The sequence below is a fragment of the Sitophilus oryzae genome, unplaced genomic scaffold, assembly GCF_002938485.1.
Source record: "Sitophilus oryzae breed Bouriz unplaced genomic scaffold, Soryzae_2.0 scaffold_931_pilon_pilon, whole genome shotgun sequence".
NCBI lineage: Eukaryota > Metazoa > Arthropoda > Insecta > Coleoptera > Curculionidae > Sitophilus > Sitophilus oryzae.
This window is the reverse complement of record NW_022147563.1, coordinates 501291-645469: the sequence shown is the minus strand read 5'-3', so window position 1 is coordinate 645469 and position 144179 is coordinate 501291. Positions and strand designations below refer to the sequence as shown.

Here is a 144179-nt window from a genome sequence, read left to right as displayed (position 1 = left end):
TGGTTTAGGTTCAAGAAAACTTATGCAAATATATGAATATTTTGTTATGGTGTTCTTTCACTATAACAAAATATCATTTCAAAATGGGTAAAAATTAATTTTTTAAATATGTTTTACATTAGAACGTTATTTTTTTCAACATAATTCCTTTACACAAAATCTCTTCCTTAATATTAAGAATATTTTTTACGTTTTAATCTAATCATTTTACTTGCTTTTCTTGTTATTGTGTTCAATACTTCTGGTTGTTTTTGTTGTTTTAGTTTGTACTACTAATTTTAGTACTATTTTCTAGTTTATAATTTAGATTACACAAGTGGGAAACTAATGATTTTATTATTTACGGAATATAGTACTCCTATATTTCTTGAAATTGAATATAAAAAAGTAAACCAAGAAAAACGAAAATTAAATTATAATATTATGTATTTATTGCTTCAGTGATTCTGTAGTTTTCACCTCTTATATTTAAAATCATTATTTGGGTATAGAAGATAACCTATATTAAGTTTATTTTTTAAATAAATTACACGACGAGATAAGTGGACATTGAGGGCTCGAACACACTGACGACCAGGTCGCACCGGCCAGGCCGCAGTTACCTCTAAAACCATTAAATCAAATGATATAGCGCACACTAACGTCCTGGCCGTCCGTTGGTGGTTGAGACCAGAAGACTGCACGGAAATATTATTATTTTCTGCCGCTTGTTGCCGGTTTACTTCCAAATTAATAATTTTTCAGATGAAATCCCTCAAATTCAAGGCACAATATTTTTTTGCATACGTGCAGAAAATCCAAAGAAATAGTATACAGACTGGATCAAAGGTAAACTTAAATCTAATCCCTTTTTTTTTATCAAGGGTCGATTCTAGTAAAAACTCAAAACATTTTTATATGACATACCTACTCTATTTATGGTTGTTATGATACCTGTTATTATACCGATGTTAAAAAATAAAAAAATAATATTTAAAGTTTTTCTACAATCACTTTTTTTTATTAAATTATTTTTTTCAGTTGTATTGTAGTCATGTACAAGGAGGACAACTGTATTTTAAATATTATATTTAATTTAACGTTTTTCAAACAGGGTTCATTAGACTATAACTCTACTAGGAACATTATTTTGAAAAAAAAAATTAAGAAAGCAACTTAACATTTATAAGAATAGAAGTAATTACTGTTGTAGATTCTTCGTTATATTGTAAACATTGAAATAACTGGAAGCTAAACTTTCTACCTGCTTATATTTAGAGCCAGTGTCTGACGATCTTTTTTTACGATGGCCCTAATATGTTTACTTCTAAAGTTGGTCGCTACGTCACAGGTGATACAGGCGCTATTGGTCAGCACGCTCCGCGCGCCAGTTCAAATCGTCAATATATTGTTATAAACCTGTTTTTTTGTTTACATACCGTCATTGAATTATCGCTAAGCAAGCTACTGTGGAGCAGTGCGTAAGGAGTCGGGCTAGGAAGCGAGAGACCGGAGTTCGAATCTCGGCCGGGACATAACTTTTTATTTATTTTTTTAAATACTGTTGTATTCTATAGTTTATTTTTGTAGTATAAAAAAAAAGAACTATTTATTCTGTTATTTTTTAATCTCCGTTATTAATATAAATTGATTGTTAGTACAATACCTCATTTAATATAAAATAATATTCTACTTTTTGAAATGTATCGGGCCCTAATTGTACCTAAAAGTAATATATTTTTAGTGATATACCATATTGTAAACTATTTAATATTTCAGTCACTTACAAAATTAATTTGCATTGAATAATTGCCTACCATTAAAGGAAATTTGAGCTATATAATCCTTGATGGGCATATTCTGGGTATGCAAATACTTCCTTTAAATTTTGGGTGTCGTTCAACCGATTTATTCTCAAAACCAGAAACTTCTACATATAAAAAGAAGCAGAGGTCACTAATTATAATAAACTTCACCCTTGGTATTACTTCCACTAATTATAATAAACTTCACCCTTAGAATTACTTCTATCACAATTACAATACGTTCATCTGCATTGGCATTTTCTACTTTTCGATGGGAAACAATAAACTTCCCAATATTTTTTAAATGATGTAACAATTCCTCTTGTGGTTACTTTTCCATAGATATCCTCAACTCTGTCCTCATGTGAATTCAGAGGCAATGAAAATGAAAATTATTTACCATAAACATCGCAAACTAAAAACCTAATAAACAATTTTATACCGAATATAGAAATAAATTCAGTATTCTTACCTATCGTCCAAATCCATGTTAATAGATAATTATTATTTTTAAATATATTTTTGGAACTGCTGGTTTTAGTAATTATTAAATTAAACGAACTAAAAAGTCTTAAAATAAACAATTCTTAACCATAACCCCAAAAATTGCAGATCTCCTGTCAACTTTCTTTATTTTTTATTTATTCATTATTTTCCTAGTGACGTCACAGGTGGTATGCGCGAACTGAACGAAATTGGAGCCGCTATCGATCATACCTTGTATTCTTTGTACCATGTTTAGAGCCAGTGTCTGACGATCTTTTTTTACGATGGCCCTAAGTAATATGTTTACTTCTAAAGTCGATAAGGGCGCCATATCAGTAGAAAAAAGAAACAGAATATCTCCGTTTTTGTCGGTTTGTTGTGAATAGCAACTTCGCTTTTTAGTTAACTCGGATATTTTAACATTTCTGAAACAATATTTTCTAATTGGTAAAACGTAAAAAATCGTTAGATTTGACAACTCTGTTGAAACTGGTCGTTCATCTGGCCGCAGCTAAAAACGCAATACATCCGGCTAGCCGACGGCGACGGCCAGGTCGTTGCGACCTGGTCGCCAGTGAGTTCGAGCCCTGATAAAGTGGACTTATTTTTGTAGGATTCTATAAATACACACATCGAACAGTTAAAACAACATAAATAATGTATCGAAATTTAATGAAGACGAATTGATTGTAATACATATTTCTCTTTACGTGCATAATCAAAATCAATTAAAAGTTGGTTTAAATCAAAGCATAGTGGAAAAATTTAATACAAAATTAGAGATAATCATTAATATTTACATAGTATCAATATCTTTTTAAAACTTGAATGACTGATATATTATTTCTTTAAGAGTATCTCATGTATGTACAAGGTGTCCCATTTTGGTTAAAATCATACGGTATCTTCGTTATTAGTATTTATTCGTCGAGAATTATCATTCTACCGCTATTTGTAAATCTTGGAAGCTATTGTACCGGAACTTTTAGAGGGGATATTAACTTAGGTAATTTAAGTAAAATATACTTTCAGCAAAATGGGGCTTCGCTCACACACTGAAAGTATTAGAATTTTTTTAAACGACCCATATGCAATGGACCCATACAATACAGGAGTATCCCAAATTGCAATATTTTCAAAAAGACCCTGTGGCTCAGAAACGAAGAAGGCTATCAAAATTTTGTTTAGAAGATCTTCCGCTTGACAAAAAAGTGGGATAGGTTTGTGCAATCCGCATCCTTCTATCTTCACCAATAACTAAAATAGGACACACTGTAAACTATACATTCCATTAGGAATTGTTTTCAAAGTTATTTCTTTGTATTGTATATGTTTTATCTACTTTTCTTTAACACTAAGAATTACTAAAATGTAGAACTTTAGTAATTCTTAGTAATATATTTTAACTAAACACGTGGTTAACAATTTACCAGTAACAATAATTTATTAAATAAAGGAATAATTTGGATTTATCATTTATGCATAATTTTATAGCCTTGATATGGAGTTTTTTTTTCTTCGAAACTATACTATACTGTCATATTTTTATAAATATAGAAGTATAGATATAAGAAGACTTATATTTTAATTTCGCTATTAAAATAGATTTTTATTATAAAATAGATTTAAAATAGATCACATTTAACTTAATATTATTTAATAGCAATGTTTCTTGTACATTTCCCGTACAGTTCCTTACGGCATTACGATAATAATACAGCCCCTAAGCATTTTCCTAAATATTTCCAATTTTCACTGGTATAAATTAGTAGAAAATACAGAAAAAAATAAAATTGTACTGGTGGGTCGATATGACATAAAAATATTGCTACAATTATTGCTTTTTTCTAAATTATAGATGTTCTCTAAATTTAATTTAAGTCATAATGTATAGTCAATATACGGTAAAATTAAATATATGTAATCATAAAATGTATTGATTATATTTCCTGTAATATTTCGGAAAGTCAACATAGAAAATGCTGGCCCATTAACAATAAATATTTTTTAAATGATAAAATAGGATTAACCTAATTCATAGGGAAACCAACACCAAGTGTATTAAACATATTTAATTACATTAATTACCTTTTAAGCTGCAGAAGCGGGATCGTAAGGGAGCAGAAAGCGCAAGCACACTACATAAAAACAAGACAATACAAAAGCAACAAAAATCACGTCACAGGGACAAACACTCACGAGGGAGAACAATAACACAGAGAAAAAACACGAAGAACACGACGACACAAACACATATAGACATACACATACAGAAACACAGAGACGAGAACGCTTGTTTGTACGGTGGAATACTGATATTATATTTTTCGATATCGAACGGGTATTAAACGTTATCAGCAAGTTTTGATTTATGAAATGTTACGATTTATAGTAATACCATTGCTCTGCGATGATGATAGGCCAGTTAATTCGTCTCGATGTCGTAGCTTGTTGGGTAAACGCGATATGGCGATATTAAATGGTATTGCTCAACAGTGAGTACGTAGGACAAATATAGTAGCAATAATAATTATCTGTTTAATATATAACATGAGAAGACACAGAAAAAAAACGACTCGTAACTCTGGAAATATGGATTACACCAAAATACAGCTATCTAGGGTAAAATTTCTTGATATACAGGGTATCAAAAAAATAGTGTATCTAAGAATATCTAACTTCGTTTGGTGATTTTACAGATAATTTTTTTTAAATCACCCTTGGGCAATTAAGTATAGCAATCTAGTAAAATTTCACTAATAAGCTATTTGTTTTTGACTTAATAAGTATGGTTAAAATACAAAACACTAATCCTATGATAGTAATTTTAGTTCTGTCAATTCTGTTTAGCATAATGTTAGAATGCAGTGGGCTGTAGTAACACTTTTCCCTACACTAGTTCAAATGGTTTTGTTCTTTTCAGTCTTCTAACTAAGCCATCACTATCCAGGAGCTGGTGGGCCTCGATGTTGATGTGCTGATGGAGCCTCTCTTCAAGTCTTAAGGCATATATCCTGATGATGTTGTAGATATCATCCACTTCTAAGTCGTTATGTAGATTGTCATTGCGAATGTACTCCGGTACGTCAACAATACCTCGTAGTACCTTGTTTTGGAATCTTTGTATAATATTTCGGTTGCTTTGTTTGGTACAACTTCACAGTTGAATACCATAAGTCCATATTGGTTTCAAATTGCCAATCGACATTGGAGAGATATGGCAACGATATGCGGTATTAACGGAGGCGTTATTTTGACAACTATGACAGTAAAAGTGTCATAATAAGCGTTTGCGCGCTATTAACGTTACCGTTGCCGCCGCCGCGCGCCGTGCTGTAACTTGACAGTCTCGAAACGTTAATTTATCAGTTGAGATACAGTATTTTTTATAAAAATTGACATAACTCTTTATTGGCTTAAATTGTACTCTTTTTAGACACACTTTCTTTTACTATACTAATTAAAATTCCTGATATATTTAGTAGCTATTTTTTTATAAAAATAAAGAAAAATTATGAATATAGATGCTCTTTTGATTGACAAAATCAGGAAACTAGATTAAGGCTAAATTTTTAAAAATGTTGGCATAATCGTCAAAATTAATCAACGCTATTTTGTGTTGCCATGTGTTGCCATAACTCGAAGTTCGACAAACGCAAATGTCAAAATAACGTCAGCGCTAATAGCGGAATTGAGGCAGTATTGGACTTTACCTGCCATATCTCTCTATTATCCTGATTTTAGACAACCCTATATAATAGTCCGGTCGAGCCACCAGAATCCGTGTGATTTTAGAAGGGGTCCTTTTTGATAATTCTAAATAATTCTTAAGGTGTTAACGTACGAAAAAAGTTCGATTTTGGGTGGAACATTTTTTGAAAATTTTCAAAACACTGTTTAAATTATAGAGCTCCACTAGCTATATCCGTAGAGGACTCACTGGTCGTTTACCTACTTACCGTTTTCGAGATATTTGCCTTTTTTGATCTTGGCAAAATTTCAAATTTAAATAGTTTTCTACGAGTCCTTATTGAAAATCTAAGAAACGAAAAATAGGCCAGGAGTCATCTATTCGACGTTGCATAAATGGTTTCTTAGAATTATAGGATTTGCCAAGATAAGTTATCCCAAGATAAGTTCAAAAAAGCAAAATTTCCAAAAAAAATTCAGGCCAAAATCGGGCTTTTTTCACTTATTCCGATTTGAATGATTTTTGGGCGTGGAACGATGCAGATTGATTAGCTAAATTTTCTAGTATATACAGTTTGTCAATAAAATACATACAGGCTTGGAAAAAAAATAAAAGCCGATTTTTACATTTTCGGCAATTTTTTTAAAATACAACATTTCCTATAAAGGGGGTCAAATTCCATTTAGAATTCTTAATTAACGTCTTCTAACCGTACAAGGTAAGGAAAGTGAAAAATATTAAAAGTAAAAAATTCGATTTTTCTCAAAAGAATCAATAATCGAAATCTTTCAAATTAAATATCTCGGAAACCATGCATTTTCGAAACAGTTTAAATAGGAGGAATATAGAGCTTTTCTTCTGCTGGTATAATTTAATAGAGCGAACAATTGCCAAAATTGTCGAAGTGACTTCCACGCTTAATTTCAACGTTAACACCTTAAAAATTATTAAGAATCATAAAAAAGGCCCCTTAAAAACACTCACATGATTTAATATCACAATCGGACTAATAATCAGAAAAGTTTGTATAGGCATATATAAGCAAACGTCACATTGATAGCTTTTATATGAAACATTTTTCTTGTTGGTATTTTAATAAGCAACCGCCCCCTGACAACTTTTCGCACTTACATTTAAGAACACCCTGTATATTTTGTTCAAAATTCTTTTTAAACTTATGATTGGTTTAGTTACGCTAGTTTTGTTTTATTTGGTAAGTAATTCATTTTAATAAAAATATTATGTACATAATAGTCAATAAAATGCGAATTAAACAGATTTCCTATCGGCGAATTTATGTTTATTGCAGTTATTGCTAAATTGCTTATGAACTGAAACGAACTTTTCTGAAAACACTTTGTTTATCAATTTGTAAAATGTTTATAGTCGCGTGCACTATTTAGTTTAATACAAATTAATTATATTGGTAATTAGTATATTTTTCATATTTCCTTTTTTAATGTGATTTTTCGCTACTGCGAAAATTTAATTAATTTAAAGACAAAATAATAAAACTAATCAAATCAAATAACACTAAACAAATTAAAAAATAAGTCAAAAACATTATGTCGATGTAATTAGAATAATTTTATATAGTTTGATCGACGGAACGGCAAACAATGCAAGTTCCCACACGGCTCAAACAACAATTGAGTTTTTAAGCAAGAAGACATCATATTGTTTGAACATCCTTCATACAGTCCCGACCTAAGTCGTAACGACTGTTTTACTTTTCTAAAAATTAAGAATGAACTTCATAGACAAAAGCTGAAGTACCCAGAAGATGCAGTCAGCGCCTTTAAAAAAGCAATTTTATATGTACCAATGGGAACGAATAACTGCTTTCAGAACTGGCCCCAACGGATGTAATAATACATTTCTCTTCGTAGAGAATACTTCTAAAAACAATAGCGTATAAAAGTTATCCGATATATATATATACTGTTTTTTTTTTCAACCTCTATATGCAAAATATAAAAGAAAACCCTTGTATACCCAACTTTAGAGATGAGCAAAACTGCGATTCTCCAATCGCAATTGAAACTGCAATTGCGATTTTTAAATCGCAGCGACTGTAACCTGCGAAAAATGCTTTTTCGAAATATGCCAATGAGCCACCCTCGTTCCATTTAAAAAAAATTGGGATATGGGATTGTTTAGACGTTAGAGATACCGCCAGAATAGAAAAAGTTCAGAAATCTTGTTTGCGTTATATATATGGTATTCGGAAATATGATAGAATATCTCATAAACTTAAGGAGGCAAAATGGATGAACATGGCAACTAGGCGTAGACTGCACTCTCTGACTCTGTTCTATTCAATTATAATAAATAAAAGTCCACCTTACCTTTATGAAATGAATGAATACAGTTTCGTACTGATATTCACAATTTGAATTTAAGGCACAGGGGTCTCATTTCACCCACTCCGCACCGATATGCATTGTTTGAACGATATTTTACATTTAATATTTATAGTATGTACAACAATCTAGATGTTAAGTGTAAGAACTGCTTTTTGGGTGAATTTAAGATAAAAGCAAGAAAAATACTTTCTGAATATTGATTAGGTTGCATGTTGCGTGTAGGTGCTGTTTTCTGTCTGATTTTTGTGGCAAATTTTGGATTGCCTTTGGTTGTTTTGTTTTTATTATATTTAAATTATTATTTTATATTACTTTTTTTTAACTTTGAGGCTGGAACTTGATCAGCAACTGTTGTTTTTCCAGCCTTTTTGTAGTTTGTAAGATTATATTGTTGTTTTTTGTATGATAATGTTTGTTTGTAAACTCATCTGTATAAATTTTGTTGCATTGTATATATGTTAAAACTGAGTTATATTAGCCCCAAAATGAAACACTCAACCACCCTAGTTAACAACTTTTATTATTACATCATATAACTTGTATGTTATGTTGGGTTCATACAGCCAAATAAAATAAAATAAGAATAAAATAAAATAAGAAATAAGGAATTCTTATTTGTGTGCGTTCATACAGTCAAATAAAATAAAATAAGAAATATATATTTGCTCATGCGCAGTACGATGAAGCTGGATAAAAGTTAACTTTTACGATTGTTTATAGTAATTTTACTATTTATAGTATATTTATTTATTCGTTGCCTACTATATTATACATTTTACTTATGTGAAATTATAAAATAAATTAAATCCAAACTGAAAATATTTGTAGGTTAGAATTAAGCGTGCGCAAAGCCGTTTTCACATAAAATAAAACAAGAAGTTAAAAGATAAAGACTTCTTATTTTATTTGTTATTTTATTTGGCTGTATGAACGCATGTACGGTATCCCATATAACCAACTTTCTTATTTTATTTTATTTTATTCTTATTTTATTTTATTTGGCTGTATGAACCCACCATTAAATAGAGATGAGTACGGTGGTACTGCTGTTCTCGTACTGCCGGAGTTGGCGCCGTCGCGACACCACTCCCTGCAGTGTGTAGCTCGTAGCTTCGTAGCCCCCTGATCCACGCATACGCGGAGCAGTTACTTTGGCTCTGGGTCGCTTCGGTCAAAGTTTACAGAATAAAATATCTTCGGTCTTCCTGATATCGACTGATATCTAACACGGCCATCCTGTTCCGGAGCGTCCTCGCGCCGTCTCTGAAATATAGAAAGCAGGCAACAGAACTTTTCTAAACATAAAATTCAAAATACTTCAAAAGTGGTTACCTAATACAGTAATGAAAAAATCATTTTTTTTTCATTATGGGATTGCCAATATTTTACTATTCAGGAATAATAGTGAATATCACTATGATTCCCTCTTCTTAAATAATTTATAATTCAATTACTATAAATCATCAGTCAGCACACATTTTTATTAAAGGTTAAGAAACAATAGCAAATAATATCACTATTATTTCTTTTTCCTCTTTTACAATGGGAATGCCATTGCTTTACATTGCTTAAATATTTTAGCCATGCCAAAATACTTTCATTGCTCAATGGGATTGCCTGTTATTTACACAATAATTTATAGTTTAATTACTATAAACCATCATTATGCACATGCTAAAAATAATGGTAGATAATATCATTCCACCACCATTCCCAGCATGTGATAACATCATTATATTATTTTTCTTTCTTTCATAATGGGATCGCCATTAGCTTATTATTCACAGACAACTATGAATATCAACCTTTTTTTTTTCTTTTTTTTTAATGGAATTGCCATTATTTTTACTAAATACTTTAGACACGTTTAAATACTTTTAACATGCTAAAACTCATTACTTACTGGGAATGCTTGTTTTTACCAAATCAATTACAGTCTAATTACTATAACAAATAAAAATTATTGTTAACTCAATTATAAATCATTAGAGAGTTCATAGAAATAAAAGTCAATATCCCTTCGATTTATTTTTTTTGTATAATGAGTTGTCATTACTTTCCTCTACTTGCTGATTTTAGACCAAGCTAAAATACTTTTATTATTTAACGGAAATGTCTGTTTTACAAAATAAATTCTAGTTTCATTACCATAAATAATTTACAGTAATTCCTTTTTTTTTTCGTAATTTTTTTTTATTTTTCTTATCGTGAGACTACTACTATTTTCAGTATAATATAAGACTTTATTATAATAGTTTTATCCTTGAATAGTATAACTACTCAAATAAATTTTGAATATTAGCAGTACAACCATTTAATTATTTATTTTAATTTATAGCGGGAGTGCTTTTTTTTTACTATTAAGAAAGAAGAGTAAAAAGAATTCTTCTTTCTGATTTCAGTTAAATTTATCGTGAAATTGTCAGTCAAGTCCATTCCTAACAGTCAATGGAAAACTAGTTCTATATCATTTAACATTTTATCCATTCTTTACATTCTACAACATGCTAACCATGTTATATGTGGAATCAACCATTACCAAAGTTTATTACAAAAGCTTACAGAATACTATTACATTATGAATACTGCAATTTTAAATCGCTTTCTCAACGAATGCCTGTCGATTGTCTAGCCAAAAATAAAAACACAATTTTTTTTTCTAATACAGGCTCAGGTACAAGTTAATAATAATAATAATAATAATAATAATGTTTTAATAATAATAATTATATATTATTATTATTTTATTCTTATAATGTTTTAATCAATTCTGTTAGTAGGCACACCACTATCTAAAAATCCCTACAATAAGTTATTTTAATTATTTTTGAAAAGAGAAGTATTTTCTTCTGAAACACTTAAAAACAAATCAAACAACTAGACATAAATTGATTCCCTAATTTTTATCATTTTGCATAAACATTCTATTGCATATAATTATCCAAAATGATTCTTCAAAAGAAAACATAAAACATAAAAACTCGTGCAGCTTGCGTGTCTCTAAAATAAACAACAAAAAAATGCTTTGCCTTATAAAATGCATCTCGAACTGATAAGCTTCGAACTGTTCCCAGCTCTGCGTCACCGAATATTAACTAAAAACTGTGGAGTTGCATTTTGTCGAATATAAGCAGAGTAGCGAAAAACTTTTTAAAATAAAGATTTACCACAAAATAAGAAATTAAACTTTGTGCCTTTATTTGCTCTAAAACAATATTTGTGTGCTTTATACTGTTCTTATAGACGAAAGACCTTGACCTGTCCTTAGACATTTTTATTTTATATAAAAGATGTTCTTTTTTTTTTCTTTGAATTATGTATCTACTTTCAACATTTCTGCGAGTCTGGCCTATATAGCAGATATTGCATTCTGAACAGTTTAACTTATAAATTGCCTGATAAGTGCTTAGGGTTTTGTTTTTGTTTTACTTTAAAAGTAGATTTGATATGGTTTCAGACGGTTTGAATGCTACTGTTATATTATTTAATTTATTGTTTTTATTAAATCTATTGTAATGTTTCTAATGTTTCTTATTCTTTAGTTCTAATAGCTTAGTGCGAGTGCAAATGCTCAATGAAGCATTGATTTATACGCTGCTAATTTATGTTGTATTGAATGTTTAAAATTATGAGATATTGTAACTTTTGTAAACATCAACTTTTTCAAGATATCAAATTCTAATTTCTGGTCTACTTTTAACATTGTTAGAACTAAGAAATTTAATTTTACTATCTTCTCACTTCCTAAACTGAATTCTATATTATGATGAACATTATTCAACTGATTTGAAAGAAGATAAGAACATGATCTACATTTTTATACAAGAGAATAAAATATCAAGATGTTATAATTTTGAAAAGTGAAAAGCAGAATGTAAAAAGTTGTACTGTTGAAAAACAATAATTCTCATTCATGCGTAGCTTAAAAAGTTCCAAAACTTTTATTGTTAAACGATAATGTTTATCTTACATTTTTGCATAATGTTACTTTCATTTCTAAATTAATTGAATTATTGCTACTTATCTTTATTTGCCATATTAGAAAACAAGTTTTAGTTACGTCAAGGGACACCAGAATTGAACTCATAAAAGGGGTGATATTCATTAGTTTATTTGTAAGTTCAATCAAAGAATATTATAGTTTTGTTCAATGAAGTTATTTTTATAAAAATTATGTAATTTCCTTGAAAATCAAATAAAGGTAATTTCGTCAATAAGTGTAAAGTGGTTAATGATTTTTGTTTTGAATAACGTTTTATGTCAAAAGAAGACATATTACTTTATTTTTAAAATACAAAGAGAAAGTGAGTTCTAGTGTGAGAACATTTTTTTAGCATTCGGTTCCAACTGTCCGAAATAAACTAGTTCAATTGTATCTTTAAATTATTTTAGAAATTTGAATATGCTTGATAACTTGGTACCATTGGTAGTTTATTATTAAACAATCCGTATAAACTGTCGAAACAAACTCTGGCAATATATTGGGGTATTAACAATTAACAACTAGGAAGGAAACTGACTGCCACTATTTTCGTTGAAATATAAAACTAATTATGGCATCATTATTTTTCTCGTATTGATTAACTATTCAAGTTTTTAAATGACAACTTATTAAATGAGAACAAAGAATTAAATTCAATCGTTCAGAAGACTGTAAGTTAATTCAATTAAGTTTCTGGCAACTAATTAAATTACCAATTCTCACATTCCCAGTAAGAATTAAATTAAATCATTTGTAAGACTGTGAAATCAAATAAATGGTCTGTTACTAACTTTTCTTTTATATTGTGGAAGGCCATGGTTGGAGTTGTTTATGAGCTGTCACATTAGTCCGCCGCCGCTGATCTTCCTGACGTCGCAGTGCATATCTGGCGTTGAGGAATGAACTGCAACTGCATTCCATGTCTGCCAGCTGAGAATCTTCCATGGTCATGTCCAGGTCTCCAACCATAAACAAATAAAAAATAAAAATAGCTTGATTAATAATATACTCATTATTATTAAAACTTTTAATACTCAACTTTTGTTCGGAGGTAAACAAATCAGTTTGTCTGTGCTAGACATAAAAGTGCTGAGCTCGCTTATTCGGGTTATTTTCCAATCGTCCTTCAGCTTCTGCAATGGCCTTGTCCGGATCGACGACATCGGTGGCGGTGCGTCGCGTCGGAAAATGCTGAGGAACCAATAATCTGGAACTTGATCCATGACGTAACACATCTGGTATGTGACCAACTCTCGAATGGATTGTGTTTATCTTCTGCAGCGGCAAGCAGCGGGAAGCACCGTGATCCAAGTTTGTTTTCTGTGCTCAGCAATAACAGTTGCCTGAGCTCTCGCCATCTCTCTCGGGAAAAGCGGTGATGAGGTCATCATAAAACGTCCGGCGTTCGGCGACAGTATTGATTACTCTATGTTTTTAAAGTCGGTTGTTTAATAATCGTCATCTTATCGTTGACTCGGTCCGACTCGGTCTTTAACTTCGTTGTATTTCGAAGAATTTTGTCACACTTCGTAGTCTTTCAGCCATTCGTGAATTGCGTATACGCTGTTGCCTTGATCGTAGTTTCGAGATGGCTTTTTTTGGCACACAGTCAAGACTCCAATAAAACTTCAAACAACCACTTTTAAAACCAATTATATTTTTAACACGATCCGATGACGATACAGATCTTGCTAAGACTCAACTAAGACTGTCCTTATTTTTCTTTTTCATTCCAATATTTCTTTTAACTCTCTATCTACATATAATAAAGAGCTCTTTCTAATCTAAGTTATTACTTTTTTTAAAACAACACAACTCAGTTAAACTTAAAGTCTACTCATATTTCATGCCGCTCCGAAAACAAGACCGTGGGTCTTGCAACCTCAGCTCGTTCCTTAATATCCTAATATATCGTCATCGGCCTTCGTCTGTTTCTTACAGTCTCGGATACACATTGTACCATTTGTGGTTCTCCCGTAGTTTCGTAGATTGCTCGTTTACAGGTTGTGTAACCAAATGAAGCTTGCGCACTAGATACATCTGCTACGGTTACGGATAGGTGAGGCGTTGGCTTCAAATACGACGATGACATCATCGCCATCTTTGTTTGTTTCGCTACGTCAGCAATTTGTCGTTGTTGGATAGCGAATAATTTATTAATATTTCTTTTCACTGTACTCTGACTGTACTGTACCTTTAGAATATTCAGAATTTGACTAGGCATTGGGTGACAACATTTTCATTTGTAGCTCCTACACACTTCGACGAAACAATGTCTTCTCTTCATTGCAATGTTTTCATTTTGAAGGCACTCACAAATTGTTTTATTGTTTGTTTGTCCTTTAACGATCACTAATACACAGGAGAAATGATTCTTCTGATAGTTCAAGTCAGAAATTGGCACATTTATCACATTTCGCCATGTTGCGCAATAATGTCTTAATGTTCAAAAACTTCACTTTTCACTAATTTTGGGGCACACTGGCTTAATATTTGGATACATCCCACTTCTGATGTTAAAACTGAGTTATATTACCCCCAAAATGAAACACTCAACCACCCTAGTTAACAACTTTTATTATTACATCATACAACTTGTATGTTAAATAGAGACGAGTACGGTCGTACTGCTGTTCTCGTACTGCCGGAGTTGGCGCCGTCGCGACACCACTCCCTGCAGTGTGTAGCTCGTAGCTTCGTAGCCCCCTGATCCACGCATACGCGGAGCAGTTACTTTGGCTCTGGGTCGCTTCGGTCTTCCTGATATCGACTGATATCTAACATATATACAAACTTCAATAAATATGTATATTATTATTATTATTATATGATTAAAAATACGATTTAGGATTTATACGATCTTTTAACTGGCCAGGGCAAGACGCGAAAAACTATAGACGATCAAATTTACTTTTCTAAATCATCTTGATTAAAATTAGTGTTTTTAACACAGCCATGACATTCTAGATAGCAATTCAAAATACGATTTTTTTTAAGCGAAAATGTAAAAAGTGGCCATAGGATATGCCATTCTATTCAGATTGTTATGTTCTATCGAATAAAGCAGAAAAATACCGAGGGTGTTATTTAAAAATCAAAAGTTGTAGTAATTTCCGGTGAATCAGGAAATTACTTAAAACATTTGAATACGTCATTCAATCCTGATTTATGTCATATACTAACATACCAAATCTCGCTTTTTTATTAGAAAAAATTAAAAAGTTATAGGGGTAAACCGCTCTTCAGAAACACCCGGTATTTTATTGATCGTCGCCCTAAAAAATAATGCCTTCTCTATAAATAAATAATATCAGAGAAAAAATTAAATCGCAGATTACTATAAAATGCTTTTATAGACCACAAAATTACATTCGCAACAATATCGTTGCAGTTCCTAAAAATTCAAACTCGCAGATAGAAATCACGGTCCTAGTTTACAAAATCACAATCACAGCAAAAACGCAACAAAGTCGCACATCGCAGCTATGGTAATACTGGTTGCCTAAATTGAAACTCGTAAATAGAAGAAATCGCAGTTGCAGCTTCCTATGAGAGCCAATCGCAGGTCGCAATTGCGATTTTAAAATCGCTGCGATTGAATCGCAGTTTGCAGTTTCTTGATCATCTCTACCCAACTCTATACCAGTTTAAATTACAAAGCTATATAATATTGGGTAATAAATAACAAAGATAGGCAATAAAAGAACGAGTCTCCCCAATAACGACCCTCTAAAGTTATAATCACATTATCGGAAACCCTGCTCCCCCGAAAAAAAAGCATTGTTCACTCCTCTCATACCAACAACAACCGAAACAATAAAAAAGGCACCGCAAAACGTAATACAGCACAATCACCGGACCCCAACAGGAAAAGGAACGAAATAAAAACACTAAAGCTAGCTACACACTACGTATCCGGAATTTGTAGTAGCCTGTACGTATGAAACTTGTTATTTTAATTACCTTGTTTATTACTAAACAGGCGCCAGCAGAGTAATAAAAATATGGAAACAATAAATTAATACAAAAAATTGGTAAGTTTATTATAGTTCAAAAAACGTAAAAATAAAACTGTAAAACGGCATTTCAATCTCAAATTATGTGTATTTAATTTTAAAAATATATACCGGGTGGTCGATTAGTAAGAGGAAAGCTTCATTCAGAACCTCGCAATTAGTAGAATAAATTAGTTGTTTCAATTACACTTTATACTTTTTAGTTTACTATCATTCACAATGTCTAAAAAACACAATTAAAATTAATGGAATATCCTAGAAACAGCTTGCAGTAGTCAGTTATATCCATAGAGGAAGCCTAATATTTAGCTTATAAAACAATCAACTTTTGATTTATAACCACAATTTCTCTTGAGGGATGGTAATCAAGGGCCAAAACGACATTCCTCGCAAATTTTGAAGTATAATTAGTGGAAGAGCTAAAAGTTTGATAACTTTTTCTACAAATTGAAATGACTACCACTAATTTTGATGCTCTGAATGCTTACATTCAAATTAAAGGAACAAACTTCTACGCTACAGCATAAAATTTGGCTATAATATATTTTTTTTTTGCCATGAGGAGGGAAAAAATCTTCCATAAGACACCCATAACTGGGTAGTGCCGGATTCCTACCGGCTAAAAAAACCCTCCTCGTTCAAGTAAGCACACCACGCCGGAACCGCTTACGCATTACTTCGACGTGGGGGCCGCCTACGCCATGTGGCGTTGTTCCTCTTCTTTTTTACTTAGTATATTATTTATACATATATTTACTGTTTCCCATAATAATTCACCTCCCTCAAAGCTTCTCATCAAGTTCGTTTCAGTGAAATCCAGTCCACTCTCCTTCTTAAAATGATCTCTCTCATCCTTCCATCTTGGACAGGAGAACACATGTTCAACGTCGTCTATTTGACCACAAAATAAACATGATTCAGGGCTTGCCCGCCGCATCTTATAGAGGTATTTTCGGAAGCACCCGTGTCCAGACAGCATTTGTGTCAGGTGGTATCCCACTTCACCATATGGTCTGTCAATCCATATTTCGATGTTGGGTATAAGTCTCCAGGTCCGTACTTTCCTTTATCCCACTGATCCTGTCACTTCTCCATCACAGTTTTCCTAGCTATTTGTTTGAGCCCTCCCTTGTATCTATCCGCTCGTTCATGAGCTAATAAGTGGATAGGAGGAATGCCTGCAATGACACCAACTGCCTCAGTAGATACAGTTCTGTAAGCGCTACAAACTCTAATACATAATTTGCACTGCAGAGCTGTTATCTTTCGCTTTGTTTTTATTTTGTCCATTGCCTTACACCATACCGGAGCTGCATATAACAATTGTGAATGTATTACGCTTACAAGAATTTTACGCTTTGATGACCTAGGGCCCCCTATGTTCGACATTAGTTTTGATAATGCAGCAACAGTTTTTTCCGCTTTAGTAATTGTTTGGGTAACATGTTCACAGAATGTTGTTTTACTATCTAACCAGACTCCGAGGTATTTTACAGCATTCTTAGGTACGATCAAAGTTCCCTCAACATCGAAAATAATTGGTGCCAGGTTTCGTTTGGTGGATAGAATTACCGCCTCAGTCTTTCGTGGTGCTAGCTGTAAATCCTTTTGTGCCATCCATTTAGAAATTCTAAAGAGGCCGGTGTTAGCTTTATTCATAAGTATTTCTTCATTATCAGCAATCACTACCATTGCTACATCATCCGCGAATCCAATAAGAGTAATACCCTCTGGCATATCCAACTTTAACAGGGGATTGTACAAAATGTTCCACAATGTGGGACCAAAAATAGGTCCCTGCGGAACTCCGGAATTTATTCTTACCATTTTCGTTCTCTCTTCAGTTTCCACCAAGATTTTTCTCTCGGACAGATAAGAACTTATTATATTTATTAGGCTATTTTTAATGCCCCTCTCCCTCAATTCTTCCAAGGCTATAATATTTATTTAAAGGAATATGCATTTCCATACCATTTCTTATTTAATAAAACTTTGATTAAAAACGGCATATCTGAAAAGTGGTAAAAACCCGAAGTGAATTTAACTTTATTAATACTTACCTATATTTTGCTAAACACCAAACATCATAGATAATACAAATAATACAATAAGTCTGTGATGAAAAACTTACATTATCTTATACCGGATAATTTTTAATGGCGTGACCAACATTGCAATATTTATAAGGCTCTATCTCAATTTTTAAATGCAATACCCTGTATATTATTTTCCTTTAAGACGCAGAATTAACGTTTTTTATATTTAAAATATTTCTATATCTTTAATCGGAATTTGGTAAATTAAAGACAATCCACGAATTTGTAGAAAAAATAATAAGGCAGCAAAGAACACATCATTCGGTGGCCAACACTTACGGGTCATAAAGGGTCATTATCACCGCTTTCCTGTTCAAAATACTCTAATAAAGTTGCGATGAGTTTTTTTGCGACAGCTGTTAAGCTGCTTCGCCATCTTATATACTTCGCCTGCGAAGTCTCCTAGTAAAAAAATTTAAGCTTAAAGTATCATAACACAATTCACTTAAACCTAAAACTCGTAATACAAAACTAAAGTGTCAAAAAGAACCAAAATGTCAGGAAATAATTAAATGTGACAACTTGACATTTTTTTTCCGCAGAACTGCAACCTGAATCGCCAGTGGGAAAATTAAATTCCAGTTAGTTAGCCCGGTTCGGAATATGTCCATGGTTGTTAACAATTAATGTAATAATCGCGCCCTCGATGACGTAACTAAAAGTTTATATTTGGCCTCGATTATATACAGATATGGCCAAAATTATTGCCATATAACGATATTTTTATTTTATTTTGGACCTAATATGATTCTTTTATATTTTTGGACATATTGGCTTACTACACGACTAACTAATATAAAATTAAAAATCTAAGTGCAGCTAGGCTATTATTATAATTTTATTTCATAATGAGAGAAAAGCAACAAAAACAAATTTCATTTTAAACAGAAAATATTGAAAACAATTTTAATTATTTCTCACAACTCTCTAGTCTGTATTGCCTCCTTGAGCCTCAATGCAAGCTGTGAGACGACGGACGTGGCATGCTCTCAATTAAGTTGTCCAGAAGATGTTGAGGAATGGCTTCCCATGTTTCGCGCGCAGCAATTTCCAATTCATTTAAGGTAGGGGGGGGGTCATTCCTTTTCGCAATATGACGTTTTAGCATGTCACAAGCATGCTCGATCATATTCATATCTGGAGACATCGGTGGCCACGACAATTTTCTTATAACCTCTTCCTCACAAAATTCGCGAACCGCTAAAGTGCGATGGGGAGGAGCTTTGTCGTCCATGTAAACAAATTCATCCCCCACTGCCCCTCGAAATGGACGCACATTAGGCTCTAAAACGTCTCTATGATATGAGGCACCTGCCATTGTGCCATCAATAAAAACAAGAGGAGTTCGAGCTCCGTGCATTATACCTGCCCATACCATAATGCTTCCCCCTGGAAACGGGATACGGGGTTGAGTTGCATTCAAGCGTGCTCGTCTTCCAGATGCTCTCCAGACCAAAGTTCGTCGCGAGTCTAACACTAGGCCTATTCTTGTTTCATCACTAAACATGACGAAATTCCAATTAGGTCCATTTGCTCTCATCTCCTCAGCCCATTGTAGTCGCGTAATTTTGTGCTGTAAATTAAGCTTTGGAACACGTAGAAGCCTCCTTAAATGTAATCCTCTGTCATAGAGTCATGCTATGGGCTTTCTTTTTATTTACTTCTATTTACTTCTTCAAGGCGAGCTAACTCATTTTTAATAGCAGTTGGTACTAGAAAGCAGGGGATTGCGTCGTGCAATTAGGGATATTTGACGGTCTTGCACAGCAGTAACCGTACCCTCTTTCTACCTCTTCCAGGCCAGTCTGTAACCTCGTTTGTCTCTCTGAATTTTTTAATATTCGCGAAACATCGCTTTAACTGGTTAACTCCTACAATTTCAGCTATTTTAACTTGCCGGTAGCCCAGCGGTTGAGACAGTGTTACTCGAGGTGTTACTATTCTGACTCTAAGAAACTGTGAAATAATGTTTCTAGGCTTTTAAGGCCAAAAAATGGTCAAATTTCTTCTGAAACTCAAGAGACCACAAATCGAAATGTGAAAAATTTGTAATAATATTGGGTCTGAACGATAAACATTGTCTACCATATCCATTTTAACAAAAAAATGTTTATTAGATTATCAAAGCTATGTATAAAAAAAGATTCTTTAAATTCCTTTCCGTATATTTTTACACGATATATGCAATGATTTTGGCCATGTGTGTATTACTACCACATAGAGTACAAGTTTTATACATACAAAAAGCACATTGCAGTGTGTGGCTGGCCTAACATTTCGGTGACAGAATTGATCAGGGTTTGTCCCCCCGAAGCTGTTCGGTTATATTGCGTTCGTATTGCCGATGTGAGTTTACTTAATAAATGGACATAAACAACGTTGCCATGGTTGTATTATTTATAACCGGAGGAAATAAGTGTCGAAAAATATTTACCTAACAAGGGTGTTACATCAGGTTTTGCCTTACACAAACATAAACGTACGGAAGTTAATTTTGAATTCTTATTATGACATTCTGAATATTAGGAACTCTAACTAACATGGAATAACATTGTGTATCAGATCAATAATTTTTTATTAAATTAGAGACACATCTCAATTTTATTTTCTTCTGATAATGCATTTCTTCAACTCTATTCCAAACTAAATAGACATGGCAACGATGTTTCACTTAATAAACGACGTAATAAAATTTCGAGTAATAATATCTTATTTAACATTGTAAAATATTAAGAACTCTATTTAACGTAGCATCATATTTTGTGTTCCTTCTTTAATAAAAAAAATTGACGAATTTCAGGTTAAATATTTCTTTTATTACGTTAGAGAAAAACTTAATTAAAATATTAACTGCTTATTTACAGCACTATTAAAAACGAAATACACAAGGCAACGATACCTACTTCACTTAAGAGCCTATTACGCTGTACTGTTCGGGTCGCTCTCAGGGGTCGGGTAAAGCGGGTGTATGGCCGAAGGGAATATATATTATATTTCAGAAATCTGCCTAAGGCTTAGCCCGATCCTGTCGTGTTAAGCGACACCCAAAATTCCAAACACACCTGCTTTGATTAAGGCTTGATTAAGGTTTGCAGAACTTCAGCATTCGCCATAAAATAGCGTGCAATTTGTTACAAAACCATATAAATTATATATCATTGTAATCACAAAACTTCAATCTATTTCCGTATTGTAACGGAATTTTAAATTATGTCTTTATTTTCGAGAAAATTTAGTCCAAACATAAGGAATATTTTGCTGATATTTGACATAAAACGTTAAATGCTGAACGCTTATTTTATGATATATGATTATTTGTTTATTTGTTTTTAATTTTTACTTATGTTTATTTATGTTATGTTCATTAAAATCAAAGAAACGATAGCCATATATTACTAAGCTCTACAGATAGACTATATTACAAAAGCCTCTTTAATTTTTCGTTTAGACGCTATCGGTTCTTTCATAATAATTTTTGTGTTGTTAAAATCCACTCTGTGTCCTGAGAAATGTTGACAAATCTTCTATTTGTGAATCGCCCTTTCTTAACTAATATATATGTTCTTTAATTCCAACATTTAAAGGTCTAGAAGATTTACCGATATAAAATTTATAAAAGTTTTATTATAACATTGAGAATACTAGGAACTCTATTTAACATGGAATCATACAGGGTGGTCCGAATTGTATTCCGGAAACTTCGGCAGCATATTCTGCAGATTAAAATACTGTTTGACCAGCGGATCTGAAGCTACGGAAGGAATGCGAGAAAAAAAATATCGATATTGCCACGTTTATCTATAAAATAGCAAATTTGCCAGACATGAACTATAAATTTAATATGTTTTTATTATATATAATGTGTTTAGCATATATTCTGACGTATATTACTAAGAAATTTTAACGTAGTTCATATTGTTCGATATGTTTTATTTAATAACTTATTTCTTTCATTCTGTATAATCTGCTTATTATGAAAGTTGAAGATTTTTCAACGATATCATTGGCAAACCGGCATCGCCGCGCATGGCCGCTTATTCATCGAACATGATTGGCGAGAGTACGTCACAGGATTTGTTACCACGCGGTTGCCATGGCTTTTACGCCTTTCCTATTCGCTTGCTTTATCCCCAACTTCACGGTCTCTTCTGAAAAGAGTAGGAATATTGAATACTATTGAAATATCCAGTGGCGGTGTCATTTTTTTGATCATTATTACTTTATTTCATTATTTTATACCGGTTATCCTAAACTTTATTCCTATATTTTTAGTATATTTGATAGTTAAGTTGTGTTTTATTGTTTTGTTATCTTGTTATAATGTTTTTCGTTCGTAGTTTTTAATTATTAATATCAAGTTTGATCGTATATTTGTGTTTTAAAACGAATAAATTTGTTAAGGGTAAGACGCTACATAGTCAGACAAGAGAAATAATAGCTAATTTATATAGGTAAGTTAATAATAACGTGGATGAAATCTCATTTGGTGTATTTCCTTGTGTTCATAATAGGGTTTGCGATGAAGAAGCTACAGAGAGTTCGCTTGAGTTGCCGCTTAAACGTAAACTTGAGCGGATATTTCTTTATACCGGAGTTAGCGTATCGGCTATAAAAAAATTCACACAGAAGATAAAAAAAAGGCTGAAAACTAACCCCGATAAAATGATATCCTCTCTGGAAAGAAACGACCACGTGAGACTGCTGTCGAAAAGCTCAACGACTTTTTCGAAGTGGTCAGGAATTTGATAAATAGATTTTATCTCGAATTCAAACTCGTCCCCACAATTAGAAAGCTTTTGCAAAAATTGCAGGAAGAATCGAATTTTCCTTTTGCAGGGAAACGCTTAGGGGGTTATTAAAATCAAATGAATTTTTTTGGCGTAAATGTTAAAATAACAGATAAATATTAATGGAGCGGCCCATTATATTGCAGAGAGAGATATAAATATATATACGCGAAATTCGAAAATATAGCCAAGTATTATCTATTTGGATGTAACATATGGGTAGACAATGACCTAACCTTTAAAAACTGCTGGCGGAGCGATACCATATCTGGTGTAATAGGCAATATCAGATCTACTGGTGAGTAAAATTATGTTTTGTTTGCGCTTCCAAAGTTAACTATTTTCAAGATTTTTTTTTCCTGGAAATAGTTATATCTAAAATTATGTATTATAGAAAAAAATATAGTCAGTACAGATATATAAATAAATATACCTCAAGACTCAGTCTTGATCATCTGCTGATGGCAGACATGGTTAGTGAAACGTGCGTCCAGCGTAAAATTAAAAGTGTTTTGGTGTATTGTACTGATTTAGTGTTTTATTTTGCTGTGTAACACCAAAGGTTCCAACCCCCAGCTGTAATTATTTCTTCTATTATATTAACAACACAATAATAAAATGATTCAAAATATTTAAGGGAGCTTTAATAAAAGCTTTTAGTGTTTATCTGCTAACTCAACAGTAACGATTCAAACAGCATAAAGATTTTTGAAAAAAAAAATATTAATCTGAGTATTATATTTATGATACACATTATTTTCATATAACACCGTACGCCCATGCCTATTTTATGAATGAAATTGGGCGTGTTTTGTTTACAACTGCGTTCCCCTGCCGATACCCCGTAGCTACAGATCCGTTGGTCACACTATAAGTAAAAAAGTTCGTATAAACGTGTGTCTTAAAATGCTTAGTTTCAGAGATACAGGTGTAGAAATTTCATTTTTATTTCGATTTTTTCCAAATAATTTAAGAAGTAACGTCAATATTTGGATGAAAATTGGTGTCTGGCAGTTTTTGGACATGAGAAATTTGATTTTCATGTCAATATGACTCCTACTTGTAGAGGGCGCCACCTGCATATGCTTTAACTAGTTTGAAGAGTAATATCTTTTCATCCATACCTGTATAAAACTACTGAGTAAAAATATATTATATATTTACAACTTTTTTTACATAAAAAAGGTCTCTTGGTAAAAATCGCTACGGGTAATGGTTCTCGAGATATTTGAAATTGAAATTATCAATACCTGTCATCATTGACAAATTAAACATGTTGACCAAATAGTTATTAGACTGAAATCTTAAATTTGAAATCTTTTTGCGCCAAAAGTTCAACAGAAACTATTTAATCATCATTTTTTCGCAGAAAAATTTATGATTAATTTAAAAAAAATAAACATTTATTATTTCAGTCAAATAACTCTATTCAACGTGTGCTTATTTTTTTTCAATAATGACATGTATTGACCATTTTCATTTTAAATATCTTGAGAATGGTTGCTCGTAGCGATTTTTACCAAGAGACATTTTTTACGTAAAAAGTCATGGAAATGTATATTTTTTTAGTCAGTAGTTTTATACAGGTACCGTCGAAAAGTTATTACTCTTTAAAACAGTCAAAAGGCATGTAGGTGGCGCCCCCTACAAATAGGAGTCATTTTGACATCAAAATCAAATTTCTCGTATCACAAAACTCTCAGACACCAATTTTCATCCAGATATTGACGTTACTTCTGAAACTATTTAGAAAAAATAGAAATAAAAATGAAACTTCTACACCCTGTATCTCCGAAATTAAGCATTTGATGACATACATTTATACGAACTTTTTTACTTATTTTTATCTGCAGAATATGCTGCCGAAGTTTCCGGAATACAATTCGGACCACCCTGTATATTGTGTAAAATTCCAGATTTAAATATTTTTTTATAGAGTTAGAGAAACATCTTAAATTTATTTCAAGTGCTGTGGCTCTGATATAATTAGCTTCTTATTTACAACTCCATTGAAAACGAAATGGACATGGCAACGATGCTTCACTTAATAAAGGAGCATAATAAAAGGGGAAAAATGGGGAGAAACATCGGAGGAGTCGATGGCGTTTGCTTATCGCCTGTTCCTAATTCACACCCGTAATGAACAAACGAATGCTCATTCCCAAATGAAATCATTTGTAATGCGATAACGACCGTGTATTATATATCGTATAATGTGTTAATCACCACGGAAAAATTGTGGTAGTCCGATTTTTTGGGTTGCATGAACGCACTGAAGCGATAAGCGATAACCATTTGGCAAATGGACAAAAAATATATTCGAATTTCATAAAATATCTTTAGATTATATTACCTTGATTCGGATCATACACAGAATAGTCGCTGCCAACAATAAATCAGATTCCTGTAAAAAATAGTATATTGTTTTATTAGGAGTAAAAATGATACTTTCACGGGCGAGGCACAAGTAGGTAGTATATTGTTTTATTAGGAATAAAAATGACACGTTTCGTGGCGAAGCTGTACGCTTGACATACAACCATAGACAAAGAAATAAAAAGAGACTGGCAAATTAAATAGCAAAGAGAGGGACAACGTTCCCGTAGCGCAACTCAGAACGCAAAATTTCGTTCATTTATGTTGATCTGCGCATTGAGTCTATTGGGCCCACTATCTCATTCTAATATAACAAGAGAGAAAGAAGCAGCCATATAAAACGTAATTTCTAAATAGAAATTAGAACAATCGCCTTTCGTTTTCGTCATCATGACAACCAAGATGACAACATCATGACAATTCGTAATGTTTGTTAATTTTTCTTTTGGTGATTTACCTTTTTTTCTAAACTCTCCATTTTATTGATTTATGAATATGGATAGGGGACAAATTCCTTTGTTCCATGTAGGTATTTATATTTTGTTACTTAAAGTAGAGGTAAAAAAAATCGTAGAAGTAGTAGTGTCAAAAATATTTGGAACCTCTCTTAACATAACAAATTAATACAATTATTTTTTTTCATTTTTTAGGTAGGTAGTTTATAGCTGGTTTATAGTAACCAGAAACTTTATTAATATACCTATTTTACTTTTGTTTTAGGATTAAAACTGGACTTGAAAATGGTTCAGGATCATGATTCTCGTAAAGTCTTCTTTGCTTGGATATTCACTTTGTAATTGCAATTAGGCAGTTTTTTCGAAAATGAGATTTTTAATGCCCTTTAAAAAATTGGCCGATCGTTTCCTTCAACAGTCAGTTCTTTTGCATTTAAAATTGGTAGGTGGGTGGAATAAACACTGTTATTTTTTGTTATTATATTATAAAAAGTTTATTTATTTTTATGTATAAATAAATATGTTTATAAAACAGTACAATTTTTGCTTTTTTTATAATTTCCCTTATAATAGTAGTATTCTTTCGTTCTGAAAGAAACTGCAAATTTTCACTTACACTAATTTATTCCCTACACCACGTTCCCTTTACGTGGTATAGGGAATATAAATTAGTTTAAGTGAAAATGTTCAGTTTCAGAATGAAAGAATACTACTAATAATGGCTAATTTAAATTTTCTGCCAGCCAGAATGTGCTATAATGTCTTACGATACGTTTTATACCTATCTGTTTCTTTTTCATATAAAGCACACATAATAAAGAAAGATAGCAATAAAGACGTATATCCTGCCATGGTCCCGCTAATTGGTTTCAAAATTGTTATTCTGAGTTGCGCTACGGGAAACTCTTTACCATGGGATTTGTCAGTCTCTTTTTATTTGTTTGTCTATGCATACAACCGAGGAACAAAAAGTCATTTTTACTCCAAATAATATAAAAAAATTTAAAAGTCATATCTTGTATGTAATAATTATATATCGAGAAACTATTGTTACGCTCGTTGAATTTGACACTTTATGTCAATTTAATAATATATTTTCGTACTTTTATGCTTAGGCGTAAAAGTGCTTTACTTTTATGCCTAGGCATTGAAATGACTTGTTTATATTGTCAATCACGTCGCAAAAATTAATACTTTTGTGACGTTCGAAAAAAAAGGTAATTTTTACTTCGAATAAAACAAAAGTTATACAATGTACAAATACCTTGTAAGTATATCGAGAAACTATGGTTACACTCGTTGAAGTTGACACTTTATGTCAGTTTAATATATTATAAAAATTCATAATTTTTATAATTTGTTTCTCAAACTTTGCTTAAGTTTATAATTAAATTTAAATGCCGTTTTTAATTCTTAACTAGGTAGTCCTTAATATACAAAAGTATATAAATATACAAATATATAATGGAATAAATATAAAAAAAATATTAAAATAATATATATTAAATATAGAAATTATAGAAAAGATACAGATATCGGCAACATAGACTCTGCATCTAATTCTTAGCGATAAAATAGTCGACTAATTATTAATTTCCTAATAAAATTATTTTATAAACTTTTAATAACAGAACCATAATTATCGAATTATTATATTAATATGATATAATTATAGTATATCGTGTCAAACTATTTTTTTTTGTTCAAATACACGCAAAGGAAAAATGGTTTCTTGGCGGAAGGGCTTTCAAAATCTTAGTAAAGCACGCACAACAAAAAAGATTAAGTCTTGGATTAAACAACAGAAAACCATTAAGTTTTATTATTATAAAAAACAACTAAAAGTTATTAAATTAAAATTTCTAATTTGTATGAAATTGATTTTTCCTTTAAAAATAATAACAAATCGCTTATTACAAAGTTGTTGAAGAATTTCGATTTGTAAATTTATAAAGACATATGTATAAAATGAAATGGAGATCGCCAAAACGGTTATACTTAATATTACACGAGAATAATAAAGAAAAAAAAGCGCAAAAATGTTGAGAACGTTTGCCATCATCTTTTTCTAATTCGCAGCTTTAATGGTCGTACTGAATTGCTCGGTCCCAAATGAAATCGTTTGGACTGCGGTAACGGCCACTTATTATATACCGCCTTACCCTAATACCCAAGAAAAAAATTGGAAGACAACTCTTTTTCCGACCGCATAAATTCTGCCGTGTTCTTTATTTGTCCACATGAATGCGGCATTACTGAAGAAGAAGAATTTGATAAAAAAATAACCCCAATTCCATAAAACAAAAAGAATATATAAAAAAGATAAATAAATAGAGTTATATCCTATTAAATATTTTATCGTATGTTACGTTAGCCTTAGTACTGAGACACGATGGCCACAAGGGCACCTAAGAGTAGATAAAACAGCCAAACAAGGCTCATTAGTGCCATTCATATGTCCAGAATCCTTCTGCAGCCTTGCAAAAGCAGTTACAAGAAGTGCTAGACATTGATTGCGTATTTATTTAAATTTATGTTTGCCTGTTCACTCGAAAATATTTTGCTGACGTTTTGCTCTATTTAATGTTTTATAGTAAATTGTTAAATAGTATACGAGGTGCTCATAAAAATATAAGAAACATTCAAAAAAACTAGAAAAATTCGACTGTGGAAATAGTAAAAACCTCCATTTTGTCCCTATTGTTTCAATAAGTGTTTTTAATTTAAGTAACTTGCTTAAATTTCTATTACGTAGACAGTTCTGGTTAAACCAAAAGTGCCAGGAGGTGAAAAATAATTAAAAAAATGTTTGGATTGGTTTGGTTTGGTTTGGTTTCCTTAACCTGCAAAATGAAACATGAATTCATCACAATACACTAAAACACTTTACTTTTGCACTGGACGCGCGTTTCACTAACTATCTTAGCATCATCAATAGATAAATTAATAATAATAAAATTAAAATAATATTTATAAATTGAGCATTTATATAGGCTCTCAATTGACAAATACATAGCAAAATTAACCAATCTAGTCAAAACCAACCGAGGGTAACAATTAATTACCGAGACTGGAGTAATAGGAAGAGAGAAGTGGAAGGAATTGGACGATTATCTCTGTTCATATTATCTTTACATTTAGTAATTTTGACGCTCTCATATGCATCTAATTGTCCGTAATTTAACATGTTTAATTAATTTTAAATTATATTACTAATAAATATACGATGATCTTTATAATATGTTGAACAAAGCAAGATTTGTCCGGTCTACCATATCTTATCTGAACCATATTATGTTCTATAAATCTAGCACATTCTTCACCACAGAATCTAGCACATGCAGATTTTGTGGGGAAAATGGGGAAACACCAGAACACCTTATGACTGAGTGCGCCGAGACGACGACCATTCGTGCCATGAACTTTGGTACGTCTGATGTCAAGGATGGAGAGCTGGCCTCTGTGAAGCCGTCTCAGATACTGGCTTTTGTTAAAGCCCTGAGACTATATGATGAGTTATAACTCGTTATAACTCAAGAAAGGGGAACACACAATAGATCTATAAGGTCGAGGTGATTAACTCCCCTCCTAAACATTCTAAATCTAGCACATATTGATCTTTTAGTTTTCCCAACATATTTTTAATTATAATTTTTACATGATATTTCATAAATACCGGACCTTTCCAGTGTAGGTGTTTTATCTTTAGGATTACCTAATAACTGTTGTACTTTATTATTAGCACTATACACAATTTTACAATTGATTCTTAGAAACTACGGGATAACTCTCTATTAAACGGTACTGAAATATATTTTGATGTATCTTTCTCCACTCGAAAAGTCGAATTTGCGAAAATCGCAAACTTAAACCTACGTTTCCTAATTATTTTATCAATTTATGAAGGCGAATATCCATTACACTCAGCTACATTCCTAATGTAATTTCTTTCTTTTTCATATCTTTCGTTGATTAGTGGAAAACTAAGTAGTTGACGCACTAAGTAATTTAAACTAGCCTAGTTCACACTGTTCGCGAAATAACCGCGAAAAATTTTTATTAGCCGTTTTCTGATATGCATAGGTATTTATCAAGGATAATAAGTTCTAAGAAATTTTTCATACGTGTCACACGAGCTAGCGTCAGGAAAAGTGGTAACGATCGGAGGTTACGACGGAGCGTCGTAACTCGGGCCCTATGTGTGCTAGGGGCATGAAACTCGGAATGTAGATGGGGCTCGAAGAGTTTCATCTTTTCATGATATTTTGACGACGTTTCGCGTACTATGAAACCCCATCTTCAATGATGAAAAATCTTTCGATTTAATCGGAATTTGGAGCGTCGTAACTCGAGGTCTAAGGGGCTGAAACTCGGAATGTAGGTTTTCATGATATATTCAGGATTTTCATGATATTTTAGCGATATTTCGTGCATTACGAAACCCCATCATCAATGAATCAAATCAAAAAATTGTCCGATTTAAATGAAATTTGGTATGTCTATAGATTGGACCAAGGCTAATTTGACCGTGTACGACACGTGTTACTGTAGTTTGTTTTGACGTACGAAACGTCATCATTTCATGTCGTCCGATCGCGACCAAACTTGGTGGGTAGTCTATGTGAGCCAAGGTATACACGGTCCCACCCTGCAAAGTTGGATACAACGTTTCATTTACATCTTCATCAGGGTGGGACTAAGGATTGGATATTGAAGAAAAAGATGGGTCGATTTCGGCATAATTTTGGACAGGATGACGCCCTCGACGTTTCAAACCGATGCTTCCAAATGGACGAAATCATCAGGATTTTTTTGTATAATGGGTCGATTGGAACCAAACTAGGCACGTGGATAGAGGTACCCGAATAGAGTCCTCGGGACAGACGGACAGACACACAAACGGAAGTAAGAAAAAGTTTAACTTCAAATATGCGCACATACTGCGGCACAATTTTTTTATATCCTTTTGGATAAAGCTCAAAAGTTTAAGAAACCATAAATCCGAGACTGGCTAATAAAATAAACATCTCCTCGTAATTCTTGACACGGAAGTTATTTGTACGGTAGTAATACTAGTATAATCTTAAAACAGTTTTATTTTATTTTCATCGTTTAGGAAGAAAGAGGAGCAAACGTATGTTTAACGATGCGTTTAATGTACCGCTTCAAAAACAATTATAAATATTCTCTAGAAAATTTACACGCGACCGCATGCCAGACAATATATATGTATTAAGCACTCCAATAAACCCGAGCAGCGACAAGCTAAAGAGCATAAATTCCGAGCAACGATTTAATGGTCGGCGGTCCAGTAATTATTTCTTGGGTGAGCTTGAATGCATTACTAATACAGTCTGAGTTTACGACTGCATAAATTTAAGAATATATAATCCTTTGATGCATGATGAACATACGCTACGTTAAAATACTCTTCGATCAAATATCGAGTATTGATTAACTGAAAATTTGTCTTGGTTAACATTTCTTCATGTCACTTGCACAAAAATTATTTTACAAATGGATTTTGTAAGACCCATGTCTAGAATTCATACCAAGCAAAATGCTAGTCAAAGAGTCGTGGTATTGGAAATTTTCCTTAGTTTGCCAAATCCATTTGTGAGTAGTCTCCTTATTTTCATCATCATGTCTAATTTTCTGTCTTAAACCTTCTGTAAAGACTTTCGCTTTTCTCCATCCTGCACTGTATTTATCCAGTTGGTGGGTATACTCTTTGTATTTATATTTTACCAAGAGTAGGTCCCATAATGAGGACCCTCTATTGAGGCTATAGTTCTACACTGTAAAAAATCAGCCTGAGTGAACACATATTTCTCAGGGAGTGAATTTTTTGAGTGAAATAATTGAGTACATTTTCATCTAAAATAGAGTAAATTCATCATTTTACTCAAATATGATCTCTATTTAATCAATAGCGATTGAATAAGCTCATGTTCGAGTTATAACCCCTATCTTTGAGTAATGGAATAGAAAAATTCACTTAAAAACTCATGTTATAGTTTAACACAATAAAAATTTGAGTGAAATCTCCCAGTTTAGAGTATTTTCGCTCATTACTAATCATACTTCATACGCGCTTCTTCGATACCGAATAAGCTATTCCCCTGTTCCTCAGTTTTTAATTATCTGTTCAAGTCGTAGGTTGTCTTGTACCTTCGAAGGTGCCAATGTTACAAGCCCATAGTGTGTGTGTAAAGTGTGATGTAAAGTGTGACTGTGGCCGCGTGACGTGGTGAAGCGAATACGAATGCCAGATACATATGTAAACGTAAATAACCAAAAAAAAAAACAATAACTCAGGTTAATAATTAGAATGATTTTCAAACTGAAATTCGGAGACATTGTTAAATGCAACTTTTCTAGACGTCTAGCTTAAAAAGTTCCTGTATTTTTTCCGAAAAGAGTTGAAAACTTTTTAATTTTTTTTTTGTTTTTGATATTATAATAATAGTGTTATATTTTTTAGTTTTATTTATTTTTGTCAAATAAAAATGACAAATAAAAATATTTTTGAAGGTTTTACAGTTTTTCATTTGGTTTGTTAAAAAAACGAAATATTCTAATTGATTGTTTTAAAAGCGATATGTAAGCTAACTTGTTATTTTATTACAAGTGAACAGATGCCTCTCAAAAGTGAACTTTAGGAAATGGACATGTTCGAAACTGAAACTTACCTTTGAAAGGCACCTGCCCACCTGTTATAAAATAACAAGTTAGCTTACATATAGCATTTAAAAAAATCATTTAGAATATATTTCTCAATACTGAGTGAAATTAATACTCAGATATGAGTACTAATCAAGTTAAGTGTAACACAAATTTGAGTAAAAGTCACTCAATAAAAGGTGTACTTGAACTCAACACTTAGTGAGTTCACTCATTTTAAAGTGAATAAATTATCAAAATCGATCAAAATCCTACTCAAGGTGAACCATAATGAGTAAAAAAGGAGTCTTTCGTCCAATCCCGATCAAGCGAAAACACCCAGTCCTTTTCACTCTGAGAATTGAAGATTCACTCAGTTCTGTAGAGTGGAAATTTCACTCAATCGGGTGTGGACAGAAATTGAGAAAGTAATGAGTGAAATCTGAGTGAAATTTCACTTTTCATTTTTTTTTACAGTGTACAATATGTCAAATTTCACCCTCAAGACCCTACCTTCTAAAATAGCTGGTGATAATAAAAGGTGATATTATTCCAAAGTTTGATAACTTCAACATGGCGCATTGCCAAACAACACAAACCAGTGTGTAGCCGGGAGGGTACACATAACGTGCTTCGTAGGATCGTCACATTTCACAGAGAGTTGGCATTGGGCGTATTTCGCTGGCGTGATTCTGTACAGATGTGATTTCATCCTGCAGTCTCCCGGGTATCCGAAACTGAGCATGCATACGTCATTTCTGATAGCCTCTAAGAGTTCTCCGGTTCTGTGTTTGGGTTTTCTGTGGGACTGTCTTTCCCATTCATGAAACACACCAGTCCCATAACCCATTAGTAGAGCCGATCTCTTGCCAGATTTTTGTAAATACTTAATGCCCGTCCTGGGCCCACAAATGATGTTGCCGAAGGATCCTAGTTGGGAGTTTGTTTCCCTCTAGGCCCGACATATCCTAGCATCCATATCTACGACATGTTGACATTCCTGTTTTAAAAAATATACTAAAAGAGATAATAGTATATTGTTTTATTAGGAGTAAAATGACTCTTTTAGTGGCGAGGCTGTACGTTTGACTTGACATACAGCCGAGGCACAAAAAGTCACTTTTACTCCGAATAGAACATGCTATTTTTTTCAAACGCCACACGTAATTTTTTAACAATTTTAAACGTTTCAAATATAAAAATATTCCAAAGTAATACCACAGATTAGGTATCCTATAAGTATACAGATAAAAATCTTGTCCCTAATTCGTGGTACGAAAATTGTTTTTTATGACGATGTGCAAACGAGTCAAATTTCCTGTGCGCAAAAATAAACTCGCGTAAAATAACAATTAGCAGCGTAATAGAGAGATATCGCTAAACAGAATAGCGTGCATGGACGTTAATAAGGCCAGGTGTTATTTCCTTTACGTGAGGTGGTATTCATTCTCTCTTCATTTATAGTTATCGAATCGGAATGAATTCTGATCGCGTCGCGTCCGCTATTTAAACTTAACCTAACTGTGAAATTAAAACTTTGAAATTGTTTTGTTTACTAGGTATTTTAAAACTAAAGGGCTAAAGTGCTTATTTCCAGTGCTTTATTGTTCAACGTCTGCCAGTGGGTTTAGGGCAACAAGCAACAAATTCTCTTAGGAGGGCTAAGTTGTCATCTGCTGTAAACCTAAGACTCTTTATAGGTTCTTTAGTATTGGAAGAGGTGGAATCCATATTTTGGGCCATATTTATTTAATTAAAACTAATCCCAGCTACTTAAATATCAAATTACCTAATAAAATTAAAGCAATAATTCAAAACAATTCAAACATAACCTAAAATAAAAGATCTCGCCGGCCGGCTCCGGTTGTCAAATACCCGCACATGCTCATTTAAGCAATTTTTAAACGTTATCAGAGGTTATTTAGAAAAAGCGCTTGGTGTAATTGATCCGTAAATTACGTCAGGCGGTAACGTTATTAGCGGTTGTTGCGTTAAAAATTGACTCGCGCATATCGTAACCATGATAAGGTACGCGCAAATACTGAATGACGCTATTCGGTTTTCCGATATCTCTCTAATAACTGTGCCGGTCAGGCGCTGTGCACAATTTTAGAGGCCATAAGTGGGCGTGCTATGTGAGCAAACTAGTCACCTAACTAGTGCCCGATTCCGAAAATTGGAACCACGAAAAACAATAAAGAAAAAAACAAAGATTATAATCTGTATAATCTGTGGTAATACCTTGTAAGTAATTACATATCGAGAAACTATGGTTACGGTCGTTGAATTTGACAATTTATGTCAGTTTAATAATATATTTTCGCGTACTTTTATGCTTAGGCGTAAAAGTGCTTTATTGTTATGCCTAGGCGTTAAAATGGCTTTTTTATACTGTCAATCACGTCGCAAATATTAATACTTTTGTGACGTTTGAAAAAAAAATTATTGTTACTTATTCTTTAGTTTTTCTTGTCTAACTGCTATAGTTAGTTTACAGCGCTTTCAGACGGAACGGAGAGTCCGCGCGTACCGTCCACGAGTTCCATGAGTTTAAATGAACAATTTCACATTAGTCGCGTATGCTCCGTCCGGATGAGCTACCTTGAAAAAACATCCGCGTGGACGGTCCGCTCCATCTGAAAGCGCTGTTAGTCGATTTTTTTTTATTCTATTTGAAACACATTCAGACTTTGCTTAAGACATGTCTCGTTTGCTGAAGGCTTCCCAGGATAAACTTATTCTTTTATTTATTTCGAGTAGGTTTTGTGGCCTTACTTAAAAAATCCCTGTACACAGAAATCGAGAACGTACAAATCCGGAAAACTGGGAGGACATCGTATGTGTGGATCCATTGGTCCAAATTCATTGATTTGGGAAACAGTTATTTTAAAAATTCTCATATTGGTAAGCTGGAGCTCCATCTTGCTGAAAGTATATTCCTATATAATTTTATTAGTTCCAAGATAGCTTCCAAAATTTAGAAATAGCGGTAGGGTGTTACGTTTCCCTGATATATAAATAATATATTTGTGGCTCCCAAAATAAAACAAGACACTTATAGAAGTTTTAATAATGTCTTAAATAATTCTTTTGTTCCTTTTATTGTCAATCACCGGCCTACTAATATAAAATGATCTTTTAATGAGAAATCTATTAAATATTGGAGTAAGTAATGAAAATAAATAAAGAGTGGTATATACTTTTGAGAAGCTCATAGCAAGCCAGATCATATGATTTATAAATAGACAGGGTATTCCATTTAACAAAACATACCTTTAGTTCATATCTTCAAAAACATTTTTTTCGTAGAATAACAGATTATGCCACTACGTAAAAAGTTCTACAAGAAACAGTTTCCTCCTTCTCGATATTTTTCGCAATATCAGAGATACGAGGGGTGTCCTAAATTGCAAAATTTTCAAAAAGACCTTGCAGCTCAGAAACGAAGAGAGCTTTGAAAATTTTGTTTACGGCATCTTCGGTTTAACAAAAAAAGTGGTGCAGGTTTGCGCAAACCGCATCCTCCTCTCTTTGCTAATAACGGAGATACCGTATGATTTCAACCAAAATGAGACACGGTGTCATTTTGAGAGTGTCATAAACTTTGTCTTTAATATATAATTATGATGACCAATTTTGAACATTTTTAATGTTGCTCAATCCATACTAACTATAATAAAAGAAGCAGTAATGATTTCTCCTTGTTTTAGCTTAACAAATAGCTAAGTCTACCACACATTAAAGTAGGTGATTAATTCGATTTCCTAAAACATTTTATATTCCATGTGTATGTTATAGCTTCAACTTAATCCGAGTATACAGGGTGGTCCGAACTATATTCCGGAAACTTCGGCAGAATATTCTGCATATAAAAATAAGTAAAAAAGTTCGTATAACTGCATGTCTTAAAATGCTTAGTTTCGGAAATACTCCAAATAATTTTTGAAGTAACGTCAATATTTGGATGAAAATTGGTGTCTGGGAGTTTTTTGACATGAGAAATTTGGTTTTGATGTCAATATGACTCCTATTTGTAGGGGGCGCCACCTACATGTGTCTGAACTGTTTTGAAGAGTAATAATTTTTTGTCCGTACCTGTATAAAACCACTGAGTAAAAAAATACATTTACGAAGCTTTTGTAAAAAAGTCTCTTGGTAAAAATCGCTACGAGTAATAGTTCTCGAGACATTTGGAATAGAAATTATCAATTCCTGCGATCATCACTGACATGTTTACTAAATAGTTATTAGAATGAAATCATAAATTTGAAATGTTTTTGTGACAAAAGTTCAACAGAAACTATTTTATCGTCATTTTTTTGTAGAAAAAAATATGATTGATTTAAAAAAATAAAAATTTCCCAAATTTATTATTTCAGTCAAATGACTATCTACTCAAAGTGTTTATTTTTTTGTCAATAATGACATGTATTGACTATTTTCACTCGAAATATCTTGAGGACAGTAGTTGCTCATAGCGATTTTTACCAAGAAACATTTTTTACGTAAAAAGTCACGAAAATGTATATTTTTTGACTCAGTAGTATTATACAAGTACGGACGAAAAGTTATTACTCTTCAAAACACTTAAAACACATGTACGTGGCGCCGTAGCGCCCCCTACAAATAGGAGTCATATTGACATCAAAATCAAATTTCTCATGTCAAAAAACTCCCAGACGCCAATTTTCATCCAAATATTACGTTAGTTCATAAATTATTTGGAAAAAAACGAAATAAAATTGAAACTTCTACACCCTGTATCTCTCAAACTAAGCCATTTTACGACATACGTTTATAGAAACTTTTTTACTTATTTTTATCTGCAGAATATGCTTCCGAAGTTTCCGGAATACAGTTCGGACCACCCTGTATATGTCAATAAAGTTACAAGTTCATTTTCGTAAGGTTTTATAAACCATATTCTGTTTTGTTAGCTAAACTAGAACAACTTTCAACATAATAGAAGTCCACCCCAAGATTAAACTCTCGTTATAATTGATCCTGCAAAACGGTCGGCCAGAGAAGCATAGACAGAGCGAGAACAACTAAGTCCAGTTCATTTTCGGCCACCGATCTATGCCAACTCTGAAGTGGCCAGACTTAATATCGAACGATTAAAATGATTTAGTACGGATGCAAATGTTGTAAATCGTAACTCAGCACGGCAATAGTTAAAAGCAGGGTCAGTAACAAAATTAATTTCCGGATTGCTGATCCTTAAAATGCTCTCTCGAATTTATACTGCTTTCCATTCTGCTGTTGAAATAAGTTTCCCAGATGTTTTTTGATATACATATTATTTTAAACTTTAATCCTCTATAGGTTGATAGTCGCTAAATCGACCACTTTAATTTAACCAACTAATCAATCGCGTGAAAGTGTAGTATCGCCCAGTTTGTTTGCTATGTTTATTTCTATGCGCTCCTTGGCCATCTAGTCAGCTATACGTTAGCCGAATTGGCGCGAAAAGTTAATGGAAGCGGTTGAATATTCTGCCAGTGAGCACTGGTGACACTGAGTTCGCTGTGTATCATATAGTTAATAATAATCGTCGCCTAAGCATTTTCTATGCAAATTTCGTGTGATAAAGATTTAAAAATATAGAAACAAATGTATCTGTGACGTTTATTTCTTTTTATTTAGTGCACAACATTTATGGTTCGGATGATATTTTCTAAAATGTTTAACATATCCTGTATATTTTCGATTATAGGATTTCGAAAAACAAAATTTGATTTACTTGATATGGGCATATTTTTGAGTAGAGAGCTAACAGAGATAATCAAATGAATTTACTTTTTTATGATACATACACTTTTTACATTATATACATTAGATCATTACATATTATCTATTTGCTTTAACAGTCTCTGGTTGAAAAATCGAACCATCCCCCTATTACCTTATTTGTTAACTTTGTGAAAAATGTTATTAAGAAGATATGCTTCCTTTGTGCTAGTTTATATATTTTTGAAGTTAATTTGATCAAACTTAGAAAATAATTAGTACTGCCCTATAAACGGTTAAATAGGTTATTTTTTAAGACTAATTTACAATTTTTCGGATAGCAAGGTACTTTGTTCTTTCTATTACCAAGATAATTCAAGCAAATTATTTTGCATCTAATACAGAAAAAATGTAAACAAAAGGTAATCAAGTAATGAATCAAAGACTTCATCATAAATCTGTTATATTCTTTTGATTCGTTGTGGCTGCAGACGCCATTTCCAAACACGGTGTTTATATATTTCCTTTACGCCATAGTCATATAACATTAAAGTTCGCCATAATACGGTCTAACAAAAACGGTCTTAAAAGGCTACAGCAAAAAAATTACGTACTATTTTTCTTTTACAACAATGTGTTGAAAAAAGTCGTCAAAAAGTTTTACAACTTTTTTTCATTTTCGCCGTCATTTCGGAAAATACTGATAGAATTTCTAGAATGGTCTAGAGTTTTTTTACTCCAAATTATTTAGACGTATCTGAGTGTTTTAATTGCTCCCCCAATAGTTTAAAAATAGACTCTAAATATCATTAAGTAAAATATGTAAATGAAATTAAAATAGCACATTCATGGAAAATTTCTTTGTATATTACTTACTAACATTACTCGCTGACGAGTATTTGACATGCATCAGAAGATGGTTACGCAAGGCGTTTTCTTTCGTGAACTTTTCTGTGACTGAAAGGCCCGATATGTGATGTTATCTCTATTCCGCACTCCGGACATTCAAAAATCTTATTACTTGTTGGTTATCCTTGTTAACTGAGTTTACAGTTCTTCTCCATTGCATTCTATTGTGCGCTAATTCTTCCCAGTGATTCTACATGCTTATCCCCTTTAAGTTTTCGTGAAAAATATTATTGTACCTTTTGAGTTGAGAGTTGTCCACCCGATTTCCTCTTACCGTCTATGAGCTCACAGTAAAGAAGAGATTTTGGTAGACGGTTTTCTTGCATCCTGAATACGTGACCAGCCCTTCTTAAGCGGGATTTAGTAATTATGACTTCAATGCTCCCGCAGCTAGCTTTTTCAAGGACTGATATGTTTGAGACATGGTGGAATCATTTGATTCTTAAGAGTTGTCTAAGATGGCTGTTGCAACTTGCTTAATGTGTTCATGTAGCGGCGGTACGGCGGCATCGGCACCCGGGTTTCGGTCCCATATAACATGGTGGGGATTATTATTGGTCGGTACACTGCAAGTTTCGTTTTTGTGCTCAAGTCATGATTGTAGAAATCCCTTTGTATATGATTAATAGATATAGAATGTAGAATGTTTAGGAGGGGAGTTAATCACCGCGACCTTATAGATCTATTGTGTGTTCCCCTTTCTTGAGTTATAACGAGTTATAACTCTTCATACAGTCTCAGGGCTTTAAGAAAAGCCAGTATCTGAGACGGCTCCACAGAGGCCAGCTCTCCATCCTCGACATCAGACGTACCAAGGTTCATGGCACGAATGGTCGTCGTCTCGGCGCACTCAGTGATACGGTGTTCTGGTGTTTCCCCATTTTCCCCACAAAATCTGCATTCGCCGTTCTTTCTCAGTTTCAGCCTACTGAGGTGTTCGTTGAGGAGACAGTGTCCTGTTAGAAACCCCGTGATAATCCGAAGATTGTTTTTACTTAAATCAAGGAAAACCTTTGATTTTTCTCCGTCATAAGTTCTAAGGAACTTTTTCGAGTGTCTTAGACCGTTGGAGGACACCCATTCCAAGTTACGGATGGAGTCTTCCAGACTCTTCAGTTCCGCTTTCAGTTGGTTCCCGTTTGGAAAACAGAACGGTTCTGGTCCAGTTAGTGGAGTGTTCGCTCCTTTTCTAGCTAGATCATTTGCTTTTTCATTGCCTTCTATCCCTTGGTGAGCAGGCACCCAGAGTAGGAGGACTTTATTTTCTTTGCCTAATTTGTTGAGGTTCTCCAGGCATTCTTTGACCAACTTCGAATTGATGGTTACTGAGTTGATCGCGTTAAGTGCTGCTTGACTATCGGATAGGATGGCAATTTCCTGTTTTCGATAGTTCCTATCTAAGATAAATTGTACGCATCTTTCGATAGCGCAAATTTCTGCCTGAAGGATACTGAGGTAGGTGCCCATTAGTTCGGAGTATTCAGTTTTCGGCCCAAATACTCCTATCCCTGTCCCTGCTTTGGTTTTGGAAGCATCCGTATGATTAATAGATAAAAAAATAAAAAATAAAAATGTTTTCAGAAAAATTTACTGAAGCAAAGCTATTCCACATCAACATAACTAGCATTCATATTTGCTTATTCAATAGAAAGTACAAACTATATCTTGATTTATAATGAACAGGAGCCCCTAAAAAGAAAACAATGATAAAAGACAACCAAAACAATTTATGTGTAAAAATTTGGTAAGCGCTGTTATAAGAAATATAACAGCAAATGTTAGTTTAAACTGCTCTATGATAAAATCCATATTTGATTAAAATTGTTATTTCGGACTTCCATTTTTTTACATTTATGTCTGTACAAAGTGTGGCGATGGGATATTGTACTTAAGGATTACCTACCATTCATTATGATGAATCATGCAGTTAGGCAATTCCTTGAACCAGTTGAAAAAGGAATATAAAGGGTGAGTCTTAAATAAGTGCAAATATTTTTTTTATTTCGACCCCACAAACAAGATTATGAGATATTTTTCGCGAAATTTTTTTTTGAAAATTTTGAATTTTTTGAATTTTTTTTAGTTTTTAGTTAAAAAACATAATTTCTTGATAATATGGCAACACAAGAAGTAGGTTAAATTTACAAGAAAGAAAGCCCAGAAAAAAATCCCGTGGTTCTCAAAATTTAAGCATTTTTTGTGAAATTTTCAAAGTAAAATAGCTATGTTATTTTAGACTTATTTAGAAAACAGTAAAGGGAAAATATGTTTCTTTTATCGAGATCTACCAGCCCTGAAAATATTTGCACTTATTTAAGTCTCACCCTGTATAACGTGTCTAGTTACAAATAAACATCTATAAATAAATAAATAAAACTTTGTGGCACGTAACACAAACAACAAATTGAAAGGTAAAACAAAGAGATATAAAAGAAGGTATAATTAAGTTAATACAGAAATACTAGAATTATAAATATATCAATTGATTACAAAAAATAGCTCCATTACAAGACAGCAATCAATGGTTACTAAAAATGTATTTTTAAAACATCTCACTTTTATAGTGTATCTTAATATAGGTCTTGATAATAAAGACAAAGTTAATACTAAGGCTAAAAAACAAGAGACAGTAACTGATGACAAGAAAGCTCAAGAGCAAGACCAAACTCTAGAGAATGCTAAAGGTGACAAAATTAATGCTACTGAATCTCTTTTAAGGACTATTTTCTTTCAATGTCATCTGGCTACAGACGCAACATTAAAAATTTAGCCTCTATATTTTCTTTGGATCATAAAACATTTAAGTTTGGCTTAATAGAATATAACAAAAACAGTATCAAAAAGCCACCTCAAGAAAAGACGTACTATTTACTTTAATATAACAAAGTCTCATGAGAAATCGATGAAAACTTTTCCAGCTTTTTTTCCTTTTCGTCATCCATTTGGAAAACACCGATCCGAATCCCCAAAGAGAGCGATATTTTCTTTTCGGCTCTCGTGCCGATTCGATTCGGCAATAATAAAACTTACAGAGAATTTTCTCACTCTAGGAAATCTGGGGGAGATTTTCCCAGAGTCGCGAAACGTACCGATTAACAGGGTGTCGCTTAAAGAAAATTAATAATTGCAATTGACTCCAGTGACGGAAAAACATTGTTTTTTTGAAATAGTCTGGCATCTTAAATGGTGTATAAAAACCACTCAATGACCAGGTCCTATTTTTATTCTAAACCTTCATTCAGACCTTCGCAATTAGTGGAATAAATCAGTGGTTTCAATTACACTTTATACTTTTTAGTTTACGATCATTCAAAATATTTAAAAAAACACAATAATTAAAATGATTAATAGAATATCTTAGCAACAGCTTGCGGTAGTCAGTTTTATCCATAAAGAAAACCTAATATTTAGCTTATAAAACAATAAACTTTTGATTTCTAACCACAATTTCTCTTGACGGATGATAATCAAAGGCCAAAATGACATTCCTCGCAAATTTTGAAGTATAATTAGTGGAAAAGTTAAAAGTTTGATAACTTTCTCTACTAATTGAAAATGTCTACCACTAATTTTGACGTTCTGAATGCTTACATTGAAATTAAAGAATCAAACTTCTACGCTAACTGAAACCACTAATTATATTCCACTAATTGCAAGATTCTGAATGAAGCTTTAATCCTATTGGCCAATAACCCATAAATCTTTCGTATTAGTTTTAGCAGAGTCGAACTCGGTTTTCAATTGATTATTTCGTTATTCTTATCTTGTACATTTTGAGCTCAATTAAGACAAGCGGCCTTTTTGTTTTACATTTATAATATTTACGGCGATACATGGAATGAAATTAACGTGTATCTTGTGTGGTATAATTAATCTAATACACGCATCCTAAAATAATATTAAAGCATTAATTAACTTTCGAAAAATAAATTAAAATACGGCATGTGCTTGTATTTTCATCAGGCGTAAATGAAATGTGAAGGAAGTAGAGGTGGGCAAAGATTAAACGAGTCGTTCATTTGAACGAGTATTAAAAATGAATCGTGTGATTCGATTCACTGCTTAGAATACAGTTCAGTTGAATTGTAGCCAGCACGGTCGATAAGAGTCGTAAGAATTGATTCATTGCTTGCAATACGGTTTGTTCAATTGAATCGTGGCCAGCACGGACAAAATTTGAACGATGAGCCGTAAAAAAAAAATCGTGGGAATTGAATCGGATCAGAATGCGATATTTCGATCAAAGAGTCGTGAGAATTGATTCATTGCTTACAATACGGTTTGTTCAATTGAATCGTGGCCACCACGGATCCATAAGATTTGGACGATGAGCCGTAAAAAAGAATCGTGAGAATTGAATCGGATCAGAATGCGATATTTCGATCAAAGAGTCGTGAGACTTGATTCATTGCTTACAATACAGTTTGTTCAATTGAATCGTGGCCACGGGACCCATAAGATTTGAACGATGAGCCGTAAAAAAGAATCGTGAGAATTGAGTCGGATCAGAATGCGATCGTTCCATCAAAGAGTCGTGAGACTTGATTCATTGCTTACAATACGGTTTGTTCAATTGAATTGTGGCCAACACGGATCCATAAGATTTGAACGATGAGCCGTAAAAAAGAATCGTGAGAATTGAATCGGAGCACAATGCGATTCTTCGTTCTACGGCGCGGCGGTGATATAAGCATAGAGTTAGGCACCAATATTTAGACTTGAACAAAAGCCATGAACACAAACATCATGGGCATAGAATGCAAACGATAAGAATGTTATTTACAAGAAAAAAACTTATTTATACTGTGCTAAGTACGGGAGTATCTCTAAGGTATTTAACTTTTACGTTAATATTTTTGTTAAAATAATATTATCGACTATAAACCATTAAATGTCGGACTAAAAGACGAAATCGTGTTTTTATGCAACTTCAAATAAATATTGCTGGCCCCTGCTCAATATGCGTCAGCGAGAGTTATAAAATCAAAATCGCTGTCATTTTATATATAAAATAATATGGGCAATGTCATCGATGTTCATTTCCAAGCAAACTGGATGTCATTTTATCGATCATGCGGTATTATATACTACTTATTATATGATTAAATCGAAATTAAAATATGACTCTAAAAATATTAAATTAGTATTAAGAAGTCCTTAATAAATAATATATATAAATTGGATTGATTTAATATTATTTGTAAAATAATCAATCCAATTACGCTAGTGTCATAAAGTGTTGAAAACAAATGAAAGAACTGTATTTTTTTTTCTGGTCCCTTAAGTCCGCCCAAATTATGGCCGATAGTGCCAGTTACGATTCTTGTTTTTATGAAACTTAAATTGTCCATGTGGTTGGTTCAAATGATTGAATCGTAGGAGTCGAGCCAATATGAGAAATTAAATCGTGTGTTTGATTCACTAAAAAGAATCGTAACGCCCATCACTAGAAGGAAGTGAAGAGAAATTTTAAAACCAGATTTAACAGGAAACAATGTATTGATTAATTTTTGCACGTCTCATAGCAATAGCACTGTCGTAAACTATTTTTACATAATTTTCACCAAGAATAATAGTAAAAGAAAAGGAAACTACGTTTTTCATCAGATTTGTGTACAATACGTCTCCAAAATCCATTATTTTCTTTTGATATTATATTTCTATAGACGCCATTTCCAAACTCTGTGTTTTCTTATTTCCTTTGGACCATGTAACATTTAATTTCGCTATAATACAATGTAAGAAATACCGTCTCGAAACGCCACGTCAAGAAAAAAGTGACGTACTATTTACCTTTGTATAACAAAGTCTGGAGAGAAATCGAGATTTTTTTTTCATTTTCTTTTATTTCTTCATCTGTTCGGGAAAAACTCTATATATATATGTATATATATATACTATATATATATATATATATATATATATATATATATATATATATATATATATATATATATATATATATATATATATATATATATATATATAGTATATATATTATGAATTAGTGATGGGTTGTTATTTAACTATCTGTTATTTTATAACAATTATTTATAAATAACATAACGCAACCGTTACTACTTTTAAAAAATAACAGATATAAAATAACGACACGTAGAGATCGGCCGCTCGTGAAAGGAAAAACCAAGTCGGCGCTCTGCATCACCACGAAATTCTATGCTGCTCGAAGCAATTCCAAAAAACAACTAGTATGGATTGAAAACATGTTATTTCGTCAACCATCGATACAGGCGGCGAGACAACGGACAACGGAGTGGGGAAAGCGCTACGGCGAACGTAGCTGCTTCGGTCGATACCGTCAATGGTCGTATTTACAACAGCTTAAAAATAATAGGATATAAAAGAAGCAGGTTTTTTGAAACAGTTGAGGGCATAACGCCTGGCGGTGGAGATAACAGGAGTGGGAAAGGAACGCTGCTGCATCGGTCGATTGTCGATGGAGGCTCGCAACGGGTTGGAGAAGCAGTCATTTTAGATATGTTGTTTTTCAACCTGTTACAAGTATAACAGGGCGGCGGACGAGATAATAGGTGTGGGAAAGGAACGCTGCTGCATCGGTCGATTGTCGATGGAGGTTCGAAACAGGTTGGGGAATAACGCATCAGTTGTTTTAGATACATTCTGTTTCAACCTGTTACGAGCATAACGGACGGAGGTCGAGATATTATGGCACTGTATGGTTCAGTACTTACTTATTAAGTTTCAATATTTAGGTATTTATTTATTCTGAAAAATTTGCAGAATAATATTTTAAGATTTTTAAAAATGTATACAGGGTGTTTTGAAAAATCTGGTCATTGATTAATCACGATCCTGCTTAAAGCCCTTGACGTAAAAAGCTGATTTTTGGAAAACGGATTGACTTTAGTGTGTAGAGGTTCGATAAGAAGGGATTTTTCGAAACTCGAATTCTAAGGGGGTGAAACTACTCTGAAATATTAGAATATTTTTTATTTAAAAACCGGTGAGTTTTTCGGAAAAACTCTTAAAACACGTATATTTTAATATGTTGTTTTACATATTTTAAGATTTTTTAAAAATATATACAGGGTGTTTCATAAAATATGACCATTGAGTAATCACTATTCTGCTTAAACTGCTGGACGTTTAAAGCTGATTTTTGCAAACGGATTGACTGTGGGGTTGAGGTTCGATAAGGAGGGGTTTCTCGAATCTCAAATTCCAACAGGGTGAAAACGCCCCTCAAATATTACAATATTTGTTATTTAAAAAACGGTTAGTCTTTCGGGAAAACGCCTGACACGCATAATTTATTTTGTTTTTTTTACATATTTTGAAATTTTTAAAAAATCATACAGGGTGTTCCAAAAAGTTGAGTAATTAATTAACCACGATTCTGCTTAAACTGCTCGACGTTAGAAAGCTTATTTTTGGCAAATGTGAGAAAATTTTATCCAGTTTGTATGTTAATGGAAATTCTTGTTTTGCTTTATCATCACCATTAGAAATTATTAATTCGACGCGAACGAAGTCGCGGGTACAAGCTAGTTTAAGTGTAAAATTAATTCGAACTCTAGTGTGTAGTTGGTTTACTTATGAAGAATATACTACACATTTTCTTATATTGCTATTTTTTGACCGCAAATGGTAAAATCATAACTAAAAGCTTCTCGCCCGTCGAGTGAGATGCACCCTGTACACTGCTACGCAATTCAGGATCTACGCGGATCGAGGGGCAGGGCGTAGGTATATACTATAGACGAGTGGCCGAATTTTGGCTTTTTTATATCGCAATTTGTAAACAGCGCTTATTTGTAAATAACCACCGTTTTTAGAGAGGTATTTTAGATAACAATCGATATTTAGAAATGTTTTGACACCCTGGAAATACTACCACCGAGCACGTCATTGTTGCAACTTGCAACTGCGTTAATGCGCCTGGCGATGACCGTCTCATACTCTTTCAGATATTTAGCAGTAAAATAAAGAAACCTGTTATTTTTAAGCTGTTATTTTAAGCTGTTTTTTATAAATAACTATAACAGTTTCAACTGTTATCTAAAATAACAGTTTTATATATATATATATATATATATATATATATATATATATATATATATATATATATATATATATATATATATATATATATATATATATATATATATATAATATATATATATATATATATATATATATATATATATATATATATATATATATATATATATAGTATATATTATTGGCCAATAGAAACGCGATTTTTTGTGTACGATCTTTTGTCACTAGAAGCTTATTGTTTTGATCAGGCATAGAATGTATGGGAGGTAGGGTTGACCACCGCTCCTTTTTTAGCTAGATCATTTGCTTGTTCATTGCCTTCTATCCTTTGGTGGGCTGGTACCAGAGTAGGAGGACTCTATATTATAGCCTAATTTGTTCAGATTATCTAGGCATTCTCTGAGCAACTTCGAATTGATGATTACTGAGTGACTGAGATCACTATAATAAGGTAATATTGATGTAAGGTTAAAACCAATTTTATACGATACACACTGGTCATAAGGGGGGGCTAAAAAAGCACCACTTTGACAGTATCTCACCTACTTCTTTTCGACAAAAAAACGGCACTTTTTAAAATGCAAATCCAACACGAAGAACTGAGAGAAGACGGCTCATTGCCTTCGACAAACGAATCTGTTTCAGCCGCGGCCTCTCGTTTATCAATCCGACAAGAAAAGTAATAACACAAATTTATTACCTGTTCTTAAAAAGTACTTATTTTCGGAAAGCTCGGCGAAGATTTCCATTTAAAAAGATGTACCGGAGCCATTGTAAATAATGGCTCCATAATTTACTAGCGAAGGCCGCATTTGGAGTAAGGTTCCGGGCAGAAGTGGCATTAGCAGTGTGACAAGTGCAAAACTTAAGTAGTTTGTTTATACAGTTTGTTTACGAAAATTTGTTCTGGCGTTAAGCCAGCCGGCTTCTGAATAATTGATGAAAAAAGTGCAAGCTTTCGTATATTTACGAGTTATGTAAGTTTGGCGCTCCTTTGCAGAAGAAGCTTTCCGAGTTTTGTGTTTCCTTGTTTTCTTATACGTGTGTTTCTTTCTAAAAGTTTTATAAGAAAGTGCGATAGATTTTTTTCTCTTTAAGCAGTTGAGCGAAGTAAGTTTATTTCATAAGTGAAAAATTGATGGATTTTTTTATTATCGTAAAGTAGATATTTTTTCGATTATATTATTTATCTGTGCTGATTTTATGTATACAAGAGTCATGTAGGGGCCAGGATAAAATAATGAGTTTAGTTTGTCTGTATAGTTCCTTATCCTGTGCTTCATGTATGTATTAGCATGTATAAATTAGCTTGGGAACCCATCTGCCGCAATTGACTGCATGCATCACGCACGTCTATATCTTCTAAATATCTATAAATTGTAACTTTTTCAAAAAAGAAGACATATATACTGGGTGTACCATTAAGAATAGATCTCGGCTGTATCTCGGAAAGTATTAGCCGTAGTGCCTACGGAGAAAAATATTTATAACTAATGGGGCTATGAGAAATTGCTGGAAATTATTTTCAAGTTTGTAAAATGGCCGCTAGGGGGCGCAACTGCTATGGAAAATAAGGAAATAGATTTTTTACAGAATTTTGCCTAGATAATGGGTACTATAAATAATAGCTTCATAATCTTCAGTAAATTTTGGATTTTTTTTGTTAGAACCATTTTCCCTATCTGCTAAAATAAAATGGTGGGGGAAGGTTAGATCTATCTTTATTTAAATGTTAATAACTCCGGACTGGAAGAAGGGCTTATTTTTTGGTATTTATTATAATTTTGCTAATATCTTCGGTTTGAAAGAAGATATCAAGATGCGGTTTTAGCTGAATTTTTAAGCTTTTACTACTCTTTATTATCAGCTAAAATTACAGATACTATCATATTTAACTTTTTTGAAAAAAGCGCTATATTTGTTAAATTGTAAGAAAGCGCCCCTTGCGTCTACGTTCAAAACCTTATTATTATGATTTTTATGGTATAAAATAAAGTAAGAAACGCTCTTTTAAATGTTTATTGGATTCTGATCATCCAGGTTATCTGTTTACTGAAGATTATGAACCTATTATTTATAGTACCCATTATCTAGGCAAAATTCTGTAAAAATTCTATTTTCTCATTTTTCATAGCAGTTGCGCCCCCTAGCGGCCATTTTACAAACTTGAAAATAATTTCCAGCAATTTCTCATAGCCTCTTTAGTTATAAATATTTTTTTCCCTAAGCCCTATGCCTAATACTCACCGAGATACAGCCGAGAGCCATTCTTAGTGGGACACCCGGTACATTCGGGTCAGAACGTCCTACGATGTTGTCCGATGCCTAACTTCCACCTTGTGTGAATTTCCCATTTATCCTCGGTCAGATTTTTCTCGCTCATTGATCTTCTGATTCCTTCCATCCATGTTTTCTTGGGACGTCCTCACTTTCGTTTACCAGGTGGTATCCAATGACATACTTGTTTTGGAATTCTTTCGTTTTGCATTCTCTGAACGTGGCCGTATCATATTAATTGTTTTTGTTCTATATCACTCACTTCTTCTAGTCCCATCTGTCGTCTAATGTCTTCATTTCCGATTTTATCCTTTCGTGAAATTCTCATTGCTCTTCTAATCGCGTCCATTTCTGTTGTCGCTAATTTCCTTTTATTCCGTTCAGTGAGTCGCCATGTTTCACATCATCCATAGAGTAATAAGCTTTTAACTAATGTCTCGTAATTCTCTTCGTGCCAGTGTTACTCTTTTTTTCTGTTTATTTCTCTATCGTCCGTTCCATCTCCTGTGAATATAAAACCCAGGTACCTGTATTCTCCACACGCATTAATTTTCATATTATTGTCCAAAATAAGATTTTCTGTATTTGCTCCTATTGGAAGGTATTTCGTTTTTTTTGTATTTACTGTGAGACCCTATTTAGCATATTCTTCAATTATTTTTCATCATATATTCCATGTCATCTTTGTCATTTACAATTATGGTAAGGTCATATGTAATTTAGTTCTATACCCCCATTCCGAGACATTTTCTATTCCATAGATGTAAGGCCTTGGCAATATAAATTTTAAATAATTTTGGGGATATATAGCAACCCAGTCGGATAGCAGTTTCCTCTGAGAGACCGTTTGCCGTCTTTATTTGTGATTTTCCTCCATAGTAAAGATTTTGTACAGCTTTTATCAGAGCTGCGTTAATTCTGGATTCGTGCATTACTTCCCATAACTTTATTATTAGCACTGTATTTTTTGTAGATCGATAAAAAAAAAGAAAACAAACCTAGATAAAAGAATTAAAAATATTAAAATTATTTACTTATGCTTTATTTCTTATTATGCTGATATATTGAATTTCCATGGCACATTTTCTCCCTTTCTTTATTCCCCTGTCCCCTGTGGAATCTCAGTCAATTGTGTGACTCAAGTTAATGACATGGTAATTCGCACGAAACTCGACTCGATCTCGCACCCTAAGGTTCATTATATCACGACAAAAAATACCGAAAAAGTTTTTAGCACCCTTAAGAAAGCAATTAAGGTCACCCTTACAAAGGACGATTATTTTTCAATTACAAATAAACAGGTCGTGATCGATTAAAGTGAAGTTCCAACAGAAAAGAGAAAAAAATTGTTTTTTAGTCTATAAATGTTTTTTAACATTGAAAATGTTTCTGTTATCCTATATAAGGGAGCCCAAATCGAATTAAAATGCTACATTTGCCACACCATGACGTCATATATACAAGGGTGTAGGAAATCTCGGCGCATCGGCGGCAGTCGGCCAGCGCGCGCAAAAACCATTACATCGCTAATTGTTTATTGATATATCTTTATTAGTTTAAAAGCAAAAAATATGGGGTTTGCTTTGATACCTTGTCAAGACATAAGCGAAACTTTTAAATTGTTTCTTTTTTTCATTTAGGCCTTCGTTTTTCGTTAAATGAAAGTTATATTAAAAAAAATCTATTTTTAAACCAAATTTCGCATGATTGAAATTATTATTCATGTTTAAAGTTTTTTTTTGGTCATAAGCGCTAATGGAAATGTTTTTTCGTAAATAATTATAAAAAATTACTCCCTACGAAGACTTTATTGTGTACTGGATCAAAAAATAAGTATTTGTTTTCTCTATACGGTGGTAGTAATATATCGATTTTTGATGATAGTGCCCTTTTACCCGGTCTAATTTTGTACTACTTTCGGAATAAGGGTCCCCATATCATGTACTGTACTTCCATCCCTGAAAAATTCAGCTTGTGACACCGAAGTGAGAGGTAACGTCAAAATAAGCTTTAATCTACCTACATCATAGGTTGGTGTAGGTACTCTAGGTATATTCTACCTAGACAGTAGCTGAACTAGCTGACAGTAGTAATTAATTTGTTATCCGATAAGTAGTTGTCATTATATAAGTTTAATCATCTTATACCTCCTATAACGGTAGGTTTTGTATTTTTCCTGATTGGTTTGTTAAACAAAAATATACTGGGCATATAAATGTCTGTTACAGGTTAATTCGTTAAAGAAATATGTTACGATATTGGCGAGTCTGAATATTTATAAAAATTTGGAAAGTAAAATATGTTGGAAAAATATTTAATCCATACATATATAAAAGCTCAAAGGTTTTTTTTGTTGCATCCATCCCGCCGAAACCGCTTTACCAATCTTGATGATTCTTTTTTTAAATGAAAGGTATATATGTGTAGATTTGTTATGAAGTATTTTTATAGTACTTAATGGCTATTTCTTTGTGTAAAACGACTAAATACTAAAATATACCTGAAAAACACCTACACACAATACCTCCAGAAATAAATTATTTGTCATTGTCAGTGGTGTGTCAGTTAGATTATATATTAAGTTTTTAGATATTTTAGAGTGAGTTAATATTGCCGCCAGCAAGCGATTTTAGGAAATTCATCCTCTTAGAGAGTAAAATTATCTTTGTTGAACAGTTTGTTGTATGAAAATTCCTTACTATTTGGTCTAGAAGAATGAAATCCTACAAAAAGAATTAGAAGAAATTTTTGAAATTCATCAACCAAATGGGTAATGTTAGTAAAAATTTATATAAAACTTGGTGACCTCTGGATTATACACATAAAAATTGGCACAAAGGTAAAGCGAATTTATGAAATTTATACCCTTAGGGAGTAGAATAGGGAATGAAAGTTTGCTGTACGAAAATGCAATACTATAACATTATAAACCAGACAGTATAAAATTTTATACAAGGGTTTATTTAGTGACATCATAACGAAATATATCTTCCTCAATTATCTTTCAAAGAATAAAAAATAACCTATAAAGATAGTATTAGTGCTCTTAATAAATAAAAAAAAAGATGAAAAATAAAAAACATCTATGCTCACTAGCTCTCTATAAAGAAGTAAAAAATCATTAAAATCAATGCATGAACGATTCGAGGTGTAACGCGAACGTAGTCACAAGAAAAAGCTAGTAATTTATTAAATTATTTTATTTAACTCATTAATTTTCATTGAAAAGGAATTTTTATAATTCGCCACTATATTAGTTAAAAACTAAGAAACTCATATCAAATTTAAGTTTTGCGATTTTGACTTATACTTTTTACAAAATCTGAACACATTTTAAAAGAGAAAAAGTTTTTGATAATATTTGTGTAGATTGACTACAAGTTGTATAACATAAATTTCTACGACCGGTCTACCTAGTGGTCTGCAGCATCGCCTTGTGGTGCAAACGTGGGCCTGTTAATCTGTGACGTGACGCACAACAGCCAAGAAAAAACAGAAGCGTGGCTAAGAATTTAGTAATTTAAAAAGTCTTTTAGATACAGTAGTAGGTATTAAAAAGTTATGTGTTTAAATGGGGTTTGCCTTTAACAGTTAAAAAATTATATCGTAAAGTGTAACTTTCCGTAAGAATTCTTTATCTGTGATTGATCATGATCTGTCATCATGTTAACCTGATGTTTTGTATGTTATTTTGTTTTTTCGAGGTTTTTTTGCTTGCTTGTTTTACGGATAGGTGCGATCGCATAATTATTATTGATAATGTTTTATTTAATTTTAACATTACTACTTTTTCAGTGAATCTTTAAATCTGTTGTTTTTTTTAAGTTCGTTATTTAAACATATGTATGTAATACACTCATATTAACACTAATCATATTTTTACGTTTTTATTCATCATTTTCAATGCCCCCCCGGTTGCATCTTTGTAAAGGACTGTGAATTTTTTTTATTCTTTAGTAGTTGATTGATTACTAAGTGTGATTATAAGTCGATTCTGAATGGCAATAGAAAAATAAAATTTTAAAAATGTTTGAAGATTTTAATTAAATAAATAAACAGACGTAAAAGAAATAATAATGTATGAAAATGAAACAAAATAAACGAGTAAAATATGAGTAAACATTACTGGAGAGATAATCTTAAAATTGTTAAAAGATATTATATAAAAACTATATAAACTAACTAGTTATATATAACGTTATATTTAGAATCATTGAACTATAAATCTTTTAACGGACTAATGCATTTTCGTCACAATAAAAGCGAGGTGGACTCTTATTTGCACCAGGTGTGAAAATTTTACTAACAGTCTATTAGCTTTCTATTAGTTATTCTTATTTAGAGATCTGTCTTTTATACAAGTTAAAAAAGTTGTTATTTCGGTGAAAGATTAAAAAATCCTGTGAAATAGGTTAACAAAGTATGCAATTAAATAATCACCAAGGCGCATCTCAGAGGCACCTTAGTTTCGCGATAATTTGTTTTTTGATTCATCTAAATAGCTTTATATTCATTAGTGATATTTACTTCTAAAACATTATAGTAACAACGATTTACAGCAATTTTAGTATTAAAAGTTTGCCTTTGCTTTTGGTTCTCATCAACAGACCTATAAAATAGTGTTTATTGTTTCTGCAACGTCACTTTCATTGAAAAGTCATATTATTATCGTTGGTAAGCAGTTACTTTAGCAGAGATGGTTTTAAGTCCAGAAGTTGATCTCTCAACCCATAGTACCATTTATTAACTAGATACTAATTTTCATATTCATTTTTACCGGGTGGGTATTTTTTTATTGTGTTTATAGTACTGTTCCCAGTAATTAATATATTTAGCAAGATCACTTTTTACAATTAAATGCCCGGCGCCGACCGACTTCCAGCACCAGAGCTTACTTTAATTCTCCAGGAAACACACAATGTAACCGTTAGTCCTGACGCTGTTCGCAATAGATTAAGAGAGATCAACTTAAGAAGCAGACTCCCCTGGAGAGCTCAACTCTTAATGAAAGGAAATCGAGAGGTTGTAATAATGATTGGGTTGGTCGAATGAACAATGGGCCAATGTTCTCTTCACGGATGAGTCACGCTTTGGAATTCATCCGGATTCGAGAGGGCTTAGGGTATGGAGAGAACCAGGAAATCTTATTAGGTTGGATCATGTTCAGGAAGTGCACCATTATCAAGGTGGAACAATTATGGTCTGAGGAGGAGTCCAGTTAGACAGAAAAACCGATCTCGTTTTTCTTGAAAGGTTTCTAACAGGAATCACATATCGTGATTGAGTTCTTGAGCCTGTCGTGTTACCATATGCCAATAATTTTGGAAGAAACTTCATTCTCATGCATGACAATCCACGGCCTCATACAGCCAGAGTGGAAGTGAGTTTATTAATGCTCATCTATTAAATATTTTACCCTGGCCGGCACAATCTCCTGACCTCAAAACCAGCACGTATGGGACGCGGTCCGAAGGAGAATTTTGGAATGGGAATGCCTCGTGAAACTCGTAGGGATCTGGTTCGGGCTGTGAATACAGCGTGGCAGGCTGTACCTCAAGAAGAGATCGACAACCTGATCAGGAGCATGGAGACTATGGAAAGACAAAGTAGGGCTGTAATGAATAGTAGGGGAGGCCATACTTTATTAAGAAAAAATAGCTATTTTTTTTAATTCACAGTTTAGAATAAAAAAAGATTTTGTGTATTTTTCTGGGTTTAACAAAAATCAAGGTAAATTTGAAAATTTCGGCATTTTTATTTCCATAACGTCCTCTAAACCATTTGTTTATTTTAATTTTATTATATCAGAAATGCAAAAAATAAAATTACTGACGATGGCTGGATAAAATTGTAATATCCTTAGACTTTTTCGGTGTGTTTAATATTTTTGTCGACATAAATATTTTTTCAATTTAAAACCTCTTCCGAATAGACATTATCAGAACTGGAATCGGTAAAAATAAAATTTATAGCTAGTATCGATCCTGGAAATGTATCGTCACACGCAAAGGTTCGTTCTTTGCAAACTATTGAATAATTCAGAGATGGGATAAGAAGGAAACATTAACTAGAAAATACACTCGTTATTGATACCGAAACAAATAGTAATTCAGAAAAGAAAATCATAATATTACAAAACACTTTTTTAATGTTTGTATACCAGGGTTATTCATCTCATTCAACACGGTGTATTGTAGTCAAATGATTATATTTTTAGAAACTGTTAGTGATGGTATCGTTGGAGGACTACTAAAGCTACAATTTAAAATTATTTTCAAAAGATAAAGAGTGTTCAAAATACATAAAAAACAAAATTTTATTTTTTTAAGGGAACACCCTGCATATTATAACATTTTCAGTTTCTACGATTAAAATAAAGGTAGATTTGATTAAGGTTTACCGCACTTTAATGTTACCGTTTTTGAAATAAAGATTTACGATTTTGTGAAAACGCAGTAACAATTTTAATACTTCATTTCTCTAGACGTATTTAGTTTTTAAAACCAAATATTGTACTGAAGATTTTCAATTTACTAAATTTTGTGTTGCAATAATAAAAATAATACTACCTTATACAGAATGTCTATAGCAATGGAAAGATTAATGTTGGGGCTATTTCTGAGAGACAAAATACCTGAATGAATGCCATGGTCAAAATAACTACTTTGGAATAATAATGAAAGCAACTTATGGGCATTGCAAACAAAACAAAATTATTATAAAGACAAACGTTATTCCTGATCAAATTATTCGACACTGTAAAATATTCGCTTTTTATATACTCCTATTTTTTAGTGATGTTGAAAGAAAAAAAACCTCTAAAAATAAGATTCTAAATATTATTCCCGGAAATCACAAAACACCACCCGCAAAAGTTTCTTTATTACAAACTCTTGAATAATTCATCAAGAAGATAAAAAGAAAATGTTGGTTAGTAAACCAACTCGATATTGACATCAAAATAAGCAATACTCAAGAACGAATAAAAAATGGGAAAATATATTTGGAGACAGGATTACTTTTTTCTGATATTCCTTTCAATATTTATTTGGTGATAATATTCATAGATATTTGTTGATAAAAAATATTCATAGGAAAAACTAAGAATACAATTCCCAATGATTATATTATAATCATCTATAATATTATATTAAGTTTCATTTATATATTAGACTAAGGCGCAATTCTCACTATACCGTCTCACGTACCATCACCGTTAAGTCGTCACCGCACGTCGTGATTGTGTGAATATGTTCACTGCTGGCAATTCAAGAACATTTACCATCGTGGCCGACCCGGCAGCTCGACGTGGCGGTGGCGGTACTTTATAGCGTTGATTGAAGAAATAAGAAGATGCGCAATGCGCAACCTTATGGACGATTTCGTGGCACAAAAATTGTCCGAGATGTAGATGGTGCTGGCGTCGCCCCTAGCCAACATGCTAGCTCGTTATAGTACTTACTTACTAGAACCTAGCTCTGCGCCGTAGTTCTGCTTTCAGTCGAGTCAGAGTAGGTCGTTGCCGGAGACAGTGTTGCCAGAACAACGAAATAATCCGTAGATTTACGGATTTTGGGTACAGTACGTTAATAATACGGATTTTCTATCATCAAAGAATTTAAAAAAATGTCTATACCTATGTGACGGATTCATCTCTTCAAAAAATCCTATATGGGTATTTCGCCACTGCACTGCAAGAAAATCTACAAAATAAAATAGTTATTTTTTGTAAACACATCTGCGTTAAACCCAAATGGAAACTACTTGTCAGAAGTTATGTTTACAGTTATGCAGATTTGCCTAACAACGTTTCGGAAAGTTTATCTCTTTCCATCGTCAGAAGCAAAAAAATACAAAGAATAAAGAAAATAAACTATTTAATATATTTAAATTCAACTATTCGAGAACACTTTAGTTTTTTAAAACAGATACGTCTACAAGAAACCGTTGACATTTAAAAATAATCATACAGAAAGTTTGGGGCTTTTTGGTTTTACCTTATTAAATAATTGTTATCAGGTAGTAATTGTTAATTTTGAAGTTTAACTTGATATAATGGCATTTTAACAGAACGTCAATGGTTTCTTGTAGACGTATCTGTTTTAAACAGATATAATATCTGTTCCAAACCAAACCAAACTAAAGTGTTCTTGAATAGTTGAATTTAAATAGTTTTTTCTTCATTTTTTTTTTGCTTGAAACGTTAAGCATTTTTTTCTTTGTTAGGCAAATTTGTATAACTGTAAACATAACTTCTGACAAGTAGTTTCCGTTTGGGTTTAACGCAGATGTGTTTACAAAAAATAACTATTTTATTTTGTAGATTTTCTTGCAGTGCAGTAGCGAAATACCCATATAGGATTTTTTGGAGAAATTAAACAATTTAATATAATATTATATGGTTAAACAAAGAACAGCATCAGAGTTGGCCTGGAAATGAAGATCGTTGTTATTGCGTATGTAAAAGATTCCTCGTAACGATTTTTACCCCAATACGTGCTCGATTAATGGTAAATTTCAATAGTCGTCATTTTCAAGCCAACTAAATGACTTTTTTCGCTCATACAAAATATTCAGTGCTTATAAAAGAATTTTTATTTTTGTTGTTTATTTTATGTTTAACACGAATACATTTTCAATACATAAACGCGGATTTTTCATCCAACGATATTTTCGTCAAATGTATCACAGATATTACACATTTTAATATGGCAACACTGTCGCTTTCGGCTCCACACCGTCTTCGAGATGCCTTCGCTAGCCGAATTAGAGTAAATGAGTGTTTTATGTGTTGGCCGCAGAACGAGTAGAGGCACCGTACAGCACTTCTCACAAGTCAGCCTTCTCATGAATTTGCCCATTAGGTTGAGTATCTTTCCAATTCTTTCAATCAACAGTATTAGTGAGAATCGCGCCTAAATCGACTACGGATATATTTCAGAAAGCTTATTGTACGTTGTTTTATAAATTAATATAAAAATAATAATTATAATACTATTTATACAACATATTTTCTACGAGAAAAATGGGAGAACATCACTTTACTGAAGCAAACTGAAATACTTCATCTCTGAAGATGTGAATACAGAGCTGGAGCGGAAACGCTGCGTGTTGGAAACGATACGTGTTTGATAATATGTACAGACCTTTAGGTACTTCTACTTTATATACACCTATATAATAAAAGTAGTACTTACATAACATGAGCAGATGACATTTCCAAAGAACACCTAAAACAAATAAAAATAGTAAACATTCAGCCAAGTTAAACTTGTAAAGATAAATCAGCAATAAATAAAAATGATATGACACGACTTAAAAAAAACCACATGCTGAGAATGAATAATACATAAACAATAATTTGGACTGATGCCAGAAAATCAGTAATCATATAAGTACACAAATAAGTAAATCTTTTATAAAAATTATATTAACGATACATTTAAACTTAAAAATAAAATACATAATAACCATATTAAATGTACTCTATCATGAAGGCAGTATTATTATAGTAATAGGATACTGGAATAGTTCTCTACTACGCTGTAGATAAAAATAAAAATGATTTCAGAACATATCTATAATGAGCTTCCAATTGGGCGGAATAAATAAATAACTTCATTATATTTATTTGCTCTGTTGAAAATTGTTGGAAAATAGAGCTGAAGTAAGTGGAAAATAGAAAGTAAGCATAGAGGCACAGACGCATATTTTCGTACTTATAGATTAGGGTTTTATTTATTTCGGTTTAAAACAATTAAAACATTTTTACACAATACACAATATATTACGTATTTTATGTTTTAAATTATTAATGTAACAAAACAACCTATAAATAAAAAAACAGACACTAGAAACAAACTTTCTACACTATTTTATAGAAATCGTACGCAGTATTTAGTTCAAAATTGTATGGATTAATTTTTTCAGTTCCTGTACAAATACAAGAATATTTGAGCAAAATAATAAAATCAGTGCTTTACCTTGTATTAAATTTAAAATTTTGGCAACGTTTTAAGGTAAGTAGCCATTTAGAGAGAATAAGTTAATTCGTAACCCAATCTCCACGCATGTAAATTTATGAATTATTCAAAGATGAGGCAGATTAGATTATACAAATACATTTATTTTAGTTTATACTGAAATTTTCTTTAGTTGGATAAGCACGAGAGTAAAACTAAATTATATTATAATCCTTCGTATTTTTACACATAGAAGTTCAGGACATATTTTGTTCTAATATGTGTATTCTTCTATAAATAATAGTCGAATATTTAGTAGTTAGAACCAAATACTTAGTAAGTCCTTAAGTAAGTTCGGGATCTCTACTACCAGAAATCAACAGAAAAATTAAGTTAACATAGATTACTTTTGGAAGAAACTAAATCATATTCAAATCTAGAATGCCACTCTATCTAAAGAAAGAAACATTCGACCAATGAGTACTACCAGTCATGACCTATGCATACGAAACCTGGACATTTAAAACGGACATTATAAGGAAACTGTATGTCGCACAACGCTCAATGGCACAACACTCAATGGAAATATGCTGGGAATAACCAAGAGAGACCGTAAAAGAATAGAGTGGATAGATCCACAGAGTCAAATCCTTAAAGTGGCAATGGGCAGGACACCTGGCAAGAAGGACGGACAACAGGAGGACCACAAAAATTACAGCTTACATTGGTGCCCATTAAGAAACCTAGAAGAAGACCGAACCTGAGATGGGACCATGATATTAGAAAATTAGCAGGGATAACTTGGACTCGCATAGCCAACAATAGACAGCAATGGTCCCAACTACAAAGAGAGTATATGAGGAAGGCTACAGCATATTTGGAAATGGTTGAATAAGCTGAAAATGATGATGAAGATGATGGTATATTGACGCTTTTTAAAAATGTTGCGGAACTTTTAGTAAGTCGATCCCACTTCTGATGTCAAAATGTAGTACATATTTTCGAAATAAAACACTGGATTTCTTTCATAACTTTTTATTCCTTCATAGTACTCAGCATTACATAAGAGCAACCCGACATTCCCAATCGCCTGTTCTTAACTAACTCTGTCCAGCGTAGTGTTTCTCCCAACACATAATTCCCATTACATAATATCTAGGGTCATTCTCTGAATTATAAAGAGCTAAAACTCACATAATATACTTTAGCCATTAGACAAACAATTGTATTAAATTTTTTGTCCAAATTGTGTAATAATTCAGTTTTTCTTATTTATTTAACTTTTTAAGTAAAGAGCCTAACTAAAAAGAAGGTATTTTTATTTTTTGAGTATGTTTCAACTGAAATAATTTCTGAAAAGTAACTAACCTACAAAAAAATCGATTTTTCTAAAAGTTAATTCCAATCGGCAAATAAAGTCATTAATACATTTACTTCATTCGGTGGAAAAGTGCCGAACATAGAACCGAAATAGGTAGAAAATGGAAAGTCATCTAGACTAATTCGACCAGACAAGAAAGTTTTCGTGTGCGCGGCCGTAATTTAAGTTCGGGAGAGCGGAGTTTTTCTCTCAATAAAAGTTTCATTGACTCTTTGAATGACGTCTAACTGACTTTGCCATCTACGTTGCAGTTTTTCCAATGCGAAGAGTCCTCTAGAGAGTCCCTCGTTAGTTCGGTAATTATCATATTATACTTATAAGCAATTGTTATAAGATTTTTATTATTTATTTATTTCTTTTTACGAACACCAAGAAGGTTAGTTATATGTTAAGGCATGAAAGAGTACCATTGCATAATAAAGGATATAAAGTGCCCTTGTTTCATTAATATTAATAATTTATTTAAATAATTTAAAATCATCAGAAAAAAACGTTTTGAAAACTGTATTAAAACATTACAAATATCTGATATGCACTTTCGACATAGTGACAGCACAGATTATACAGATTATAAACTTTGTTTTTTCTTTATTGTTTTTCGTGGTTTCTGTTTTCGGAATCGGGCACTAGTTAGGCTACTAGTTTGCGCACATAGCACGCCCACTTGTGGCCTCTAAAATTGTGCACAGCGCCTGACCGGCACAGTTATTAGGGAAATATCGGAAAACCGAATAGCGTCATGCAGTATTTACGCGTACCTTATCATGGTTACGATATGCGCGAGTCAATTTTTAACGCAACACCCGCTAATAACTTTACCGCCTGCGGGTATTTGACAACCGGGGCCGGCCGGCGAGATCTTTTATTTTAGGTTATGTTTGAATTGTTTTAATAATAATAATAATAATAACTTTATTGCCTAACAGGTATTTACCCATACAAAAGACAATTTAGACATAATAATATGAAATACAGTAATAATTAATAAAATATAAAAAAAATACAGAAAAAAAAAGTGTATCTATGTGAAACAAAAGATAGATGAAAAAGTAGATAACAATTAACGTGTGAAGAAATGAGTGTCCAGATGCCCTTTAAAACTTTGGAGGGAGTTGTGGAAAAGGTCCAAATCTGTCTGTCTACTGATGTCGTTGAAACTGCAACAGGCACGATGTAGTGGAGCTCTGCTTGCAAGGATGGTACTTGGCGTTTTTGTATAAAACGTCGTTTTCATTCTAGTATTTACGGACGGTACATGCCAGCAAAGTTCACCGAGAAGAGAAGGAGAATCCAATAGACAATTAGACAACTTATATAGGAATATGATAGACGAACGAAGTCTATTATCCTTTAACGAAAGAAAATTCCATCTCTTCAACAATCGGCCGTGATCATAACCTTGAGGAGGATATATTCCATCCTCTTTAAAAAACAATAATTTTAAAAAACGACGTTGGACGTTTTCCAGACGTTGCTCATAGCTACTATAAAATGGAGACCACACCAATGCAGCATAATCCAGCCTTGACCTCACAAATGCGTTGTAGAGAGCAATAAGACACGGAATATTGTGGAAGTTCTTAGTTGTGCTTGATATAAAACCCAGTGCCTTTAGTGACGCTTTACAGATTTCCTCTACGTGATAGTTAAAACTGAGACGCTTGTCGATATAGACGCCAAGGTCTTTTACCATATCGCAGTTTCCCAATGTAATGCTGTCTATTTTGTTGTCGTATATGATTTCTCCGTGCTTTAGTGTTATGGACATTTTCTTACATTTCTGTATGTTGAGTGGTAGATGGTTGCGAACAGTCCAGGCAAAGATGGAGTTTAATGAATTCTGAACTCGTATACAATCTTCTGAGTCGGTCACAACAGAGAACAATTTTAGATCGTCGGCGAATAATAAGGATGGACAGTCAATTACGTTAAATATATCATTGATGTAAATGGAGAATAATAGAGGTGCGATGTTACTACCCTGAGGAGCGCCACTTGTTGGTGTAAATTTGAAAGAACGGTGGCCATTATATTCAACGTATTGCGATCAGCAAGAAAGATATGACGAAAAGAATGCTACGAGTTCTTCTGTAAAACCAAAATTTTCCAATTTATGAAGCAGTCGCGAGTGACTCAACTTGTCGAACGCTTTCGAGAAGTCCATAAAAATTGCATCTACCTGCTGGTGTTCTTCAGTAGCTTTATAGGTATATTCCATAAATGTAGTAAGATTTGTTACAGTAGATCTTTTTGGGAAGAAACCATGCTGATTGGGGGAAAGTTCGTTTTGGATCTAGGGAAATAATTTCGTAAATATGTACATTTCAAAAGCCTTGGCAAAGTTTGATAAAATGGCAATCGGTCTGTAATTACCAGTGCCGTTGACATTACCGGACTTGAATACTGGACAAATCTTCACATTCTTCCAGGCATCCGGGAAAGTATTAGTACGTAGAGCCAAGTTAAAAATCTTAGTAAGCGCTTTAGAGAAGACCGCTGCACAGTCTCTAACAATGAAAGAGGGAACACTATCAGGTCCTGCAGTGACCTTAGCTTTCAGTTTTCTCAGCGCATTGAGAACATCGGATTCATCAAGTCCAATCAGGGAAACACAATTTAGTGGTAGCTGTACAGGACAGCCATCCCAATTGTCCTGCTTCTGTTCGTATACACTTCGGAAAAATGATCCAAAAGCATCCAGTATTTGAGATGTGTCGGAAAGCTGAGTGTTTTCATATTCCATAATGCCTGGTATGCGGGAATGTTTACGCTTCTGGTTCACAAATTTCCATAAATCTTGAGGTTGAGTTTGCAGATTGTTTTGGATCGTCTGTTCATATGTTGAGTAGGCCTCTTTGATTTGTTTCTTAGTGAGTGCGCGAAGACGCTTGAAGGATTCTAATGCAATAACGGAGTTGGTGCACTTGTAAATTCTGAACTGTCTGTATTTTTCTTTTAAGTTGTTGATTATATCCCTTGTGAACCAGCTGGAGAAGTCCTGGAAGAGTTCTGTTTATCATAAAGTGGTATTACTGCATCCATGATAGTAGTAACTTTCGTATAGAAAACTCTAACCATATCATTTATGTTGTCAAAATGCCCTGTCTCCAAGAAAGACCATGCAGTATTAAAAAATCGGTCGTATAATAGTGGGTAGTCCGCTCTGCGAAAATTGTATGCTTTTAGGGATTTCCCGGAGGAGAGATTGGAATGCAGTTGCGTGTCAATGTTACACGTAATGTCTAATGTTGGGTGATAAGCATCTTCGGGTAGCAGAGGTTCAGCCTTGCTAACCACACATGGCAAATCAGATAGTACCAAATCCAGGTAGTTGCCAAAAATATTAGGCGTGGAGTTACATTGTCTGAGTTTGAGAAGGCAAGAAACTCATGAAGAATTAAATTCTTTCCACAGCCAACCCCGGGGTTTTCATAATAATGGATATTAAAATCTCCAAGTAGAACAATGTTGTTTGTGTGTAAATGTAAGAAAGATTCCATCATCTCAAAGAACAGTTTGTATTCATCTACCGGTGAGTTTGGAGGGAAATAAATGAGAAAAACATAGACAGCCGGCACGTATACTCTTGCCGCAACTATATCCAGGGAGTATCTCATGGAACGAATTTACATTGACGGAGATTGAACTAAATATTGTAGGTATTCCAAGAAGAACACCTCCACCTTTAGTGACTCCCAGGCGTTTAAGATTGCGAATATAGGTTATGTTTGAATTGTTTTGAATTATTACTTTAGTTTTATTAGGTGATTTGAAATTTAAGTAGCTGGGATTAATTTTAATTAAATAAATATGGCCCAAAATATGGATTCCACCTCTTCCAATATTAAAGAACCTATAAAGAGGCTTAGTTTTACAGCAGATGACGACTTAGCCCTTCTAAGGCTACGAACTTAGAGGAGCGGCGAGGATATCGGCAAGCAAGCAGCGTGATACCGCGTCGATCAAGCCTCGAGGTGCTAAAACATAGTAGAGCGGCGAGGAATAGCGAGATACTTGTGCAAATTTATTATTTTCATTTGCTTATTGATAATTTAAAATGTTAAGAGTGGCTAAAATTCTGGGCAGTAGTGTCGCAGACACTTGGTTGATTCGAAACCAACAAATTAGAAGGTGTAGTGAACATGAAATTTTCAAAAACCGAAGTTTGTTGCGAAATTGTTGCCACTTCATCTTATAACTTATCTAAAATGTACCGGTTATGGCAATTACTATCTTTTTGGTCCTATAAAAACTTTCTTACAAACACCAAATCTATTAATTTTTGAGGATCCATCGTTTTCTACAGCGCGAGAGAGCGACAAAAACAAAATTATTTGAATCGATCTCGCCACTCGATCTAACCGCTCGAGCAAATCGCTTTACTATGTTCACACTTATATTACTATGTATATTACTATGTACGTACTTATCTTCACAGGTTTGTTTTGGGCGCGATGTCGCGCTGCTTGCTCGCCGCTATCCTCGTCGCTCCACTATGTTCTTACACTAAGAGAATTTGTTACTTGTTGCCCTAAACCCACTGGCAGACGTTGGACAATAAAGCACTGGAAATAAACACTTTAGTCCTTTAGTTTTAAACTACCTTGTAAACAAAACAATTTCAAAGTTTTAAATTCAAAGTTAGGTTAAGTTTAAATAGCGGACGCGACGCGAGCAGAATTCTTTCCGATCCGATAACTATAAATGAAGAGAGTTATTACCACCTCACGTAAGGGAAATAACACCTGGCCTTATTAACGTCCATGCACGCTATTCGGTTTAGTGATATCTCTCTATTACGCTGTTTATTGTTATTTTACGCGAGTTTATTTTTACGCACAGAAAATATTACTCGTTTGCACATCGTCATAAAAAATAATTTTCGTTCCACGAATTAGGGATAAGATTTTTTATCTGTATACATATAATATACCTAATACTGTGGGAGGTAATACTAAATAATACAATGTAGTTTTATTGCAGAATCATAACTGAAAATGTTGAGTATTTCGCCGTTGAATTTGCGAATTGAAGGTCGAAAATTTTAATAAAAAATTATATTATATTTATATTATATAATTTTAAATATAAACTATATTAAGTAGATAGGCACAGTTAAAGGGGTTCTTTAGAACATAAGAACAAAAATATTTGTTTTGGATACTGATGAGATACTATTGATGACAGAGAAAAGACAGATGACGTCAATATTATTTTATTTATTTTCGATAAAAAAATTATAGGTTTTAAAAATTATAGGTTATTATTTGTCATATTAATTATGTCAAATAACTAGCATTCTTGAAAATGATAAATATTTGCGAACTGCTTTTGCATATCAGATTAAAGTTAATTAACAAACTTTTAAGGTATAAAATTCAGTAAGTGCTTGTAAATTATTGAAGTTATTATTAATGAAGTATTTTGTTTTATTTATGTTGTATTTTAAGTTGGTATTAAGCAGAGTTGGTATTCCTAACAAAATTGTAAGAATCATAAAGGTGCTCTATTGTGAGGCTCAATGTGCAGTCTTGCACAAGGGTCAACAGAGTAAATCCATCAACATTCGAAATGGTGTGAAGCAGGGTTTGCGTCCTGTCGTCATTTCTTTTTAATATCCTCTGAGACGATATTCTAAAGAAAACAATTTCCAAGAATCGTCGTGGAATATGGTAGACTTTTTTTAGCAAGAAGAAGCTTCTAACTTCTTCTTTAGCTTCTAACTTATTTAAACTTATAACTGTCTCCTTTCTTATAGTCACGCGGATATGGTATCAAAACTACTTGACTTGACAAATGAAGCTCGAATTGCAGGTGTTTTATTAAAATAACAGACAAGTCCATCACCGTCAGGGATTTTGTCGTTGGACAGACTATAGCTTAAATTTAATTTTAGTAGGTACTAAAAACAACATTCATTGTTTAATATAATTTGTCGAACAAGAGTATTACGGATAAAATAAACGACAGTGGCAGCTATTTTTTGATTGTGACAGAATTTTAATTCGCAGATAATAGTTATTTATGATATAAGTGCTAAAAGTGGAATTTTATTTTGTGAGAAGGGCCTCTTGGGACACGAAACGACGCCGAAGGAGGAGTGTCCCATCCCTTCGAACATATATCATCCACGATTTTTTTCTACAAACAAGTTTATGCTCGTATATATCAAGGTATTACTACTTTTTACTTTAATGAATAATTCATAATATGTTATTCTGAAATCAAATTAATTATGAAGTTTATGGTTGCTAGGGTTATTGTTATCGCTTCAGTGTTAAAAGTAAATCACGTGACATACTTTTAGCACCAGTGCTAAAAGTCAATGACTTTTACCATCAGTGACATAATGTCACATTTTAGGCACTGACAGCATGCGTTAAAAGTTACATTTTTATTGAAGTTTTTAGAAAAGTTGTATTTTTTGTCATTTTTTGAATGTCGTCTCACGAATTTTTTCTTGACTCGTTGAATAGAGATAAATAATACGTATAACTTAGATGTTCTCAAATCTACAGAGTTTATATCTCCAAAAAGTTGAAATATCAGCGTTTTATAATAAAACAATATGGTTTAACTAATACATAAATAAAACATAATAATGTATATTTTAAATTTTTGATGAAACTCGTAGATAAAAAGCAATACTAGACATTTCATATAAATAAAATACATGACTACAAAGAAACACGGTCTTTTCGGTAAAAAATCTCCCGATAGTATCTGACTACTTTCGGCTCAGTATTTTATCGTTCTCAATGGTGTGCAATTTGGTCGCACGCTGACTGGAGTAATTGAAACTTGATTTGTTCGACCTGCCACAATGCAACTGCAAGTTAGGAGGCCACAAATCAAGTTGCGGAATTGGGCCATTGTTTATAGACAAGTCTTCGAAACGGACGTGATTTAGAACATGCAAGTTAGAAAACTATTTTCGATTGTGCCCGTTTTTTCAATGGGATAGATTAGTGCGAAATAAATACCGCTATCGGGTAATTTATAAAGTGAATAGAAAATGAATGTACAACAATAATTTTACACTGTATTTTTTCATCAAGTGGTAAGCTACGTTATGTTCTTATTCGTCATCTAAAAAACTGATTATCTTATTCCTCTCCTGAAAATATCTGTCGTTTCTTTAATGACAGTTTTTTCTAGATTTTTGCTTTCTGCCTTTCTGTATTTTGCCACTGAAACAGAGATCCACAAATGTAAACATATTTCTTGCAAAATTCTACTGCGTAAGAATCCAAATGAAAACCAGCTTGTCAGTGGCGTTCAATAAAAATTTGTTTATGCATAAAAAGCCTCTGGACATCTATATTCGGTTTGGGATCTAACACAGTGGCATTTTTCCAAAAAATACTTTATTTTTATTAGTTTTAGTGGCAAAACACCCAGGCTTTTCTAACGGCCTTTTTCTTCCTGGCTTCTTCTTCAACGTGCTGCCATCCACTCTTGGATATTGGTCTCATCCAACAAACGTCAATATTTTGCTATATGTGTGCAATGTTTTCCAGCCACTATCCGATAGTCATCTACCAAACGCTTTTGAGGTCGTCAATGCTCCTTTGGTTTAGCGTGGATGCTAAGTCATTTCGACATAAGATTTGCTATACGCTCTGTAATGTCTACTAGTCGTGACCTTTGAATCACTTCCTTGCGAATCTTTCTAAGAGAAATGCCGACTGTATATGACTGTTAGCTTTTAATGATATATGTTAAAAAGCTTAGCCACTGAAAGAGAAATCCAATAAATAATAAAGATATTTTTGTGTAAAATCCCAGCGTAGAATCCAAACAAGTAACACATTGTTACTAACGTATTAGTCGTAAAACAAATTTGCCCCACTGACAAAAAATGCTTAACGTTTCAGAAGATATAGGTTTCCCTTTTCGTTGTCAGAAACAAAATGGCAAAAAAAGAAGCATTACAAAACAATTTAAAATTTCTAAAAATAACTTTTTGTAAATTTCTTTTGCTAGTAAAAAGTCACTGAAAACTGGTTTCCGTTTAGCTTCTACTCAGTGGTTTTTACAAAAAGAATATTTTTTTTTTAATTTTCTCTTTCAGTGGCGAAATACACAGGCTTTTTCCAAGAAATTAATTCATTACAGAGGTACAGTTTTTCTAATGATAGTTTCCCGAACCTTTAATGTATCTGTAATATAAAATAGTTCGTTTTTCCTAATATGGGTTTGACTCTTGATATAGAAATTTTTATTTTTTTTTTCTTTGTTTTAATAAAATATATTCAACTGACCTGTCATAAATTAATACTAGACCTACAATACCTACCAAACCAAACTATACCTACAAATGTATACAGGGTGATTCAGATTTTACTAGAATAACTTCAGGTATCGATAGAACTAACGGAAATAATGATAGTTTGTATTATAAACCATACTCCAAAAACGCTTCCGCTTGGAGTAAAATGGCGCTAAAATTTGAATTATTTTTCATATGGCATGCTGCTAATTAAGTAACATTTTTCGAACGCAGCTGAGCTATGTCCGGAATTTTATGGAATATCTCGAAAACTAAGCGACATATCAAAAAATTTTAAGAACAAGAAAAGTTAGTAAAAAGACGGAAGGTATCAGAAAAAAATACAAATTTATCCAGTGGCGTGCGACAAAAAAGTTCGACAAGGTGCCGTGCAGTTGGCACTCACAAAAACAACACCCTGTATAGCAATTAATCCAATTTTTTTCACACATATCAGCCACGTTGTCCTTAATATTTAACCAAACACTTGCGTATTTAGATCCCCTCGCTTACGAGTAATAAAATAAAAAAGGGAAAATAATTCAAATTTTAGCGCCATTTTACTCCAAGCGGAAGCGTTTTTGGAGTATGGTTTATAATACAAACTATCATTATTTCGGTTAGTTCTATCGAGATACCTGCAGTTATTCTACTAAAATCTGAATCACCCTGTATATATTTCATTTCAATCAAACTTTTAGTTATGTAATCGAGGGCGCAATTTTTAAATTCACTCTTGCCAACCATGGACATATTCGGCACAGCGCTGGCGCCGTGCTGACTAACTGGAATTTAAATTTCGCGTTGGGGATTCTGGTGGTAGCTCTGCTGTAAAAAAATGTCAAGTTGCCGCATTTATTTATTTATTTCCTGATAATTGGCATTCGTTTTGACACTTTAGTTTTGTTTTACGAGTTTTTGGTTTAAATAAAAAATAGTGTCGTGATACTTTAAGCTTAAAAATGTTTACTAGTCTTTCAGTCGAACTTTCTTTTAAGAATCTCTTTTAGTGCGAAGTGTACAAGATATCATCGCAACTTTATTAGAATATTTTGAACGGAAAAGCGATAGTAATGACCCTTCATGTCCCTTAAGTGCTGTTAAGAAGGTGATGTTGATGGTAAATAATAATTATTTATAAATTTATAATTAATCTATTTTTGTTTCCTAAAATATTTTGATTAAAAGAAAATATGTAAAAGTGGGCAACGCTGTGCCGGTCAAATAAATAAATGCCTAAATAAATAATTTGTAGACAAAGGTAAAGTAAACAAACAAAAGAGAATGCAAAACATTATACAAATAGCATTGTCAGTCTTATTGTTTAAATTAAACATTTATAAATATTTATAATGTCAAAGAACAAAAAAAAATAAAAATAAGATTCAAAAATATTTAGTAAGTTTATACTAAATATCAATGACCTCTAGATAAATAATTTACCTCGATGTGATTGGTAAATATAGTAATAACAAACATTAGACCAGTGTTTACAAGATCAAATTCGATTATCAAAATATACCTAAGTCATTTACGGCGTAGAAAGCCTTGTCTAGTAAATGAGATTTCAATGCTTTGCGAAATGAAGAAAGGTTTAGGTATAATAAAAATAAAAGGTGGTTTAGGTATAATTTTTTTAAAATTCATAATTTAAGAATTATCAACAGAAAAGTTGATTTTTTATATGGGACACCCTGTATATTTTTAATTCGTTGAAAAGAATTTATAATTGCCTTTCCAAAAATATAACATACTTGATATTTTGCTCGATTCCTCTTCGAGATATAGAGTTTTAAAAAATTCTCCCACTTTGAATAAGTAGGCTTTAAACCGCGCCGGCTGTAATGCAAAAAAATTGTAGCTATGAGCAGCAATTAAAACAAAAATAATATTTGCAATGAGAGATTTTAAATTTTATAAGAATTTAAACTATATTTAACAACATCAACACAATTAAATTATATCTAATAACAATAACAATTAATAGCAAACTAAGACATGAGATAGCAAAATCTCATGTCTCAGGTGTTCGGCAGGTGTTCTGTTTATGGACAGACGGGACCGTTTTGAAAATTTCTGGCGGAATATATTAACTCATTATCTCAAGGAGGGTGAAAGATAGCCTCGCATAATCGCTAAGTAGTTATAATTCTTGTCTAGATTATACAGGCAATTTAAAAATAAGAACCTTTATTTTTCTCAAAGATAAAAATCCATAGGCACTAAGCCCTGCGGCCTAGACGACCAATGGCTGGGATCTTGGTTAGCTAATCAATTATTCTCGAAATAGACCGCAAAATTTAGCTGATAACTTCAGCATTCTGAGGCGGTGCCTCGTCTTGCTGGAAAAATATGTTTTCGAGTTCCATTAGGGGCATCATCAATAAGGGGTCCAAAGCCTACTAGTTAAAAGTGGCTAACTCTTAAAAATTCTGTATTTCGAAGATGATTATAACAAAATATCAAGTGTGCTATATTTTTGGAATGGTAATTTTAAATTCTTTTCATTTAGTTAAAAATATACAGAGCGTTCCAAATAAAAAAACAATTTTTCTGTTGATAAAAAAAATAAATTATTAATTTTAAATTATACTTAAACCATTAAATTCTACGTAAAAAGGTGCTTTGGAAATGTTTTCATAAAAATAGAAAATTTTCCATAGCAAAAAAGTTACAGCGATTTGTTAAAAATGCACATTTTTGAAAAACACCCCGTAACTTCGAAACGGTAACAGATATCGATGTGCGGTTTTCACCATCATATTTTTGATAAAAATTGAGCTCCAGACACCGATATAAGTTTTCGTCTATCACCTATAGAAAAGGGTGTTTCCCTTTAAAAGCGTCGAATTTGACCCACCCTGTACATATGCCCGAGATAAGGCGCGAAAGAGAAGATATCGCGAACACTCAAATAAAGCAAAGATTACCAGCTGGTAGTTAATAAGCTGTGGTCACAACATTAAACGGATATTTGAATAAAATAAAATATAACCTAAGAATAGTAAAGAATCCGTCACGCTATTTTTTCGTAACATCACATCTTGAACATTCGTAACAGATTGATATGAAATGTCACAATAGAGAAGATAACTCTAACGCTTTACGACATTAATATAGAAAATCTCGTATCCTTCCGCCTCATTGGTTCTCAATATTCGCATTCATTTAGCTGAATTATCGGTACTCAATAATTCAGCTAAATGACGCATATACGTCACCAATGGCACCGGTCCCCATACGGTTACGTCCATAAATCGCCGACGTCACTACGAATGGACGCGACACTTCCGTAAGGGACGTGTATTCGCAGAGGAATAAAGCGAGCAATATTGTATCGGCAAATTGCAATAATCATCCGACAGCTGGAAGTTAACGAACAGCAATGTCAAACGACGATTGAGAGTGATCCGATATTTATTGATGTTTAGCGGGCATTTAATATGAACATAAATATGTATATCTGTACCCTAGAAGTAAACTTTGAAATTGCCATATTTGACATATACGTCAAGTTACTTAATTTTTTTATGTACTATTCTTTGCTCTTTCTTGTTTTACGGTATCTGTGCCAACAACTAAAATATATTATAAAATTAGTCGGTTTAAAATCAAACTAAGTTCGATGCCAGCCCTGGGCTAAATCAGCTTCAGTCACGTAAAAGCAGTTTGGTTCTAATATCTTTGGTTATAAATAAATAAATGGGCTAAGCAATCCTGTCAATAAAAATTCGACAAAATTGCAAGTGGCCAATGTAATATCATTTGACTAGATTTTTTCCAGAATATAGAGCTAAATCCAGGAAAAATCTACCGTATCTTCTAAGAACTATAAGTTTAATTTGTAGATTATTTTCATATTCATTAAGTCCAAAATAGCGCTCTTTTAGTTCATTAAAAATGTATTAAAAATGTATTCGTCTTGTCTATTTTGCTTCCAGACCGACGCTATTATAAATATGTGGTTAGGAATATCATATTTTTTTAAATTTTATTGATTATTTCTAAATATGTTCGGGTAAGTAATTCAATTCCATTTTCAAAATTTCAAACAATAAACGTTGCTATCTCCAGAAATATATTTTTATTTCTTATTTCTGCAAGACGAATATCTGCTATCTCCCTATTGTGTCTGAAAAAAAATAAAGTGAGACGAAATAATGCGTTTTATTGTTCCCCAGCAAATAAAATTCTTATCTCTTTATCATATTAACGCATGAATATACTTCCTACATGTGTACAGGGTGGTCGAAATTGGTCTGTTTTAACAGAGAAAAGCTATTTCCTGACTAGATAGAGCAAAACCGACATAGATCCCATGGGCTTTATTTCTGAGAAACGTTTAATGGCGTAAACCGTCTGTTGATATCTTCACGGCCAACTGAGATACAGGGTCTTTTTGAATTTTTTACCATTTAGAAAATTGCCCATAACTTTTGTATTTCGCGGAATAATAAAATTCCGTAAAACATTCTTAAGGCACTTTTTTAAGCACACACTAGTGGCTTAGTCAGTTTTTTTCTAACTTGCTCTTTTTGTCAGAAATAATAAAAAATATAATTTTTTAAAAGGAAACCATAGTTGGCTATAAACTTTAAAAAATGCTTGCGTTTAATCTTTTCCAACGATATAAAGTTATGTGTATTTATTTCTAAGAATGCGATAAACATTAGGTTTTTTATCTAATAAGCCTAATTATTTTTTATTACAATTTAATATTCTGCATTATTATTTATCTCCATAATTAAAGCCTTTTGAAAAGGTAAATCAACATTCTATATTAGTATTACTAATTACAATTAAAACGCCAGTGTTACAACTGAACTATTAAATGGAGAATTTTGAGAAATTTGGATTAGCCTGCTAGGTCCTGTGATTTAACTCATTCCGACTTTTTTATGGGGGAAATTATAAGACCTTATATATATATAAGGAAAGAACCATTGGGACGAGAGAAGAATTGCAGAAGACTACTAGGCAATTTTTTGAACTTATTACACCAGCTCATCTAATAAATCGTTATAACTCTGCGCAAAAGATGTTTATTGTGTATTCAACAAGAAGGTACGTTTTTGTATGTACAGTTTGAACATCTTTGATGATTTTTTTTTAGAAAACTATATATATTTGTCACTTAAAAATACTTTTTTTGTTTTTTTCTTTGTTTATTGTATCGATTTCAATTGTAATTACTAATATTAATATAAAATGTGAATTTACCTGTTCAAAAGTCTTTAATTATAAAATAATTAGGCAAATAGGTCAACACAAAATCAAGGCCCGCTTCGATATAAAGAAAAAAAACCTAATATTTCTCTCATTCTTAGAAATAGATACCCATAACTTTATATCGTTGGAAAGGGTTAAACGGCAGAATTTTTTTTAAGTTCATAGCCAACTATGATTTCCATTTAAAAAATTATATTTTTTATTATTTCTGACAAAAAGAGCATGCACAGAAAAAAACTGACTACGCCACTGGATTGTGCTTAAAAAAGTGCATTAAGAACGTTTTTACCGAATTTTATTATTCCGCGAAATACAAAAGTTATGGGCAATTTTCAAAATGGTAAAAAAATCAAAAAGACCTCTCAGTTGGCAGGAAAATATCAACAGGCGGTTTACGCCATTAAACGTGTCTCATAAATCGAGCCCACGACATCTATGTCGGTTTTGTTCTATCTATCTAGTCAGGAAATATGTTTTCTTTGAAGAGACCAACTTCGACCACCCTGTACATATTTTTTGTACCGTTTTATCACTCCTGTAAAATTAGGAATAATGGAGTTAGCAGTTTATCACATTTCACCGACCGATATACTACAAACGCATTTGTTGTGATTTGCGTAACTTTCGAACTGCAATGATCAAACTGAAGATTATAGGCAGCATTTAAATTGCTTTTGATGTCAGTGTAGTACTTCAAAAATACATATAAAATATAAAGTATCCACACAAATTAAAAAATCTAAATAAACCAGCTTAAATAAACAAGTGGCTGCCTAGCATTAGTGGGCCTGTTAAAAAATTGGCGTGGGTCAGTGTCTGATCCACGGGTCACAGGTTGGGAATCACTGCAATAGACAATGCAAATATTCATCCCATAAGCTACAAATAAGAAGATAAGATAATGTCAACCAGGAGACCCACATGCTTAAATCAAATTACTGAAATATAACACCCAGCTTCGCCTTAAACACTAAAACGTCAGTCCAGTTATAACTTCATTCCAAAACTGTTACTCCATTGAAAAATTCGCCCAGTTCATTTAAATTATTAGACCTATTCACTGTTCATACATTCATTCATAAGAGCAGGTTTCTGACTATGGCCATTTATGTATACTTTTGTGTAAGGGTCCAGTCTTCTATTTCTATCATTACATAATATCTAGTATCAATAAATTTGTAGGTGCCCGGTGGCGTAGAGGTACAGCTCTCGTCTTCCAATTCAAAGGTTGTGGGTTCGAATCCCACAGCCGGCATTTCATCAGCCGACTATTTTTAATAAAATAAAAATAGTTTGGGTACCTAGGTCGACTCAGCCTTAAATGAGTACTTGGGATTCACAATCCTGTAGTAATAATAGGTGGTTCAAGCGTAATGCTCTAGCCACATTATACCTTCCTTGTATACCGAACGGCTCTAGTATGGCAAGCTGTACCTTGCTATTGCCAAGGCGTTAAACGCTATACCGTGCTGGCAACTGTTACTTTTGGGTCGGTATTTACATGTGTGGAAGTAAATCGCATAGCAATTGCATTTTTTTATAACGAGAAAACGTCAGTAATCGCGATAATTTAAAAACTCAACTTTTTAACACATAACAGGCCATAACTCAAGAACCACTTTAGATATTGAAACTTTTTTTTATTTTCAAGATCGGATATTTTACAATAGGTTTACATAAGAAAAATTCGATAAGATTGATTTTTCCATTCAAAAATTGTAAACAATCGTGTAATTTTTTTATTGATAAAGATTTTCACATACTGTCTACAAAGAAAATACAGCAGAAATATTAACAAAGTTCTTGAAAAAACTACAGTCTATTTCTAATAGATTTCGAGATATCGATTTTTGAATTCAGAGTTCTAAAAGCGCGACCACTATCGAACACCCACTCAATTCCACTTATTTTTACCAAAAATGCAAGTGTTTCTAGCTTGCACTTAAAAAATTCAAGCCATAGGGAAAATTACAACGACTCGTTATTAAATAAACAAATTAAGTATCACGAGACGTAATTAAATCGTGAAGCTGAACGCATGACGTACACCTTTCCCTAGAACTTTAAGTAATGGCAGAGGTATTGATTGGGTCGACCGGTCAACAGCGACAAATCTGCTATATCCCCTTCCACGTCTCTTAGCGATGTGCACAGTTTCTCGGTTTATTTCATACGTTTGGCAACGTGTTTACTGTCCTCCCTTTGTTCAGTACATTATAAACGCATTGTACTCTTCTTACATACGGAAATCTCGACCCAAGACTAACCTTTGCCAGCCCTTAGTATACGGGAGCTATTATTATTATAATAAATTTGTGTTAGTTTTTTTCAATTCCTTCTAATAATTTCTGTACTTATCAACGTATATTGTTTTATAACCGGACCTTTTAGCTACATAAATTGAATTAATAAACTTTGAACATTAATTCAAGGATCAAGCGCCATCCCAAGTTTGAAATACTGTTGATTTAAGATTCTAATTTTCCCACAAGCCGTATATCTGTTAACTACTTCAACAAATCTCGAGAAAACGTTACTTAATTATTACAAAGCACTACCCATGTAATAAGCTTAACAGAATGAATACCTTTCCTGGAATTTGCCGAGTTGTGGCAAGTTTGCGGCATTTACAGGGCCGGATCTGTCGTCTAGGTGGTTTATTGCCGGGACCTCTTTAATGTACGTTTCGTATTTAACATTTAAAACGGCCGTAGACTCCCCGCTTCTTAGGCTTAGTTAAGGAATTAGTTTAAGATCGTGCGGGTCTCGGTCAAGTCGAATAGTTAGGAATAGTTGCACATGTACTAACTGGTGTTTAGAGTGTGGCTTTTGATGTTCGCCGGTGTACTAATTAGTTCTAGGTTAAGGGGGAAATTTTGTCTGTAGCTTAGGATGTTATATGTACGAAACAAATAAGTTTTAATTAAAAAATATTAATTTTTGAAAATATAAAATGATCGGGTTATTTGATATTAAATAATGATATTAAAAATATTTCGCTTATAAAAAAAATCCTAATTTTTCCGATCTTTTTTTCTCTCGTTATTTTAGACAGTAAATTGGCATTGCAAATTGCTGTTTTGTCAAGACTTACACCACTCAGAGGTCAAACATGAGTGGGAAAAACACACTGAACAGTGGGAAAAACACACTGGTCGAAACTGTGATATTTTTATCCGATCTTAATAGCCTACCATACCTATTGGTATGATCGGCTATTATAAGATCGGCAAAAAAAAAGTTTTTTTAATTTCACTCAAAATGAGTTATTTGGGTCATAAATGACCTAAATACAAAATATTTTCATGGTGTCTGTTTGTCTGTCTGTCTGTCCGTCTGTGTGTCCGTCTGTCTGTCCGTCTGTCTGTCCGTCTGTCTGTCCGTCTGTCTGTCCGTCTGTAACACGATAACTCAAAAACCGCTGAACCGATTTTAACCAAATTTGGCACAAAAATACTGCGGCACCCGAGAATCTGGCCATTAGTTGGTGGGGGTGGGGCGTTGGTAAGGGGGTATGGGAGGGAGTTAAAAATTTTAAAAAATCGTAACTCCAAAATTACAGTAGCTAGCGAAACGCGGTTTTCAAATTAAGATTAGGAATAATATTTGCAACAAAATTTGTAATAACATCAAAATCAGTTAAAGTCGCAGTTTTTGAGATATTAACATATTTTAGTATGGGCGGCTATACGTGCCTCCCGGCGCTAATTTTTTATACATATATTTGATTATTTTAGTGCCTAGGTGGCCTTGGGCAAACTTTAGTTTAATAAGAAGGAAGAAGAAAATATAAGGCCATTTAGTATTATATCAAATGTAACACTAACAATGTAATTTATTTAAACAATAATAAAAATGTATAAAATGAAATATAGTAATATATTAAATTAAACATGAAATTATATATTATTATTCGCCACAAACAGCCCGCATGAAAGTTGAAAATGACAATTCCAATCCAGTCAATATACAGAGAGGAGTAAGACAGGGATGTGTGCTGTCTCCTTCGTTATTTAAAGTTTATCCTGAGGTGATTTTTCGGGAAGCTTTCTCTTCAACAGATTGCGGTATTAAAGTCAATGGCGAAATCAATAACAACATTAGATTTGCCGATGACACAGTTCTTATTGCCGATTCTGATACTGGTCTCCAGAGTTTAATGGAACGACTTGAATGCTCTTGTAAGAAATACGGGATGAAGATCAATTCTTCCAAAACTAAAGTCATGGTATTTGGAAAAAACCAAAATGTACCAATTCCTATTAAAATAGGGCAATACCTTAGAACAGGTCTACAAGTTTAAATATTTGGGGTCCTGGATGGTTAACACCTTGAACAACGACGTGGAAATAAAAACTAGAATAGAACAAGCGAGAAATGCATTTTTAAAAATGAAGAACATCTTCCAGAGCCCCAGATTGGACCTTGAGTTGAGAACTAGGCTCGTTAAGTGTTATGTTTGGTCAATCCTATTATACGGACCAGAAACGTGGACACTGAAAGTTCAAGAGATGAATCGCCTCGAATCGTTCGAAACATGGATATATCGAAGAATGCTTAAAATTCCATGGACAGCCCATATCACAAATACCGAAGTCTACAACAGAATAGGCAGAGAAAGAGAGTTGCTCAATATAATAAAAATAAGAAAAACATCATACTTAGGGCATATATTGAGAAATGAAAAATACCACGTCTTACAATTGATAGTTAAAGGTAAGATTGAAGGAAAGAGAGGTCTCGGCAGGAAGAAACTATCTTGGTTAAGAAACATCAGAAACTGGACTCACCTAACTTTTGAACAACTCATAAGGAAAGCCGAGAACCGTGAAGATTTTGCCAATGTGATCGCCAACCTCCACGAAAGAGACGGCACGTAAAGAAGAAGAAGAAACATGAAAGTAAAATCCTTTCCAGAAAAATAAAAGCTTAATTCCAAGACATAGTCAAATTGCTCAAATAAGGTTAAGTTCATTCAATAGCATATAATATTTGCAATAAAAATACACTCCTATTGAAATCCAATTTAATGTTATGGTTAAATGATGTATTGGAAACCAATGAATTCTTATAGTCGAGATAGTGATAGTGTATATTCCGAAAGCAATATCATGATACATGTAGATTCAAACACTGATATAGTCGAGGAATGGGGAAAGTAGTGTATCGTTGGTGTAATGATATTATCTTTGTAGATACGGTAGTGTTTTTGGTGTGTGTCTAGTCGATACTAATACTTCACTAGGATGTTGTATAAACAACTACAATTTCACATATATAACTCAGACTGTTTCTCTTTATATTCTGTTACATTGTTTCATCCAAATCTCGTACGACTTACTCACTGCATACGACATTTTATAGGGATAATATAAAAGAAGCGTCGCCAATTTATGGAGTCGTCTATTGAAAAGAAACTTTTATTTATCACTTCAATCTTCCGCCGTTGGCTGTGTATACGAATCAATTTACCTACTGGACAGCGACGTGCGATCCTATCTGGAACTTGGCAGAGACAAATTTTTCCATATTATCGGGGAAAATGGTGTTTTAGAAGCGATCCGGATCGAACTGTTAAGAGTATAAATAGATATTGTCACGTTAGGTGAAATTGAATTTTGTCTAGAACATATAACGTCCATATGAAGAACGAAACTATACTGAATTCAATCAGGACAAACATTGATTTTTAGACTGAATTCTATTAAAATTGAGACCCGGTCCTAACTTTATAAAAATAAACCAATGTATGTACAAATAATTCTGATCTTTTAACTGCTATAAGTAAATGGTAGATTGTATGTGGGGATGGCGTTCACCTTTATTCCTGATATTTGAAGGGTTCAGAAGTGCACTGGATCAAGGCCTAGAAGATAACTATGGAGAAAATGTAAGTTAAAGTTTTTTAATGTTACTTAATCTAAATAAAAAAAAGCTGGAGAAGAAAACTTGACACAATTCTTTATTATATTTTAAATTGTATAGTTGCAAACTAAAGTAACTCAAAATACAACTGTGGTCATTTTTAAAAATGTTTGTTTATACTTTTTTGGACTGACATACACTTGTTTGTTTGTGACTGTTTATACACTTTGTCTCTGGAAATATTTGAAATTTTAGATATACAGAGTGGTCCGAACTGTATTCCGGAAACTTCGGCAGTATATTCTGCAGATAAAAATCAGTAAAAAAGCTCGTATAAATGTTTGTCCTAAAATGCTTAGTTTCAGAGATACAGGGTGTAGAAGTTTCATTTTTATTTCGATTTTTTCTAAATAATTTCTGAAATAACGTCAATATTTGGATGAAAATTGGTGTCTGGGAGTTTTTTGACATGAGAAATTTGATTTTGATGTCAATATGACTCGTACTAATAGAGGACGCCGTGTGTTTTAACTGTTTTGAAGCGTAGGAACTTTTTGTCCGTACCTATATAAAACTACCGAGCGAAAAAATATACATCTTTGTGATTTTTACGTAAAAAATATTTCTTTGTAAAAATCGCTACGAGCAACCGTTCTTAAGATATTTAGAATGGAAATAGTCAATACATGTCATTATTGACGAAAAATAAACACGTTGAGTAAATAGTTATTTCACTGAAATAATAAATTTGGGAAATTTTTATTTTTTTAAATTAATCCTAAATTTTTCTGCAAAAAATGGTGATAAAACAGTTTCTGTTTAATTTCTGACACAAAAAAATTTCAAATTTATGATTTCAGTCTAATAACTATTTAGTCAACATGTTTAATTTATGTCAATGATGACAGGTATCGATAATTTCTATTCCAAATATCTCGAAAACCATTACTCGTAGCGGTTTTTACCAAGGGACCTTTTTTACATAAAAAGCGACGTAAATGTATATTTTTTTACTCAGTAGTTTTATACAGGTACAGACGAAAAGTTATTATTCTTCAAACCAGTTAAAAATATGTAGGTGGCGCCCTCTACTAGTAGGAGTCATATTGACATCTAAATCAAATTTCTCATTGAAAAATTGAAGGAATATACTGGCCAAATACTATCAGAAATGAGGATTTATGGAATTTGACCAACCAGAGGCAGGTGTATAACGAGATCAAACTTAGTAAATGGAGGTGGATTGGTCCCCCTTTATGGCGAAGTGGCAACAACATCGCTGGCAGAGCTATTGAGTGGAATCCACAAGGCAGTAGAAGAAGTGATCGTCCAAGACATACATGGCAAAGGACAATTAAAAAGGAGATCGAAGCAGTAAACTGATCATGGCTAGATGTCAAATCAATTACCAACAACGGAACCCGCTGGAGGGCGATTATTGAAACCATATGCTCCTCGCAGTAGTAAAGGACAAAATGAATGAATGAATGATTGGAGGGGGGAAGTTAATCACCACGACCTTATAGATCTATTGTGTCCCCTTTCTTGAGTTAAAACTCATCATACAGTCTCAGGAGTTTGACAAAATCCAGTATCTGTATCAATATTTTGATTTCTGAATTTATACATTGATCCATAAAGTATACTCATTAAGATATAATCACTGAGTATTAATTACTAACCGAATATGGGAAAAAGGACAAAAATATAAACAAAAAATATCATTTCAAAGTAATAAGCAAATTATTTCGAAATGCACGACTTTTTATATACACTTGAACCGACTATCAGTTAAGATTCCATTTTTCTCTAAACGAATTGAAAAATCTCAAAATAAAATATATTTCTACAAACACAATTCACCCGACAAATGTAGCGTAAGTTAGGTGAAAACATGTAGCAGAAATCGTATTTGTTCGGATTGCTTAGTGCACAAAGAAAATTCGGATTTTTAGGAATTGTAGGATTTTACCACCAATGGAAAACTGAATCAATTGATTTTATATTTGGTATAACTGTACTGTGTACCAGAAAGTTTCCAACAAATGGATATTTTATTATTGTATTTTTTTAAATTTATTTATGATAAATTTCTTGCAAACCTTATAAATTTGTACTGATATTTTAAAACTTATTTGTTATTACACTTTTAAAATTTTCAATTTTTTGCTATAATTTTGAGCATCATTGGATTTTCTTTCTTGTAAATTTAATCTACTACCTATGTTACTATATTACAAAGTATGTTTTTAAACTAAAAATTAAAAAAAAATCATTTTTTTTTAAATTCCAAATTTTCAAAAAAAAATTCGCGCAAAAAACCTCATAATCGTGTTTCTTGGGTCGAAATATACTACCCCTAAAATATTTGCCCTTATTTAAGACTCATCCTGTATATAATAGGGAAAAATTGACCAAAACGTAAGGCGAAAAAATAGGCAAAAAAATCCACACAGGCCCCTCCTTACATTGCCACCCGGGCCCCATTGGCCTAGTGCGACCCTGGATCGACTTACTGTACTAAAAAAACATACGAGTAAGGATCCGTGTGTTTGCTTTAGCGTGATCGTAACGGAAGTTACAGAGATAGCAGCATTTCGGTGGCTATTTCAGATCACTTGGAGTTAGCAGATATTATTGAGTTAAAATAAAAAAAAAAATCTTTAATGGGAAAAAATTTGTTTGCTTTCCCTACTTATAGACGTGTGTTAAGTTAGCACAACCACTTTAAAAAAAATGTATGAAAGTATGTGGAATAATTGCCGTAAATTAGCCGTAAATTTGCCGTGAAAACGAAAAATTTGCCGCTCTTCGCTAAGTATGTTAAATCGATGGTTGTGCTAAGTTAATATTAAGTTAGCACAACCACTATTGGAAATCAGTGAAAGAACATAGTTAGGAATTTTATAGTATAGCAGGAATTTGCCGTTTTTTTTGGCGTTCATAGATACAATTAAAAAAAATCTCCCCCGATCATTCCCTATCCCCCTGCAACAAAAAATGTAATAGCGTCAAGGTCACATATTAAGTTAGCACAACCATTCCAGTAAACGTTAAGTAAAATGTCTGAAATTAGATGGAACAATTGCCGTAAATTAGCCGTAAATACACCATGCAAACGAAAAATTTGCCTCTCTATTATTTGTTTACATAATCGATAATTAACGTAAACAATAACGTTATATTAGCGCGATTTTTCTTAAAATTCACTAAATGGGATCAATAATAACTTTTTAGTACAAAAGGAATATGCCGTAAATAAGCCGTGAAATCGAAAAATTTGCCGCTCTTTTATTTCTTTATAAAATCTATAGGGTGATTCAGGCTTCCGAAAAAGCTCTATGTTAGGTTTTTGGTTGGTGAATTTCATTTCATTTATTTATATAATATGGGGGCAATGGTACCGCATATTTTGAAAATATTTTTGTCAGCATACAGGGTGAATCAAACATATTTTCAAACTAAAGTTGTATATTTTTAAATGGGATACTGTATATTTTTTTAGCTCAGTGAATTTGCCACTAAATTTCTGTTTCAAAATACCTCAATTTCATATACTATACCTAATGGTTTTTGAAATATAACCGTTTTTAAACTAAATGTATTGCTTATTTCAAGTTCTCTGAAAATTCTAAATTCGAAGAATTTAAAAAAAAATTAACAGGAAGTACTGAATAATAGTGTCTTCTTCAAAATTCGGTCTTCCAGAATTTGCAATCTTGTTTGATATATAGAAGATGAGTCAAAATTAAATGTTGTATTTTCATCTACTATTTTAAATGGAACACCCTGTATTTTGTGTCATAATCGAAATAAAAGAGCGGCAAAATTTGTGATTTCACGGCTTGTTTACGGCATATTCCTGTTGTACTATAAAGAATTTTAAGAAAAATCGCGCTAATTTAACTTTACTCGATTATGTTAATTAAAAAAAATACCGATTTTATAAACCAATAATAGAGCGGCAAATTTTTCGATAGCATGGTGTATTTACGGCTAATTTACGGCAATTGTTCCACCTAATTTCAGGCATTTTACTTAACATTTACTGGAATGGTTGTACTAACTTAATATATGACCTTGACGCTATTACATTTTTTGTTGCTGGGGTATAAATAATTTTCTTATTGAATATCGATTTTCGGCATTAATAAAACAAAAAGATTAAACAACACCTTGTTCGATTATGATACAAAATACAGGGTGTTCCATTTAAAATAGTAGATAAAAATACAACATTTAGTTTTGACTCGCTCTGTATATATCAAACAAGATTACAAATTTTGGTAGACCGAATTTTGAAGAAGACATTATTATGTACAAGTACTTCCCGTTAAACTTTATTAAAATTCTTCGAATTTATAATTTTCAGACGGCTTTAAATAAGCAGTAAATTTAGTTTAAAAACGGTTATATTTCAAAAACCATTAGGTATAGTATATGAAATTGGGGTATTTTCAAACAGAAATTTAGTGGTAAATCCACTGAGCTGAAAAATATATATATAGCATTCCATTTAAAATTATACAACTTTGGTTTGAAAATATGTTTGAATCACCCTGTATGCTGACAAAAATATTTTCAAAATGGCCGTTACCATTGCCCCCATATCATATAAAAAAATTAAATGAAATTCACAAACCAAAAACCTAACATAGAGCTTTTTCGGAAGCCTGAATCACCCTGTAGATTTTATAAAGAAATAATAGAGCGGCAAATTTTTCGATTTCACGGCTTATTTACGGCATATTCCTTTTGTACTAAAAAGTTATTATTGATCCCATTTAGTGAATTTTAAGAAAAATCGCACTAATTTAACGTTATTGTTTACGTTAATTATCGATTTTTTAAACAAATAATAGAGCGGCAAATTTTTCGTTTGCATAGTGTATTTACGGCTAATTTACGGCAATTGTTCCATCTAATTTCAGATATTTTACTTAACGTTTACTGGAATGGTTGTGCTAACTTAATATGTGACCTTGACGCTATTACATTTTTTGTTGCAGGGGGATAGGGATGATCGGAGGATATTTTTTTTAATTGTATCTAAGAACGGCAAAAAAACGGCAAATTCCTGCTATACTATAAAATTCCTGACTATGTTCTTTCACTGATTTCCAATGGTGGTTGTGCAAACTTAATATTAACTTAGCACAACCATCGATTTAACATGCGAAGAGCGGCAAATTTTTCGTTTTCACGGCAAATTTACGGCTAATTTACGGCAATTATTCAAAAATTTAAAGTGGTTGTGCTAACTTAACACTCGTTACTTATGGAGTATTTTTCTCTTTTTTTAATGGTATAAAAAACTTATTAACGTAAAAAATGGAGTTAGCAGGTTATCACGTTTCACTGGAGTTGGCAGGTTATCACGTTAGCAGGTTATCACGATATACTTTCAGAAACGTTAAGCATTTTTTTGTCCGCTAGGCAAATTTTTTTTATTAGTAAACTACTGCTGACAATTAATCTATATTAGATTAACGCAGCATTGTTTACTTTAAAATAACTATTTTATTTACTTGAAATACCCATAGGACTTTTTTGGAGAAATGATGAGGATGCAATAGTACTTCTGATGGTATTTTTACCCCCTGTTATTATCATTTAAAATTAATAAAAATTTTTTTATCTGTATGGATCAAATTAAATAAGCGGTGTTCTGTTTGAAAAAGTATTTCTCATATTATATAGCTATGAACATCTGAAGACATGTGGAGGGCATCTTGCACACCCCCTGTGGTACACACCGCGTAAGTATTTTTATCAATTAAATAAATTTATTATACAGGGTTAGTCTTAAATAAATCCAAATATACTAAGAGCTGGTGCATCTCGATAAAAGAAACATATTTTCTCTCAAAAAAAAGCAAATTAAAACACTAAATCACCGCAATACACCAAAACACTTTTACTTTTACACTGGACGCGCGTTTCGCTAACCATGTTAGCATCATCAGCAGATGATTATAAATTAACTTTTTGTGGTGATTTTGCTGTGTAACACCAAAGGTTCCAACTCTCAACTGTAATATTTTCTCTCTACTGATTTTCAAATAAGTCCAAAATATCGAGATATTTATTTTGAACTTTTCAAAAAAATGATTAGTCGATTAAACTTACTTTACTTTTTCGTATCCGGACCATATAGTTACATAATGTACAATTATAATTTAAAATTCTTTAGCCCAGTACCGGGCGACGTCTAAAGCATTTTCATCGGCGTTCCATAAATTTTCAAGGGTACATGTATGAGGGCATCTTATGCATGACAGCAGATGCTCCATATTTTGGATTTCGCCGCATTCACATTTTGTGTCTTCATCCGTGATAAGTCCCCATTTCGCTTTGTTGGTTTTAACAGGCGCTACTCCTGTTCTGATGCGGTTTAGGGACTTCCACGTGACCCAATCAAGATGTTGGCCTGCAGAATCTTCTTCTCTAAGAGGATAATCAAGCGGTGGGTCTTCTTGAACAGTTTTTTAAAAGTTTTTCCGAGATCAGAGTCTGCTTGATCCTTGGAACTCGCCAAAAAGCGGATGGCGCTCGTCGAACATCTGTTTAAACTTTTCAGTGTGTTCAACCGCTTTGCGCCGCTGTGAGGGAGCTGCAAATCGGAGGCTCTGTAAAGTTGAAATAAGCTTGTTGCTTTCATACACCCTGTTGTTATTCGGCACGTTTCATTTAAAGCAACATCAACTTGTTTGGCATGGCTCGATCTATTCCATACAGGACAGGCATATTCTCCCGTTGAAAAAACATAAAGCCCGTGCAGTTGTTTTTAAGACAGATGGATTTGCGCCCCACTTGCTTCCAGTTAGCCTTCTCAAAATGTTATTTCTAGCGCTGACTTTCTGGCGAGTTTTCTGACAGTGGTACCTATATGTCAAGGTCCTGTCTAGTATCACTCCGAGATACTTCGGCTTTTCTGTATGCTCCAGAAGGAAACGTCTTCTTTTAGACGGCCAATCCTTCCACCACCGGACTGAAGTGTAGTCGATTAAATTTTGAAAACTACTGAATCTTTTCTGTGTTTTCTTTCTTGTAAATTAATTCTAATATCTATGTTGCAATATCATGAAGATATTATGTTTTTCAACTAAAAATTAAAAAAATCCAAATTTAAAAAAAAACAATCGTTCGCAACGACCTGGCCGTCGGCTGGCCGGATGTATTGCGTTTTTAGCTGCAGCCAGATGAACGACCAGTTTCAGCAGAGTTGTCAAATCTAACGATTTTTACGTTTTACCAATTAGAAAATATTGTTTGAGAAATGTTAAAATATCCGAGTTAACCAAAAAGCGAAGTTGCTATTAACAACAAACAAAAAGCATTGTGTACGCGCGACCGACAAAAAGGGAGATATTCTGTTTCTTTTTTCTACTGATATGGCGCCCTTATCGACTTCAGAAGTAAACATATTAGGGCCATCGTAAAAAAAGATCGTCAGACACTGGCTCTAAATATAAGCAGGTAGAAAGTTTAGCTTCCAGTTATTTCAATGTTTGCAATATAATCTAGAACATTAATTACTTTTATTTTTATGAATATTTAAGTTACTTTCTTATTTTTTTTTTCAAAATAATGTACCTAGTAGAAATATAGTCATATATGAACCCTGTTTGAAAAACGTTAAATCAAATATAATATTTAAAATACAGTTGTCCTCCTTGTACATGACTACAATACAACTAAAAAAACTAATTTAATAAAAAAACAAGTGGTTGTAGGAAAACTTAAATATTATTTTTTTTTATTTTTTAACATCGAAACTCAAAGCTATAATTACAGGTATCATACCAAGCATAAATAGAGTAGGTATGTCATATAAAAATGTTTTGAGTTTTTACTAGAATCGACCCTTGATAAAAAAAAAGGGATTAGATTTAAGTTTACCTTTGATCCAGTCTGTATACTATTTCTATGGATTTTCTGCAAAACGTGTGCAAAAAACTACACTAAAACACTATATCTTATAGAAAATAAAATATTGTGCCTTGAATTCGAGGGATTTCATCTGAAAAATTATTAATTTGGAAGAAAACCGGATTCAAAAGGATCTTTTCATTTTAAAAGGCATTTATGTGGAGTTCTACCTGAAAAAGCAGCTACAATAATTTATCTCATGCTGTCGACACCAGTTTGTCGAGTTTTTTAAACACTGTCTTTAACATATCCCCATAAAAAAACCAGACTAGATAAAATCAGGAGCATTTAACTATTCTATTACGAACACGCCGAACATGCGAACACGCCACTAACTGGACCAGAACCGTTCTGTTTTCCAAGCGGAAACCAACTGAAAGCGGAACTGAAGAATCTGGAAGACTCCAACCGTAACTTGGAATGGGTGTCCTCCAACGGTCTAAGACACTCGAAAAAGTTCCTCAGAACCTACGACCGAGAAAAATCAAAGATTTTCCTTGATTTAAGTAAAAACAATCTTCGGATTGTCACGGGGTTTCTAACAAGACACTGTCTTCTCAACGAACACCTCAGTAGGCTGAAGCTGAGAAACAACGGCGAATGCAGATTCTGTGGGGAATATGGGGAAACACCTGAACACCTCATCACTGAGTGCGCCGAGACGACGACCATTCGTGCCATGAACTTTGGTACGGCTGATGTCAAGGATGAAGAGCTAGCCTCTGTGGAGCCGTCTCAGATACTGGCTTTTGTTAAAGCCTTGAGACTGTATGATGAGTTATAACTCGTTATAACTCAAGAAAGGGGAACACACAATAGATCTTTAAGGTCGCGGTGACTAACTCCCCTCCTAAACATTCTACATTCTACTATTCTATTAATTGGTAAACGCACACTGCATTCACCAACTAATACAATAATATCAATTCTCTCTGATGTAGGATAAGTTTGCATTTTCGGCAAATTCCTGAGAATTTTTTTTGTTTTAACTGACAAAAAACTATAACTAGTTATTAAAGTTGAACTAATTAGACAGCTATGTTGAAGTAACGTCAGACATATCCCAGCCACCTAGGTTTTATCAAATAATAAAGATCTACTCAAATCAAATCATGTAAATGAAAATATCTAGGAAAATCTTTATTTGAGGGGTAGGCAACCTTAATAGTATTTTAAAGAGACAGGAATTCTCCATTAAATATCGGAATAATATACTGGGTGTTCCATTTAAAATAAGAGCGTAACATGTTTTTAAAGGTGGCCAATGTTCAATATTAATTTTGTCTCACCCTGTATAACTTTTTGGATCAAGTTTTAATTTGATTTAAAGTAGAGTAGTCAGTTTAACTACATATTAGGCCACACGGGGTAAATTCCAATTTAGGTAGCTTTTATTGTAATTTAAAAATTGTTCTTTATTTCTAGAAAATGTTAAATATGTCAAAAACCTTACATTTTAGTCATATACTTCTCTTATAAAACTCACCTTTATTTTTCTCCTAGAATCTGAAAATCAATTAATATATTACAAAAAACACAACTTTGATATGTAACTTTTTTTGGGGACACCCTGTAGAACTCTCTATATTTTTAAAATGTGCCGTGAATTAACCTACATATGCTCACAAAATTTCATTTCAATACAAATTGTCGTTCTCCTTGGAGCCTCCGCGGTGTATGAGAGGCGCCACCATGTACAAACAGACATAGAAAAAACAATAAAAACAAACTCTTTTTTGTAGGGTCCTCTATTGTTTTACATCGTAAATATTTGACTTTGATTTATATCCTTTCTGATGTAAAGGCACAGTGCTTTTGTGGGTTAAACCGAGGTGCTCTAAGACACTTATTCCCATACGCTTTAGGACCCCATACAAAAACACGACTTCCACTTTAGCGCAACCGTCATATTATTCGAAAAACCGACAACGGGAAAAAAGCCTAAAAGCCTCCCACTTTTACTTTCTCTGTGGGTAGGTATAAGTCGGCTTGAAAAGCGGAATAATAATACAGCTCTAAGTAAAGTACGAGAAAAAATCTAAGAATAAAATTTGGATGCTTTGGAGGTAATGCTTTTTGAGATAGTAATAAATTAAATGGTATCTAATTTTACTGAATATAAATAGTGTCAATAAATGTAATTGAAAATATGAACTAGTTAGTTAAAAGGAATTAGAAATCACTTAGGTAAATTTTGTTTAAACACGGAAAATATATTTATTTGAACATATAAACTTAGCAATTTGTTCCTTAGGAATTAAGTTTGAATGCATCTTGGTGTTCATAGCGAAAGTTGTTAAACTGCTGAAAACTGTATTTTTATTACGTTATGAATTACTACAATACGTATCGAAAACAATGCTAAACAATTTTTTCTTAATTGTCAAAGAAAGTAATTTTTCCCTAATAATGAATGTGTCTTCCGCGGTTTCGATGCACTTCTGCACACCGATTTGCCATAGACTGAATGAGGCTCCGAATAATCTCTTGAGAAAAGGCGTTCCACTTTTCTCGAAGATTTCCACCCAAAGTTTGAAGATCTGGTGCTTGTGGACGACTTTGTAGTCTTCTCTTTAATATGTCCCAAAGGTTCTCAATAGGATTGAGATCAGGGCTATTAGCAGGCCAATCCATAATTGTAAAATTGGACTCTTCAAGATATCAAGCAACTACTCTTGCAATATGAGGCCTGGCATTATCCTGTTGCAAGTTGAATTCCGGACCAAGCTGAGCAGCAAATGGAATAACATATTCAAGAATCTCTCTGTATCGTTCAGGATTAATTATAGCATAACTGGACCCATACCATAACGGAACCTCCACCAAAATTAATCGCTTTTCTAACTGTTCTGTCCAGATATCGTTCATTCGGTCTTCTGTATACTCTCCGCCGAGTATCATTATGACTTAATCGAGAACGGGACTCGTCCGTGAAAAGGACGTGCCTCCACGATACACGCTCCAGTGAAGATCCAAATCGTGCCCTACGATGATTACCAGTTAAATGAGACACATCAACTGCTAGCCTTGATCGAATGTTAACTTCATGCAGCCTATTCCTTACAGACTCAGATGAAATTCGAGTTCCTTGGCAATCGTAAGAAGATTTTGTCGGTTTCTTGCGGTAAGTGTTCCTTCATGAAGAGCGGCTTGAAAAAGCGAGTCTTAAAAATTAACCAAAGCATACGTTGACATGACTCAAAAAACAAAATGCTCAGGAGTCCTGATTCTGACCGTAAAATGATATTTTAGGAAAATATACACACGAAATTATTACACACGGTGTTTTAAAGTTATGATATAAAAACAACCCCTCGATAACCCTATACAATATGCCAAATACTAAAGTTTATAAAAAGCTGAACAATTAAAGTTGATATGTCGATATACAGTTTGCTAAAAAAATCAGTTAGTAATTGTTAACAGAACGTCAACGGTTTATAATAGACGTATTTGCTAAAACAACTAAAGTGTTCTTGAATAATTAAATATTTATTTTTGTTCTCTTTGTGTTTTTTTTGCTTCCGACTATGGGGATATATACTCTGTTTTTTTTTCTCAGGTAAGATTCCGACATACGATGACAGAAGAAAAGCAGATGACGTCCCATACCAATCTATTTATTTTACTAAAAAAAGTTTCTAATATTTTTTAAGTTAACTATTGATGGGTTTAAATATAAATCCATTATACGTCGTCTCTTGTTGTTTTTAACCAGTTTTATTGGTTTATTTCAAAAATTACAGATCATATTTCAATTTTATTGGTTTGGCGGAACGATGAACGACAAATGGACGCCAATGCGTATGAACTCGCCTTTAGATTTTTGAGGCTTGTCAAAGTCTTGCTAAATTATAGGTTATAATTTTGTGTCAATTTATGTCAAATATCTGCATTTTGGAAGATAATGCATTTTGATTCGTGTTATTACGTGTGTTTTGTGTCTTTTGAAGTCAAGTGGAGGAAAAATCGAGTGAAAATTAACTGTAGACCCAGAGCACAGTTTATGGTTATACACGTACCCAGGCAGAAAGTCTTATACACCAATAAAGTTACTATCAATAAAGTTTGTATACCATCTTGTCGTAGATAAGTGCATCTCGTATATGGTACAAGAACAGTACTAAACATATACTACTGGAGTAGCTGTAAAATATCGACATCACAAGATAGGTAAATAATGGATTTTAGTAGTGCAGAAAAATAATGTCGTTAGTGGTTTAAAAAATTAATATTAAAGTTAATTAATCAGTTTTAAGGTCATCAATAACATCTGGTAAGTGTTATTATTAATAAAATGCTTTGTTTTATTTATGTTGTTTTATTTATTTCTGTGGAATATTACAAATTTGTATTTCAACATAAGTTATATTGATAAATATAATAATAAATGCGAGAAGTTTCTTGAAGTTTGAAAGTAAGAAATAGTTCTTTTTTATATATTTTGGTATGGTATGTGGTGCTTTGTTCTTGTTTTGTTCTTGTTTGTTTTGTATTAACACATAAGTACCGTTTTTTACATAAAATAACTCGATTACATCTTTTCAGTTTTATACAATTTTTTTTCACAATATTTTGAAGTAATCACTTAGGTATCAGTCAAATTTTAAATATATTAATTTCCTGCTATGCGTCCAGTTGTACCAACTTATTTCTTTGTAAAGTAAAATAAACTACTGTGAAATTAAAATGACAGACACATCTATCACTGTCAAGAATCTTGTCGTTGGACAGACTATACTTCCTGAAACGTTAAGCATTTGTTGTCCGGTAGGCAAATTTGTTTGATTAGTAAAATATCACTGACAAATTGGTCTCCTGGATCAACGAAGTAGTGTTTATAAAAAATAACTATTATATTTTGTAGATTTCCTTTTAGTCACAGAACGCAGAAGTTTTTAAAAAAAAACAGGTAATTCTTCAAAAATATTTGTAACTTTCTTCATCCATATTTCCTATTAAAATATATTTATTTAAGCCGTATTATTCAATTAAATTTGCATTTATTACTTTTGATAACGCTTCGTAAATCTTCATTTATTCACGTGTTTCGTTTCATCGCCATTTATAACCGTTATAGTTACAGGGCATTATTTACTCCATTATAATTGTTGATACGAATCCTAATCGTACAATTTTAATACTTGGCGAGCGGTCCCGTTGTTTAGCATATAAATTATTTCATTATCCTTTGTCGCCGCCGCTAGGTGGACAGTCTGAATAATCCCTCGTATTGTCCTTCGTCCTTTGTTAACTATGTCGTAGGGACAAAATAATTCCGAACTCGTTTTGTAAAGCAACTTTGGAGAAAGAGAACGAGCAGGAGGATAGAATGGTCGACTAAGGCCGTGAAATATATCAACTAGATTATTAAACGTGTGAACAAATTAATAGTTTTCAAAACGCATCAGGTAAAAAATGTTCAAACAATAGCTAGAACTCGTTTTGTGAAGCAACTTTTTAAATATATGGAATTTATATTTCCCGCTGGGTATTCATGTGGTAGCTCTGCTGTAAAAATGTCAAGTTGTCACATTTATTTATTTATTTCCTGACGTTGTTATTCGTTTTAACACTTTAGTTTTGAATTACGAGTTTTTGGTTTAAATGAATTTTGTTGTGATACATTAAGATTAAAATTTTTTGCTATCTGATGCAGTCGAACATTGTTTTTTTTTAAACCTCTTTTAGTGCGAAGTGTACAAAATAGCTTAATAGCCGCAAAAAAACTCATCCCAACCTTATCAGAATATTTTGAACAGGAAAGCGGTAGTAATGGCCATTTATATCTCTTAAGTGCTGTGAAGGAGGTGAGTTTTGTTGATGTAAATAATAACTGTTTATATGTTTATAATTAATTTATTTTTGTTTCCTAAAATATTTTGATTAAAAGAAAAGATGTAAAAGTAGAGAAAGCTGTGCCGGGTCAAGCTTAATCACGTGACTAAAACTTTATTTAGTACCTATGATTTATAGATCTTTAAACGTGTGGGTTAAATAAGCAAGTTAAAAGTATAAAAATGCAGTTAAAAAATGTCTAAATAATAGCTGTATAAAAGATAGTGCGATAAAAACGAACCGAAATATTTCGTTTAAAATATTACAAGGACGTCAAGAAATAGTTTACAAAAAACGATATACCTACAGGGTGACCTAGCGTTCCGAAAGAGTTCTATATCCGGTGTATGGTTTGATATTTTTACTCTATTCTTTTGTTATAAAAAATACGGGCGTGTAAAGTACTTTTTAAACATATTTTTGTCAATATACATGATTGGTGATTCAAACATATTTTCAAACTAAAGTTTTATATTTTTTAGACTATATTATTTTTGCGGATCTGTGCGGACTCAGCCTACCCCGTTCTAATTAGTGAAGCGAAATAGTCTAAGCGAAAATTCGCTCGAGTACTCGATTATTGAAATAACCGACATCGCTCGATTATGAACGAGCGATGCAAGTTACGAGCGACGAACTCAAGCGATCCTAGAATGAAATAAATTGAAATCCGATTTTAATGCGACATACTCGATAAAGCGAATTTTCTACATACATTGCAGGTAGCAAAGTTATACGACGCGGCATATATATTTATCCGTTGCGTATCTATATAGAAACACCTTGTATACATTTTTAAAAAATCTTAAAATATGTAAAACAACAAAATAAAATATACGTGTTTAAGAGTTTTTCCGAAAAACTCACCGGTTTTTAAATAAAAAATATTCTAATATTTGAGAGGTGGCTTAGAATTCGAGTTTCGAAAAATCCCTTCTAATTGAACCTCTACACCCTAAAGTCAATCCGTTTTCCAAAAATCAGCTTTTTACGTCAAGCGCTTTAAGCAGGAACGTGATTAATCAATGTTCAGATTTTTCGAAACACCCTGTATACATTTTTAAAAAAACTTAAAATATGTAAAAAAACTAAATAAAATATACGTGTTTAAGCGTTTTTTCGGAAACTTTTAAATAAAAAATATTGTAATATTTGAGGGGTGGTTTCACCCCCTTGGAATTTGACTTTCGAAAAATCCGTTTGCGAAAAATAAGCTTTGCACGTCAAGCAGTTTAAGCAGAATCGTGGTTAATCAATTACCCAACTTTTGGAACGCCCTGTATGATTTTTTAAAAAATTTCAGAATATGTAAAAAAATCAAATAAATTATGCTTGTCCAAGCATTTTCCCGAAAGACTAACCGTTTTTTAAATAAAAAATATTGTAATATTTGAGGGGCGTTTTCACCCTCTTGGAATTTGAGATTCGAGAAACCCCTCCCTATCGAATCTCTACACCACATCAAGCAGTTTAAGCAAAATCGTGATTACTCAATGGTCATATTTTATGAAACACCCTGTATAAATTTATAAAAAATCTTAAAATATGTAAAACAACAAAATAAAAATATACGTGTTTAAGAGTTTTTCCGAAAAACTCACCGGTTTTTAAATAACATTTTTTCTAATATTTGAGGGGTGGTTTCACCCCCTTAGAATTCGGGTTTCGAAAAATCCCTTCTTATCGAACCTCTACACCCTAAAGTCAATCCGTTTTCCAAAAATCAGCTTTTTACGTCAAACGATTTAAGCAGGATCGTGATTAATCAATGACCAGATTTTTCGAAACACCCTGTATACATTTTTAAAAAATCTTAAATTTTATCTTAAATAAAATATACGTGTTTAAGTATTTTTTCGGAAACTTGACCGTTTTTTTTTTAAATAAAAAATATTCTAATATTTGAGGGGTGGTTTCATCCCCTTGGGACTGGAATTTCGAAAAATCCTTTCTTTTCGATCTTCTACACCCTAGGGTCAACCTGTATGCCAAAATTGTGCTTCTTACGTTGAGGTGGTTTGAGCAGGATCGTGATTAATCAATGAGTCACTTAAGGATTTTATATATTAGAATAGATTAGGGAGCATTTTTAAAATAGCCGATACTTTTTTTTTGAAATATCTAAGTCATAATTTTTTTCAAAATTCCGGAAGGCGCATATTTTTGACTGCAATTTTTTCTCTATTTGACCGACTCTCCGGATCGAGTAGTTTCTCAGATATCCGTAGAGAACATCACAGAAAACTCATCCTGTATATATGCATATGAATACTACTTGTAAAGAGCTTTACTCTGCACGTGTAAGAATTATTTTAGAAACAGTCAAATGATTAATGATTACATATAACATTTTCAAAACCAAAACAAGCAAACAATGTTCTGAATATAATAATAATTTTTAATTCCAAAATAAAACTATTGCTAAAGAAATGAGTAACATTAATGAAAAACTCATCATTAAAATTGCGATTTTCGAAACAACATTCGCTGCCAAAGACCCAGGGGCTGAAATTTGACGCTAACCACCCGAGACACGTCAGATACCTAGAAATTATTCACCATCCATATAACAATTAGCTATCGGGCATAAAGTTCCGGCAATAGAACATGCCGTTTCTAGCTAATTGATATAATTAGGCGAACACAATGGTCTGGATGCCCAAGGTGTTAATATCCGAATAGTCAATCAGGAGATTGACGTTGGGAATGCATTATCAACAGACGGAAGTGCGTATACTGGATGTCACCTGATGGTCTGGATACAGTGGCGCCGCGTAGTTCAGTACTTTGGGGGTGCACAATCTTAGAAAAACAAATGTCACGGGTTTGATGACATCAGTGATGTCTGATTGAAACGTTGTGTAAAATTTCAAAATTAAATGCCAGTCAAATAATATATTTTATCCACGACTCGTCTATAATTTGATTATTGTACACGAGTTTATGAAATAATAATAATATTCATTATTCACTGGTGAATAATGGTTTCATTATTCACCGCTTCCACGGATATCTCGATCCAAACTCCAAACAAGAGCTGTGCTCGATCCGAACCGGCTTGGAATGCGATTGTACGTTAAAGCTAAATTAGTTAGCTACCTAGTTAAAGAAAATTTCAATGTTTTGTTTCCATGTTACTTATTCGTTATACTCGTTCAATATTATTTTGACATTAAAAATAAAAACTTATATTAATATTATCTAAATTTTTTTGATAGTCCTGGATAAAGTATAGTATTCTACTCGCATACAATGGCTGTTATTCACTTGGATGATTTATGACACGAGCCGCAGGCGAAAAAACTTCATCCGCGTGAATAACGGCCACTATTATAAGCTCGTTGAATAATATACTATTATCCACGACTCGTCTATAATTAGATTATTATACATGAGTTAATGAAATAATAATAATATTCATTATTCACTAGTGAATAATGGTTTCATTATTCACCGCTTTCACGGATATCTCGATCCAAACTCCCTACATTTAACTTGTCACATTCTGGGAACACAAACATTACCATTAATGTAAATAACTAATTTTTGTTTTAATTAGTTAAAGCTAAATTAGTTAGCTACCTATATAGTTAAAAAGACAATTTCAATGTTTTGTGTGGTTTTGTTTCCATGTTACTTACTCGTTATACTCGTTCAATATTTTTTTGACATTAAAAATAAAAACTTATATTAATATTATCTAATTTTTTTTTGATAGTCCTAGATAAAGTATAGTATTCTACTAGCATATAATGGCTGTTATTCACTTGGATGATTTATGACCACTCGCCTGCGGCATAAACTTCATCCGCGTGAATAACATCCACCATTATATGCTCGTTGAATAATATACTATTTCATCACTGTATACCACTATTAAATAAACTGTTAAACTTTTCTGCCATACTTTCAATGCTTTCAAAACTTTTACTGCTACTAGTCCAGTAAATGAAAGTTGAAACCACGACTTAATTCGTCGACCGGGACTTTTCAAGCGAATTGTGTTTCTTTAGGGGAGTAGTATTAGGGGAAAATTGTAATACCGTGCTCAGCTAGCTTTGGCTAAAAAAATGACCCCAAATGGCCTAAAAATAAGTGTTTTGCAAATATCTGCCAAAATATGCATTTTACAAAACTTTTCTAGGAATAAAAAATAAAGCTTAGGTAATTACCAAAAACGATCATCATCATTTTTTAGGTAGAATTAGGCTTTCGAGATGTAGAATGGTAGAATATTTAGGAGGGGAGTTAGTCACCGCGACCTTAAAGATCTATTGTGTGTTCCCCTTTCTTGAGTTATAACGAGTTATAACTCATCATACAGTCTCAAGGCTTTAACAAAAGCCAGTATCTGAGACGGCTCCATAGAGGCCAGCTCTCCATCCTTGTCATCAGCCGTACCAAAGTTCATGGCACGAATAGTCGTCGTCTCGGCGCACTCAGTGATGAGGTGTTCTGGTGTTTCCCCATATTCCCCACAGAATCTGCATTCGCCGTTGCTTCTCAGCTTCACCCTACTGAGGTGTTCGTTGAGGAGACAGTGTCCTGTTAGGAACCCCATGACAATCCGAAGATTGTTTTTATCTAAATCAAGGAAAACCTTTGATTTTTCTCGGTCGTAGGTTCTGAGGAACTTTTTCGAGTGTCTTAGACCGTTGGAGGACACCCATTCCAAGTTGCTGTTGGAGTCTTCCAGATTCTTCAGTTCCGCTTTCAGCTGGTTTCCGCTTGGAAAACAGAACGGTTCTGGTCCAGTTAGTGGAGTGTTCGCTCCTTTCCTAGCTAGATCATTTGCTTTTTCATTGCCTTCTATCCCTTGGTGAGCAGGCACCCAGAGTAAGAGGAATTTATTTTCTTTGCCCAACTTGTTGAGCTTCTCTAGGCATTCTTTGACCAACTCCGAATTGATGATTACTGAGTTGAGCGCGTTTAGTGCTGCATGACTATCGGATAGGATGGCAATTTTCTGTTTTAGATAGTTCCTATCTAAGATAAATTGTACACACCTTTCGATAGCGTAAATTTCTGCCTGAAGAATACTGGGGTAGGTGCCCATTGGTTCGGAGTATTTGGTTTTCGGCCCAAATACTCCTATCCCTGTCCCTGCTTTGGTTTTAGAAGCATCAGTATACCACGTTATGATATGGTATTTTATATGTTGAATAAGCGTGTCTTCCTTCCAATCCTTTTTATTACTCAATACTACAGTGAGGTGTTTCTCAAAATTGTAAATTCTTGGTATGTCATCCACTGGGAGTTGGAGAAGTGGAATTTTCTTTTTGAGGGTGTTACAAGCCCCTAACCTAAAAATTCTCCCAGTACTGTTTCCGTCTATGACCATTCTAATCATTGTCGCATTGGCATAACTACCGACGACAATGTGCAGTGGTGTTAGGTCTAAAATGACCTCCATTGCTGCTGTTGGACATGTTCTCATGGCACCTGTGATACAGATACATGCCAGTATCTGTACTTTGCACAGGCTTTCGAGATATTCCGCCTCAAAGATCCCTGAATTTCCTCTAGACAAATTGTTTAGCAACTCGGCTAAAATTTAAATTTTTTTGATGATTCATTCATCAAGTTCATTTAAAAGGTGGAATCAATACACTGAAAAAATTAATTTGTTAGCTATCACATATTGGAACTTGTTTGAATTTTGTCATATTTTATGATAATAAAAAAACCTGGCAAACATTTCTTGACCCAAAAGTTTTCAGATTTTTGCCAACATATTCATATTTTCACTACTAATAGCTTATTTGACAAGATTTTTTTAACAGTAGTTCTTAGAGTCTCTTTAAACAACTCAGAAAGTTTTAAGTATTTGTTTAATCACATTTTAATAAAAAACAACTATTCGTGAGTGGCTTTTTCCGCTTTTTTGGGATTTCCGGAAAGTGTCCTAAACAAAAGAAAATTGCATAATTACGAATAGTCGAATTGGCTTCTTTTTACGAACAACTTTACGAAAAAAAGTGTCAGGGTCATTTTTTAGCTAAAGACCCAATCTTCTATTTGGCGGTCATGAAACTCATCTACATGCCATATTTCGGCTAATATTGGCGGAAAACCCGTTCTTTTACCATTTAGAGCCGTTTTTAACCGTTTTCCTGGGAAAGTCATATATAATATGACGAAAAAAAGTGTCAGAACCTTTTTTGTAGATAATGACCTAAGCTTTTTTTATTTCAAGAAAAATTTTCTAAATTGCATATTTTGGCAGATATTTGCGAAAAACATCTTTTTGAGCCATTTGCGACCATTTTTTTGGCCAAAACTGGCCGAGCACGGTGTTACAATTCTTCTAGAACTACTCCCCAAAACAGTCCGCCGTAAAAGTCAAGGTCGACGAAGTACGCCGAGACTTGGGTCTTTTCGTGTCCTTATTTACTGAACTAGACCGTTATAATTATGAAATAAAGTAGACTAGCGTATCCAGATCAAAAATATATTTTTATTCTATTTTTTAATAAATTAAATTTAAACACAGTCTAGTTTCCTAAATCAGTCCTCTCAATTACCAAGCGTGGACAGCAGGAGCAGCATATGCGTAAGCTGGAGCGGCAGCTACATACGATTTGGCTACAACTGGAGCGACGGCATAAGCTACAGCAGCTGGTTTGCTGATAACGTCTTGTCTGTAGCTAGAGCTGACAGCAGCGGGAGCGACGTAGGTCTTAGCTACAACGGGAGCTGCAACAGCTACAGGAGCAGCTACAACGGCGGGAGCAGAGTAGGCAACAGCAGCTGGCTTGCTGATGACATCTTCTCTGTAGGTGGAGCTTACAGCGGCTGGGGCTACGTAGGTCTTGGCTACAACAGGAGCAGCGACGGCTACTGGTGCAGAGTATGCTACAGCGGCTGGAGCAGAGTAAGCTACAGCGGCGGGTTTGTTGATGACATCTTCTCTGTAGGTAGAGCTGACGGCTGCTGGTGCGATATAGGAGCTGGCTACAACTGGAGCGGTTCCGTACAAAAGACCGGATGGCTTAGCCACGGCAACGGCAACGAGAGCAGACAACACCACCAATTTGAACATTTTGACTGTTTCTTAGGTCTGTGTTGCGAGTCGAAAGACTGACTGATTGAGACTGATACCAAATCGAGTAACTTGAGAGATATTTATAGTTAAAAAAATGGTGATAAAAAAGGTAAATGGTTCGCGCATTATTATGTTTCTTGTAAATTTTTGACCATGAAAAAGCATATCATCAAGTGCGAGAAAGAAAGTGCAAGGGTACGTACTGCTCGCCAGACTTGTCGAAAACCTTCTAATTCTAAACGAGTTTATAATAGGTGTTAATAACTAATCACAAACGGAAATTTTAATTCGAATATAATAAAATGGAATATTAAAAAGAAATATGCTGAAGTTAGTATTAAAAATATTTTAGTAGTTCTTGTAATAATGGAACCAAAAAACTTAAAAAAAGTTAAATTTACTACCTATTACTATATATATAACTATATTTTTTACTACTATTTAATAGTTAAATATACAGAGTGGTCCGAACTGTATTCCGGAAACTTTGGCAGCATATTCTGCAGATAAAAATAAGTCCTGTAAGCAATGTCCTAAAATGCTTAGTTTCCGAGATACAGGCTGTAAAATTTTTAATTTTTATTTCGATTTTTTTCAAATAATTTAAGTAATGTCAATATTTAGATGAAAATTGGTGTTTGGGAGTTTTTTGACAGGAGAAATTTGATTTTGATGTCAATATGACTTCTATTTGTATGGAGGACCACCTGCATGTGTTTTAACTGTTTTTAAGACTAATAACTTTTCGTCCGTACCTGTATAAAACTACTGAGTAAAAAAATATACATTCACCACGTTTTTACATAAAAAAGGTCTCTTCGTAAAAATCGCTACGAGTAATGGTTCTCGAGATATTTGGAATCGAAATTATCAGTACCTCTCATACATGTTTGGTTTGGTTGGTCTAAATAATTATTAAACTGAAATCATAAATTTGGAATGTTTTTGTGCCAAAAGTTCAACAGAAACTGTTTTTTCATCATTTTTTCTGATTAATTAAAAAAAATAAAAATATCACAAATTAATCATTTCAGTCAAATAACTATCTATCAACATGTTTAGTTTTGGTCAGTAATGACATGTATTGACTATTTCCATTCTCCGTTGCTCGTAAAGATTTTTACCAAGAGATATTTTTACGTAAAAATCACGAAAATGTGTATTTTTTCATTCTCTAGTTTATACAGGTACGGACGAAAAGTTATTACTCTTCAAAACAGTTAAAATACATGTAGGTGGCGCCCCCTACAAATAAGAGTCATATTGACATCAAAATCAAATTTCTCATGTCAAAAAACTTTTTTTTTTTAAAAAAAGTGAGGAAAGAAAACCAATTTTCATCCAAATATTGATGTTATTTCCGAAATTACTTGGAAAAAATAGAAATTAATATGAAACTTCTACACCCTGTATCTACGAAATACTACAGATATACTATTATTATATATACTATTAATACAGACATTTTTATTCTATTATACAGGGTGGTCTGAACTGTATTTCGAAAAACTTTGGCAGCTTATTCTGCATATAAAAATAAGCAAAAAACTTTGTATAAATGTGTTCTAAAATGCTTCGTTTCGGAGATACAGGGTGTAGAAGTTTCATTTTTATTTCGATTTTTTCCAAATAATTTCTGAAGTAACGTCAATGTTTGGTTGAAAATTGGTATCTGGGAGTTACTTGACAAGAGAAATTTTATTTTGATACCAATATGACTCCTATTTGTAGGGAGTGCCACCTACATGTGTTTTAACTTTTTTAAAGAGTAATAATTTTTCGTTCGTACCTGTATAAAACTACTGAGTGAAAAATGTACATTTCCGTGATTTTTTACGTAAAAAAATATCTCTTTGTAAAAATTGCTATGAACAACCGTTCTCCAAATATATTTAGAATGGACATAGTCAATACATGTTATTATTGACACAAAAATAAACATATTTTTGAGTTATTTGACTGAACTTATAAATTTGGGAACTTTTTATTTTTTTGAATTAATCATAAATTTTTGATATAATAAAAAATAACGTTACTTCAGAAATTATTTGAAAAAAATCGAAATAAAAATGAAACGTTACACCCTGTATCTCCGAAACTAAACATTTCAGGACATACATTTATACAAACTTTTATACTTATTTTTATCTGCGGAATATGCTACCGAAGTTTCCGGAATACAGTTTGGACCACACTGTATATCGTAATACTACTAATAGTTAATAGTTAATAGTACTATTATAGTTGTAATACTATATATTTAATAGTTAAATAATTTATTACTATACTTTTTATTGCAAAATTAAAATGAAATAACAATATTAAAATTAAATATAATAGTAAAACACCAATGAGGATATCCTTTTAAGTAAATTAACCTCTTATTGTTTTCCATGGTAGTTTATAGTCTTCTTAACGGAGGTTGATAGTGTTTTTACTGCCATATCATAAAATTTTATGTGTCTTTAGAAAAATTATTATAAATATTATAAGAAACTCTTCGTCATAAAAATACTGAATTACTTTATTTTTTACTAGTTTTCTATAAAACAAAAGTAAGAAGAGGACTAAATTTAGCACCTTCTCTTGTATTAAACATAAACTACCAACCATATAAACATAAATATTTTATACTAAATATATAAACATAAATATTTATTTTTTTATTCTAAGAGCTACAGATGTCCGACGCACTATTCCCGAACCCTGTATTATGGCATTTTTGACTTCTTTTCAGATAACTTTACATAACCCTAAGATATGAGTAAATATATTTCGATAGTTTCAGACATATAAATAAATAAATAAAAAATAATGTTTTTTCAGGCTTTCTTAAAGAAATTATTAAAAATACAGGAACTGTCCTAAAATCAAAACTATATTAGGTATTTACTTTCTTTTTTGATAGTCTATTCTTACTTTGCTATAAATATTGCAATCTTAAATCATACAGGGTGTTTAAAAATTATACGCCAAACTTTCTAAAATATAAAATCATTTTTCTTCGTTTTACTATTTCAGTTTTACTTTACAATGCACTTGAATTTAATAAATAGCAAATAATATTAGGAAAGACTAAATATTGGCATTATTTTATAACTTAAAATATTTTTTTGAATAAGATAAATTCATAATATTTTGCAGTCTTAAATTAGTAAAATAGAATTTTTCAATGCTCTCTAAATTTTAGCATATACTATTGCAATATTACATTGTTTTTATGAATTTGTTTATTATGATTTGTGGTTTATAAAGAAAATGCATACCTATTAATTATTACTCACGCCGTGTTTGTTAATCTTATAATAAAATACCCCTCAAGTTTATAAGAACATGCTAATTTCATTTAATTAAAATCCTATTAAGATACAAAACCAGGCTCGATTTATTTCATCAAAATACATAAATAAGAAACTAATTGACATTTATTTGCTTTATCCAAAATACCAAGAAACCCAATTATTTTAACTCTTCCTGCTTCTTGGCGACTTTGATTGTAATGTAACAGGCGTAGCCCGTAGGCGTAACATAATTATCGATATTTACCGAACAACGTGTGCGACTTCTGGTTCTTGTACGTTCCGACGTCATCGCGATCTGGTTTCGCCGATTTTCACGGTCAACAATAATTTTTTCCCGTATCCTTTTGGTGCATTTGAATTATCTTTAACCTTTTCGGCAACCCGCCACCTATAAATAGAGAATTTCGCAATGTTCGGAGCATCAGTCGCAATCAGTCAGTCTCTTAGACACACAGACCTAAACGATCAATCAAGATGTTCAAATTGGTGGTGTTGTCCGTTTTCGTAGCTTTCGCCTACGCCAAGCCAAGTTTGATTCATGGAGCAGTAGAAGTAGCCGCTCCAGTAGTCACGAAAAGCTACATCGGTGGATCGGCCGTCAGCTCAACCTATAGGGAAGATACCATCAGCCACCCAGCCGCTGTAGCATATTCCGCTCCCGCTGTAGCTTACTCCGCTCCTGCTGTTGTTGCTGCCCCCGTAGCTAAAGCCGTCGTAGCCGAACCTGTAGCTGTAGCCGCTCCGGTTGTAACCAAATCCTATGTTGCCCCAGCTGCCGTCAGCTCTACCTACAGAGAAGACATCATCAGTAAGCCAGCTGTCGTAGCTTACAGTGCTCCTGTCGTAGCCGAACCCGTTGTTGAAGCTGTAGCCAAGACCGTGGTAGCCGAACCTGTTGCCCCAGTTGTAACCAAAACTGTTGTTGCTCCAGCCGCAGTTAGCTCCACCTACAGATCCGATGTTATCAGCAAACCAGCCGTTGTAGCTTACAGTGCCCCAGCTGTAGTCGCCGCTCCCGTTGCCAAAACCGTGGTTGAAGCTGCCCCAGTAGCTGTCGCTGCTCCCGTTGTTGCTAAAACCTATGCCGTTCCCGCTGCTGTAAGCTCCACTTACAGGGAAGATACCATCAGTAAACCAGCTGCTGTAGCCTATGCTGCATATTCCGCACCAATCGTAGCCGCTCCAGCTGTAGCAACTTATTCGGCTCCAGTTGTTCAGAAGACCATCATCTCTGGCCCTGTAGCCTATGCTGCCCCTGCAGTAGCTGCTTACGCTGCTCCTGCTGTAGCTACCTATGCTGCTCATGCTGCTTATGCTGCACCTGTTGCTTATGGTTACGCTGCCCATGCTCCAGCTCTCCAAGCTTGGTAAAGAGAGGACTGATTGTTAAGACTGTAATCTTCACATTGCCATATTTGTATATGTCTCCGAAATAAATTATTTATTTATCGGTAAAATTGCTTTTTATTTTTTTACCATATTCTTCTTAAAAATTTACAGCAACGAAAAATTATAATATATTTTCGCTAGGTATTTTCATATATGATTCATTTTTTTAATTCACAACATTCTAAAGTAATTGTGGCTGTAAATGCAGAACATCTTAAAGAAATTTGGCAAAAATATGAATTTATCATTTTAGTACTTATTTAATTAAATGAAAATTAGTTCTAAATTACTGAAAATTATTGGAAAATATAGGGTGGCCGTGTCTAAAATAAGAATGTGATAAAATAAACTTTAACAAAATAAACAAACAAATTAAAAATAGCCTGTTCACAAATATATCTTGTTTATTGGCCAGCCCTGGTATTTTGTAGATTTTCAAATAGAACTAAGTAGTATACGGGGTGAGTTTTAAATAAGTGCAAATATTTTCAGGGCTTGTAGATTTGAACAAAAGAAACATATATCTTCTTCGACGCTTCTCAAATAAGTTCAAAATAACCGAGTTATTTTACTTTGAAAATTAAAAAAATTTTTTTTTGTAAATCTAATTTACTCCATATGTTGCCATATTATAAAGATATTATGTTTTGTAACTAAAAATTAAAAAAAGGCATTTTTAAAAAAAATTACCTACCACATTTTCGAAATTTACCACCCCTAAAATACTTGCACTTATTTGAAACTAATCCTGTATAAAGATATTTTTGATAACCTAAACAAATAACGGATATAGAAAAAAAACAAATGTTTACTAAAAATTGTACAATTCTATGGGAATATTTTCATAAGAAAAATTAAAAAGATTCTAAAAATATCAAAAGTATTTAAATCTACCATAAGTATGAATTTTCAACTTCGTAGATTTCATATAATAGTAATAAAGAAGAAGAAATAACAGTATATAATTTATTATACTCGGCGTTAAGTTTCTTAGAAGCATTTATCCACGCACGAATGTTTAAATGCGAGAAGGTAGTTTGAGCATTTAATTTTCTTAAGCTGACGAACTAACATAGAACTAGAACAGGAATGTAATACAAAGTTTTATCCACAAATACATGTATACAGGGTTGTTCACCACATACGACACGGAGTATTGTAGCTAAACGATGACATTTTTACAAATTGTAAGTATTGGGTTCGATGAAGGACTATTAGAGGTACAATTTAAAAATAATTTTACAAGATACATAGTGTCCCAAATAAGTAAAAAATATCAAAGTTGTATTTTTTTAAATCGAACACCCTGTATATTATTGCATTTTTAGTTTCTACGATTAAAATAAAGGTAAATTCGATTAAGGTTTATTATACTTAAACCTTACCATTTTTGAAATATTTTCAATTTTGTGAAATTGCAGTAAAAACTTTAAGGCTTCATTTCTCCAAGGGTACCAAAGTTTTTAATACTAAATATTTACTGAAGTTTTTTTATTGATCAGTTATTGTTAGTTAAATGGAACACCCTGTATATTTTACGAGAATCAGATGCACAATTTAATTGTCTATCAAATTATATTATACCATCTTTTACCTATCTCTTTAAGTTTCCGTAGAAAATGCATTTTCTTGTAATTTAGAATTTATTTATCAATATACCCATGGAATATTGACATTTTAGATTATTTTTAAAGATGTACCAAATTTTTAAAGAGTACAGATACGAATATTGTGGATATAATTCGTTTATTTCATTAAAAAATAAAAAAAAAACTGTTTAAATATTTGTTAAAAGGGACCAATTAATATGATTCCAGTATTCAAACTACATTAACTGACTGCATTGATTAATAATAATTGTTCCAAATATTAAAAAAAACTGAATTTTGTATGGGTATTAGACAGTGTGATAAAAAGTAACACCTTAAAAATGATATTTTATTTTTTACTAAATGCTTATTTATAACAACAGAGACTTTAATTTTGATAACTTATTATTATATTGATTTCTGACTCAATTCCACATTTATTTAGAATAATTTATTAACGAATAACGAGTACAATTAAGTATGTAATTAATTAGTATATGGGCGGAAATAATGGTGCTATATTTAATTAATGGTATACTCTTTTATAAAGATTTAAATAGTTTTCTTTTTGCATACAACATTATTGTTTTTAGCAAAACGATAATATTACTAGAATGTCAATATATGATGTCAATATTCCATGGGTGTCAATAATAAAATGTCAATATTCCATGGGTATATTGATGAATGAGGTCTAAATTATAAGAAAATGTATTTTCTACGAAAACTTGAAGGAATAGGTAAGAATGGTATAATACAATTTGATAGACAATTAAATTGTGCATCTGATTCTCCTAAAATATGCAGGGCGTTCTATTTAAATTAAACAAGTTATTGGCGTTTAAAGCTATAAATTATTTAAAATAAATTTTTAGACACTCTGTATAAGGTAGTATTATTTTTATTATTGCAGCACAATAACTGATCAATAAATAAATTTCAGTAAATATTTAGTATTAAAAACTTTGATACCCTTGGAGAAATGAAGCCTTAAAATTTTTACTGCAATTTCACAAAATTGAAAATATTTCAAAAACGGTAAGGTTTAAGTGTAATAAACCTTAATCAAATTTACCTTTATTTTAATCGTAGAAACTAAAAATGTAATAATATACAGGGTATTCCATTTAAAAAAATAAAGCTTTCATATTTTTTACTTATTTGGGACACTCTGTATCTTGTAAATTATTTTTAAATTGTACCTCTAATAGTCCTTCATCGAACCCAAATCTTGAAATTTGTAAAAATATAATCGTTTAGCTACAATACTCCGTGTCGTATGTGGTGAACAACCCTGTATATAGTTAAAATTATTTAAAAAAATGATAGTAAAAATTGGCAGCAAGCATTATTTTTAAACATCGAGTTAAATACAGCGTTTTTTGTTTTGGTAATTATGTTGATTTATTAATGATGCAAACAAAAGCTTGACAAAAAGTAATATCGAAGCTTTGTCATGAGAATTTGCAAAGTTATTTTGTTGTTTTGCTGCAATTTTTGTTGAGGCTCAAGAGGCAACTACCTATTTACTTCCTGCGAAATCTAGAGAACATTACAAAGAAATAAAAATTTAGTGTTTTTAATTTCAGTATTCTACTAGTGGAATAATAGATATTTACGATACAAGTGAGTTAACAGCATCATTAAGATATGCGTGTGAAAGTTGCACAACGAGTGCGCAGCACGAGTTGTGTAACCACACAAGTATCTTAATAGAGTTAACTCGCGTGTATTGTACAATATTTATCTACGTCTAACTATAAAAACACACAATTAATTTTAACAAAAGTATTGTACTTAACTATATACCTATCCTAAAAATAAATTACCTTAATACTCAAATAACAACATGCATGGCAATGTCAATATGACAGTAAATAATATTGATGTCACTAGTTTAAAAACTGAGGGATTCGGAAAGTATTCCCTCTGACATTGAAGAAGAGGCATTCAGAGCCATTTCTGGATTGTTTCCAGCAAGATCGAAACAGAAGTATGAATATTCATACTCTAAGTATGAAAAATGGTGCACCGAAAAAGAGTACACAACTATGGAAATAAAAAGGTACTTATAACATATTCTTCCAATTTAGTGCAAAATAAATGTTTTACAAAATATTTTTCTCTCTTTGGTAGTCATCTAAACAAGGAGTGCGGTAATGAAAATGCGTGAGTTAAGAAGCTTTTAACTCACTCAAAATGCGTGAGTTAATAGCTTCTTAACTCACTGACGTAGATAAAGTTATTTTAACACACTAGTGTATATAATATCACTTTAATTGCTTCATATGAGTGGATATAACGCTCATTACACAATTTGAAAGTGGATAAACAGTATTTCTCGGTAGACTTTCTTGATTGTGGATAAACAGTATTTATCCATAGACTTGGTCGAGTGGTAGGGTTAATAGTTTCAATAAAAGTTGTCTTGAAATCATATCATACCTAAATATTTATATTATAATATCTTAACCATAGGGAAAATTAAATAGAATACCTATAAATGGTACAAGGAATTCTGTTTTACAATCTATAAACATATTTTAAAGAAAGTAAATTTCAAATATGTAGGATGTATTAATAGGATAAATAATTTTAAATAAAAGTAATGACAGTTAATTTTTGAATTTCACGCGTTGATTTTAATAGATAAGTACAAAGGAAGGTAATAGGAATGTTTACAGTATTAATCAGTTTTAGTTTACTTATTACACAATTTAAATGAAAAACACATAGTGAAAAATTGTACCATTAATCTGTATTAATGTACAGTATGTCCCCGGATTGTCTTTACAAGAGGGAAAACTTTTTTATTATTGATATTTTGAGAAAAACTCATAAAAATGTTCTTGTTCTTGTTCTATACTTTTCCAAATTTTCATACTGTTTTAGAGAAAATTTAAAAATACCTACATGAAAATATGGTTGACTTTTTTTCGAAATCCTAAGAACCAAAAAACGTTTCTATGATAGTACAATTTCGATTTTATTCTTTGAAAGATTGTTATTATTAATTTTGACTAACGTCATATTTTTTGTTGTGAAAGTCACATTTTGCGATAACTATTATCACCCTCTCCGTAGCATTTAACTAAATAAAATGTGTGCTCCTTTGACATTTTAAAACATCAAAAAATATGACGTTAATTAAAATTCCGTCAATGAAAATCTATCAAAGAATAAAATCAAAATTATATTACTACAGAAATGCGCTTTGAATTTTAGGAATTATATTTTCATTTTTCTTTAAGACGTATAGAAATTTAGAAAAGTATAAATGGGATTAGGTAACCATTTTGGAACAAGCAACTGTTTTATGAAAAATGCATTTTTCTCTTTAGAGAAAAGACAATCCTAATTTTTCATTAAATCACAAAGAAGTCTATAAATTTATTGCCTTTTTAATATCGTAAAGTGCGAGTAAAAGAAATCTTACTCCTATGATTTGTAATTAAATAAAATATATGTTTGCAAAGATCAAAAAGTATATTTTTATTAATTTTGAATAAATTATATTTACACACAGTCTATCTAATTCAGTCCTCTCGATTACCAAGCGTGGACAGAGGGAGCAGCATATGCGTAAGCTGGAGCGGCAGCTACATACGATTTGGCTACAACTGGAGCGGCGGCATAAGCTACAGCGGCTGGTTTGCTGATGTAGTCTTCTCTGTAGGTGGAGCTGACAGCGGCGGGAGCAACGTAGCTCTTAGCTACAACAGGAGCAGCGACGGCTACTGGAGCAGAGTAAGCTACAGCGGGAGCAGCATAAGCTACGGCAGCTGGCTTGCTGATGACATCTTCCCTGTAGGTGGAGCTTACAGCGGCTGGGGCTACGTAGGTCTTGGCTACAACGGGAGCAGCAACGGCTACTGGGGCAGAGTAAGCTACAGCAGCTGGAGCAGCGTAAGCGACAGCGGCGGGTTTGTGAATGACATCTTCTCTGTAGGTAGAACTGACGGCTGCTGGGGCGATGTAGGAGCTGGCTACATCTGGAGCGGCTCCGTAGAAAAGACCGGATGGTTTAGCCACGGCAACGGCAACGAGAGCAGACAACACCACCAATTTGAACATTTTGATTGTTTCTTAGGTCTGTGTTGCGAGTCGAAAGACTAACTGATTGAGACTGATACATTTTCGGGCGATTTTTTCGTATTTTATACTAGTCGACAATTCACCTAAAATGCGGTAAACTTTCGTACGGTGGTCTTGAAAGAAAAACCTTGGCCGTCGGTGTGGTGACCAGGATCGAAAATTCGGCGGCGATGGTGGTGACGTAGGTCAATGCAACTGGTTCGGTACTGCTAGCGCCGGAATGGTAGTTGGTACCTTGGGGCGAGAAGGCAACGCCCAAGCTTTTACGTGTGCTTTTTGTGTAAAAGGATCTCGAAGGACGGCGATCTTGTTTTTTACGTTTGTCTGCCGGATTTACTAAGTGCATTATTGGTCAACACATATTGCTATATCACGCATTTTTTGTATATTGTTATTGTTATGGATAAAGCAGCTTGCTTTTACCGTCAACTATAATTTTATTTTTCATTAGTTCCATTTGTAAATATACAAGGTGTTATTGAAATACTGAAAAATTCGTATTACAAAACCCGAGTTTCAAACAGCAAATTTATAGAATTGTTTTCTTTAGTTTATCATCTATTTTTATTTGTTTAAAGAACAATTCAAGTGCTTCAAGTTTTATTATAAATTGATTATTTTACACATATTATTTTACAGCTATAAGATATTATCTTGAAAAACCTGTAAGCAATCATTTCAAAAACTAAAAAATATAAAATGAAGGTATGTTTTAAAATTCTGGTCCATCCTTTTGTCCCACTATTTTATGTATAAAAGTGGAGTACGGGACTGATATTGTAAGTATTTATATTTCTCAAGATTTTATTATATTTTTTAAACTTACACTGTGAAAAAAAAGTATTTTTGAATTTACTCTTTTTTTAGTTAAGGTCATGTCTGCTAGAGGGCATCAAACTTTAAAAAAATAAATACATTTTTTCAGATATTTTAAGAACCATTACTCCAATTTGAATGAGATTTTACGTGTCTATGTTTTGCTAAGTGCTTTAACTTTTGGTTACCACAAAAATTAAGTACGGGTGGGGTGAAAACTACCCCCTACATAAATTTTAGGATAAATATTTTCCAACTCCACCGACAACAGATTTTCTTTTTGTAAAATGATCCTTCTAGTATTTACAACATTTTTTGTCTCTTGTAGAAAAACGCACCAACGCATAGTTTTTGAGAAAAAAATGTTTGGAAAATTTATTTTTCCAAAGCAGACCTACGAAATATACCTACAATTAGTTCTAATATTTCCTGGATATAGAACAACTATGTATTTTTTGAGTCAAAATAAGTTCATTGCGCATAATTTCCCTTTATACAAAAGTGCTTCGTTTGTCCGTTAGAGGGCACCAATCAAAAATAAACCCGAACATTTAGCTAATTTAAAAATTATTAATTCTTTTAAGCTGTTATGGAGCTTATTGTCAAATATAATTTGTGATACTAACATAAAATTCCATATTTTCGCCAACTAGATTATTAGAGCATAGTAGATTTTATGCGCCTAAGATCGGGGAAGTTAGCAACTCATTGAAAGCAGGAATTATAAAATACGATCCTGCTTGGGCTCCTACAATCCTGTTTTATCCTGCTTCAAATCCTAACCCAGCCACGCCTACCAATTTTGAGCTATAGTTACTTTTATTTTGGTTGCTGACTTCCCAGTTGACAACACATGAGAAGCAGGATTCACACACAGTGTGCAGTATCCGCACACTGGGTACCCAAGTAGCAAAAAGAAATTCTAAAAGGATTGAATTATTTTATAACAGTCCAATAGCGTTGTCTTAAGGACTGCTTGATTTTATTAAGCGTTTGGTTTCGACCATTCTGTTTTTTAATAAAAGTTGTCATATTAAACTATTTTCTAGTGGTTTTTACAACGTATCCTATAACGCATTAAACGATAATTTCTTTTAGTATGATATAACACTTAGTAAGACAATGCTATATGATAACAAACATATTATTTTATTAGACTCTTATACCCACCATGTAAGAGTTCTATAATATTCATATAACTAGTAGTCACAAGATCATATAATAGTTACTTAAACTTGTCTTATTAAAGTTGTATTACGTTGTATGATAGAACGTTTTATTGCGTTAAACTTCGATGCTGTATACAACACAGTTATATAGTCTTGTATGATAAAATTGTGATTAACACAATAAATTCGCTGTAATATCTGCATTATAAAACTGGTAATGTATAATATAACCTCATTTTAATTTAAATGGTATATCTAGTTATTTATTTTGTTATTGTTGTTGTTGCAAATGTAATATCTACGTACGAGTGTAATCAATCACAGCTATTATGAATTCTGGACAAAGTTGGAAAAAACTTAACAAACGCAGTGGTAGTTATAAAGAGCATGTAAGAAAAAACTCCTCGAAATTACGGCAAATAATCCCGAGAATTCCCTGGGTTCTCAAAAGCCAAAATCTCCCGGGTTGTCTGGCTTCTTCAAAGCATTGTTGCCACGTTGGTGTAAAAGTTTTACTGTAGTAATGTTTGTATTGTTTTATTGTTGTTTTTCCAAGTCCTTAGGTTGCCGCTCACTCGTCGGGCACGCATGAAATGCACGTGCATGAATCCATGAAAATCTGATCATGTTTGTTTGTTTAAATACTAATCAAATGAGATTTGGCAACATCTATTTGTCACAAATCTCAATATGTCCAAAATAGTTCTATAGTGCTTGGAAATTCTGCGTAATGATAGATATTTATCCTATACCGTTTTATTTTACAACAAAGACTTATTTAAGGGATTCATTTATAATAAAATGGTTGCATTATAATTCGCCATGTTTAAGGCAGAATTTTTGTATGCCTATGGCCGCCATTATATGAAGCAAAATTAAAAACATCAAAATACATTGTAAAATGTTATTTTTGAGAACTATTTTGTGATAAGATTCCCACATACAGTAATAAAGTGTTTAATTAAATTAAAAACAAGAATTTTTGAAAATTTTATTTTATTTTATTGTTTAAATTTATATGTAAACCTTAATCGAAATTAAAGCACTTTAATTTTTTTCCAAATACATACCTGTAATCTACCAGTAAAATTTTCGGCGCAACAAAAATTGTCCCTACTTTTTAAACCCTATTAATGATTTTTTATATTACATATTTGTTGTACCTTCTGGCTCTACCCGCCATTTTCACCGTCGAGTAAAGTCTCCTTTTTAACAATCCACATCCTCTAGATTCATTTATGACACGCTTAAAATATAATTTGCTCCTAATATTCTTCGGTAAAAAATAAAATACTCTTGTACCTCGCTAAATGATCAAATGTTTTTATTGTTCTGTTTCTTAGATGTGACCACGTAATACACAATAAAACTATTTTATAATAGTCATATAATGCTGTGTAAAATAGTTGCATAAGAGTTGTATACCCTTTTTATAGAACTTCTATACTACTAAACGGTTGTATAAAAATGGGCCTTTTTTGGTTGTAAAGCTATCATATTACGGTCATATAGCACGTTATATGAATTGAGGTATCCTATAAAAATCACATAGCTGTTTATACAACCTTTATAAAATAAAATTTGCTACTTAGGTAAACAACATACCGGGTGGCGCATCGTCGAAACATAGGAAATCGCATGCAAATTTTGAATTGTTCAAATATTGGCTCCCTTATTAATATAATTAATGTTACAGCTAAGTCGTAAATAGATTTTAAAGATCTGTTTACAATGAATACACATGCCAAATTTGAGCAATTTTGGACAAGCCGATGTTAAGTAATTTAAGAAAAATTGCATCTATTTTTAAATTAAAACTAAACAGGTAACATTGCAAACTACACTACTACGTTATAGTACCTAAGCTTAGGGCTCGAACTCACTGACGACCAGGTCGCAACGACCTGACCGTCGGCTGGCCAACGACCAGTTTCAACAGAGTTGTCAAATCTAACGATTTTTTACGTTTAACCAATTAGAAAATATTGTTTCAGAAATGTTAAAATATCCGAGTTAACTAAAAAGCGAAGTTGCTATTCACAACAAACAGAAAGCATTGTGTACGCGCGACCGACAAAAAGGGAGATATTCTGTGTCTTTTTTCTACTGATATGGCGCCCTTATCGACTTTAGAAGTAAACATATTAGGGCCATCGTAAAAAAAGATCGTCAGACACTGGCTCTAAATATAACCAGATAGAAAGTTTAGCTTCCAGTTATTTCAATGTTTACAATATAACGAAGAATCTACAACAGTAATTACTTCTATTTTTATGAATGTTTATATTACTTTCTTAATTTCTTTTCAAAATAATGTACCTAGTAGAAATATAGTCTAATGAACCCTGTTTGAAAAACGTTAAATTAAATATAATATTTAAAATTCCGTTGTCCTCCTTATACATGACTACAGTACAATTAAAAAACTAATTTATTAAAAAAACAAGTGGTTGTAGAAAAACTTTAAGTATTATTTTTTTTTATTTTTTAACATCGAAACTCAAAGGTATAATAACAGGTATCATAAATAGAGTAGGTATGTCATATAAAAATGTTTTGAGTTTTTACTAGAATCGACCCTTGATAAAAAAAGGGATTAGATTTAAGTTTACCTTTGATCCAGTCTGTATACTATTTCTTTGGATTTCTGCACGTGTGCAAAAACTACTCTAAAACACTATATCTTATAGAAAATAAAATATTGTGCCTTGAATTTGCGGGATTTCATCTGAAAAATTATTAATTTGGAAGAAAACCGGCAACAAGCGGCAGAAAATAATAATATTTCCGTGCAGTCTTCTGGTCGCAACGACCAACGGACGGCCAGGACGTTAGTGTGCGCTATATCATTTGATTTAATGGTTTTAGAGGTTGCTGCGGCCTGGCCGGTGCGACCTGGTCGTCAGTGTGTTCGAGCCCTTTAGTGTCCCCGAAATGTATCTTTGTAATATAAAACTGGTACGAATGAGGCAAAAACCTAACGTTTAGAAAACACCATTTAAAAATGACAAAATTATAGGATGACAACTTAAGGTACTTTGGCATTTGCCTGGTTTTGCATTGTTACCTGTTCAGTTTCAATTTAAAAATAGATACAATTTTTCTTAAATTACTTAAAACCAGCTTGTCTAAAAATATTCAAATTGTGCATTCAACATGCGCAGAACTTTTGAAACCAAACCTGTTTACAACTTCGCTGTACCAAATTAACAAGGGAGCCAATATCTGGACAATTCAAAATTTGCATGCGATTTCCTATTTCCAACGACAATGCCCCACCCGGTATATCGCCTATTCCACCTTAAAAAATTATCGTGTAAAATTATTCTTAAAAAAATAGTATAAGCATTTACTTAATAGAATCAGAAAAAAAAACTATAAAACTCAATAGTTAAGCTATAATAAAAATATAAAGAAAAAAAGTAAAATTAAGTCCTAATTATTGTTTTGTATTGTCACCGATATACTGGGTACATTTTATTTAATATTTTCTATTTTTTAGCAAATATAGTGATTAGAATAACACATATAAATTTTAGGTTAGAGTTAAATTATACTAAACTATTAAATCAAATGTTTTTTTAAACTCGTTCTTTATGCTGGATTATAACGATATTCAAGGTTAAGAAAAAAATCTGCAACAAAAATAAACTCATTTCTTCTGAATTAATTAGCCCATATTGTAAATATAAAAACCTTCCTAAATGTGAATGTAGCCCACGCGATTTAAAATGATATATTTTTGTCTCGTATATACGTGTTATATGTAAAATACTTCTCATGTAATCGTTAGTTAAATTTAATTAAAAAAAAATAGTCTGACAGCATGCGGAACTACTAGTTGAAATAGAATCATAAAATATTATAATGTCTAGTCTATATTTAAACAAGGAATTTAAAACTAAAAACCGGACAAAAATCATTAGTTGTCTTTGATAAGAATTTACTGTTTTAAGAGCCATATGTAGGTAAAATAATGCCACAGATATATCAAAAATCGTTAAAAATTAAGGGACACGTTAAGCACAAAAATGTTCATTTTTAATACTGCGTCTAAAAGAAAATACAGGGTGTCCCAGAAATAAGTGCAAGTATTTTAACTGGTAGTATAGTTCAACCCTAGAAACACGCCCATGAGTTTTCTTTCGCGAAAAACAAAATTGAAAAATCGAAATTTTTTGAAAAATTTTTTGAATTTGTTTTTTAGTTTTTAGCTAAAAACCATAATTTCTTGATAATATGGTAACATAGGTATTAGATTAAATTTACAAGAAAGAAAATCCAGAAATTATTCAGTGGTTCTCAAAATTTTAGCAAATATTTTTTTTTTTTTTTTGGAAATTTTCAAAGTAAATTAACTCCGTTATTTTGGACACATTTGAAAAATGACAAAGAGAAAATATGTTTCTTTTATCGGGATCTACCACCCCTTAAAATACTTGCACTTATTTCTGAGACACCCTGTATAAACCAGCTTGCTTCACATACGTAACGGTAGAAGAAGCCAAAAGCACAAAGTAGTGTTCTAAATAAAATAGAAATAGTATACAGAGAAGTAAAAAGGCCTTAAACCCTACTAGTTGCTAAATGAAGTACTGAGTGAAAAACTATATACAGGATGCTGCATTTTAAAAAAAAATAGATATATTATATTAAATATTGCGATGCTAACCACGCCATAAAAATATCCTGTATAAGATAATACCAGTTTACATTTACCGAAGCATTCTATCATCCTTGGTGTTTGGTAAAATATAGCTAAATTTCAATAAAGGTAAATTCATTCCAAATTTTATGCAGAAGCCAATTCTGGGTAGAGAGAAATGAGGTTTGCAATATAAAAAATACAGCCTTTTACATTCTTTTTGGGACACTCTGTATACAACAAAACCTTTTTGGGTATGCACCTTTATAAACCATAAAACATTTATTTTTATTTTAGCTTTCTTTCATATTTTCGTTAACAACGAGGATATTGAGGTATAGGTAAGTATTAATAAAGCTAAATTCACTTCGGGATTTTACCACCATTCAGATATGCTGGTTTTAATTTTAACCATAGTTTTATTAAATAAGAGATAGCATGGCAACACCGCACATTCTTTTAAATAAAAATAGCTTACTATATGTAGAATTTTATGCTTAAACCAATTCCGTACAAAAAATAGGGGTTGCAATTTAAAAACTTAAGTTATATTAAAAAAAAACAGTTATTATCATTTTTAGGACACCCTGTAACTTTATCATTCCTTTTTTTGGGACACTCTATATAGAACAAAATAGTTTTAGGATAATAATATGCACCTTTATAAACCATACATTTATATTTAACTTTTTTTCATATATTTGTTAACAACGACGATTTTGGACTTCCTCGGACTAATGAGCCACCCTGTATGTAAAATTAACAGTACATTACAACAATTACATAGCCAAAACTTGAAACCAGTAAAATTATTAACAAGTAAGGATAAAATACAATTTATCCATGCAATAACTGTGACAAATCAAAGAGATAATATACTGGTTTCATAAATATTTATATCTACATTAAAATCATGTCAACTACTAAGAAGATATTAGCAAAAAAATAGTCGGACTTGAGAGAAGATAATAATAATAATAATGCCCTTTATTTCCAAAAAAAAAGTAAAATAAAATACAATAAATTATTAATACATTAAAATAGTAAGAAATCATAGAAATTAAATAATTACACCATCAGAATATATATATATATAAAAAAAATAATAATAAGCAAAACAAATCAATAAAAAAAAACAGTGAACAAAAACTCAATTTCAAAGAAGAAAAAAAAGTTTCAGTTAGATAAAGAAAAAAAAAAGACCTACTGATTTTCATAAAGCCATCGACGGGTATGCATCTTAAATGTATGAATATTTAGAGTTTTTAGGTTTGAAGGTAATTCATTATATAATTTCGCAATACAATAACTGAACGAACCTTCAAAAAGAGAGGTCTTATGGTAGGGAATTGTAAGAGTGTCCTTTGCTCTAATATTAACACTATGCGCATTCTCTCTAAGTTGAGTCTTTTCAAACAGGTAAGTTGGTTCTTGGGTAGTAATAATAAAATGATACAGACTCAGTGTGCCCAAACGATGCCTATTCTTCATACTGAGCCACTCCAATTCTCGAAGTTTATGCGAAACATGGTCAAATTTTCTTCATGGTCAAACATGTATTCTGCACTTTTTGTATTCAATACACTTCATGAGTGTTTAAGGCTTGCGAATACAATGGAGCACAATGAGAAAAATGCGACAAAACTAGGGCATTACACAAGTTAGCCTTGAGCTTATGGCTCAGATAATAACGGTGAGGATACAGTTTCAAACCAGCATATGATTTTTGAATGCAGGACGATACATGCCTGCTATAGGCAAAGGATCTGTCTATTATAACTCCCAGATTTTTTGCCTGTTCGACCACAGGCAGTATGGCACCATTAATTGATAACCTAACCTCGCCGAGGAGATCCTGATAATGATTTCCGCCTGCAAACAACATCACCTTTGTTTTTTGAGGGTTTAATATTAAGTCATATATAATGGATTCAAGATATATGTTATGTAAATCTAAATTAATTTTATTAAGAGCAAGGGCAAAATCAGTCTTAGCAAAAGACACATATATCTGCGTATCATCAGCATAAGCGTGTGTATGGGAATACCGGACTACATTTGTTATTTGCGAAGTATAAATACAAAACATAAGATGCCCCAAGATTGAGCCCTGAGGCACTCCCCGACCTAACTCAACAGGTCCGGAAATGTTTGCTCCTAATCTAACCATCTGCAGCCTATCTGTAAAATAACTCCCAATCATCCGCACCGCATCGTTCGAAAATCCGTAATAATGAAGCATTGACATGAGTACGTTATGATTCAAACAATCAAAGGCCTTACTGTAATCCAGCAATACAAGGATCGAAATATTACCCCTATCCAGCTCTGTCAATATACCATCCGATATTTTCAGTAAGGCACTCCCAGTAAGGCCAAAATCTGATTGTTTTTGGCATATGTTTTTATTTGGTCATTCAATACATGTTCTAATATTTTCGACATATACGGTAATATGCTAATGGGGCGTAGGTCCTTATATTCCTTAACATCCGGAGACTTGGGAATAGGCCGGATCAAGGCTATTTTCCATTTTTCTGGAAAATAGTTTTCTAAAATGCAACTGTTTATAATATGTAATAAAAAATTTTGTATAACTGGATAACTCATTTTAATCATTGAAGAATTGGTGTCATCGATTCCTGAAGCACAAGTTGTTATTTTATTGATTATGGATAAAATTACTTCTTCGTTGATTAAGGTAAAATTAAATTGAGAATCAATCAAATTATGATAAGTATTGTTCTTAAAATATTTCAGCAAATCTGTGTGATTTTGGTGTAGGGGAGGAATGCCCTCAATGAAAAACTTATTAATTGAATCTACATTGCTTGATATATTGATAGCTGTTGGTATAAAATCTTATAGCTTTAAATATTGCCTATAAATTAGACTATTACGTAATTTGAGTATAATAAAAAAAAATAGTTAAAATTATTTACTCCTGCACAGGTACCCGCATAAGAAAGCATAAAATTCTCAGTACGCTCATGAAATCGATCAAAATATTACCTCAAAAAGTTAGAAAAGCCAATTAATAGGGTAAGATCACTGGTTTTGGCCACTTTAAGGAAACCAAGAGAAAACCTGAGTTTTAATTTCTTGCCTCTCAAAATATTTCAGTGCGCCTATGAGTGAATGAGATGGCCCTACATTACTAGATTAAATCTATTGGGTTGAAAAGAGAAGGAAGTAAAGAGTAATGTCTGCGCAACTTAATGTTATATCTATTGTCGAGTTCCGCTGGTTTTGGCCATTTTCGCAGTACTTTTGGCCATGATATTATTTGGTTTTGGCCATTATAAGATTTTTCTATTAATAAATCCTAAATTTCAAACTGACAATAATTATTTATATTTTTTTTATTCAAAACACAAAATCTAATACAAAATAAAAAGAACAAAAACAAAACAAACGTATTTTCAGAGGAAATAGTTAGGTAACTGTGGTTATATATTATCACCAGAGTATTAAATATACTTAATTATGAACTAAAATCTTTGTACTTATCCATTTCAGAAACAACATATACTCTCCTGTTATTTTTTAGTTTTGGTTCAGAAATATACTCTAATACATCTTCCTTTTCATAAGATAAGATATCTTTCTGATTCGGCCATTTCCAATCTGCTCCACTTTTCACCATTGTGGACACTAGAAGTGAATTTCCTTTCTTTTCCAAAACATGACCAGGATACAAGCAATCTTCATACTTAACGATAACATATTTATTATCTGCGGAACATACAGAAGTTTTTTTTAATTTCACGAATGATTTATTTATCTTCTTTTCACAATCGGATGCTTCATTTTTACCTTTTTCAACGCAATCTACAGAGTTTCTTTTAAATTCTGTTGTATTTTTACTATTATTTTCATTCATTTCTGTAGTCATATGCGAAGTTTTAGCTGTTTTTTCTTTTTTCAACTTTTTTGCCTTTTTTTCGATATTTTCGTTCCTTTTTTCTTCCCTTTTCCTTTTACGTTCTTCTTTTCTCCGTTCTATCTCTAACGCTTTTTGTAGCTTTTCCTCCTGACACTTAATGTACATCGAATGAGTAAGAACGGACATATATGGATCCCTTTTCTTAATTTTTGTCTTCCCAGATGTTTCTGTTACTCTTGGCACAATTAAAATGTCACTTAGAATTGTAACTTTCTTCTTTTTGTCCATCCTAATTTCTTTTATTTGTTCCTTACTAATTTTTATTTCCTCACTATCCTCTACCGGTTTAGTAGCTGACGACTTTTCATCGCTTAGATCTCTATCATAAGGTGCAATATTGGAAACTTCATGTTTTATCTCATGAGGATTACCGCAGTTGCGGCTTGGGCTCAGGACTTTCCTTGTATCATTTAACCCCATTTCTTCTACTTTATTTTGCCCTTCTTCTAGTATTGGTGTCGTTTTATTTACGTCTTCTGCTTTTTCAAATTGTTCCAGAGATTCTATTCTTTCTTCCCCTATATAAACTTCTCTACTTTTTTCATTTAATTCTAGTTCATTTTTTCAATGTCTTTTTCTCTTGGCGTTTTTTTTCATCTACCTTTTGTTCCTCGATTCGTCCTTTATCAAACTCTTCTGATCTTATATCTTCGCTCTGCCGTTGTTTGTATTCTTTATCATCGACATGTTTCTTATTATTAGGTATTCTTTCCATGGTTATGTGCGTTATTTTAGTGTCTTCCTTCGCTGCCAGTTGCTTGTAATCTTGACCCTCCATTTCTTCATTAGCTATGATGGTTAGTTCAGCGTCTCCTACTACCGTTATTTCGTTGCATGAAGTTGAAGAATTTATTCCTGTTAAACAAAAGGATTCCTGCCCAATACTGATATCAGTGTTATAGTTCTCTTGAAATTCGGGAAATGAAAATTCTAATATACTGTTATCTAAAAATTGTTGTTCGTCACAATCGCTCTTTACCATACTCCAAACTTCGAACAACATTAAAGCTTCCTTATTCTCTGGTTTCTCTTTATTTATTCTAAAATTCAGAAACTGTTCTAATAATTGAGAATCTATCTTCGTCTCTAGATATTGTAAATGGGTTTTCGCTTCATTTTGGATTTCATTCTGGATAGATATGACATTATCTGGTTCGCCACTCAGTTCTTCATAATTCTTAATACATTTTGTATAATCAACGCTGTTTTCGTTAAATGGAAACAAGCCACAGGTTCTAAAACCATTTTTAATTGTTAGTTCAAATGATTCTCTTGTAATAATACTGTGGAGGAGAGCAGGAACGTATGGTTTTTAATTTCTTTTCCTCCGTTTTTAATTTCCACATGTTAATTTCTTTCTTCCATTTTACTTTTAAAGGATAAAATAAAGATACATCCAAAGGTTGTAGAATGTGAGTGGAGTTTGGGTACAAACACACAAGAATAATCTTTTTCTCTACAAAGGTTGTCAATTCTAAGCTCAAGTGCGAGGAATGCCCATCAAGGAAGATTATTAACGGGAACGTGTAATTTTCTTTAACAAAAAATGGATATAAGACGTTTGTAAAATATTGTAAAAATGTTTCCGATGTCATCCATCCATTTTTCGACTTCCCAATTCCCCAGTCATCTGTAGGTAATGCCTCATAGTAAGCTTTAGGGATCCTTTCAAATTTATATATAAGGTCAGTGGAGGTGCAAATTCTGCATTTGCGTTTACAGTAATTAATGTAGTGATATTTTCCTTTTCGCTGTTAGCAGATGTCCCATAAACTGGTTTACCCTTTTCCGCCAAAACGCAACCACCTGTTGGATTAAGGTAAAAAGCCGATTCATCCATGTTCCAAACTCTGGAAGGATCATTTAGAACTTCGGCATCTTCTCCTAGGAGAGTGTAGGTATGTCTAAACCACTGCCTTATTTTATCTTCGGATACAGATGCTCTCGCTTTATTTAGGTATTCAGATTGCTTGTAAGACAGCTCTGGGTGTCGTTTCATAAAATTTGTGTACCATGTTTTCCCAGGTAATTTATCGACGTATGGCCCTTTATCACCAAGCTGACTAAAAATTTCTGCCGATAGCTTTTGGACAGAAAAAAGAGGCCATCCTTGTTTAAAGGAAAACCCGCCCTTGCACAATTTATCAACCATTCACACAGTTTGTTTTCTAATTCGCTTCCTAAAACGCAATCTGGCCCACGTTTAGATATATTCTCCGGAGCGCGACCTGCCAATTTATGTCTCAGCGTTGTCCTTGGCACACCAAAGGTTTTACTGGCCGTTGCTACAGGCATTCCATCTTTACTGCACTAATGGCATCTTTTAATTGCGTTTCGTCGTATTTTCGATCTCCTTTATCCATTTTCTACAGAAAAAGACCACAAATGTAGTACTAGGTATAAAAAAAACGGTCGAAACCGAAACTGAAAACTACGAAAGTAGTTTTGGCCACTCCTGGCCAAAACTATTTTAGAGACCTTTAGATTTGACCAGTTGTGTGGCCAAAACTAGATATAGCATGATTTTCGGAATTCAGTTTTGGCCAGACAGAATATTGGCAAAAATCGAATATAACCTAACATTTATATTGATATTTTATGTATAGTTATTGAGTTTAAGTCAGGATTAGTAAGGTAAAACAGTTTTTATCAACATTTACTAGATACACAGCTAAAAAATCTTAGTACTTACAGGCCCTCTTTACCACGCATATACTAATAAACTGCGCACAAAGGATGTCCGGTCACACTCAATAATTACACTGTGCTAACACGATCGTAAACAACTTGAGACATAGGTTATGGCGGTTAGTGCCGACAGGTGCTATTTCGCGCGCTTTTTAATGGTCACTGTTGCCATGTTGCTTAATGAAGGAGGCTTAATATTTTAACAAATATATGCAAGTGGCCAAAACTAGAGGTATGGCCAAAATAGGTTCCACTACCCTAACTATCAATAATAAAAATGGCCGAAAAAATTCAACACAACGTAAAAATCTCTGACTCCCTGGAGATCAGATTAATTTAGACCTCTAACATTAAAATAAAATAATTTCCAACTTAAACGAAAAAAGATAACACCTAGTATATTATTACAAGTAACATAATGCTATCTGTAAATCTTCTAATTTAGAAGTATTTTGCATCGATATTATGCAATATTAACTTGTTAATTCTTGTCATATTAAGATATAACAAACAATAAAATACTAGAGAATTCTAAAAACTACTTACATGTTTCCAATCACACAACTTTTATCACAAGATCACTTTATCAAAAAACACACGATAAATACATTTCTAAACATATTTTCTAAAACGTTTTAAAACTAGCCACGAACCGCTTGAATATAATTATCATTTACTGAAAAAACTGTGCAATCTGACAGACGCAAACAATCCGATGCGACTTTGTCCAAGTCAAAGCTAACTGGATGGATTTTGAGCTGTTTCGGGCCGCTTAAAGACGATAGAGCATTGATAGATTTTTATTCTACTGAAAAATTAACTTTTAAAGTAGGAAAATATACATTTTAGGGTGGAATTTTTACTGAATTACAATTTTTATGATACAAAATATGCTTTATTGATATTAATGCAAGCTTTTATTTTGTGAAGTATATTTAAAATAGGGATAATTAAAAAATAATATAAATTTTATTGTATGTAATATATGCATGCTTGTATAAAAATGGTCACAGGAATAATTACATAAGGGTTTCAGATTTTTTTATACAGGAATGACATATATTTATTGTCTAGAATATATAGAGTGGAGCGTCTAAACGGGGAGATAACATAACGAAATATTTATTGTTGGTATAAAAAATATTAATTAAAGTTATAAATAAATTTATACTAGGTGTTTTATTATTGATTTACAGTTTTTATAATATAAATTCTACTTTATTAATTTTAATGCCAGGTTTTATTTTGTCAAGATGTGAACTTATCTACAGGGTCCGGCAATAGTGCGTCAGGCATCTGTACTCCTAGAATAAAAAAATTGAGAATGTTATTTAAATTAATGTAAGTATGTAGTGTATGTACGGGGATGTATTTGAGCAAAATATTCTAACTTCTATAGCGTGGTTCAAAAAAGTGTGAGTGGATCGGGATGCTTTTCGGGAATATGTAAAGATCACTTTACATAATTCTAATATATCAGTAAATACATTTGGGTAATTTCAGAGATATTAATAAATAAATAAGAGAAATATATTTTTTTCAACCTTCCTTAAAATATTATTACAAATACAAGAACTTCCCTGAAATCAAAACTATATTACAGCGCTTTTAATTGGAGCGGACCGTCCGCGCGAAGCGTCCGCCAAGTACCATGAGTTTATATGAATAATTTCACATGGTCGCGTATGCTCCGTCCGACGGAGTTCGTCCAATGGTTGTCTTGAAAAAACACGACGGACGGTCCGTCCCGGACGCTCCGCTCCATCTGAGAGCGCTGTGGTATTTACTTTAGATGACCTATACTTACTTTGTTATAATAAATACCGTAATCTTAAATCATAGAGGGTGTTCAAAATTCTACGCCATACTTTCTAAAATATAAAATAAATTTTCTTTGTTTTTTTTTTTAAATGAAACACACTGTATATTATTTTTTATTAGATGAAGAATTAAAAAATGAACATTTTTTGTATTTAAAGTAATTCAAAATGTTTAATAGTTTCGCAGATACTCGCAGTATTATTTCATATACTTTCAACGGTAAAATACGAGTGAAAAATCACTGAGTGGCTTTGATAGAAGTCTCCATTGGAAAATGCCATTTGAAATAATATAAAACCGCGAATATCTGCGAAAAATTTTTCAAATACTCTAAATACCAAAAATGTTTATTTTTTATTTCCCCGTCTATTGAAAAATAATATACAGGGTGTTCCAATAAAAAAAGAATGAAAAATTATTTTATATTTAAAAAGAAAATTTCGCGTAGAATTTTGAACATCCTGTATGATTTACGATTACCATATTTATAGCAAAGTAAGTACAGACATCTCTTCCAGCCCCATCTTTTCATGGTATTTTGACGACGTTTCGTGCACTACGAAACCCCATCATCAATGAATGAAATCAAAAAAACATCCGATTTAAATGAAATTTGGTATGTCGATAGATTGGACTAAAGCCAACTTAACTGTGTACGACAAGTGTCACTGTGACAGTTAGTTTTGACGTAAGAAACGTCAAAAGTTGATGTCGTCCGATCGCGACCAAATTTGGTGGGTAGGCTATATGAGTGACGGTGCACACGGTCCCACCCTGCATAGTTGGATACGACGTTTTGTTTACATCTTCATCAGGGTGGGACTAACGATTTGATATTGAAGAAAAATGTGGGTCAATTTCGGCATAATTGGTGACGGGCTACAGGATGACGCCCTCGACATTTCGAACCAATACCTCTAAATGGACAAATTCATCAGAATTTTTCTTAATTATGGGTCGATTGGAACCAAATTCAGCACGTGGATAGAGGTACCGGAATGGAGTCCTCAGACGGACAGACAGATAGAGATGAAGAAGTTTTCTTCAAATATGCCCACATAGTACACACACAATTTTTTTTTTTGATTATATTTTGAGATTGGATTATAATATGCACTTAAGTAAATGAACTACCTATATTTTATTTAAAAGAAATCAAAATATATCTCCAAAATAATCATTTCAGAAATGCATCATGAATATCGTCTTACTAAAATTTGCCCAAGCTAATTTCTGACGTATGTTAAAGCAAAAAAAATGAACATGCATGGATAAAATAGTTTTAATCAAAAAATTCAGAATATTTTCTAGATATCAATTCTAAAGCAATTAGGATATACGTATAATAAATACTATTTATAATATAGAGAACTTTTTTATCCAAACTATTGTTTATCAGATCTATTTGTTCATTTAATAAAAACATATTTTTTCATAAAGACAACTACTTCGGCACTTTATACGATATATAATATACGACTTCGACATATTCATCGATATAAAAATTTACTTTAAACGCCGATAAAAATGCAACAGCTCAATGTAAACTGGTGCAATCAAATATGTATCTTAAGAATTTTAATAGGAAACCTTGTCTTTGAACAAAAAATACTTTCACGTGCCTGAGAAGCCAAAATAATATTACGGAAAAATGCGACATGCTTAAGGAGGAATACCTTTATAACCAATAATAAGAAGTAAAGGATTTTCCTTTAGGTTTACAGGAAATACGTACTTAAATGTAAAAATATTTTTAATATAAATATTTATTATTGTACGATATATAATATCTGCATTTAAGTATACTTAAGTATGCTTTAACGCTAAACAGGTGCAAGAAGAAGAGCTTTAGACTATACAGGGTGGTAAAATTAAGTAACAAATTTCGTATAAATGTATGTCCTAAAATGCTTCCTTTCGGAGATACAGGCTATAGAAATTTAATTTTTACTTCTATTGTTTCCAAGAAATTTTTGAGCTAAAGCCGATATTTGAATGAAAATTGATGCCTGAGTGTTTTGGGGTGTCTGGGTGCCATCTACATGACCTACATATTGTTTTTTTGAGATTTTCTCTCCAAGCTTTTTAAAAAATATTTATGTGTTTAGTGGTAGTTGACATTTCAAAAATGAGTGAGTGAGTCAAATATATTGTTATACTTAAGTTTCAGTTTTTCAAATGAAATGCTTTATATTTGTTTAGTTCAGTGAATTTGCTGTAAAATTCCGGGTCCAAAAATACCTTAATACCTTACTAGTGGTTTTTGAATTATGACCACGTCCATGAGGACGTCTTTCTCGACGTCCAGGAACCTTCGTTTGAGAACTTATAATCGAGACGATCGACTTATAAGTTTATCGCTAAGAAACCGCCGCGCCGTTTGTCAGCTTTTCAAATTTAGAATTGTACCTAAGGAACGTACATATTAAACGGACTATAAGAAGAAGACTAAATGTAGCAAATCTTATGTCAAGAAGGCCTGCTTCGGGGCCAGAACTTACTAAATCTGTTGGCTAGGCCCAAAAGCAAAGGCATAGTCTTAATATAAAAATTACGAAAACATGTTAGTGTCTTCTTCAAAAGCGAATATATCCAACAAAAATAAAGCTAATGAGATGAACCAAAAAACAAACTATCGAGAAAGGATGTATCTAGATGACAAAATGATTTTTAAATTTCTTGCTGTTTTAACATATTCCACAGGGTGTCTCAAACTTTTACCAAAATAACAATATTTTGTTTTCCCTCATATAATTAACAGATTGGGAGTTTCATTTTTAATTTAGAAAGAGATACTAAAAAAATAATTTGACTACATACTGCTTAAAAAATCATCAAAAGTTTTAAAGTGTCCATTTTTCATGCCGGTGAATCTATTTCAAAAACTATACATTTTAGTCATATACTTTTTTAAAGAAACTCGCCTTTATTTTTTTACTAGAGCCTGAAAATCAATTTTCAGACTCCAGGGGGGAACTTTCAGGGGGGAACCACCCCAACTCACTTGAAAATCTTAAATGGCAACACCCCACTTGTGGCGTCTTTTTGGAAAGCTCATAAAAAATGTTAAATGATGATCATAAAGTTTTTAGGGTGAAATTGAAAAACTACCCTTACACGAACAATTAGGTGGACATTAATGAAAAAGGTGATTTTTTCAGCATAAATTACAAATTGGGACCCAGCTAAATGACGCAAATGAAGTATTTTTCAAACCAACCCAACCTACCCCTAGGTGGCACTCCCTCACTTCTAATCTCAAGATAGCGATATCCCACTTGTGATACTTCTTTGGAAAGCTAATTGAAATTGCTAAACGATGGTCATACAGACTTCAACTTAATTACTGGTTAGTGACAAGAAATGTAGGTGTGACAATTTGAAAGAAATTTAAAATGATAATTTATTTTAATAATTGCTCAAAATGACAGCCGTTTTGTTCCATACAAAAATACAAACGATTTTCAAATTCTTCTCTCACTTTTTGGAAAGTCTCTCTCGGAATATTTCGACATGCTTCAGTTCTCCTCTGCCGCAATTCTTGCAACGAACCTGGTTTTGTCTTGTAGACTATGGATTTAGTTGTAACCCCACAAGGAAAAGTCTAAAGGAGTGAGATCAGGTAACCTTGGCGGCCACTCGATTAGACCCCTTCTGCCAATCCATTGCCTTGGATAATATTTATCCAACCACCGCCTTGTGACAATAGAATAATGCGAAGGGGCTCCATCTTGCTGAAAGTGTATGAGGTCTTCATTAAGATTTATAATTCATTTCTTTGTACCAGCTTTTTTCTCTCGCAATGGTTCATGGATACAAAAATAATTCATTCTATTGATTTTGACACGTTTTGACATTTTTGTTTTATTTTTAGGCTCTATTTTTTCGTTCTTTTTTATGACAGTCGTTCAGCATTTTTTATGCGCTTTCCAAAGAGGTGTCACAAGTGGGGTATCGCTATCTTGAGGTTAGAAGTGAGGGGGCGGCACCTAGGTGTGGGTCGGGGTAGTTTGAAAAAACCTCATTTAGCTAGGTCCCAATTTGTAACTTATGCTGAAAAAATCACTTTTCTCATTAATGTCCACCTAATTTTTCGTGTAAGGGGTAGTTTTTCAATTTCACCCTAAAAACTTTATATTATCGTTTAGTATTTTTCATGGATTTTCCAAAAAGGCGCCACAAGTGGGGTGTTGCCATTTAAGATTTTCAAGTTAGTAGTGGTGCCGCCTTAGGGGTAGGTCGGGGTGGTTCAAAAAATACGTCATATGTATTCCCCCTCGATATTATAGAAACGGTATTTTTTATTTTTTTTGATATCTTCTTTGGTTTAAAAATTATAGCCATTGTAAGTTTCCAGTGGCCCACCCTGTATTTATTATAGAAGTAGGTTGATACGGTCACTATAAATGTTGACAGGTATAATTGATTAGATAACAATTTATAACAAAGTTGTTGAATAGGTACTTCCACAGACACTAAATAGAATAACTGACTTTTGTATTTACATGCGATCTCACAACTTTTTGTAGTGGAAGAACTGCATTACTGATAGACTTGGAATATTTTTACACTTTATATTTTTGATGGAATACAAAATCTTAAATCTGCCATAGTCAATTTGTTTCAGTTAGATTCTAGATGTTTATTTTAATTTAAAGTCAGTTAGAAAGTAGATCTCTACGTTTTTGAATGGTTATATTCATTTTAGTAATCAATTTAAAACTGATCACATAATATTTTTGCATTAAATATGAAGCAACTTTTCAAGAGCCAATATTTGTGCACCTCTCTAATCTATAAATTAAAAATGTTATAGCTTCATTATATTTTATTATAAAATATACTGCGGTCCCATTGATTTAGTAAATTTTAATATATTCGTGTAGCAAAATGCTTCACTGTTAAAGTATTTATTACCCGCCCAAACTAATATTATAAAATATATATTTATAAAATATGAAACTATGTTTTCGGCATATCAATTTGTAGGCGAAATGATTAAATGAAGCTCGTCGGGCTCTATTAGTGAATTTACATTTTAAATTCTTCATCAACTAAATACGTATAATTTAAAATTTAGTACGCATTAGTTATATTAATTAGCGATAACTTATACCATTAATTGTATGTAAATAATTTATTATTAAATCGCGCAGCCTGATTATGTTAATAACTATGATAAAATACTGTACCGTGAAATTAAATTATACTAAATAACACTTGCAGGACAATTTCTAAATTAAATATTGGATTGATAATATGATTTATATTACATATTTTACTGTAATTACACAAGATAATTAAGATCTTGCGTTTATGTACAGGGTGGACCATTTTGGTTGTTTCTATAGGGTATCTAGGAAACCGTGAGAAATATTCAAATTTTGATACTGCAGTCTCGGGTTCTTTTTTTGAAAAAATTACAATGGCGCAAACGGATCGTGGCTATCTTGATCGGTTTCGAAGCTACAGGGAGATTCTCAAATTTTGTACTTTTTGAAGATGTTCGATAGTTTGTTTATTTCAGCAACCATGAAAAAATGAATTATACATTCTAAAGGCACTTTTCTGTGTAGAATGCAGTGGCGTAGTCAGACTTTTTTCGAAAAAAAATGTTTTTTGAGATATTAACTATACTTATGTTTTTTTTTTTTTAAATGGAACCCCCTGTATATTTTTACATTTTCTTATTCAGCTTGGCATGGGCTCTTCAAAAATATATAACACTCTATATTTATTTTCACTATTAACTTCAATATTTCAAATTTTTTCTTAAAATATCCACTTAGTTGATAGTAGGCCGCGCCGAGGAACAAAGTAAACAATTGTCATGGTGATCGGAACATACCTTTGATGGATGCGGGACATTTTATTTCAACAGATTGAAGTGTGTGTATTTTAAATAATAAAAAAATGAGTAAATTTGAAATTTTTGTGAAATATAATATGTTAGAATGTTATATTGAGTCTAACAAACTTAAGCAAATGGCAGCTGATTTATATTCTGAGCGGCATCCAGAGCGCGAACAACCAAACCCAGCCATTTTTAAAACGTTAGAAGATAGTTTAATCAATTTTGGATCTTTTCAAAAACCGGCTGAATAAAATCAATATATTAATGTCATCGGAGCCGTAACACTAGATCCAACAACATCAAGTAGAGCCATTGAAATTCTGTCAGCGGTACCAACTCTGTCTAGATAATAATGCGCAGCAGTCTGAACATTTAATGTAGTCTTTGTGTTTTTTTTTATATTAACTGAGAAGCCCGATTGAAGTAACCCCTTGAGTTTATATTAAAATATGTTTTTTTTGTTTCTGTCACACTTATTTTTTATTTGCTTGGTATTGTTCCATTTTATTTAATTGCTAATTCATGTATTCGGCTCCGAGGACATTAATATATTGATTTTCTTTATCTTCTTTCTGATAATTTTTCGGATGCGGTTTTTGAAAAGATCCAAAATTGATTAAACTATCTTCTAACCTTTTAAAAATGGCTGGGTTTGGTTGCTACCGCTCAAAATATAAATCAGCTGCCATTTGCTTATGTTTGTTAGACTCAATATAACATTCTAACATATATTTCTCAAAATTTTCAAATTTACTCAATTTTTCATTATTTAAAATACACACACTTCAATCTGTTGAAATAAAATGTCCCGCATCCATCAAAGGTATGTTCCGATCACCATGACAATCGTTTACTTTGTTCCTCGGCGCGGCCTACTATCAACTAAGTGGATATTTTAAGAAAAATTAGAAATGTTGAGGTTAATAGTGAAAATAAATATAGAGTGTTATATATTTTCGAGAAGCGCATGCCAAGCTGAATAAGAAAATTTAAAAATATACAGGGGGTTCTATTTAAAAAAACATAAATATAGTTAATATCTCAAAAAACATTTTTTTTTCGAAAAAAGTCTGACTGGCGTAGTCAGACTGCGTCTGCATTCTACACAGAAAAGTGCCTTTAGAATGTATAATTCATTTTTCCGTGGTTGCTGAAATAAACAAACTATCGAACATCTTCAAAAAGTACAAAATTTGAGAATCCCCCTGTAGCTTCGAAACCGATCAAGATAGCCACGATCCGTTTGCGCCATTGTAATTTTTTCAAAAAAAGAACCCGAGACTGCAGTATCAAAATTTGAATATTTCTCACGGTTTCCTAGATCCCCTATAAAAACAACCAAAATGGTCCACCCTGTACAGTTCATACCAAATAAACTTTTAGTCGCGTGATTAAGCTTGACCGGCACAGCGTTGCCCACTTTTATATATTTTCTTTTACTCAAAATATTTTAGGAAACAAAAATAAATTGTGGTGCTCGGTGGCGTAGAGGTACAGCTCTCGTTTACCAATCTAAATAAAGCAATAATTTTCCTCTGCATAAAGGAGGAGATAAAGATGAAGCTTCGAACTATCACCTAACTGCACTCCTGCCTACATTATCTAGCCATCAATTTGGATTTCTAAGTAACAGTTGCACAAATGATGCTATGTTCGACCTTTTTAATAGTGTATACTCGCCTGAATAATCATCACTCTACAGCTACAATTTTCTGTGATTTCTCTAAGGCTTTCGACTGTGTAAATCATAATATCTTAATTAACAAATTGCAATACTATGGATTCAGGGGAGTGACGCTCGAATGGCTTAAGTCATATCGTGGCAACAGAAGGCAGCTTGTGAAGATTGATACGTCTATGTCTTCTTGTAAGCCTATAGAATGTGGTGTCCCTCAGAGTTCAGTACTTGGCCCTATTTTGTTTCTAGTGTTTATCAAAGACATTGCAAATCTAGACATTAGCGGTAAAATCTGTCTCTTTGCGTACGATACTAGTTTCACTTGGAGCGGCCCAGATGTTACGGCACTATATAATACTATATCCAGTGACTTACGCATTAAATCTCGGTGCGATTCTAATCTCCTATGCCTCAACTTATCACAAACTAAAGTTTTGTCATATAAAAGTACTATACAACCTTTTGTACTTAATAACACCACCACTATTGACGTCGTGGACTCTGTGAAACTCTTAGGACTTTGTTGTAGACAACTCGTTAAAATGGGACTTGCACATCGAAGCTTTATCAAAGAACCTAAGCGCTGCCTGTTTTGCGCTAAGATCAGTTTCTAAGGAACTTAACTTATCAACCTCTAGACTAGCCTATTATGCCCTTTTTGAGTCACATCTGGGGTACTTGCTGCGCAACAAAATTTGATCGTATTTTCAGACTTCAAAAGAGAGCAGTTCGATATTTATTGGGACTGAACAGTAGAACTCACTGCCAGAATTTCTTTAAAAATTTCAAAATACTGACTCTTCCTTCTTTATTCATTTTTGAATCCGTTTGCTTAATCCGCAAGCACATATCTGCTATTCCCGAAAGGCCATCTCATAACTATCCACTTAGGAATGCCCGAAGCACGATCTTTATCTTCCAACCCCGAGCTCAGAACTAGTTAAAGGTTCAATACTGTACAATGCCAAAAAAATGTACAACCATCTACCTTTGAATATCAAGTCGCTTTCATTCTTTTCCGCATTTCGCAAAGCTCTGAAATCATATTTACTGGAGAGAGCCCTATATGCGGTAAACGACTTTTTTGTTGATTTTTAATCGTGAACAATTTTGAATTTTAAAATTTTGATCATCTCACACACTGGTCAAAGGTCAAGTATTTACTATTTTATAACTCATAATTATATCTATTTATTGCTTACTGTTCTGCAATTATCCATGTAAGCTCTATTTGTAATTTTAATTACTTGTTTTTTGAATTGTATGATTTGTATTGTGTATTTTTTGTTGTTTGTATATTATTTTTTTGTGCTTTTGTTTGTTTGTCCATGAAGCTGTTTTGGCTTTTTGTACAATAAAGCGTTGTTTTTCTTTAAAGGTTGTGGATTCGAAGAATACAGCAAATAAAAATAGTTTAGGTACCTAGGTCGACTCAGCCTTAAATGAGTACTTGGGATTCACAATCCTCAAGTAATAATAGGCGGTTGAAGCGTAGTGCTAGCCACATTACCTTCCTTGTATACTGAACGGCCCTAGCATGGCAAGCTGTACCTTGCCACTCCCAAGTTGTTAAACGCTACTAAATACGGGAGCTATTATTATTAACAAAAATAAATTAATTATAAATATATAAACAGTTATTATTTACTATTATTTACATCAACAAAACTCACCTTAACAGCACTTAAGAGACATAAAGGGCATTACTACCGCTTTCCCGTTCGAAATGTTTTAATAAAGTTGCGACGAGTTTTTTACGGCTATTAAGCTATCTTGTACCACTTCGCACTAAAAGAAGTTCTAAAATGAACAATGTTTGGCTGCAAGGTCTGCTAATAAATATTTTCAAGCTTAAAGTATCACAATATTTATTTAATCCAAAAACCAATAACTTCAAAAACTGTATGTATGAAATAAAATGAAATCAGTTTTCTTTGATATTTATATATTTTGTTTCTGGTATGACGTCTATAATACAAATCTATTCCTATTACTTTGAATGATAAACAATTTCGTCCCTTTGTTATATCATTTAATACTTTATATGCCATTAAAACAATTAATTAAATTTCAATAAAGCAGATAAATTAGGTATTCCTCTTAAATCGCATTTGAGGGTTTTAAAATTCAAAAACTTTTTAACTAACTCCAAACTTTTTTCTACCTTGCTGAGTTTTAAAATAGGTAATCAGAGCAAGTTTTAGTGGATTCTGCGAAGTAGAGGATACAGTTATTATAAAGTAATGTAAAGACTGTTTAATTATAGCTACGTTGAAACATCTTATTTTGAATATCGAATAAAAGATTTTTAATTACTTACTATTTTAGTTTAGGGACTATAATTTATCATCATCATTCTCAGCTTATTCAACTATTTCCAAATATGGTGTAGTGTCCCTCACATATTTAGATACTCTCTTTGTAGCTGGGCCCATTTTTGACTATTATTGATGGCTATGTGGGCCCAAGTTATCACTGCTAATTTTCTAATATCATAGTCCCATTTGTGTTCTTCTAGGTCTTTTAATTCCTCGCGGGTACCATGCTGTAATTTTTGTGGTCTGTCTGTTGTCCGTCCTTCTTCCCATGTATCCTATCCATTGCCACTTGGGGGATTTGATTCTGTGGATACGTCTATTACCTGGGTCTTTGTCATATCCACTCATTCTTTTATGGTCTTTCTTGGTTATTCACATCATATTTAGTTCTATTGAGCGTTGTGCGACTTGCAGTTTCCTTTTAATGTCTATTTTAAGTAGCCATATGTCATGACTGGTAGTACACATTGGTCGAATGTTTTCTTTTTTAGATAAAGTGTCATAGAGTGTCTAGATTTATATTTGATTGAGTCTCTTCCATAAGTACTGCATGGTAAGTTAATTCTTCTCTTGATCTCTGGTAGTAGAGTACTATTTCCAGTGTTGTGTTATTTATTAGAATTTCTCTTCTGTCTACTAGTTCGTTGAACGTTACTTTAGTTTTTGGTAAATTCATTTTAAGAACTACTTTATTGCTGGCTGTATTTAGTTCGGTAATTTGTGCTTGTAGTTTTTTCAGGATTATTGGCAATTAGGACTATATCATCAACAAATTATAGATGGTTAAGGTATTCTCCATTTATTTTTGCGACTATTATTATATTTCTAAAAATCTACTAATAAAAAATTATTGAACAAAAATATCAGAATTAATAATAATGATAGCTCCCGTATATAGCGTTTAACGCCTTGAGAGTAGCAAAGTACAACTTGCCATACTAGAGCCGTTCGGTATAGAAGGAAGATAATGTGGCTAGCACTACGCTTTAACCGCCTAATAAAAATAGTCGGCTGATGAAATACCGGGTGTGGGATTCGAACCCACTACCTTGAGAATGGTAGACGAAAGCTTGTACCTCTATCCCACCGGGCACCTATAAATTAACTAGAGTTAAAAATAAAATATCCATATTTTTGTTTTTGTTATACAGTATACATAATTTTTTTTGCAAGGAATAGGTTTTTTTATTAATGAGTTGCCCTATAATAGGTCTGTTCTCAGAAGAATCCCTGACTAGTCAGCGCGTTTCTTATTGATTGAAATGTGTAGAAACCAGACTAACAATCAGGTTTCTACGCATTTTAACCAATGAGAAACCTGCTGACTAGTCAGGGATTCTTCTGAGAACAGACCTAGTTACTTCACTACAGCAAAAATTATGACGTTAGTCAAAATTAATAAGAACCAGAGAATGAAATCAAAGTGATATTACCATAGAAACGCCTTTTGATTTTTAGGACCCTTCTAAAAGTTTTTAGGAAAAAATTCAACCATATTTTCAAAAAAAATTTTTAAATTTTCTTTAAAGCAGCGTGGAAATTTGAAAAAAATTGTATAACGGGTTTTACCGTTTTAGAACAAGCAAAAATTTTAACGCAGAATGCGTTTTTCTCAAAATTTCGATATTAAAACAATTTTTTTTCTTGTAAACGGGGGCATACTGTAGAATACTACGACGATAAATATAACAACAATTTGACTCGAAATACCAATGTAGTACCAAATGATTATAATAAATATGGTATTGAGCCACCCAAGTTCCATTTGAAAAAACTGGCACCGGGAGGCACGTATAGCCGCCCATACTAAAATATGTTAATAAAAAGTTGGTAGGCAGTTCTTTTAGTTTCAAAGTAAAGGAATTTTTCTAATTTTTTTTTATCTCGAAAACTGCGACTTTGACCGATTTTGATGTCATTACAAATTTTGTTGCAAATATTATTCCTAATCTCAAATTGAAAACCGCGTTTCGCTAGCTACTGTAATTTTGGAGTTACGATTTTTTTAAATTTTTAACCCCCTCCCATACCCCCTTACCAACCCCCCACCCCCAGCAAAAACTAATGGCCAGATTCTCGGGTGCCAAAGTATTTTTGTGTCAAATGTGGTTAAAATCGGTTTAGCGGTTTTTGAGTTATCGTGTTACAGACGGACAGACAGAGAGACAGGCACCATAAAAATATTTTGTATTTAGGTCATTTATGACCCAAATAACTCATTTTGAGTAAAATTAAAAAAAAACTTTTTTTTGCCGATCTTAAAATAGCCTACCATACCTATTGGTATGGTCTGCTAAAAATTGAATTATGGTTAGACCTACGATTTGGTCATTGTTTAACCCCCAGGAAAAGACACAAAAAAACATTAGACGTTTTAATCTATTTTTTCAATGCTCCTTGATTAAAAACGTGTGGTTTTAATACTGCCACTCTCAATTGAGACTTAAGGTAATATTTTTTAACGAAAAATGTAAAAAGGTGACATATGAAGTCACGTTTTGACATTTATTTACTATCAAATAAAGTAAAAAAAATGCCCAAAGGATCATTTAAAAATCGAAATTTGTTATTTCTGGTGAAACATAAAATGGCCGAAAATATATGAGTACGTCAATTCCGATTTTCCATTTACTAATATACCAAATATTGTTTTATTGTCTGAAAAAACAAAATAAAAAACTTATGAGGTTGAGCCACTATTTAAAAACACCCGGTATATGTAAAAATGAACCCGCTACAAAGATATAGAATCAGTTATATTATAAAATGTTTATTTTACACTTATTAGTTTTTGATTACGAATTTTAATATTCATTTTACCAAAAATGCGTTAAGAATATAAAGTTATTGGAAAGTTTTGTTCCTGATGGTCATCTGCTACCTTTACAATTCATAAATCCCGTTAAACTCTGTCGTTTATTATACCCCTAAAACAGGAGATACCGACATCCAACAATAAAAGTTAAAATAAAGTGATAGAGTGCCCAAGACGGCAATATATAAAGGGAAAAAATCCCTGGGCCAGATGCCTTGCTCTCTCAGGAAGATTAATAAACTTGGAAAAACTGCCGAAGAAAAATTACGAAACTTTTCAGGACAAAGAGGACGAGAGGCGGGGACAGGGGGGAAGGTATAGGGGATTTACTAGCCTCCAGTAGCGCCGGCCTTAATGAAAATTGAGAATGTCGTTTTTGTTTTGCCTGAATTTTTAAAATATCGCGACAGTTGATTATCTATGGCGTTAATCGCGTTTTACTAGACGCCGAGATAGTTTGAAATTGTTCGGAAAGAAAATGAGCTCTTGGAATATCTGGATAAGGCTTATAAAGAAGCTCTAATTAAAGTAAATTGTTTGAAACTTTGTAGAGGATATTGAACTTTAATGGTATTTTTTAAGATATTATGTGATTGGTGTCCTTAAATAATTGTCATCTCAAAATCTGCAATCTAGTCAAGAATAACCAACAAGTAATCATAAACTTTAACCGCTAACGTCTGGCATACCGCTATGCTATTTTTAATGAATCTGGTTTTTCTTATGATACCATCTTCCATGAAGGTTGACAACAATCTCGGCGAGATATTGTCTGTCCTGTACAGCTAAAAACAGTGCATGTGTGCTCAAATTTCAAAATACTGACTCTTCCTTCTTTATTCATTTTTGAATCTGTTTGCTTAATCAGCAAGCACATATCTGCTATTCCCGAAAAGCCATCTCATATCTGTCCACTTAGGAATGCGGAGCACGATCTTTATCTGCCAACCCCGAGCTCAGAACTAGTTAAAGGTTCAATACTGTACAATACCAAAAAAATGTGCAATCATCTGCCTTTGAATATCAAGTCGCTTTCATTCTTTCCCGCATTTCGCAAAGCTCTGAAATCATATTTAATGGAGAGAGCCATTATGCGGTAAACGACTTTTTTGTTGATGTTTAATCATGAACGATTTTAAATTTAAAATTTTGATCATCTCACACACTAGTCAAAGGTCAAGTATTTAATATTTTATAACTCTTAAAATTATATCTATTTACTGCTTACTGTTCTGCAATTATCTATGTATGGTCTTTTTGTAATTTTAATGACTTAAACCTTTTTTTGAATTGTATGATTGTATTGTGTATTTTTTGTTGTTTGTATATATATTTTTGTGCTTTTGTTTGTTTTGTGAGTGCTTTGTCGATGAAGCTGTTTTGGCTTTTTATTTATTTATTTATTTAATATAGGTACTCCATTCAACAGCAAGCGCCAATTACAGAATGGGTCGTATTGTATCGATTACAAATTAAAATTAAGCAATTTATAGATCATAAACAAATTAATTATAATAAAAGGTACAAAATAAAATATATACAAAGTAAGAAACAAAGATCAGATCAACAAAATTGACACAAATAAAAAACTGATAAAAAAAGCCGATAATAGCAATTAAAGCTGAAAGCTGGACTCTGAAAATATATCCAAACTGCTCTGGCGTTGATTGTAGGCTAGTTGCATTCTATTAACTGGAGAGTTTTTGTTAATGTTAGTCCTAGAAGTGTCGACATAAAATGTGTTGAAGTGTCGAGCTGCTGCTCTCGGAACAAAAATATTCAGCCTATTGAGAATATCTGAGCAGTCTATTTTATTATGAACAACACCATACAGCGTCTTAATGTCAAATATTCCGCGGCGATCCACTAAAGAAGAAAACGAACGACGTTCTAAGAGTTCATCATGAGGGTAGCCTATACAAGGATAGTTTCCGTCTATTTTAAAACTAAGAAACTTCAGAAACCGTCGCTGGACACCTTCGATGTTATTTATATGTGTCTGGTAATATGCTGACCAGGGGTGGATGGGGAAGTGGAAACCGGCCCGGGGATAACAGGCAACCCGCCCGAATCTACAAAAACAAAATGACCATAACGAAGAAACATATTTTATTTATTAATATACACTGGGTAAGGGTCAAATTTTCGCTCGGGTGAAAAAATCTCTTTTGCCTCCGATTTTTTAAAAATATTGAAATTGTCTTGATCAAAATTTTTATAAATATCAAGATCGGGTCGGACATCTGAATTTTTACTAGAAAATAGCTCAGTTTCACAGGGTTCTACTGTTTTATTTCCATTATCGATAACGGTTATTTGATCTTGAATTGAGAAACTTTAAGACAATTCATTCAGTTCACCTGGCCCAATCCTCTGTGAAATACATTATTTTTAGCTTTTCAGGCATATATTTTCATACAGATTGTAGAAAGAAATTCTCTCTTTTCTGGTACAGCAGCAGCCTCGTCAGGTATACGTGTTTTAATTTTGGTATAATTCTCATCACGTAACTTTTCTTCATTTCTACATATGGCATCTTATATGATAATGCCGTGACTCAAACGAAAAATACCTAGGCAATACCTAAACAGCGGATATAAATATGTTCTGAGGTAGATGTTATGTTACGGCCGGTAATAAGAATATTTGGATTTTGGAGACATATTAATATTTTATTATATAATCTAGTTTAAACGTCATTTAACTCTTCTCTGCTGTCTCACTATTTTTTGAATAACTTAGATTTAACTTTTAGTTCTCAGAGTTGGCTTTTAGTCCGTCCCCAATTCAAATCAAGCATAGAGATAGCCATCTTAATGTTTTCTCTGTCAACCGCAGAGTTCGCGTCAAATTTGCCTACCTTTTTACTTAGAGGAGCTCGAAAAGTATTGCACCGAGGCCTCCAGTTGTCAAGTTACGCTACCGTATTCCTAGTATACACTTAGATCGAGACTATTTAGATGATATTGTACTGTACGCCCGCCGGAGACTTTATTAGTTATTAATAAAAGAATACTGGTAAAACTATACAGAATGAGTCTTAAATAAGTGCAAATATTTTCAGGGGTGGTATATTTCGACCCCAGGAACATGTCTATGAAGTCTTTTTTGGAAAAAAAATGTTGAAAATCGTGCTTTTTCTTTTAAATTTTCCTGTATATTTTAGAAACATTTTTAGGTCTTCCTTTTCACCGCGAATTTTCCGACGGTATAGTTTCTAAATCTTTAATATTACGGCACAAAAAGAGATCCAAATAAAGAAAAATTTCGGTGGCAAATTTTTTTAAAAATAAATCAATTTTTTGTTTAAATTTCAAACTTTAATAACTCGGTTATTTTGGACTTATTTTAAACACGGTAAAGAGAATATATTATGTTTCTTTTATTCATATCTACCAGCCCTGAAAATATTTGCACAAAGCAGCACAAATAAGGTGCACTTATAGACTCACCTTGTATAATAAAACATTTCAAATGGAACAACAAACAACAGATGTTTATTAAAATTATAAGTGTCTCAGAGAAAGACATCCAACAATAGTTATTTTACAAATTGGTGTTTATGTTTAAAAGCAACTGACGATTATATTGATGCAAATTGATTAGTTAGTTAGGCAGTCACTAAGAATCTTACGTAACATTAATAGTTAGAAGATTAACCATTGAATTTTTGCTAAATCAATCTTTTCTTGAGCTCGATCGGGACCGGCCCATTTTCCCACCGCCCACCGGGAATTTTCCCGCTTTCCCATATGGCCCATCTACCCCTGATGGTGACCATATAACAGATGCGTACTCCAGTTTAGCCCTAACAAATGTAAAATATAATAGCTTAAGTGCGTCAGTGAGGCTTTTTGCACAATAAAGCGTTGTTTGTTGTTGTTGTTGTGTCTAGGCCAGATCCAATCTCTTACGTTTTTTTTAACCTTTTATGCTTGCATCTTCCAAGTCCTCTTCTGTCTTCTATCTTCACTTTGATAATTAGTTGCAGGAGCTTTACACTTCCATTCCGCATGACATGGCCCAGGTATGCAGTCTTTTATTTTTTGGTATTTGCAAGTAATTCCCTTTCTTTGTTAAGCTTTCCATGTACCTTTTCATTGCGTACATGATCTGTCCAGGGTATTTTTAATAATCTTCTATAGATCCACATTTTTAATGAATAAGGAAATATAACTTTAAGCAACTCCTTTTATCAAGAGCATCTAATCTGTTCATAAATTAAAGAATGTTCGTTCGTGGACGTTCTAAGGTTTTACATTAAGAAACATTAAAAGCACGTAATTTTAACTCTTAGAGTTTGAAGCAATTTTTAAGTTGTATTTATTAAGAAATAAATGCATGTATGTAAATTGGACATTTTCGATATGTCACTGAAAAATTACTCATGAGATATTTTTTATAAATTTTCTATCTACGCTTTACTTAAAAACTCTAATGGCAATAAGAAAGTTTAGTGTCTAAAATAAGCCTAAAAACAAAAGAGAAGGGGATCTTTCAGCGCAGCATAGAACCAAATTTTAATGAAACATAAACAAAAACATCTGCAAAAAAAGGGAGGGATGGTGGAAAAAAAAAATTGTCGTAAGGGAAGATAAGAAAATTGAAATTCGCTGATTTTCGTTTGGTAAATGATTGAAAACACGAGCGAGTTAAGTACCTAATCTATAGAGATTGTTGTTTCTTTTATGATTGCTTTCAAAATATTTTCAAAGTATATATTTTCCCTTATAAAATTTGAAGACTTCACACTACTTTGTACACCAGATCAACTTAAGACATTTTTTTTGAATCTTTGTCGTAGTAATAGTACCATCGGTATAAAACCTTGACATCACCGACTAAGACAAGAAAAATAGAAAAAAATAC

General features: G+C 32.7%; 3 protein-coding genes across 3 annotated transcripts; 1 reads left to right on the top strand and 2 right to left on the bottom strand.

Moving 5' to 3' along the window:
- Window positions 1-63297: 63297 nt before the first annotated feature.
- LOC115890839 lies at window positions 63298-90936 on the bottom strand. Its single transcript, XM_030911187.1, has 3 exons — window positions 90752-90936; window positions 64080-64368; window positions 63298-64002 (listed from the first exon to the last, which is right to left on the bottom strand). The coding sequence occupies exons 1-3, from the start codon at window positions 90934-90936 to the stop codon at window positions 63298-63300; spliced, it is 1179 nt and encodes a 392-aa protein (XP_030767047.1).
- Window positions 90937-100624: 9688 nt separating this feature from the next.
- LOC115890838 lies at window positions 100625-111707 on the bottom strand. Its single transcript, XM_030911186.1, has 3 exons — window positions 111016-111707; window positions 105111-105850; window positions 100625-101193 (listed from the first exon to the last, which is right to left on the bottom strand). The coding sequence occupies exons 1-3, from the start codon at window positions 111537-111539 to the stop codon at window positions 100661-100663; spliced, it is 1797 nt and encodes a 598-aa protein (XP_030767046.1). The 5' UTR covers window positions 111540-111707; the 3' UTR covers window positions 100625-100660.
- LOC115890846 (cuticle protein 16.5-like) lies at window positions 104913-105939 on the top strand. Its single transcript, XM_030911194.1, has one exon. The coding sequence runs from the start codon at window positions 104962-104964 to the stop codon at window positions 105856-105858; it is 897 nt and encodes a 298-aa protein (XP_030767054.1). The 5' UTR covers window positions 104913-104961; the 3' UTR covers window positions 105859-105939.
- Window positions 111708-144179: the final 32472 nt, after the last annotated feature.

What these genes read in the sequence shown, in the direction of transcription:
- LOC115890839 (XM_030911187.1), bottom strand. Translation starts at nt 90,936, where the DNA reads ATGGATTGGCCTGCTAATAGCCCTGATCTCAATCCTATTGAGAACCTT. An exon ending in ATTCAGTCTATGGCAAATCG is followed by an intron (nt 64,369 to 90,751) that starts GTGTGCAGAAGT and finishes TCTCAAACTCAG; the next exon opens with ACAATGTAACTCCACGCCTA. An exon ending in TTGACAACATAAATGATATG is followed by an intron (nt 64,003 to 64,079) that starts GTTAGAGTTTTC and finishes GAACTCTTCCAG; the next exon opens with GACTTCTCCAGCTGGTTCAC.
- LOC115890846 (XM_030911194.1), top strand. Translation starts at nt 104,962, where the DNA reads ATGTTCAAATTGGTGGTGTTGTCCGTTTTCGTAGCTTTCGCCTACGCC.
- LOC115890838 (XM_030911186.1), bottom strand. Translation starts at nt 111,539, where the DNA reads ATGTTCAAATTGGTGGTGTTGTCTGCTCTCGTTGCCGTTGCCGTGGCT. An exon ending in CCCTCTGTCCACGCTTGGTA is followed by an intron (nt 105,851 to 111,015) that starts ATCGAGAGGACT and finishes CTCTTTACCAAG; the next exon opens with CTTGGAGAGCTGGAGCATGG. An exon ending in CAGCGGCTGGGTGGCTGATG is followed by an intron (nt 101,194 to 105,110) that starts GTATCTTCCCTA and finishes CACAGACCTAAG; the next exon opens with AAACAGTCAAAATGTTCAAA.